This window comes from Mustela putorius, unplaced genomic scaffold (genome assembly GCF_011764305.1).
Source record: "Mustela putorius furo isolate JIRA1106 unplaced genomic scaffold, ASM1176430v1.1 tig00003923_pilon_pilon_pilon, whole genome shotgun sequence".
NCBI lineage: Eukaryota > Metazoa > Chordata > Mammalia > Carnivora > Mustelidae > Mustela > Mustela putorius.
In genome coordinates this window covers 11,823,361-11,967,539 of record NW_025422068.1, presented here as the reverse complement: position 1 = coordinate 11,967,539, position 144,179 = coordinate 11,823,361, and the positions used below count along the sequence as shown (strand labels likewise).

The window sequence follows — 144,179 nt, the reverse complement described above, 5'->3', positions numbered from 1 at the left end:
TTTTTATCACCATGGAGGGGCCCTGGCCCAGTGTTGAGTTCCCTATAAGAAAGACTACTTCACAGAATTGAAGTGGAAGAGACATTTTTTTTTCAGTCCCATAAATGTGCTGTAACATCTAGTTAGACCCTGAGACTAATTTAGAACATGTGTGAAGGTTGTCAATAAGCTCTTGAACCAGCACATACATTGTGAAATCTGACATTGTGTTCCATGCATTCAAAGTTAGGGTTACTGGGAGACTTTGGGAGTTTTGACAGGTATTAAGACCATACAACTCACCAGAGGTGTTAATGATCTTACATATAGAAAAATTGGGACTCAGGTGTTCCTCATCTATTGTTATCCAGGAATCAGGTAATTTCAGTTTTCCCTGTGGTGTCTCTCCTTTGTAACATATCGCAGAGCTAAAGCTGTCCTGTTTCTACAGGTGAAATGACACTTATGGGCTTAGCAGGGGGATAAGCTGAGGACATCCCTTCCCTATAACCACCTCTTGTAGTCCCATCTCCCATAAACAGAGTCACTCTAAAGCCACAGTTGGGTAAGTGACTGTTTCTCAAATTCACTGACAAAGAGGTCTCAACAGTCAGATGGGAGTTGGGATGAGGCAAGATGTTTTTGTTGAAGTATTAGAATTATTTTTTCATAGTTTCAGTCATGTAATATTGAATTATAACTGCATTCAGTTGATGTTTCCAGATCAAATATAGATTTAATTAATGTTATAAGGATATACATTCATAAATTCATGGAATGATATTTGTGTTTTTGTGATACTCTATTTCAATTTGAATTTTTTCACTTTTTATGAATGTTTTTATTAACAAATTAGCTGAACTAGAACTTACTTTATGCATTTCTCTGAATATGAACTAATTTAGAATGGTTTAGTCATACTTCTTTATTCTTTTAATTTTGACACATTTTGGCATATTTCTAGTTTTTGCTGCTTAAAATTAGGATGTCAGAAAGCATTACATCTGTGAAATATTTTATAATAATTAAATTTTAGTAGATGAAAAGACATATTTTATTCTTTATAGTAGAGTTATTTTCAAGCTACCACAAAACAACCTAGCTAAAATAAAACCTTTTGCTGTTTATTTTTTTTAAAGATTTTATTTATTTATTTGACAGAGAGAAATCACAAGTAGATGGAGAGGCAGGCAGAGAGAGAGAGGAGGAAGCAGGCTCCCCGCTGAGCAGAGAGCCCAATGCGGGACTCGATCCCAGGACTCTGAGATCATGACCTGAGCTGTAGGCAGCGGCTTAAGCCGCTGAGCCACCCAGGCGCCCCCTTTTGCTGTTTATTAAGTCTTTGTATAGTTAATGGCTAGTTTACATGAATGGGGTTGGAAATATTCAACATGCTTGAAACATTACATTCACTTCTCACATTTTATATTTTCTAAGTAAATGGAAACTTTAAATTGCTGTTCATTTTTGTTTAGATGAAGTTATTTTGTGATAATAGAGTAATAATTTGCAAAATTTGAAGGCACTATAATCTCTTACTGTAAAAAGAATCTTCTAAATTTAGTATCCTTGCTTTTTTGAAAGTTGCCATTGAAATCTGTTCTATGAAACATATATTCACAACAAGTGACAAGTATATTTCAATTTAGGTGTTGAAATTCAGAAATCAATGTTTTCTGCATTCAGTAAGAATGTCTAATTCCTTAAATGAAAGACATAGAGCATGGACTCAGTATAGGTAGAAAACAGAAAGTAACAAAATGATAGTAATTGATTTTCTATTTTTGTCCCATGAAGACATTAAGATCTTAGTCACGTTTGTCAGTAAATAATCATTATGTGTCTGAACATTAGAGTATTTTAAGCATGTCTTAAAATAATTCATGTTTAAAGTCCCTGACTTTCCTGCATTTAGGAATGAGAAGTTTTGTGATATGGGGTTGACTGACCCTAAACAGAATTCTTTATAGTATATTACTATATATAACTATATAGTAATATAGAGGGTATGCTATCTTCTTCTCAATTCATAAGTGACACACTTGGCATTATTCTCATGTTCTTACTACTGTGATGCATAAATATGTGACAAGACATGTCATAAACTCCCTGAAAAAAGAATGTTATACTTTGCAGATACCTTTGTGGTTGTGTTCATTGAAGAAAATACAAGACAGATTTTCAAGGGCTACTCAAAATTCCTAAGCCACAATTTGTGATCAAGCCCTTCCAGTGTTTTTCCATTTCCTACTTTTGCAGGGATAACTTTCCCCACATATGTCTTTGCCTTGGATTGCTGAGAATTAAATGCCTTAGAAGCATGCTATCTTTTGCAGCACGACTTGTGATCTCATCTGTACTGTAGAATTGCCAGTGGTATCTGATGCTTAACACACTTGTTCTTTTGGTGTTTGTACCTTTTTCAAAGGCATTTTCATGGAATTGATTTAGTTAGAAAGACTTTTTCCTTTTTGAAACTGCCAGCTGTGTTTCTCATGATGACACTATTGCCACTGAACCAACCAACTTACCTCCACCTTGTCACTTGCAATTAGTACAATGACTTTATGCTATTAACTAGTCATGTATTACAAAACTTTCTATAGAATATAGTAAGGTTAATGAGGAATATAATGTTATTGAGTAGTACACTAATAATACAGGAGGCAGGATGGGATTTTGCCATATAGATTATACCATTAAATATATACATCAGGCAGTGTGCAAAGAACTGATGAAAATTACATAATTTATTAAATAATACTCTAGGGACAGCTAGGTGGCTCAATTGGTTAAGTGACTGCCTTTGGCTCAGGTTATGTTCTTGGAGTCCCAGGACTGAGTCCCATGTCGAGCTCCCCTATCAGCAGGGAATTTGCATCTCCCCCTGACCCCCCCCCCATCTCATGCTCTCTCTTTCACATCTATTTCTCTCTCTCTCTCTCTAAATTGGGCTTACATGCTCCGAATGACCTCAAGTAAGGCATAATAATGAGAAAAAACTTTATCTGCATTATATGCCTTCTGAGACTGCTCAAGGGCTTCAACCTCAGCCCCAAGACAACCTGATTGTCTCTTCTCAGAGTAAGGGCTGAGATGGGCATTCTGATTTATGTTTTTAGGATTTCACCTAAGATCAAATTCTCCTTCACATTATTATTAGCCTATAATGACTTCTGTGGTGTTTTTTTTTTATATTCCATTTTTCAGATATGCACCATGTTTTAAAAAATCCTATGATTTGTCCATGGGAGGGTCACCAGATTCACAAAAATGTGAATACAGGATGGAGAGAAGTTTAAAATTTAGAAAACAACCTAACTTTTTAAAGTAACTTATTCAATATTTGCATACTTGCATGTAATATGTGTATGTGATAGTTGGGACATACATATGCTAAAATATTCATGATTTTCCTGAAATTCAAATTTAATTGAGTTTAATTCTTTCACTTTATTTGTCAACTTGAATCTATGGGAAATATGGTGCTTTCTTGTTCAGGCTCAGTACAAAGTCCTTAAGAGTATCATTGGAAAAAAGCATTATTTGTCAATCCAGCAGAAATGCTTCTTCAGTATGCAACTGTCATTTAGAGAGAGTGGGCATGAATTAGAGGTGGTCAACCATCTATCCCATAAGAAAGTAAAAGAAAATATTAAAGTTGTTATCTCTGTTGTTGTACTGAATATATCTTATTATCTTTCTTTGGGAGACTGCCTATGATACGTTTTATTTTTTAATGATTTACATATAAAATCTTTAAATATTACACATATACTACTGGCCAACACCCAAATGTTGTTTTACTGGTGATTCTTAAATTTTGAATAGCATTGTGCCTTTAAGTCAATATTATTTTAGTATTTCTCTAGGGTCCAGCATGATAGCAGGACCCAAATGTGCTTTTGTTACAGATATATGTTGGTGGCAACTATTAATTTTTTGGTTCTGGCATTGGAGAGAAATTTGACATATAAAATATTAAACACATGAAAAAATAGCTACAGTTCATTTGATCAAATATACCATGTCTCCTCTATAAAATCACATATATCAGGTAATTATAGAGTAAACTCAGCAATAATATTCTGAGTTTGAGCCAACAACATAACCTGTCAAAATTTCTTCACATAAAAAAAGTGAACACTCTTTCTGCTCAGGAGGATAAATAAGAAAAATAAATAAGAAAGAAAAATTTTCTAAGCCCTGTATCAAATTAACTGGATAAAAGGACTATGCCTGCATCCAGAACAAATAACATGGTAAAATAATTGTAAAACTATTCAATGACATTTTACAAAGTGTTCTGATCCTGGAAATATCCTGATCAGACCTGAAGAGAAATATATTTTCTATTGGAGATGTAAGTATTTTTTTTTATTATGGGGGAACCTGGGTGGGTCAGTGGGTTAAAGCCTCTGCTTTTGGCTCAGGTCATGATCCCAGGGTCCTGGGATTGAGCCCCACATTGGGCTCTCTGCTTGGTGGAGAACCTTCTTCCCCCTCTCTCTCTGCCTGCCTCTCTGCTTACTAGTGATCTCTCTCTGTGTCAAATAAATAAATAAAAATCTTTTTTAAAAAAAGAATTTTTTATTATGTTATGTTAGTTACCATACAGTAATAAGCATTTTTAATGACATTGGAAGGTATCCTTGTATTAAAGCCACATAAGAAAGACCACCATATGAATATTTTGATACAACTTTGTGGATATCATGAAATGAATTGTGCATTTGTTCTCTTGAAAATTGAGAGTTGCTATTTAGCAATTCCCTCCTGATATAGAGATTATGGAAGGGATATCTGTGATTGAAAATAAAGGGGAGTGAGCCAAGTTCATGTTGAATAAATTTTTACTATAGAATTTATGGCAAAAAATAATTATCCCTATACCCAGGATGTTGAGATCCAAATCTTCAGACCCTCAATATAAATGTAGTAGGCTATACAGCAATGGAAATGAAGGCTGTAGATAGAAGGAAGATTAGTAATGATTTCATTTTAAAGTACAAGATTATGTTGAGTTATCAGGATAAACCCAATGTAATCCCTAAATGCGGAAAAAGGAGGAAGAAGAACAAGTGTCAACAATATGTTTTGGAAGACTCACCTGGACATTATTTTTGCTTAATTGTCTATTTTGGTGATTAATTCCCCCGTAGCATAAAATTTACTTCAGTTCAACTGTACAAACACATTTAAGTCTTTGTATGGCCATTACTATCATTGGTGCTGAGACAGGGCAACACAGAACAGTAAAGGAAAAAGAAGAAGGAGGAGAAGAAGGAGAAGAAGGAAGAGGAGGAGGAGGAGGAGAAGGAGAAGGAGAAGAAGGAGAAGGAGGAGGAGGTAGAGGAGGAGGAGAAGGAGAAGAAGGAGAAGGAAGAGAGGGAAGGGAAGGGGAGGAAGAGGAGGAGGAGAAGTAGAAGATGAAGGAGAAGAAGAGAAAGGGAGAAGGAGAAAGAAGAAGGATTGGGGGAGAAGAAGAAAAAGGAGAAAGTGGGGCGCCTGGGTGGCTCAGTGGGCTCTAGCCTCTGTCTTCAGCTCAGGTCATGATCCCAGGGTCCTGGGATCAACCCCCCTGGGATCAAGCCCCACGTCGGGTTCTCTGCTTGGCAGGGAGCCTGCTTCCCCCCTCTCTCCGACTGCCTCTCTGCCTACTTGTGATCTCTCTCTGTGTGTCAAATAAATAAATAAAATCTTTTAATTAAAAAAAAAGGAGGAAGAGATAAAGGAGGAGAAATGCATGTACCGCAGAAGTATGGGAAATGGGTTCATTATTCTAGCATGATTGTGGATACATTGTGTGAGATCTCTCAATAGATAGATGGACTTTATTTCTAAGACTTTATACAATGTAGGTTTAAGGATTATTTAGGAGATATAAAAATTGTGATGATGACGATGATTTTGACTACAAAATAAATATCATGGATAATATGGGGTCTATATTTTTTCAGATGTACAAAATACACTTCTTTTCCACTATGATAATTGCATTTTCTATGCACGTTACTATTAAAATATGTCAATTTTTACAACTTGGCACTGGAATCTTAGCCAACACCTTCCTCCTTCTCTTCCAAATCTTCATGCTCCTTCTGGATCAGAGGCCTAAACCCACTGACCTGATCATCTGTCACTTGGCCCATGTCCACATAATGAAACTCTTCATTATACTATTTCTTTTTTTGTTTTTTTTTAAAGATTTTATTTATTTATTTGACAGAGAGAAATCACAAGTAGACGGAGAGGCAGGCAGAGAGAGAGGAAGGGAAGCAGGCTCCCTGCTGAGCAGAGAGCCGGATGCGGGACTCGATCCCAGGACCCTGAGATCATGACCTGAGCCGAAGGCAGCGGCCTAACCCACTGAGCCACCCAGGCGCCCCATTATACTATTTCTGTTGCCTACAGAGCTGTTTGAATCACCAAACTTTCTGAATGATTTCAAATGTAAGGTTTTATTCTACATGAGCAGAGTGATGAGGGGTCTCTCCATCTGTACCACCTGCCTCCTGAGCATAATCCAGGCCATCACCATCAGCCCCAGCACTTCCTGGTTGGGCAGATTTAAACATAAATGCACACATTACATCTTCCATTCCTTTGTCATCTTATGGTTTCTCAGTTTGTCTCTCAGTGTGAACTCCATCTTTTATACTGTTGCATCTTCTAATACAACCAACGACGACCTACTGAATGTCAGTAAATACTGCTCACTTTCCTCCATAGCCCCTACCATCAGGGCACTGCTTTTCACTTTGACATTATCCAGGGATGTCTACTTCATTGGAATCATGCTGTTCTCTGGTCTCAAGTGCATACACGGTGACTCATTTGACCAGACATCAGAGGCGTTGCCAGCACCTTCACAGCACCAGCTTCTCTTCAAGAGCCTCTCCAGAGAAAAGGGCCACCCGCACTGTCCTGTTGTTGGTGAGTTTCTTTGTGGTTGTCTACTGGGTGGACTTCATCATCTCATCACCTATAATCCTATTATGGGCATATGACCCTCTTATACTAGACTTCCAGAAGCTTTTGAGCAATGTTTATGCCACTGTCAGTTCTTTGGTATTAATTGTTCTGATAGAAGGATAAAAATATGTTGCAAAAATGTAGCAAACTCACAATCAATTTTAAACAAGTTAATCATGAAATAATTATCCAAAAACTCTTTTTCCTTTTATTCAAAAAACACTTAATTTATTTATATAATGTTTAAAATGTATAACATTATACTTTACCTAAATATTTTTGAAACCTATGATGCCAAGGACCTTCCGTGTGCTTACAAGTTCTTTCGTCTCATTCTCTTTCTCAAACTTTGTGAAGGAAAATTTTATTTCTATTCCAAAAAAATTATAAAGTAGCTTCCCTTTGTAACCCAATCAATTCGTTTTAATTAAATTTACTCTTTTTATTTCAAGATATTAAGCTAAGTATCCAACTTAAGCCTGAGCAACAATTTCTCTCAAGATGTGTGTTTATTTCTCTCTGCTCTGTCTTCTAGAAAGGCTGTAGAGATTTTGCTTTCACTTTTCTCTAGTTTATCTTTCACTACTTTTAACTTTTTCTCTCTTTTTCTCAGTGCTTTAAATTTTTCTTTTTCTTTTGTTTTATGCAATTTTTGTTTCTGGTGAGTATTTTTATTTTGCCCATTTTTGTTACAATGCATTTCTGATTTGTAAGTTCCTTGTCTAATTATAAAATTAGAAATTTGTTTATCATCATTTATTTAATTTCTTTTTTTTGGTATACACTAGTAAAACAATTAAATTTTATTTCTTCTTATTCTATTTCATATATCCTTAGTGACTACTTTTTTCCATAACCACCTCTCTTTATGTCCTCAAGTTAAAATATTTCTTTTTTTCTTGGTTGCAATATTTCTGCTCAATCTTCTAGTTTATATATCCTCTCATCAATTCAGACTAAATTTATTATTCACCAAAATATTGTGTGTTAAATTTAGTGTTATTTTTATAAAAAAATTCAATGATTTAATTCTATTAGGTTCTTTTCCAAATATTCTTTTTTTAAAATTTTTTATTTTTTATAAACATATATTTTTATCCCCAGGGGTACAGGTCTGTGAATCACCAGGTTTACACACTTCACAGCACTCACCAAAGCACATACCCTCCCCAATGTCCATAATCCCACCCCTTTCTACCAGCCCCCCTCCCCCAAGCAACCCTTAGTTTGTTTTGTGAGATTAAGAGTCACTTATGGTTTGTCTCCCTCCCAATCCCATCTTGTTTCATTTATTCTTCTCCTACCCACTTAAGCCCCCATGTTGCATCACCACTTCCTCATATCAGGGAGATCATATGATAGTTGTCTTTCTCCGCTTGACTTATTTCACTAAGCATGATACGCTCTAGTTCCATCCATGATGTCGCAAATGGCAAGATTTCATTTCTGTTGATGGCTGCATAGTATTCCATTGTGTATATATACCACATCTTCTTGATCCATTCATCTGTTGATGGACATCTAGGTTCTTTCCATAGTTTGGCTATTGTGGACATTGCTGCTATAAACATTCGGGTGCACGTGCCCCTTTGGATAACTACGTTTGTATCTTTAGGGTAAATACCCAATAGTGCAATTGCTGGGTCATAGGGCAGTTCTATTTTCAACATTTTGAGGAACCTCCATGCTGTTTTCCAGAGTGGCTGCACCAGCTTGCATTCCCACCAACAGTGTAGGAGGGTTCCCCTTTCTCCACATCCTCGCCAGCATCTGTCATTTCCTGACTTGTTGATTTTAGCCATTCTGACTGGTGTGAGGTGATCTCTCATTGTGGTTTTGATTTGTATTTCCCTGATGCCGAGTGATATGGAGCACTTTTTCATGTGTCTGTTGGCCATCTGGATGTCTTCTTTGCAGAAATGTCTGTTCATGTCCTCTGCCCATTTCTTGATTGGATTATTTGTTCTTTGGGTGTTGAGTTTGCTAAGTTTTTTATAGATTCTGGACACTAGTCCTTTATCTGATATGTCATTTGCAAATATCTTCTCCCATTCTGTCAGTTGTCTTTTGATTTTGTTAACTGTTTCCTTTGCTGTGCAAAAGCTTTTGATCTTGATGAAATCCCAGTAGTTCATTTTTTCCCTTGCTTCCCTTGCCTTTGGCGTTGTTTCTAGGAAGATGTTGCTGCGGCTGAGGTCGAAGAGGTTGCTGCCTGTGTTCTCCTCAAGGATATTGATAGATTCCTTTTGCACATTGAGGTCCTTCATCCATTTTGAGTCTATTTTTGTGTGTGGTGTAAGGAAATGGTCCAATTTCATTTTTCTGCATGTGGCTGTCCAATTTTCCCAACACCATTTATTGAAGAGGCTGTCTTTTTTCCATTGGACATTCTTTCCTGCTTTGTCGAAGATTACTTGACTGTAGAGTTGAGGGTCTATTTCTGGGCTCTCTATTCTGTTCCATTGATCTATGTGTCTGTTTTTGTGCCAGTACCAGGCTGTCTTGATGATGACAGCTTTGTAATAGAGCTTGAAGTCTGGAATTGTGATTCCACCAACGTTGGCTTTCTTTTTCAATATCCCTTTGGCTATTCAAGGTCTTTTCTGGTTCCATATAAATTTTAGAATTATTTGTTCCATTTCTTTGAAAAAGATGGATGGTACTTTGATAGGAATTGCATTAAATGTGTAGATTGCTTTAGGTAGCATAGACATTTTCACAATATTTATTCTTCCAATCCAGGAGCATGGAACATTTTTCCATTTCTTTGTGTCTTCCTCAATTTCTTTCATGAGTACTTTATAGTTTTCTGAGTATAGATTCTGTGCCTCTTTGGTTAGGTTTATTCCTAGGTATCTTATGGTTTTGGGTGCAATTGTAAATGGGATTGACTCCTTAATTTCTCTTTCTTCTGTCTTGCTGTTGGTGTAGAGAAATGCAACTGATTTCTGTGCATTCATTTTATATCCTGACACTTTACTGAATTCCTGTATAAGTTCTAGCAGTTTTAGAGTGGAGTCTTTTGGGTTTTCCACATATAGTATCATATCATCTGCGAAGAGTGATAATTTGACCTCTTCTTTGCCAATTTGGATGCCTTTAATTTCCTTTTGTTGTCTGATTGCTGAGGCTAGGACCTCTAGTACTATGTTGAATAGCAGTGGTGATAATGGACATCCCTGCCGTGTTCCTGACCTTAGCGGAAAAGCTTTCAGTTTTTCTCCATTGAGAATGATATTTGCGGTGGGTTTTTCATAGATGGCTTTGATGATATTGAGGTATGTGCCCTCTATCCCTACACTTTGAAGAGTTTTGATCAGGAAGGGATGTTGTACTTTGTCAAATGCTTTTTCAGCATCTATTGAGAGTATCCTATGGTTCTTGTTCTTTCTTTTATTGATGTGTTGTATCACATTGACTGATTTGCGGATGGTGAACCAACCTTGCATCCCTGGAATAAATCCCACTTGGTCGTGGTGAATAATCCTTTTAATGTACTGTTGAATCCTATTGGCTAGTATTTTGGTGAGAATTTTCGCATCTGTGTTCATCAAGGATATTGGTCTATAGCTCTCTTTTTTGATGGGATCCTTGTCTGGTTTTGGGATCAAGGTGATGCTGGCCTCATAAAATGAGTTTGGAAGTTTTCCTTCCATTTCTATTTTTTGGAACAGTTTCAGGAGAATAGGAAATAGTTCTTCTTTAAATGTTTGGTAGAATTCCCCCGGGAAGCCGTCTGGCCCTGGGCTTTTGTTTGTTTGGAGATTTTTAATGACTGTTTCAATCTCTTTATTGGTTATGGGTCTGTTCAGGCTTTCTATTTCTTCCTGGTTCAGTTGTGGTAGTTTATATGTTTCTAGGAATGCATCCATTTCTTCCAGATTGTCAAATTTATTGGCGTAGAGTTGCTCATAGTATGTTCTTATAATAGTTTGTATTTTTTGGTGTTAGTTGTGATCTCTCCTCTTTCATTCATGATTTTATTTATTTGGGTCCTTTCTCTTTTTGATAAGTCGGGCTAGGGGTTTATCAATTTTATTAATTCTTTCAAAGAACCAGCTCCTAGTTTCGTTGATTTGTTCTTTTTTTTTTTTTTTTTCGGTTCTATTTCATTGATTTCTGCTCTGATCTTTATGATTTCTCTTCTCCTGCTGGGATTAGGGTTTCTTTCTTGTTCTTTCTCCAGCTCCTTTAGGTGTAGGGTTAGGTTGTGTACCTGAGACCTTTCTTGTTTCTTGAGAAAGGCTTGTACCACTATATATTTTCCTCTCAGGACTGCCTTTTTTGTGTCCCACAGATTTTGAACTGTTGTATTTTCATTATCATTTGTTTCCATGATTTTTTTCCATTCTTCTTTAATTTCCTGGTTGACCCATTCATTCTTTAGAAGGATGCTGTTTAGTCTCCATGTATTTTGGTTCTTTTAAAACTTCCTTTTGTGGTTGAGTTCTAGCTTTAGAGTATTGTGGTCTGAAAATATGCAGGGAATGATCCCAATCTTTTGATACTGGTTGAGTCCTGATTTAGGACCGAGGATGTGATCTATTCTGGAGAATGTTCCATGTGCACTAGAGAAGAATGTGTATTCTGTTGCTTTGGGATGAAATGTTCTGAATATATCTGTGATGTCCATCTGGTCCAGTGTGTCGTTTAAGGCCTTTATTTCCTTGCTGATCTTTTGCTTGGATGATCTGTCCATTTCAGTGAGGGGAGTGTTAAAGTCCCCTACTATTATTGTATTATTGTTTATGTGTTTCTTTGATTTTATTATTAATTGGTTTATATAGTTGGCTACTCCCACGTTGGGGTCATAGATATTTAAAATTGTTAAATCTTCTTGTTGGACAGACCCTTTGAGTATGATATAGTGTCCTTCCTCATCTCTTATTATAATATTATAATATTCTTATTATAGTCCCTGGCTTAAAATCTAATTGATCTGATATAAGGATTGCCACTCCTGCTTTCTTCTGATGTCCATTAGCATGGTAAATTCTTTTCCACCCCCTCACTTTAAATTTGGAGGTGTCTTCGGGCTTAAAATGAGTTTCTTGGAGGCAATATATAAATGGGTTTTGTTTTTTTATCCATTCTGATAGCCTGTGTCTTTTGTCAGGGGCATTTAGCCCATTAACATTCAGGGTAACTATTGAGAGATATGAATTTAGTGCCATTGTATTGCCTGTAACGTGACTGTTACTGTATATGGTCTCTGATCCTTTCTGATCTATCACTTGTAGGCTCTCTCTTTGCTTAGAGAACCCCTTTCAGTATTTCCTGTAGAGCTGGTTTGGTGTTTGCAAATTGTTTCAGTTTTTGTTTGTCCTGGAAGCTTTTAATCTCTCCTTCTATTTTCAATGATAGCCTAGCTGGATATAGTATTCTTGGCTGCATGTTTTTCTCGTTTAGTGCTCTGAAAATATCATGCCAGCTCTTTCTGGCCTGCCAGGTCTCTGTGGATAAGTCAGCTGCCAATCTAATATTTTTACCATTGTATGTTACAGACTTCTTTTCCCGGGATGCTTTCAGGATTTTCTCTTTGTCACTGAGACTTGTAAATTTTACTATTAGGTGACGGGGTGTGGGCCTATTCTTATTGATTTTGAGGGGCGTTCTCTGAACCTCCTGAATTTTGATGCTCGTTCCCTCTGCCATATTGGGGAAAGTCTTCCCAATAATTCTCTCCAGTATACCTTCTGCTCCCCTCTCTCTTTCTTCTTCTTCTGGAATCCCAATTATTCTAATGTTGTTTCGTCTTATGGTGTCACTTATCTCTCGAATTCTCCCCTCGTGGTCCAGTAGCTGTTTGTCCCTCTTTTGCTCAGCTTCTTTATTCTCTGTCATTTGGTCTTCTATATCACTAATTCTTTCTTCTGCCTCATTTATCCTAGCAGTGAGAGCCTCCATTTTTGAATGCTCTTTTGATTTCAACTTGGTTAGATTTTAGTTCTTTTATTTCTCCAGAAAGGGCTTTTATATCTCTCGAGAGAGTTTCTCTAATATCTTCCATGCCTTTTTAGAGCCTGGCTAGAACCTTGAGAATTGTCATTCTGAACTCTAGATCTGACATATTACCCATGTCTGTATTGATTAGGTCCCTAGCCTTTGGTACTGCCTCTTGTTCTTTTTTTGCGTTGAATTTTTCCGTCTTGTCATTTTGTCTAGATAAGAGTATATAAAGGAGCAATTAAAATACTAAAAGGGTGGCAACAACCCCAGGAAAATATGCTTTAAGCAAATTAGAAGATATCCCAAATCGTGAGGGGGGAGAAAGGGGATAAAAAGAGGTTCAAAAAGGAAGAAAGAAAAAAAAAGAAAAAAGAAAAAAAAGGAAAAGAAAAGAATTTAAAAAAAGAAAACAAATAAGAAAAATATAAAAAAGAAAAAATATATATATTAGATAAACTAGTTAAAAAATGTTAAAAAAGAAAAGGGTAAAAGTTAAAAAAAAATTTTACCAGAATGCGAGAAAAAAAACAAAAAATGAAAAAGAAAAAAATTAAATTAACTGCAAGACTAAAAAAAATCACAGGGAAAAAGCCATGAGTTCCGTGCTTTGCTTTCTCCTCCTCTGGAATTTTGCTGCTCTCCTTGGTATTGAAACCGCACTCCTTTGTAGGTGAACTTGGTCTCGGCTGGATTTCTTGTTGATCTTCTGGGGGAGGGGCCTGGTGTAGTGATTCTCAAGTGTCTTTGCCCCAGGTGGAATTGCACCGCCCTTACCAGGGGCCGGGGTGAGTAATCCGCTCAGGTTTGCTTTCAGGAGCTTTTGTTCCCTGAGCGCTTTCCTTAGAGTTCCGGAGGACGGGAATACAAATGGCGGCCTCCTGGTCTCTGGCCCAGAGGAGCCAAGAGCCCAGGGCCCCACTCCTCAGTGCGCCTTCAGAGAACAGTGCCCAGTTACTCCCGTCTGCCTGACCTCCGGCCGCGCTCCGAGCTCACTGAGCCTGCGACCGGTTCAAGGTAACACCGAGCTGTGAGCTTACTGTCGGCTCTGTCTCTGTAGCCGGCTTTCCTGTTCCAATACCTGCAAGCTCTGGGACACTCAGACACCCCCGATCCTTCTGTGACCCTGCGGGACCTGAGGCCACACTGACCCCGCGTGGGCTTCGCCCCGGTTTAGCCTCTGGAGCGATGTCCCTCAGCAGAACAGACTTTTAAAAGTCCTGATTTTGTGCGCCGTTGCTCCGCCGCTTGCCAGGAGCCGGCCCCTCCCTCTGGGGTCTATCTTCCCGTCGCTTTGGATTCACTTCTCCGCTGGTCCTACCTTTCAGAAAGTGGTTGTTTTTCTGTTTCCAGAATTGCTATTCTTCTCTTTGATCTGCCGATGGATTTTCAGGTGTTTGCAATCTTTAGATAAGCTATCTAGCTGATCTCCGACTAGCTGAAGTAGTCTCAGCCTGCTACTTCTCCGCCATCTTGAGTCCTCCTCTTTTCCTAATGTTCTTGACAAGTGTTTCGAGTTTCTTACTCTTTACACAGTACTTTGATTTCTTTTGTTTTCCATTGGCTTTACTTAAACATAGTAAACATACTGCTGATATCTATATTATGTGACACATAAATTCTTCCGACCCTCCACTCATTAGCTTATTTATTTATGTGTTCTACCTTTCACAGTTTTTTTGTGAGATTTGAGATGTCTTTAGTCATTTTCTTTCTTTGTTTATTCCAATTGTCCTGGAGTACCCACACAGGCTTTGATGAGTCAATATGTGGACTGACTTTTTACTTTGATTACTTCTTTACATCCTTCTTTTGACTTACTTCAGGACCTGGAATGCTCTTACATGTTTTTTCTCTGGCTCTGTTGGACATTTTCAATATTCTTATAACTCTTGAGTATTTTTAGTTGTCTACAATAAAATAAGTTTTTGAATTCAATGTGCTTTTTACTAGAACCACAGATACCCACATTGTACAAATGAGGGGAATATTTCACATAGATATTTTGAGGCAGACAACTGCATCTTATGAGAAGTTTCCATTTAATGTATTTGGATCATTCCCTTTACCCACTATATTTCATTTAACAAAATTATTTGTAGGATGTGATTATTTTCCTCATACTTGAATTTATTTACATGTTTTACAGAAATTTCTGATGCTATAATCCTTCAGTATCAATGGTTAGTTTGTGCATAGCAATGCTTTACTGATGGTAGAATTAGAATGTTGGTAGAATTATTTTAATGATTTTAGTCCTTTTTGCTCTACTTGCTGTGCTCCCTTCGCAGTATATCCAGGACCTTGTAGATGTAATCTCAGTTTGAATTTTGTACCTGTAGCTTTGCAAAATTTCTTTTACAAATATGCATTTAACTAGATGTTGTATGTTGATTATACTTACATTTATAGTTTCTATTGTCATTTTTTCAGTGCTCAGAAAATATCATAAATAGAATTTATGCTTTAATGAATTTAATGGGGTTTTTTTAGGTCTAAATACTGCTAATTGAAATGATCTGCTCTGCCACTTGAAAAATCTGTGTCTTCTCTTTACTTGTCAAAATGCTGACAATTTGTCTGTTTCCTGAACTATTCAAACTTTCTAATAAACTTTCTAATACAATTAATTCTAATAAAGTTATTTATCACTCTATAAAGAATTCATTAGTTTGTTATCTCTTAATATAATTGTAATTATCTCAATGTCTTACATAAAATTTTGTTTTATACATTAAACTCTTTGATATTATATCTATATGTCTTTATCTATATCTATATATTTAGATATTGCCTAACTCATATATGTAATTATTAACTATTCTAGTTTTTAAAATTCTTGCATCACAATGCCATTCTTTATTTATATGTCACTTTATATAATTGTATTCAAATTCATTTTTGTGTCCTAAATATTGTTGCAAAAGAGAAGGGGAAGTTACTCCCCAGTCTTGATAAAATCCAAAATCAAATCATACATTTCCTTATTTGTTTTGATTCTGTACTTTCTTTGTTCCAAACAATAAATATAAGTAGTATTATAGCAGTGATAGATATATTATCCTGCAGTGGATCAACAGATTAACCTGTGACGGGGTACTCATAAATAGCCCCCAAATTTTCATTTTCCTACATTATTATTCCTTATTTTTCCATCTCAACTTGCATGGAAATTGAGAAACATAGAATACTAACAATTAGAATTAAATTCCTAGATAGGTATAAATAATCTAAGTAAACTCAAGAAGGGGTAGAATACATGAATAGCAAGTAAAGAGTTTAAAGAAGTATTTTTCTACAAAGGAAAACCCAGACCCCTATAGGTTCACTGAAAAAGTTATCAAACGTATAATAAAGAATAATTACTGGTCCTTCAGAAACACTTCCAAAAGTGGGGAAAAACTAGGAAATTTACCAATTCATTTACCAATTTATTTTATGAGGGTAGTTATTATCCAGATAACAGAACCAACAACACCATCAGAAGCAATTTATAGACTACATATTTCATGAATATAGACGCATATATTTTTTTAAAAATTGCAAACTGAGTCCACCAGTGTATAAAAAAAATTACACATTCTGAATATGTAGAATTATCTTTCAAATGCAAACTTGGCTTAACATCCAACAATCAATGTCATGAAACATATTAGGAAATTATAGGACTAGAAATAATTATTTCCATAAATATAAAAAGCATTTGGCAAAACAAAGACCCAATAATTTTATTTTTATTTTATTTCATGTTTTCCCCCAAGTTGTATTTAAATTCCAGTAAGTTAACATACAGTGAAATTTTAGTTTCAGATGTATAATTTGGTGATGCATCATTTACATACAACACCCAAAGACCTGATAATTTAAAACCCCTCAGATAACTAGATGTATAAAAGGAACTTTTTAGATCTACCAAAACACATCTAAGAAACACACAGCTATTGTAATATTTAATCATGAATAAACAAGTATTTTATTATTTTTTAAAAAGTTTTTTATTTGAATATAGTTTATAGACAATGTTACTTTAGTTTCTGGTGTATAATATAGTGATTTTACAACTATATGTTTTTACACTATGCTCACAAGATACCATCTGTCACCATACAACTACTATTAAAATACAATTGACTATACTCCTTATGTTGTAAATTTGATTCTCATGACATGAATTTGATAACTAGGAGTTTATTTCTCCCACTCCCCTTCAACCATTTTGCTCATCCCTCAGCCATGTCCTTACTGGCAACTATCAATTTTCTCTGTGTATTTACAGGTGTGATTCTACTTTTTGATGGTTGTTTGTTGCTTTATAGATTCCACATATAAGTGAAGTTATATGGTATTTGTCTTTGTCTGACTTATTACACTTAACATAATACCATCTTAATCCATCATGTTGTCACAAATGGAAAAATTTTATCCTTTTTTTATTATTGAGTGATTTGTATTTGATGTGATATGAAAACACATTTACATCTTCTTTATTCACTCTTCTATTGATGGATAGTTGGGCCGTTTCCATTAAAAAGATCCCTCACTGGGGGGCCTGGGTAGCTCAGTGGGTTAAAGCCTCTGCCTTCGGCTCAGGTCATGATCCCAAGGTCCTGGGATCGAGCCCCACATTGGGCTCCCTGCTCTGCAGGGAGACTTTGCTTCTGCCTCCCCCCCGCACTTGCTTCTCTGCCTACTTGTGATCTCTGTCTGTCAAATAAATAAATAAAATCTTTTGAAAAATGATGCCTCACCATGATCAAGTGGGATTTATTCCATAGATCCAAGGATGACATAACATTCTCAAGTCAGTGTAATAGAGCATATTAACAAAACAAAGCATAAAAGTTGTATGGTCATTTCAACAGATACAGGAAAAGTATTTGATGACAGTCCACATATATTTATGATATAAAAAAAAAACTCTCAACAAAGTAGGTTTGGATGGAACATTCCTCAAAATAATAAAGGACATATGGAAAAAAAAACCCACAGCAAATATGATCTTCAATGGGGAAAGACTGAGGCATTTCTCTCAAAGGTCAACAGTAAGACCATGAGGTCCATTCTCACCATTTTTCTTAAACATGGTACAGAAAGTTCTATCCACAGCAATAACACAAGTAAAAGAAATAAAAGACACTCATATTAGAAAGTGGTCAGACTGTCACTATTTGCAGATGCCATGATACTTATAAAATCATTGAAAGTAATGAATGCAAGCAAAGGAAATAGTCAACAAAGCTAAATGGCAACCTGTGGAATGGGAGACAACATTTGCAAATGATATATTAGAATAAAGGGCTAGTATCCAAGATCTACAAAGAGCTTATAAAACTCAACACCCAAAACCCAAATAATCCAGTCAAGAAATGGGCAGAAGACATGAACAAACATCTCTCCAAAGAAGATATGCAAATAGCCAACAGATACTTGAGAAAATGCTCCACATCACTTAGCATCAAGGAAATACAAATTGAGGGGCTCTGGGTGGCTCAGTTGGTTAAGCGTCTACCTTCAGCTCAGGTCATGATCCCAAAGACCTGGGATTGAGCCCCATAGAAGGCTATCTGCTAGCAGGGAGTCTGCTTCTCCCTCTCCCTCTGCCTGTTGCTCTGCCTACTTGTGCTCTCTATCTCTACGTCATATAAATAAAAAACCTTTAAAAACATTTTAGGAAATACAAATTGAAACCACGATGCAAGCAATTCAATGGCACTAAATTCATATCTTTCAATAGTTCCTTGAATATAAATGGACTGAATGCTCCAGTCAAAAGACACAGGCTATTAGACTGGATTAAAAAAAAAGCAGGACCAATCCATTGCTGTCTACAAGAGTCTCATTTTGAACACCTCCAGACTGAAAGTGAGGGAATGGAGACTCATTTACTATGATAATGGACCTCAGAAGAAAGGTGGGGTAGAAATTCTTATCAGAAAAATTGGATTTAAACCAAAGACCATAATAAGAGATGTAAAGGAACACTATAGCATACTTAAAGGATCTATCAAACAAGAAAATCTAACAACTCTAAATATCTATGCCTCCAACTTGGAAGCAGTAAATTATGTAAACCAAGTAATAACCAAAGTAAAACAGCATTAAAAATAGTAAATTAATTACAGGAGCCTTCAACAGTCCACTCACAACAATGCATACATCATCTATGCAAGTATCAAAAAAAGACGAGAGCTTTGAATGACACATTGGACCAGATGGACTTTGCAGATATATACAGAACATTCATCCTACAATGACAGAATATTCACTCTTCTCAAGTGGACATGGAACTTTCTCCAGAATAGACCACATGCTGGGTCGCAAATCAGGTCTCAACTGATACCAGAAGATTGAGATTTTTTCCTGCATCTTTTCAGACTACAGTGCATTGAAACTGGAACTCAACCACAAGGAAAAATTTGGAAGGAACTCAAACACTTGGAAGTTAAAGGGCATCCTGCTAAAGGGTGAATGGGCCAAACAGGAAATTAAAGAAAAACTTTAATGATTCACTGAAACTAACAAGAATGAAACACATTATTTCAAAATATACAGGATGCTGCAAAGGTGGTCCTAAGAGGGAAGTACATAACCATTCAAACCTCTCTCAAAATTTTAGAAAAATCCCAACTACACAAGCTAACCTTACACCTAAAGGAGCTGGAGAAAGAACAGCAAATAAAACCCAAATCAAGCAGAAGAAGAGAAATAATAAAGTTTAGAGCAGAAATCAATGAAATAGAAACCAGAAGAACAATAGACAAGACCAATAGAACCAAAATCTTGTTCTCTGGAAAAAAAAAATAAATAAATAAGATCGATAAACCTCTGGCCAGACTTATCAAGACAAGGGAAAAGAACTAAATTAATAAAATCATGAATGAAAGGGGAGAAATCATGACCAACACCAAGGAAATAGAAACGATTATTAGAACTTAATACCAGTAACTATATGCCAAGAAACCAGGCAATCTGGAAGAAATGGGTGCATCCCTGGAAATTTATAAACTACCAAGACTGAAAGAGGAAGAAATAGACAATATGAACAGACCAATAACCACCAAGGAAATTGAAGCGGTAGTCAAAAACCTCCCCAAAAACAAGACTCCAGAGCCAGATGGCTTCCTGAAGGAATTCTAACAAACATTTAAAGAAGAAATCATACCTATTCTACTTACACTGTTCCAGAAAATAGAAGCAGAAGGAAAACTTCAAAACTCATTCTATGAGGTCAGCATTATCCTGAACCCAAAATGAGACAAAGAAAAAGGAAAATTACAGACCAATATCCCTAATGAACGTGGATGGTAAAATACTCAACATGATCCTAGTCAATAGAATCCAACAGTACATTAGATGATTACTCACCACAACCAGGTGGGATTTATTCTTGGGATGCAAGGGTGGTTCAAAATTTGCAAATCAATCAATGTGATAGATTATGATTTTTCTTAATCAAGATAAAAACTTCTGCACAGGAAAGCAAACAGTCAACAAAACTAAGAGGCAGCCCCTGAAATGGGAGAATATATTTGCAAATGACATTACATAAAAGGGCTGGTATCCAAGATCTATAAAGAACTTCTCAAACTCAACACCCAAAACAGAAATAATTCAGTCAATAAATGGACAGAATATATGAACAGACACTTCTCCAAAGAAGACATACAAATGGCACAGGCACATGAGAAAATGCTCCACAGGACTTTGGCATCCAGGAAATACAAATAAAAAACACAATGAGATACCTCTGCACACCAGTGAGAATGGCTAAAATTAACAAGACAGGAAACAACAAATGTTGGCGAGGATGTGGAGGAAGTGGAACCTCTTACACTGTTGGTGGGAATGCAAGCTGCTACAGCCATTCTGGAAAACAATATAGAGGTTCCTCAAGACATTAAAAATAAAGCTGCCTTATGACCCAACAATTGCACTACTAGGTATTTACCTCCAAAGATACACAATGTAGTGATCCAAAGGGGCACCTACACCCTAATGTTTATAACAGCAATGTGGACAATAGCCAAACTGTAGAAGGAGCTGAGATGTCCTTCAACAGATGAATGATAAAGAAGATGTGGTTCATATATGCAATTGAATATTACTCAACCTACTGAAAGGATGAATACCTACCATTTACATCAACATGAATGGAACTGGAGGGGATTATGCTAAGTGAAATAAGTCAAGGAGAAAAAGACAATTGTCATACAGTCTCATTCATCTATGGATTGGATTATAAGGAATAGCACTGAGGATCACTGGGGATGAGAGGAAAAGCTGAACTGGAATAAATCATAGGGAGAGAAAAACCATGAGAGACTGTTTACTCCAGGAAAAAAAAGGTTGTGGAAAGGGAGGTCGGTGGGGAGATGGGGTAACTGGGTGATGGATGTTAAGAAGGTCATGTGATGTGATTAGCACTGGGAGGCAAGTAATGAATCATTGAACACTATACCAAAAACTAAGGTTATACTATATATTGCCTAACTGAATTTAAATAAAATACAACATAAAATTTAATTTCATTTAATTAAAAAAATATATATGCATGGTATGAATTTAAACCTTTTTTTCTTTGTTGAAGTCTATTTTGTGACTTAATCTGTGATCTATTATGGAAATTGTCCCTTGTATACTGAAAGGATGTGTATTCTGCTGTTTTCAGATGAATTTTCTGAATTTGTTACATCCATTAGGGCCAGTGTGTCACTCAAAGCTATCGTTTCCTTATATATTTTCTGTTTAGTGATGTGTTCATTGATGTAATTGGGGTGTTAAATCCCCCTACTATTATTATTTTGTAATCAGATAGTTCCTTTATTTTTGTTATTGTGTTATATATTTTGTTGTTCCTCTTTTGTGTGCACATTTACAATGGTTATATCTTCTTCCTGGTTTTTCCCTTTTGTTGTTTTATATTGGCCCTTTTCATCTTGTTACAATGTTTGTTTTAAAACACTGTTTTAGTTTCTCACTGAGGGTTGCTGGAGGAGAGGTATGGTGGAAGATGGGGTAACTGGGTGATGGGCATACAGGAGGGCACTTGATGTAATAAGCACTGGGTGTTATACGCAACTGATGAATCCTTAAACTATCTCTGAAACTAATAGCACACTATAAGTTAATTAATTGAATTTAAATAAAAAATAAATAAAAATAAAAAATAATAATGAAGTTGTTTGTCAGATATAAATATCACTAGTCTGGCTTCCTTGTGATGTTCCTTTGCTTGATAATTATTTTTGCATCTCCTCACTTTCAATATGCAAGTCTAAAATGAGTCTGTGGTAGGCAGCATATAGATGGGTCTTTTTTTTTTTTTTATCCACTCTGACACCCTATATTTTTAATTGGAGATGTAAGTCCATTTATATTTGAAGTAATTTTGATATATATATATTTATTGCCAATTTATTACCTATTTTGTCAATGTTTCTGTAGATTTTCTCTGATCATTTCTTGTTTGTCACTCTTGGTCTCTTTTGATCACTCAAGGTGTCCTCTTAACATTTCTCGCAGGCCTGATTGAGGGGTCATGAACTTCTTTAGTTTTTGTTTTCCTGGGAAACTCTTTATCTCTCCTTCTATTCTGAATGATAGCCTTGCTGGATAAAGTATTCTTGGCTGCAGATTTCTCCCATTCAGCACTTCGGATATATTATGACACTCCCTCTGTCTTGCCAAGTTTCTGTTGAGACATCTCCAGCTAGCCTGTGGGCCTTTCCTGGTAAATCAATTACTTCTTTTGTATTGCTGCTTTTGAGATGTTTTATATTTTGTAAATTTAATTACAACATATCTTGTTGTTTGTTTGCTTTTGTTGTTTCTGTTTGGGGCCCTCTTGTGTCCTGGATCTGAATATCTACTTCCTTCCCTAGATAAGGAAATTTTCTACTATTATTTCTTCAGGTAAATTTTCTGCCCCCATCTTTCTCTCCTCCTTCTGGCATTCCTATAATACACGTGTTATTATATTTGCTGGAGTCACTGAGTTCCCTAAGTCTATTGTCACTTTGCATAATTCTTTCTTTCTCTCTCTCTCTCTCTCTTTCGTTCTTCCTTTCTACCTTCCTTCCTTCCTTTTTTTCTTTCTTTCTTGTTGTTCAGCTTGATTACTTTCTATTAACCTGTCTTCTAGGTCACTCATTTGTTCCTCTGCTTCTTTCATCCTTCTTTTCATTCCATCAAGCATGTTTCTCATTTCATATATTGCGCCCTTTATCTCTATTATGCTATTCCTTACCTCTGTGTTAAGGGTCCCACTCATGTTTTCCATTCTTTTCTCAAGTCCTGCGAGTATCCTTGTGATTCTTGTTTTAAATTCTTTATCAGGCATGTTACTTATATCTGTTTCATTTAGATCTCTGGCTGTGGCCTTGTCCTGTTTTTTTGTTTTTTCATTTGGGGTAAATTTCTGTCTCCTCATTTCATCTGCCTCTCTGTGTCGGTTTCTCTGTGCTTAAAAAAAAAAAAGTCAACTGTGTCTTCTGCTCTTGAAAGTAGTGACTTTATGATGAAGGGGTCCTGTACTGTTTTGTTCCCTGTTTACCAGAATCTGACATTTCAAGAGAATATATTATGTTTGTTGCTTACACCCTAATATTATGCCTGATTCACTTTTCTTTTCAGTGTAGCTATCTGCCCTGACTCTGCCTGTTGAGGACTGTGCTTGCTTTCTGTGTTATTACCAGGACCCACACAGGCCAGCTTTATGGTGGCATTCCCATTGGGTAACTTGGGAGAGGGGCAGCAGTGTTATTAAAATTTGCCCTAGTCCTGTGCTGGGTTTCCTGAAATACTGTAGTGACTGGGGGCTGTGCACTTGGACAACCAAGGTGGTGAGGCTGAAGTGGGGCACTAAGTGGCCACGGGTCATGTGGCTGGGCATGATGAAGTGGCTAGATGAGGTGGGTGGCTGCAGCTGTGCACTTCGTGGATAGGTGTGGTGCAAGAAGGCAGCCAGGGGTCCATGCAGCTGAATTTGGTGAGTAAAGACAGCTGGGGCATGCAGCTGGGCCTGGCATGTGTTGGTGGCTGACGGTGCACAGCTGGGCTCAGCCAGGACTTTCTTTTTGTAATCCCAAACAATGGGCTATAAAATACTTGGTTATTCACCATTAACTGTGACACTGGCTGTACATCTTTCATAGATGATCTTTGGTGAGTCTAAAAATTTTTCTTCTACTCTTAGTTTGCTGAGAGTTATTCAATTGGGTCTTTGCTTTTTCAAGTGTTTTGCATATTTATTGTAATAATTATTTTTAATTCTATAATCTGTCAGTATGTTGCATTACATTGCTTGAGTTGGGAATAAAGAAAAAATTAAACAAAATTTATGTTTGAGATATAACCTTTCTGATTCATAGTGTATAATTATTTTATATGTTGGTAGATTCAGTTTGCACATTTTTAAATTATGTGTCTATATTCATGAGAGATAATAGTCTATAGTTTACTCATGATGGTTTTGTCTGGCTCTGTTTTCTGGGTAATAAATTGCTTCATAAAATGTATTGGTAAATGAATTGGTCAATTTTCTAGTTCTCTTCTTTTGAAAGTATTTGTAAAGGATTGTTATTTTCAAAATTTTTTTTAATATTTCATAGAGGCACCTGTGAAAGAGTCGATTAAGCATCTGACTCTTGATTTTGCCTTAAGCCATGATCTCAGGGTCCTGATATCCAGCCTCATGTCAGGCTCTGTGCTCAGCATGGGGTCTGCATGTCTGTCTCCCTCTGCTTCTCCCCCAACACTCTCTCTTTCTCAAATAAATAAATAAATAAGCAAAGGAAGAAACAACTAATGTTTCATTAATTTAAGAGGAAATCTACATAAGTCTGGACACTCTTCATGTCTGTGAAAACAATTCTTTACTCTCTTTACTTGTTATAGGTCTATTCATATATTCCTTCTTGAGTTTACTTAGATAATATATGCTTATTTGGAATTTAATCTAATTAGTAGCATTTCATGTTTTTATACTTCCACCAGCTAAAATGGAAAAATAAGGATTAATAATGTAGAAGAATGAGATTTTGAAGGCAACTATAAATACCACACTCACAGTTTCTTCTGTTTTAAGAAGGAGAGTATTACTACCACTGCTATACTTACTACTCATATATTTTATGTGGGACAAATACAATACAAAATCAAAACAAATAGGAAACTGCCTTTTGATTTTGGATCTTGTCAAGACCACAGACTAACACTTCCTTCACTTCTGCATCAATAATTACAGAGCAAAAATAAATTTGAGCTAAAACATATAAAATGACATAAAGAATGGCATTGATATGTGAATTTAATTAAATGGAGTGGCTAACAACTTGCAATGTCCAAACCATATCCACATACAGATATAATACCGAAGAATTTATGTACGAAACAAGTATTCATTGCAAGACAGACACTAAGCCACTTATATTTGTATTAGGTGGCAATAAAACTATCATACTAATAAAGAGTTTGTATATATAGAAAAACAAATTCTTTATAAGTACTAAGTAACTTTATTAAATAACTGTATTAGGTAGTTTGAGTAGTCCAGGAGACAGACAAATTGGGAGTGTTGTTGAGAAAAGAGATGATGAACATTTTATATTTGCCAGAGAAAATTATTCTAAATGGCACTACTCAAGGCCTAAAAAAACCCATAAAATGCATGAAAGCAGAAACCCTACATGACATATTCTCTGGGCTCTGTGAAATTATAATGCAAACTGTCAATTTAAATGGTGTCGCACTAAATGAGTATTTCAAGTAAGATCTTTTGCGTAACCAACTACTAGATAGAACATTCAAACAGAGATACTTCTTCAAAGACTTGGATGTACTAAAGAAACATGGCAAGTGGAACACAAGGACTGGAGTTTACAAAACTAGTTCTACCAAGAGTAACTTAATGTCACAAAATAAATAAATAAAGCAATTGTGATGTATGGACATACTCCATTAATAGTGGAAGATTATCCCATTAGAAATTTGTGCAAAACAAAGTATTTTCAAACACTATCAAAATAATCACATTCTACAAATAGTATTGTGATATGGTAACTTAGAAGATGGAAGAATTTGTCCAAATACATAAAATAGAAATCTTTATAAAATGCTGTTGTCTGCTGGGGTGCCTGATTGGTGCAGTTGTTAAAGTGTCCGACTCTTGGTTTCAAGCTCAGATAGTGACCTCAGGGTCAGGATATCGAGCCCCATGTCAGGCTCCATGCTCAGCATGGAGGGTGCTTAAGACTCTCTCTCCCACTCTTCCTCTCTCTGCCCCTCCCCACAACTCATTCTCTCTCTCTCTCAAATAAATATTTTTTAATGCTCTTGTCTGCCACAGAAATATCTATGCAAAGTATTTTCTCATGTGTGCACGTGGATATATGTGGTTTTAGTATAAAATATATAAACTCCAAACTCCCTTTACTACAGATACCTAAAGTTATTCAAAAGTTAAAAGAATCCTTAAAATGCCTAACAAAACTAACAAGAAAATAAAAGAACCAGGACCTGAAGTAAATAAAGAATCTAGGGAAGTAGTCAAACTAAGAAGCCATTTCTCCATCCAGACACTAGCTGACCACTAGGAGCTCAAACCTGTGTAGATTACCAAACTTGCCTCCAGGGTGATTGGAACAAAGGAAGAAAAGAAGTGCCTAGAAAACTCGAAAATGCGGTGTCCCAAATTTTACCATGAGAGACTGTGGACTCTGAGAAACAAACTGAGGGTTTTGAGGGGTTTGGTGAGTCTGGTGGTGGGTATTACAGAGGGCATGTATTGCATGGAGCTCTGGGTGTGGTGCATTAACAATGAATTCTGGAACACTGAAAAAAATAAAATTAAATTAAAAGAAAAAAGAACGGGTGAAAGATATAAATAAGTAAGCTAATGAATGAAGGGGCAGAAGAAATTACATGTTACATGCTAAAGATATCAGCAATATGTTTGTTTAAAATTTAATTTCTTTTTTTTTTCTTTTTTTTTTTTTAATTTTTTATTTTTTATAAACATATATTTTTATCCCCAGCAATTGCACTATTGGGTATTTACCCTAAAATTTAATTTCTTTAATAGACAATGAGAAAATACAAAATAAAAATGTGTCAAGAGCAATAAAATACACATTTGTCAAGAATATTTGGAAAGGAGCCGAATATAGGTAAGCCATTGAAAAATAAAATAACTCAGTTTGTACACAACTTTTTGTGAAATATTAAATTAGTCTGAATTGATGAGAGAAAAATCAACTTGAATATGGAGCATAAATATTGCAACCAAGGACATTAAAGAGAAGACATCTATGGAAAATTCTGTAGTCACTATACATAAATGAGGATTTGAATGAAAAGAAATAAAAATCATTTAATCGTTTCACTAGAGTATACCAGTGTAATAAAACAAAATTAAAGAAATGATGATGAGGGGTGCCTGGGTGTTTCAGTCAGTTAAGCATCTGTCTTCAGCTCAGGTAATGATCTTGGGGTCCTAGGATTGAGCCTTGTGTCAGGCTCTGTGTTCAGAGGGGTGTCTTCTTCTATCTCTGCCTCTGCCACTCCTGGTTGCTCATGATCCTGCACTCTCTTTCTCTCAAATAAATAAATAAATAAAATCTTAAAAAATCTTTAAAAAAACCTTAAAGTCTTAAAAAAAGAAATGAAAATTTTCTACTTTCAAAAGATATTTTTTAAGAAGGATATTATAAGTGAGAAATGCATTGTAACAAAAATGGATAAATAAAAATGCCAGAAATATTAATAAACCATGTAACACAAAATGAAAGGAAAAAAATAAAAGCACTGAAAAAAGGGGAAAATGTTGAAAGGCAATGAAAGATAAAATGGAGAGAAACCTACAAAAGTGAGAGCAAAATCTCTCCAGCCTTAACGGAAGCCAGAACACAGAGAAATAAAGAGGGCAGAGAGAGACTACTGTTCAACTAAAATTGGGTACGTAGTTAAATCTCTTGAAGTAAAAAGAATAAGTTTAATTTTCAAGAAAATATTACATTGCCAATAGATAATACCAATATTGAATGAAAGTACAATTAGTACTTTAATTAATCACTTTAATCACTATTATTTAATTACTTTTAGTTAAAGTTTATTTTTTATTCATTATAATTATTTATAATTTTATTATAAAATAATTTTATTTATTTAAAGCAATTAATAATTATGAAATCAATTAATTGATTATTAACCACTTTAATTTAATTACTAATTATAGTTCTTTGATTAGTACTTTAAAGTACAGTTAACCCCTCCTTAAGAGAGTTTTAGAAAGGAACTTGTAATCATATAGGAATATTGAATTGAATACTATCCTTGATAGTAAACTAAAGAAACTGGAGAAATGATGATATTACAGGTTTCAAAAATATTTAGATAAATTCAAATATCATTTAAAATTACATTTAAATTAAAATTAAATTTTAAATGTTATTTAAGTAAATACCATGTCATTTGAAGAAAGGCCAAATAATCATTTTGGGGGGTACCTATCTTATGAATAAGGAGTTAGAAATTGTTTATAATTTTTCCACACTCCTGAAACACATTTTCATCCTTTTATCAGAACTAATGAGTACCAAAGCACTAACAGTGGCATAGACATTGGACAGAAGCCTCTGGAAATCCAAGACGACTGGGTCATAAGTCCATAGCATTGTTGAGGAGAATGAGATGATGACGTCCACCCAGTACACGACCAAAGGACAGTATGGGTGGCCCTTTTCTCTGGAGAGGCTCTTGAGGAGAAGCTGGTGATGTGAAGGTGCTGGCAACGCCTCTGATGCCTGGACAGGAGAATCACCATGTATGCACTCAAGAGCAGCATGACTCCTACAAAGTAGACATCCCTGGATATCGTCAATGCTAAGATCAGCCCACTGATGACGGAGTCCATGGGGGAAAGTGAGCAGTGTTTACCGACATTCAATAGATTGGTCTGGGTCACGTTAAAAGATGCGACAGAAAACAATACGCAGTTACTGCTGAGAGACAAACTGAGAAACCATAAGATGATAAAAGAATGAAAGATGTACTTTGTGCATTTAGATTTAAACCTGGCCAACCAGGAGGTGCTGGGGCTGATGGTGATGACCTGGAGCACACTCAGGAAGCAGGTGGTGCAGATGAAGAGACCCCTTGTCACCCTGTTCAGGCAGAATAAAGCCTTACATTCAACATCATTCATAGAGCTCAGCGATTCCAACACTTCTGCAGACAATAAAGACAGCTCAGTAAAGAGTTTCATTAGGTGAACAAAGGACAAGTGATAGATGATCAAGTCAGTGGGCTTAGACCTGTGATCCAGAAGGAACACGAAGATGTTGAAGACAAGGAGGAGGATGTTGGCTGAGACTCCAAGACCAGCTTGTAAAAATTGGCATATTTTAACAGTAACATAAATGGCAGATGTGATCACCATAGTGGCAAAAAAACATATTTTGTATATCTGAAAAAAATAGACCTCACATCATCAATGTCATTATCTTTGTTGTCGAAATCACCACCATCACAATTTTTATTTCACCTAATTTTTATTTTGCCCAATTAATCAGTAAAACTATGTTGTATGAAGTCTGAGAAATGCAGTCTCAACATTATTTGTTCACCAATTTGGGTGTGTGAATATATATATATATATATACACACACATATACACACATGTATATATATATATATGCCATCTATCTACCTATTTGTCTATCTATCTTTCATCTATCTACAAAGAGAGAGAGAAAAGGAAAAAGAGGTTAAGAGAGAGGTGGGGAGAGAGAGGGAGACAGATCTCAAACAACATATCCATAATCATGCCAGGATAATGTACCCATTCTCCATACTCTTATGCATTTCTTTCATGGAAAGTTTTGCTTTCCCATTGTGCATTACCCTGTCTCATACTCAATACCAAGAATACTAAAAAGCCATATAAGGACTCATAGATGTTTGTATAATTGAAATGTTGTAACTTTTAGTAATGTAAAAAGAATCACGAAGCAATTAGGAAAAAATAACATCCAGGTCATTGTTACATCACACTGTGACATTTTCTCTTCTTCCTCCTTCTGCATTTAGGGACCCGCATGATTACATTTGTTTTATCCTGATATTTCAGCATAATCTCCCCACCTTAAAATCAGATAATTATTAATCTTCCTTGTATCTATAGCTTTAGTTGTCATTGTCATATAACCTAATGCATTCACACTAAGGACATGAAGATTTGGAAGTGGACTATTTATTTTTACTACAAATCTTATTAACAAAATTTATTCAACATGATCCTAGATCACTCCCCTTTATTTTCAATCACAGAGTTTCCTTCTATAATCTCTTTTTACATCAGAAGGGAACTGCTGAAGACCAACTCTCAATTTTCAGAAGAACAAACACACAATTCTACATTATGTCATCCACAAAGTTGTATCAAAATGTTTATATGAAGATTTTTCTCATGTGACTTAATTTAATAAAAGGATATCCTCCTGTGCCTTTAAGAATTCTCATGTCTTGTCAGAATACTTCCAATATCAGAACATTTTGTAAAATGTCACTGAATAATTTTGCAATTATTTTATCACGTTGTTTGCCTTCTAGGAAAACATAATTATTTTACCTAATTAATGTGATATAAGAATTTTTTAAAAATAGCTATATTACTTATTTTTTTATTTATCCTTCTATTGAAAGGAAAGAGCATTCATTTTTGTTTTCAGGGGAGAAATTTTGAGAGTTAATATTCTTGGCTGAAACTCAGAATGTTATTGCTGAGGTAAACATCACTCTATTATCACCTGATATATGTGATTTTACAAAGCAATAAGTATATATTTGATTAAATGTCTATAACCATTTTTCCAAATGTTAATCTGTGATGTGACAAATTTACCTCCAATGCCAGAGCCAAAAAACTAGTAGTTCCTACAAGCATATATCTGTACTCACAGAACACCTGGGTTCTGCTGAGTTGAGTCCTAGAGATTAGGGCGATATTTGCTTAAAGACACAAATGTTATTCAAATTTTAGGGATCACAGTCCAGTACCAGTAAAACAGCATTTGGGGGACACCTGGGCGGCTCAGTGGGTTAAGCTGCTGCCTTTGGCTCAGGTCATGATCTCAGGGTCTTGGGATTGAGTCCTGCATCGGGCTCTCTGCTCAGCAGGGAGTCTGCTTCTCTCTCTCTCTCTCTCTCTCTCTGCCTGCCTCTCCATCTACTTGTGATCTCTCTCTGTCAAATAAATAAATAAAATCTTTAAAAAAAAAAACAGCATTTGGGTGTTGACCACTAACAAAAGCATAATTATTTAATAACTGTACAAGTGAATCATTTTAAAGACATAGAGCATGTATCACAAGCCATATCCCAAAAAGAGATAATAAAATATATTAAATAAAATGACATAGATTAAAAAATTTAATAGTTAAAATTTTTTAAAAATTTTATTATTTTATCAGTTCATGAGATATATTGCTGGCCACCTCAAATTCATGCCTGCTTTCTGTAAATCGCCATCACTTACTGAAAAAGTGTATTCCTGCTGGATATATATAAAAAAATTTCCAATGACAGTCTTGAGGGTATTGAGCCTGTACAGGAAAGCACCATGTTTCTCATAGAATCAAGCTGAGCAATAAAATGTAATACACTTGGTTAAATTTGATTATCAGGCAAATAATGACAAATTATTTTAGTATATGTATGTCCTAAATATTGCATACACATATTACATGGAAGTAAGCAAATATTGCATAATGGTACAAAAAAGTCATTATTGTCTTTCTGAATTTCAAACTGCTCTGCATCATGTGTTTCTATTCAGTAAATCTGGCAACCTTACCATGGAGAAATAATAGGATTTGGAAAATATTCTCAGCACTCGCTCTGAGACAAGACAGTTAGTTTTTCCTGGGGTCGAGGGTAAAGCCCATGAGCAGTCCCAGAAGACAAATAATGCTGTTGAAGTTTCTTCTCATTATAGCCTCACCTGAAGTTATTCTCAATATTTTAAACCCAAATTATATATATAATCATAGATAAAGGTGGATAAATATCACCAATAAATAAACCTGGGATGAAACACTCATCACAAATTCTTTGGACTGGCCTGAAATGTCCAAAATAATGAGGTATAATGAAAGGAAGGTCATTCACAAGAACTCAAGTAATATTTCTCATTAAACTATACTTTATTGTATATTTTATTGGAGAAAATATAGTTTGATAAAATGTATTTCTTCGTCTTTAGAAAAAATCTTTCATTTAGAGTTGTATTTTAGTAAGTTATATAATATATACAGTTGTTTGCAGACTGCCACACACATATATATTATATTTATATTATAAAAATAAATAAAAAGCATAATCTATATGGCAAAATCACATCTTCGTTTCTGTTTTATTATTGTGTCACTTGTAATATTATATTCTTCATTAATTTTACCATATTCTATAAAAACACTGTAAAACCTATGATTAGTCATTGAAAGCACAAAGTCATTATGAGAATTACAAGTGACAAAGTGCAGGTAAGTTGGTTGGTTCAGTGGCAATAGGGATGTCATGAGAAACAGAGCTGGCAATTTCAAGAAGGAAAAAATAACTTTTTACATAGATCAGTTGCACAAAAATATTTCGTAAAATGTACAGATGCCTAAAGAATAAGTATGTTAACTATTAGATACCACTGAATGAACTGAAAAGCAGCAACTCGTCTTTCTCTGACTGCCTTAAAACACAATGCTTATTGACAAAGATACCATTCTTTAAAGGCACTATATTCTCAGTAATTCTGGGGGAAAGCACAGGCAAGGAATGTGAGGAAAAGTAAAAAGCATTCAAATTCAAATAGAACATCACAAATATTCCATAAATCTACAAATCTGTATCCTGAAAACATTAAATAAACTTACCTTTAATATGGAAAGGACTAATGGTAGTTATAATTAAGTAACATGGATGGAACTAGAGCGTATCATGCTTAGCGAAATAAGTCAAGCAGAGAAAGACAACTATCATATGATCTCCCTGATATGAGGAAGTGGTGATGCAACATGGGGGCTTAAGTGGGTAGGAGAAGAATAAATGAAACAAGATGGGATTGGGAGGGAGACAAACCATAAGTGACTCTTAATCTCACAAAACAAACTGAGGGTGCTGGGGGGAGTGGGTTTGGGAGAAGGGGGTGGGATGGTGGGATTATGGACATTGGGGAGGGTATGTGCTTTGGTGAGTGCTGTGAAGTGTGTAAACCTGGTGATTCACAGACCTGTACCCCTGGGGATAAAAATATATGTTTATAAAAAATAAAAAATTAAAAAAAATAAAATAAAATATCAAATAAAAAAAAAGATAGAAGACTGAAAATATGAGAAAGGAATTCTAACACTTCAACAAAAACTCCTATCTAACTCTTGAGCATTCTCTGTTATTAAAACTGAGAAATGGTCACTTACCCAAGTGAGACTTTAGAGTGAGTTTGCTTGTGTGAAATGAGACTATAAGTAGTTGTAGGGAAGCGATGTCCTCAACTCGTCTCCCCAATGCCCATTAGTGTCATGTTAGCTGTAGAAGCAGGACACCCCTAGCTTTGGGATTTGTAGGAAGGAGACAACCACAGGGAAAACTGAAATTACCTGATTGCTGGATAACAATAGATGAGGACACCTGGATGCCCAACTTTTCTATGTGAATGATCATTTTCTTATGTAACCTTCCTGTTACATGTTCATGAGTCAGTACATGTCAGCAAAAACTACCAATAACCCTACCTTCAAATGAATAGTACGCCATGTCAGATTGCCCAGTGTACCTCCAATGGTTCAAGAATTCATTGGCAGAGAGAGGCCAGATGACAGAGGAGTAGGGGATCCCATTTCAGCGGGTCCCCTGAATTTAGCAGGTTATCTCTCAAACCATTTGGAACACCCACAAAATCAGCCCGAGATATTTTATGTGTATGGATCTCTACAAGAAGAAAAGTGACTGCTTTTTGCAAAGTAGGACATGCAGAGGCATGAATCTGAGGAGAGATATTGGAAGATAAACAGAACGGGGAGAAAGCCTCTATAAGCTGGCTCCTGGAAAGTGATGTAGCACTGGAGCAAAAATTTGGAACCCTTAGAAATCTGCTCAACTGAGAGGCAGCCCTCTAAAGGGGCTCTGGAAATGAAAAGGCAGAATTCTAGGTGAGGCACTGTGGTCTGGCAATCCAAGGAGTCACAGAGTGAATGGGCATGCCAGAACCTGTAGAGTGCCTGAACAGTGGAGCAGGGAAGCAGGATATGGTCCGTGAGCCACGGGAAGACTCTCAGCTTGGGTTGCCATAAACCATGATCCAGGCCAGCTGGTAATCACTCCTTTCCTGAGCAGCCTGAGGACTGGAACTTGGGGGCATTTTACCATCCCCTGGGAGGGGGAAACAGCTGTTCCCATGACTGGGGAAAAGATTGCAGGCAATAGCATCCTGGAAAGGACGTTAGGGTGACACCCAAACACAATCCAGGAGCTGTGGTTGTGCATGGGAGCCCTCAGCCACTTACAGTTTTGGAATCACAAAGGGCAGTGGCACTCCTGGGTCCCTGGGACTACCTCTGAGAGAGCTGCTGTGGGTACACACCACGGGAGGCTGTTGTTTTCAGCAATGCATACAGAAGTGGAGACTATTTGTCCAGAAAGACTGCGATCTTGTTGCTCTGGACCAGAGGTTTGGGCAACGGCAATTTTTTTTTTAAGGTTTTATTTATTTATTTGACAGAGAGACAGAGATCACAAGTAGGCAGAGAGGCAGGAAGAGTGAGGCAGGGGAGGCAGGTTCCCTGCTTAGCAGAGAGCCGGATGAGGGCTCGATCCTAAGACCCTGAGATCATGACCTGAGCTGAAGGCAGAGGCTTAACCCACTGAGCCACCCAGGCCCGGCAGGCATGCCCATTTTTGCTCTGATCCTCTGAAGAGGTGCAGAAAGCCTCCAGGGAACAAAAGCCACACAGAGGACAGTTTGCATTAAGCCCATTCCCCTGACCAATTTGAAATGAGTCCATCCCCCTGGCGCAACTCCACCCTGGCAGGGATAGGTGAGAAACAGTGCAACAGGCCCCTCCCCCAGAAGATGGGCTGGAAGAACAGGTGGACTGCAAGCCTATAGATCCCACAAGACTGTAAAATTCCAATGCCAGGCTAGACTTTTCTGGGCCAGAGGTTTGGGCATAGACATTTTTGCTCTGATCCTCTAAAGAAGTGTGGAAACAAAAGTTACACTGAACCCATCTCCGTGACAGGAGGTGGGACAACTCTGCCCAGGCAGGGATACCTGAGAAATAGTGTGGTGGGGTCCTCCCCCAGAAAATATTCTGGAGAACAGATGATGACAAGTGTATGGATTCCACAAGACTGCAAAATTCCAGCATCAGGGTAGAATAGTATATTGAGCTCCAGGTGTTGCCACATGACTCACTTATTTTTCAGATAAAACTCTTATTTTTTCTTTCTTATGCTTTTTCTCTTTTCTCTTTTTTCCTTTTTCCTATTTAGACTAGATGCCTATTATACCAACTTATATTTCATAGTTTCTTTTTAACTTGTATTTTTTCACATCTACATTTTATAGATATATGTGTCATTTTACTCTTTTTTTACTTTATTCAATTTTACACATACACACATATATAAAGTTATATACATAATATGTATATAAAGTTTTATATATATAAAGCATATATATGTATGCTTTATATATTTATATGTATATATACACACATATATGTATATATGTATACACATATATGTATATATATATGCTTTATATGTGTATACATATATACATATACATAGGTATATGTATTATGTATAAGTGTATATATATATACATAAGTAAAACTTCATATATGTGTGTGGTATGTATACATATGTATACTGTATATGTACATACACATATATACATATGCATATACACATGTATATGTGTATACACACATAAATATATGTATGTGTAAATATATACATATGTGTGTATACACATATAAACATGTATATGTGCATATATATGTATACACACATATATATGTGTGTGTATACATATCACATACACATATATGAAGTTTTACTTTCCTTGCAATGTATTGTCTTCTAACACACAGACCAAAACTCACACAGGAATAAGTGGATCACCATATTTTCTCCACACTGTGAGATTATAGTCTCCCTTCCCCTCCCTTATTTTTTTTTTTCAATTTTATCCTTGTGTTTCCTTTTGGCTTTGTTTATTTTTCTGTGGTGGCTTCTGACCACTCCAGGTTTTTCTAGGGTTCATCTTGCTTGGGTCCTATTGATATTTTGGACTCTGTTCACTTGCCCACCCATCATTCTCTGGGCAGAATTATTAGAAGGAGGAATTCACACACAGAAAGAAAGAAAGAAGAAAAGAAAAGAGAAAAGAACCAGAGGCAGTGTTCTCTGCCACAGAGATCATCGATATGAATATAAGTAAGATGTCAGAAAGAGCATTCAGGATAGCAATCAAAGTTAACAGCTAGGCATGAAAAAAGCATAAATGACAATATAGAATCTCTAAGTACAGAAATAAGATCTAGTCAGGCCACTCTTAAAAATACTATGGATGAGATTCAGTCTAAACAGGATAGGCAAACAGCTAGAGTCAAAGAAGCAGAAGAGAGAATAACTGACCTACAGGATAAGCTGATGAAAAGGAAGTAACTTGAGGAAAACAACTAAAAGCCCATAAAAAGGGGCACCTGGGTGGCTCAATGGCTTAAGCCTCTGCCTTCAGCTCAGGTCATGGTCTTAGGGTCCTGGGATCGAGCCCCGCATCAGGCTCTCTGCTCAGTGGGGAGCCTGCTTCTCCCCACCCCCACCTGCCTCTCTGCCTACTTGTGATCTCTCTCTGTCAAATAAATAAATAAAACCTTAAAAAAAATTAAAAGCCCATAAAAAGTCTTGGAGAGATTAATGATGTCATGAAATGTTCCAGTGTCAGAATAATTGGGATCCCTGAGGTGGATGAAGAGAAAGAGAGGACTAGAAGGTATATTTGAGAAAATCATAGCTGAGAACTTCCCTAATCTGGGAAATGAAATAAGCACTAATGTCCAAGAGGCAGAGAGAAACCCTCCCCAAATCAACAAAAATAGATCAATACCCCAACATATAATAGTGAGGCTTGCAAATCTTACAGCCAAAGAAGCTATCCTGAGAGCAGCTAGGGAGAGGAGGTTCCTAATGTATGGAGGGAAGAACATAGAATAATATCAGACCTATCTCCAGAAACCTGGCAAACCAGAAAAGGGCTGCCAAGGCATATTCAGAGTAGTAAATGAGAAGAACATGCAGTCAAGAATACATTATCCAGCAAGGCCGTCATTTAGAATGAATGGAGAGATAAAGATCTTCCAGGACAGGCATAACTGGAAGAATATGGGACAAGACAACCCTGTAAGAAATATTAAGGGGGATTCTGTAAGTGAAGAGAAACCCCAAGAGAAATATAGACCAGAAGTACCAGAGACAATCTACAGAAACAGGGACTTTACAGGCAATACAATGGCACTGAATGCATATCTTTCAATAGTTACTCTAAATGTAAATGGGTTGAATGTTCCCATCAAAAGACATGGGGTATCAAATTGTATCAAAAAAGCAGGACCAATCCATATGCTGTCTACAAAAGACTCACTTTGAGCTGGTTCTTTGAAAGAATTAGTAACATCAATAAACCTCTGGCCAGATTTACCCAAAAGAAAAGAATAAGAACCAAATTAATAGAATCATGAATAAAAGGAGAGATCATGACCAACACCAAGGACACAGAGACAACTGTTAGAAATCATTGCCAGCAGCTATATGGCAATAAATTAAGCAATCTGGAAGACATGGATGCATTTCTGGAAACTTATCAACTACCAAAACTGAAACAAGAAGAAATAGGCAATCTGAACAAACCAATAGCAGCAAGGAAATTGAAACAGTCATCAAAAACCTCCCAAAAGGGGCACCTGGGTGGATCAGATGATTAAGCATCTGCCTTTGGCTCAGGCCATGATCCCAAGGTCCTGGAATTGAGCCCTGCATCGGTCTCCCTGTTCAGTGGGAAGTCTGCTTCTCCCTCTCCCACTTCCCCTACTTGTGTTCCTGCTCTCGCTCTGTCTCTCTGTGTCAAATAAACAAATAAGATCTTTTTAAAATTATGCCTCCATCAGAAAGGATGCATACCCAACTTTTGTAGCAACATGGACGGCACTGGAAGAGATTATGCTGAGTGAAATAAGTCAAGCAGAGAGAGTCAATTATCATATGGTTTCACTTATTTGTGGAGCATATCAAATAGTATGGAGGACATGGGGAGATAGAGAGGAGAAGGGAGTTGGGGGAAATTGGAAGGGGAGGTGAACCATGAGAGACTATGGACTCTGAAAAACAATCTGAGGGTTTTGAAGGGGTAGAGGGTGGGAGGTCGGGGTACCAGGTGGTGGGTATTATAGAGGGCACGGATTGCATGGAGCACTGGGTGTGGTGCAAAAATAATGAATACTGTTATGTTGAAAATAAAAAATAAATTAGAATAAATCCCCAAAAACAAGAGTCCAGGGACAGATGCCTTCCTGGGGGGATTATACCAAACATTTAAAGAAGAAATCATACCTATTCTATTGAAGCTGTTCCAAAAAATAGAAATGGAAGGAAAAGTTCCAAACTCATTCTATGAGGTCAGCATTATCCTGATCTCAAAATCAAAGACCCCATCCAAAAGGAGAATTACAGACCTATATCCTTGATGAATATGGATGCCAAAACCCTCATTGAGATCCTAGTCAATAGGATCTAACAGTACATTAAAAGGATTATTCACCATGACCAGTTGGGATTTAATCCTGAGAGGCAAGGGAAAGAAAAACAAAAATGAACTATTGAGGCTTCATCAAGATAAAAAAAGCTTCAGGGCACCTGTGTGGCTCAGGGGGTTAAAGCCTCTGCCTTCAGCTCGGGTCATGATCCCAGGGTCCTGGGATCGAGGTGGGGCTCTCTGCTCGGTGGGGAGCCTGCTTCCCTTCCTCCCTCTCCGCCTGCTTCTCTGCCTACTTGTGATCTCTGTCAAATAAATAAATAAAATCTTTAAAAAAAAATTTTTTTTAAAAAAAGCTTCTGCACAGTTAACAAGACTAAATGGCAGCTAACAAAATGGGAGAAGATATTTGCAAGTGGCATTTCCGATAAAGGGTTAGCAACCAAAATCTATGCAGAACTTATCAAATTCAACGCCAGGGGAAAGGACACAGGGTTTGAAACATGGCGGATGATATGTACCAGCAACAAAGGAATAACACTGCAGAACCATCCCTGGGTCTCATCAGGTTCAGCCTGGATGAATGAATTTACATGAAAATGAGAAATGACAGAAAGCTTCAAACCAGATTACATGCCTATGGTCAGCATTTAAATATGATTTGGAGGAACCGGTGACTGCTATAGAAACTGATGAGGAAACACATGAAAGAAATATATAAATCAACAAAATAGAATATTCTGATGCTTTCTGTCAGAGGAGATGGTAGCGTATGAGTTGTTCCTCCATTAAGAGTTGGTCGAAACAACGAATTTATTTTGTATGGAATACAGAAGACTTTGTATGGCTGCCTCTTCAAATGTAGAAGACATTCAAAATAGAAATCTGTGTAAATTTTTTTTGTTTTTTTGAAGATTTTATTTATTTATTTACCAGAGAGAGAGAGAGAGAGAGTGAGAGCACACAGGCAGGCAGAGTGGCAGCAGAGGCAGAGGGAGAAGCAGGCTCCCCACAGAGCAAGGAGCCCAATGTGGGACTCTATCCCAGGTTGCTGGGATCATGACCTGAGCTGAAGGCACCCGATTAACTAACTGAGCCACCCAGGTGTCCCAAAACCTGTGTAAATTTTGATATAAGGCATGATCAAGGATTCCTCCACTACTGAACTTAATTTGCTGATAACTCAAGAATTCTTAATCTAAAGGGGACTTTTATTTTTTTACCAACTGTTTGAATAAATGTGATCACCAACATGCAGCACTCTTTTTTTTAGGAATTTATTTGGTCTGTTGTCTTCTCAGACAATTTCTGGAGTTTTTGTTTTTGTTTTTGTTTTGTCCTTAAATTAAATTTGATGTTTCCTTTAAAAACAAACAAACAAACAAAAAACAAAAAAAAAAACAAGGAATCCAGTTAAGAAATGGGCAGAAGACATGAATAGATATTTTTCCAAAGAAGACATCCAGAAGGCTGACAGACACATGAAAAGATGCTCAACATCACTCATCATCAGGGGAATATAAATCAAAATTGTGATGAAATACCATCTCACACCAGTCAGAATGGCTAAAATTAACAACACAGGCAACAACAGGTGTTGGCGAGGATCCTGAGAAAGAGGAACCCTCTTGCATTGTTGGTGGGAATGTAAACTGGTGTAGCCACTCTGCAGAACAGTATGGAAGTTCCTTACCAAGTTAAAAGTAGAACTACACTATGACGCAGCAATTACACTACTAGGTAGTTAGCCAAAGGATACAAAAATACAGATTTGAAGGGGCACATATCCCCCTGATGTTTGCAGAAGCATTATCAATAATAGCCAAATTGTGGAAAGAGTCCAGATGTCCATTGATAGATGAATGGATAAAGATGTGGTACATACTCTTGTTCAACATAGTATTAGAAGTCCTAGCAACAGCAATCAGACTACAAAGAGAAATAAAAGGTATCCAAATTGGCAATGAAGAAGTCAAACTCTCTCTCTTCACAGATGACATGATTCTTTATATGGAAAACCCAAAAGACTCCACCCCCAAACTACTAGAACTCATACAGCAATTCAGCAATGTGGCAGGATACAAAGTCAATGTGCAGAAATCAGTGGCTTTCTTATACACTAATAATGAAAATACAGAAAGGGAAATTAGAGAATCGATTCCATTTACTATAGCATCAAGAACCATAAGATACCTGGGAATAAACCTAACCAAAGAGGTAAAGGATCTGTACTTGAACTACAGAACACTCATGAAAGAAATTGAAGAAGACACAAAAAGATGGAAGACCATTCCAAGCTCTTGTATCGGAAGAATAAACATTGTTAAAATGTCTATACTGCCTAGAGCAATCTATACTTTTAACGCCATTCCGATCAAAATTCCACCGGTATTCTTCAAAGAGCTGGACCAAATAATCCAAAAATTTGTATGGAATCAGAAGAGACCCCGAATCGCTAAAGGAAATGTTGAAAAACAAAACTAAAGCTGGGGGCATCACATTACCTGATTTCACGCTTTACTACAAAGCTGTGATCACCAAGACAGCATGGTACTGGCATAAAAACAGACACATAGACCAGTGGAACAGAGTAGAGAGCCCAGATATGGACCCTCAACTCTATGGTCAATTAATCTTCAACAAAACAGGAAAAAATATAGAGTGGAAAAAAGACAGTCTCTTCAATAAATGGTGCTGGCAAAACTGGCAGCTATATGTAGAAGAATGAAACTCGACCATTCTCTTACACCGTACACAAAGATAAACTCAAAATGGATAAAAGACCTCAACGTGAGACAGGAATCCATCAGAATCCTAGAGGAGAACATAGGCAGTAATCTCTTCTATATCAGCCACAGCAACTTCTTTCAAGATATGTCTCCAAAGGGAAAGGAAACAAAAGCGAAGATGAACTTTTGGAACTTCATCAAAATCAGAAGCTTCTGCACAGCAAAGGAAAGAGTCAAGAAAACAAAGAGGCAACCCACGGAATGGGAGAAGATATTTGCAAATGACAGTACAGACAAAGGGTTGATATCCAGGATCTATAATGAACTCCTCAAACTCAACACACACGAAACAGGCAAACATATCAAAAAATGTGTCAGACACATGAAAAAATGTTCATCATCACTAGCCCTCAGGGAGATTCAAATTAAAATCACATTGAGATATCACCTTACACCAGTTAGAATGGCCGAAATTAACAAAACAGGAAACAACATGTGTTGGAGAGGATGTGGAGAAAGGGGAATCCTCTTCCACTGTTGGTGGGAATGCAAGTTGGTGCAGCCTCTTTGGAGAACAGTGTGGAGATTCCTCAACAAATTAAAAATAGAACTTCCCTATGACCCTACAATTGCATTCCTGGGTATTTACCCCAAAGATACAGATGTAGTGAAAAGAAGGGCCATCTGTACCCCAATGTTTATAGCAGCAATGGCCACGGTCACCAAACTATGGAAAGAACCAAGATGCCCTTCAACGGACGAATGGATAAGGAAGATGTGGTCCATATACACTATGGAGTATTATGCCTCCATCAGAAAGGATGAATACCCAACTTTTGTAGCAACGTGGACCGGACTGTAAGAGATTATGCTGAGTGAAATAAGTCAAGCAGAGAGTCAATTATCATATGTTTTCACTTATTTGTGGAGCATAGCAAAAAGCATGGAGGACATGGGGAACTAGAGAGAAGGGAGTTGAGGTAAATTGGAAGGGGAGGTGAATCATGAGAGACTATGGACTCTGAAAAACAACTGAGGGGTTTGATGTGGCGGGGGGGTGGGAGGTTGGGGTACCAGGTGGTGGGTATTATAGAGGGCACAGATTGCATGGAGCACTGGGTGTGGTGAAAAAATAATGAATACTGTTTTTCTGAAAATAAATAAATTAAATTAATTTTAAAAAGGATGTGGTACATATATACAATGGCATATTACTCAGCCATCAGAAAGAATGAAATCTTTACATTTTCAATGACATGGATGAAACTAGAGGGTATTATGCTAAGCAAAGGAAGTCAGTCAGTCAGAAAAGGATAAATACCATATGATTTCATTCATATGTGGAATTTAAGAAAGAAAACAGATGAAAATATGGGAAAGGAGGAAAACAAATCATAAGTGACTCTCAACAATTGAGAGCAATCTTAGGGTTGATGGAGCAAGATGGCTAGATGGGCAAGGGGGGCACTTGGGATGAGCAGTGGGTGTTGCGTGTAAGTGACAAATCACTGAATTCTACTCTTGAAACCAACACTGCATCACTGTTACCTTCCTTGAAGGTAAATAAAAACTTGAACAGGAGGGGAAAAAATAACATTTGCTTATCAAAAAATGCCACTGAGAGAATAAAAAAGGAAGGCACAGACTGAGAAATTACATGACGTGCACTAGATATAAACAATAAGATGTTATACCCAGAATATGTTTTTTAAAGATTTACAAATCAAAAGACAAACACCCCACTTAAAAAAAAATGGGCAAATACTTGAGAATAATTTCTGAAAGAAGATATCCAAATGGCCATTTGTTGTATGAAACAGTTTGCTTGGTTTCATCCCCATCTGACTTCTTCTTCTTTTTTTTAAAGATTTTATTTATTTATTTGACAGACAGAGATCACAAGTAGGCAAGAGGCAGGCACAGAGAGAGGTGGAAGCAGGCTCAGAGCAGAGAGCCGGATGCCGGGCTCAATCCCAGGACCCTGGGATCATGACCTGAGCCAAAGGCAGAGGCTTTAACCCACTGAGCCACCCAGGCGCCCCATCCCTGTCTGACTTCTAAATGTTGCAACCACAGCCCACCTCTTCTGGTGTTGACCTTTAAATTTATTTTTCTGTCCTAAACCTCTCCTCTGAGATCCTGACCCACAGATTACACTACTCACTGGCTGTCACACAGACAAGTAAAAAAAATTATATATATATATATATATTCATTCAAAGGTGAATTCATTATCCTCACACTCACAATTCATTTCTCAATTTTTTCCTATAATTCTTTTTTTTTTTAGTTGGAATAAGTGAATACCTTGTGTATTATGTGTGCATTGAGTAAATATTTACTGCTGTAGACAATTCCTTTTTAATTGATCATCAGCTAGGCTCTCATGGATACCTCAATCAGAAAATCAAAGGCTGTTGCATACTTAGAAAGCAAGATATTTTATATACTACATTTGGTTTATTTTCTCCTGTCAGCATCATTTGAAAATTTTCTCTTTCTTTAAATTCTTAAAAAACTTTTTTTATTATATTCAGTTAGCCACTGTGTAGTACATAATTAGCCCTTGATGCAGTGTTCAGTAAATCATTAGTTAAGTATAGCACCCAGTGCTCATAAGAGCACATGTCCTCTTCAATACCCATCACCCTGTTACCCCTTCCCCTACCCTCCTCCCCTCTGAAACCCCCAGATTGTTTCTCAGGGTCCATAGTATCTCATGATTCAATGGTATCTCCTTCTCTTCAGTTACTCCTGCAAGAAATCCAAGAGTCACCTGCTGTTTCACCTTCTATCTCCATTCTCCTCTTCATCTTTAACAATAGACTCCCACATCATGTTTTATTTATGTGTGAATTAATTTACCCATTTATAATATAAACATTATATAGAAACACTCTGACACAAGAGCTATATATTTCCAATAATTCATATATCTCTATTGTAATCTGTCGCTGTTTTCTGCACCATCCTGTCCACACACCTCCCCACAGGTGGTAAGTGCTAGTCTGCATTTGTGTTTTTAATTCCTTTGCATCACAGATAAGCAGGGAGGAAGATACACAGAGATGTATGCCTAACCAACATTGTTTAGTTTTGCTCCCTTCTACAAATGGCATTGTACTGTTTATATTCTTCTAGGACTTGCTTTTTCCACTCACCATTGTTACAAAGACTCAGCAAAGTTGCCCCCATTAATTGGGGCACTTCCTTGTATTGGGATTACCATTCCATGGTGCGGCTATACCATAATTTATGTTACTTGCTCCCACAAATGGGCATCTCAGTGTTTTCAATTTTTTGCTACCATGAACAGTGTTGGTATGGACATCTTTGCACACATCTCCTGAGATTCGTGTGCAAGAATTTTCCAGGTTCTACTCATGGGTGTTAAAGTACGCAAATATTCAATGATCTGAATTCATCGCAAATTGTTTTCCACTTCTATGTTTGGTAATGTCAAATGTCTTAATTTTGATCAATGAAGTGTCTATAAAATTATCTTAATGCGCTTTTGGTTTTCATGTCCCTGATTAGTAGAAATTAGGGATCATTTCATATATTTAAAGGCTAAAAGATTTTCCTCTTTTCAGAATTGCATATCACATCTTTTGCCCTTTTTCTACTGAAAAAAACGTTTGAATATATCTTCTGGTCTGTAAAAGTTCTTTATCCATTGTTCCAATCCCTTGTCAATTTTACATATTATAATGATTACTTCACAGTTTATGACTTTTTTCCCTACTTTCTTTTTTTTTAATATTTTATTTATTTGAGAGAGAGAGCATGAAAGGGGCGAGGGGCAGAGGGAGAAGCCGGCTCCCTGATGAGCAGAGGGCCTGATGTGGGAGTCGATTCTGGGACTCCAGGATCATGACCTGAGCCAAAGGCAGTTGCTTAACCAACTGAGCCACCCAGGTGCCCTTTTCCCTACTTTCTTAAAGGCCTATTTGGATGACAACATTTAATTTTAATGAGGGACCTGAGATCTGTCTACATGGAGCTCATTTTTATTTCCACACATTTGGAATTCAAAGAACTCTGTGTGGCCTGGGTCAGGGCAGTTGTCCACCACCCACTGAAAATGGGTCAGGTATTTAAGAAGGCTCCCCACCTGCTAGTGGAAGGAAGGTGAGAGCAGGTCCACGTTAGCTTAAGTGGAGAGCACTGTGAGACACATCTGTTCTAGACATCACATCAGGTTCTCTGAATGGCTGAAATAGCAAAAGGTTTGGGACAGTTTTACATTCCAAAGCACTATGATTTGGAGCCCCTTGGGAAGGAGCTGCCTGACGTACAAAAAAATGAGGCAATGGGGGAACTATTGACTGAAAAGTCTGAGAGTAATGTAGTCCTATTCCTTTGTTGGACTTCAGCCCATTCTAGATTGATTCTTCCAGTTTTTGAGATCTTCAAATGCTTCCCTCCCTCCTTCATTCCACTCACCACACTCATATCAAAAACCCAAATTATCCCTTGAGTTCTCCTGGTAGAAAGATTATGGCAGTAAACCTTGAAATTTTTAAATTACTCTATTCATTTACCTTAAATCACTTCAGTTCCTAACATGGGATGAAGGTAGACAACAAGGTTATTAAAGGTGAGCTCAGTGTGATGGATGTTTGGAACAATGTTTATAGCAGCAGTGTCCACAACAGCCAAACTACGGAAAGAGCCCAGAATGCCCATGGACAGATGAATGGATAAAGGAGATGATATATATATATATATATATATATATATATATATATATATATAATGGAATATTCATCAAAAAATGAAATCTTACCATTTGCAATGATGCGGATGGAACTACAGGGTATTTTGCTAAGTGAAATAAGTCAGTCAAAGAAAGGCAAATACCATATGATTTCACTTATATGTGGAATTCAAGAGACAAAAGAGGGAACATAGGGGAAGGGAAGGAAAAATAAAGTATGATAAAAACAGAGAAGGAGGTAAATTACAAGAGACTTTTAAGACTTGGAAATAAATTAAGGGTTGCTGTCGTTACTTAACAAATTACCCCAACCACTTAAGTTTGCTCACTGTTTGTGGGTCATAAATGCAGGAAGGGCTTGTCTTGCCTGGGCAGTGGTCACTTGGGATGTCCTGTGCAGGTGCATTTGGAGGTCAGCAGGCTGGTGCAAAATGGCTCGCTCACATGGCCGTGGCCCCCAGCAAGACAGTCTCAGGGTCATGAGACTTCTTACATGGGAGCTTTGCCCAGCCCAAGGCTCCTAGCTTGAGCAGCCCAGCAAACCAGGCAGAAGCTGGGTCCCTTTTCATGTTCTGACCTCAGTCCTGCTGCATGGCTTCATGGTTGGTCCCACGGTGGGTTGCTCCTGTTATCTTCATCCAGGAGGGCATTAAGGGCTCTGGTGAGGCCTGACCACCACTCACCTACCCCATTTGGAGCTGAGGAGCGCTCCCTTTTCCTAAATAGAAACTTAAAAAATAGTAATAATAATAATAAGCAAACGCTATCTTCAAGGAGAGGTTTTTGACAGGTTTGGCCACATGGCTCATACCCAGAGAAGACTGACTGACCATCATATCTTACAGGGTGAGAGAAGTTTTAGCTGAACACATGGCTGCCACTCCATTTACTTAGTCTCCCCTGAAAGCTGGGGAGCAAGAACAAGTTCTTGTGAGTGGGAGGTGAGGGAAGGTCTTCTGTACAAAGTCTGGGTATCATTCTAAAACAAAAAAGTTCATCCTCTCCTCCGTCCTGACCGGAGCCGGGACATCATCTTTAACTGGGAGCTGGGATGCACGTGTTGAAGATATTAGGATGACAAATGAAAGACTGGGTCCCTAGTAGGTGTGGATGTGTTGGAGCTGTCCAGAAACACACCCACTTGGGTCCTTGAGCAAGTGAGAAACAGGCTATCTTATTTAGGCCAGGATCATGTTGGGTCTCTGTTCCAGCTGCCAGACTGACACCCCTTCAGATAAAAGTCCTTTGCTTTTTAACACAGATGGACTGTGCATCTCCTGGAAAAAAGCAAACAGATCCCTGGGTACATGGCTTAGGCAATGGTCACAAGAATGTAAGTAAGTCCTTTCTCCTCCCCTTAGAAAGAAAGAGCAGTAGGAATAAGAAAATAAATAAAATAAAATGGAATTATAACATCAAGTGGGGATCAATCGGAAGGTGCCAGGCTCTCTGACTTTTCCTGGAGGGTCTCCCACAACAGTGCACCAGCAGCCAGAGGGTCTGGGAAGGATGTGAGGTCTATACTGTCAAAAATAGTGGGTGTCTGGGTGGCTCAGTCGGTCAGGCACCTGACTCTTGGCTTCAGCTCAGGTCAAGATCTCAGAGTCCTGGGATCAAGCCCCGTGTCAGGCTTTGTGCTGGGTGGGGGGATATGCTTTTGGATTCTCTCTCTCCCTCTGCCCTTCCTCCCCTATTTGTGTGCGCTCTCTCTCTCTCAAATAAATAAACCTTTTTAAAAACACTTAAGGAAAAACAATCTGCTCCCTTCTCAGTAAGCATTTCTGGGTCTAAGTGACCTAGAATTTCAGTTGTCATGTGTGACCCTGGGAAAGCCTCGCTCCCGGAAGCACCCTGGCCTTGCTTCTCACACAGTCCACTAGGATTAGGGCCATAGGTGGCTTAAACTCTGCCCCCCTCCAGGTCAAGGTTCCTAATGCACTCCCCAGGATCTCTCCACCACCCTGCCCTCTCAAATGTTCTCTGTCACTGTCCTAAATCAGGCCCCTGGGCCCAGTGTGTGCCAGAGGTCCCAAAATTTCCTACACGATCACTGGCCCCTCCCTTAGTAAGAGGAATCTGACTAAACAGTTACTTTTTCCAGCAGGCTGGTGGTATGTTTGTGTGAGCCGGTTCCGGCCAGGGAGCTATAATCGGGCTGTTTGCTGGCTTCCAAGAAAGGAGTGCTGGCCACAGGAATTCACCTTTTGCCCTTCTTCCTTCCTCTTTCGTCCTGCCTAAAATGTGAGCATGCCGACCAGAGCTCCCACAGCCGAAGAGTAACATCTAGGATGGCAGTCCCCTGCGAAGCAGTGAGACACAGAGACAGAAGACAGCTGGGCCCTAGACCCACCTAGAGCCCTAGACCACCTGGCTCTCGCTTCCCTAAGACGTCGTGACGAGTTTTCTGCTGTATGCATCTGGATCTGATCCAGCGTCCTGTCCGAGCGTTTTAGTATCAAGAGCCAGATTTCAAGGAACCCGAAGGGGCAGCAGGAGAGAGAGTAACAGCCTCAGGACCACCCAGGCTCCTTTCTCTCAACAGCTAAGCCTGTACTCACTCGCCTTCCTCCCACCATCAGGTGGGGTCAAAAAGGAAACCTGGGGAAAGAGAGCACCCAGGACAGAGATTTCTCAAAGACATGGACGGTTGCTTTCACGCATACTAATCCTCACAAGCACCCTAAAGGGAGGCCGGCACTGTTGTCCCTGCCCCTCAGGAAGAGGCTCTGGCAGGACAAAATGGCTGAGGCAGAGCTGGGCCGAGCATAGGTCTTCCCGTGACAGGACTTCACCACCACGCACGGTCTCTGGGCCTCAGAACAGAGGTGGTGCTCCTCCCCTCCCCTCTGCTCCAATTATAAGCTCTCTGTGACATGCCCAGGTTAGACAGAGGGTGGTTGGGACAACGGATGGAGGTTCAAGGGCCCCACCTGAGGCAAACCACTGATCTCTACAGAAATCCTGTTGGGAAGCCTGAAATCCAGCATTTGTGGAAGATTATCAAGAAAAAGGATAAGTGAGGAAAATTTTGACACAGGTAAATATTTGACATGGTTATGAAACAGTGTACAGGGCATATATAAGTGTTCCACTCATATAAAGCTAAATAAATATTTCTGTACCTTCATGAATTTTATTGAAGAATAAGTGTTTTATTTATTTATGCAAGAAAGAAATTTGGCAGGTATAAATAGAGACGAGGGGGAATGTGGAAGTGTGAATATTTTTATTATCATCTGCTTCCTGATTTTCTAAGATGCAAACGTATTGCTTTTGTAATAAGAAAGGCTAAGTGGCCTTTAAGAATTTCAGTTGTCAAGTGTTGGATCGGATGTGGAGAAAGGGGAATCCTCTTACACTGCTGGTGGGAATGCAAGTTGGTGCAGCCACTGTGGAAAACAGTGTGGAGATTCCTTAAGAAATTAAAAACAGAGCTTCCCTATGACCCTGCAATTGTACTACTGGGTATTTACCTCAAAGATACAGATGTAGTGAAAAGAAGGGCCATCTGTACCCCAGTGTTCATAGCAGCAATGGCCACAAGGGACGAATGGATAAGGAAGATGTGGTCCATATACACTATGGAGTATTATGCCTCCATCAGAAAGGATGAAAACCCAACTTTTTTTTTAAGATTTATTTATTTGACACGCAGAGAGAGAAATCACAAGTAGGCAGAGAGGCAGGCAAAGAGAGGGGGGAAGCAGGCTTTCTGCTGAGCGGAGAGCCCAATGCGGCACTCGATCCCAGGATGCTGAGATCATGACCTGAGCTGAAGGCAGAGGCATAACCCACTGAGCCACCCAGGTGCCCAATACCCAACTTTTTTATCTACATGGAGGGGACTGGAAGAGTTTATGCTGAGTGAAAAAAGTCAAGCTGAGAGAGTCAATTATCATACGGTTTCACTTATTTGTGGAGCATAAGGAATAACATGGAGGACATGGGGAGATGGAGAGGAGAAGGGAGTTGAGGGAAATTGGAGGGGGAGATGAACCATGACAGACTGTGGACTCTGAGAAACATACTGATGGTTTTGGAGGGGAGGGAGGTGAAAAGTTGGGTGAGCCTGGTAGTGGGTATTATGGAGGGCACGTATTGCATGGAGCACTGGGTGTGCTGCATAAATAATGAATTCTGGAACACTGAAAAGAAATTTAAAAAATAAAAATTAAAAAAAAAAAGAATTTCAGTTGTCATGTGTGAACCTGGTAAAGGGTCACACATAATTTTTTATTATTCTTTAAAAGATTTTATTTATTTGACACAGAGAGATAAAGAGAGAGCACGAGCAGGGGGAACGGCAAGCAGGGGAGAAGCAGACTCCCCAGGACCCTGGGATCATGACCTGAGCAGAAGGCAGCTGCTTAACTAAGCCATCCAGGCGACCCTACCTTTCATTTTTAGAAGGCATTGAAATCTAACATCAAACGCAGACCCCTCCAGGCCAGACAGGTCCCCAGCCTCAGCACCCGCTCCCACCTTTGGTCCCCTACTGTTCCCTGGTCCCCATGTTTCACTCCTTGCCCTTGCCCCTCAGTCCTGGCAGGATTCTGAACACACCCAGGGAGATCAGCTCAGGGAAAACATGGTCAGGGTCATCACCCATTTGTCCACACTGATGCATCTGTTACCTCACAAATTAAAATCCACCAGGAAGAAGAGAGAAAATCCACCAGAAAAGAGCGAAAACTGTTAAAAAGAAACAATAGATCCAAAATGGAGTCACTTGTGGTAAACCCGTGTTGCTAAACAGGGCTTCATACCCAACCTGAATGCAGTTTCAATCTTCCTAAAGAATGCAGTCTTAACCAGTTTGGAATTTCCTGGTCAGCCCTGATGATGTAATCCACCAAAGACCCTTCTGTTTCGCAAAAGGAGGTGAACTTGCCCAAAATAAGTTTTTTGTTGTTGTTGTTTAAGTCTGTTTAGGACTTTCTTGTCCTGCCTTTAAAAACCTTCCCTTTCTGGAGCCCTTTACAACTCTTTTCTAGTTGCCAAACGGGATGCGACAATCATGAATCGTTCAGCAAGGCCAATTAGATCTTTAAAATTTAATATTTGTTATTCAACAACAGCAAAGGCCAAGAGACTAGGGGAGGGAAGGCAGAAACAGTGGTTCTCAGGAACCCGGAGCGGGAAGAGGATGGCTGGAAGTCGAGGAAGGCCTAGGGGACACAGGCAGAGGTCTGGCCTGAGCAGCTACTGGACCCACAGGCACACTGCATCCCTGCAAGGCCTTCTGTAGGCAGCTGAGACCCTCTACCCCTGGGAACTTGCCATCAGCACCAGCCATGCCAGTCAGTCACCAGGTGTTTTGGGGCAGACCCACCCAGCAGGGGAGCTGCAGGGAGCTGGGTGAACTCTTCAGAATTACCTTTGAATCTCTGACCTCAAGGTTCATCCTGACATTTTTATCATGTACTTTTGCGTTTGGTTTTGTACATGTACGTGTACATTTGTGCATACAGGAGGATCACAGTCCTGCAGGGACAGCAGCCATGCACCCATAAACCACACCTGAAGATGACGTGACAGAGCAAATGCGGCCTGAGGACCTACATCAAAAGGGAGAGAAACAGGACCCGGAGACCTCTGGAAGTTCTCCTTGCTTCAGGAGAAACCTGAGAAATCAGCTGGTATCTTCCAAGAGTGTCCTCTCCTCGGAGATCCCTCCCAGAGGGCTGTCCCCCACCAGCCCACCATGTCAGGCTGACTGTGTGCTGCTTGGCCAGGAAGTCTGGCCCCATTCACCACTCTGGGGCTTGACAGAGGGGAGACAGAGTACAAAGGAGACCGGGGAGGCATCCCTGGAGGAAGGCAGTAAAGGACAGAAGGGAACAGTCCAGTAGTAGGTGGTGGTTAATAGCATGGGCCCCGTTCAAATCTGCCACTCCATCCCAACCAGGTGGTGGGTCAAAGGAACCTCGGTGTGCCCATTTCCTCACCTGTAAAACAGGAGTTTTACCCCTACAATTACCTGGAGGATTACATGAGTTCATGTTAACCACGGAGCACTCAGAACAATGTGCTTCGTGAGCAACTGTTTTAATACTTTGAGTGCTAAGAGCATGGAGTTTGGCAGCCCAAGTACTCCCGGCCAGGGCATCACTGCACCCTTCCCCGTCTGGAAATCATGGATAATGACCACCTCCCTACCCCAATTTATTTACCCCACAGGATTAAATGATCCATCTGGGAGCACACGGGAAGACAAAACTAGCTCTACAGAAATCTGAAAGATTAAAATGAATATCTGACTCCGGTTCCCGTAGCACACTCAGCATTCCTAAGCCCAGAAGGGAGGCCGGAGCTACTCCCTTTGGTACCAGGTGACCCCACTCCCCCTACAGCTAGTATGTGTGAAGCTCCAGAATGGTATAAGTGAACAAAGTCACCTCCCCAGGGTTGTCAAACGCACTAGTGAATCATCAAAAAAAGAAGGAAGAGAACAGAAACTCGCGGCATGTGCTTCCCATGATTCAAAGTCTCGGGACATGCTTGCCAGCTGTGTGTGTGTGTTGTAGATGGCAGGACAAAAGCATTCTCACTGGGATCACCACTGTCAGGACTCTGAGTGCCTCTCCCTGACAGAGCTTGCCCTGGTATCAGGACTGCATGTTGGAGCTTGGGGGCAGGCCCAGGAAATGGGGCACCCAGCACATAGCACCCACTTTGTGAGGGACTGCCTGGGTCCTCTCAGACCAGGTCTTCAGCCTTACAGCAAGCTCAAGTCCACCAACGGCTCACAGCACAACTTCAGAGATGAGCAACACAGTACTGTAACCTTGGACTAACCCGCTCCACCCCTGCACCTCCTCTCCCACCCCTACCCCCACGTATGGCCTTTCTTTCACACCCAGCCCCTCCCAGCTCCCATCTTCTGGTCATCTGCTTTCCTTGTTTTAGCTGATCCACTTCCTCTTGCCTTCCAGGCCCTTCCCTCAGCTGTTGTCCTTCCTTCTTTTTCCTTCTTCCTCTACCCTTCAGCTCCTTCCTGTTCAAGGACACAAACACATGCACACAGTTTTTCAGACAATTCAGCCTTTATTTTTGAAAATAATTCTGTAGCTTCAATTTTCTTCCATGAACTGAGGTCAGGCCAGAAGCAAACACACATACATCGCTCTCCAACCTGCCATCCTCACCGCAATCGGAGCAGACAGGGGAATGCCCGGTGGACAGGGGAGGGAGGCAAGAGCTATCTTTCCACCTCACCCTGAGAGGGCCACCTGAGGCCTCAACCTTCAGAGAGGGGCCTGTGTCCCAAACCCCATGGGAAAAAGGACACAAGGAGCTAATCTGTCTTCCAGAAAGCCAGCATGAAACCTCCTACTAAAACAGGAAAGGGGTCAATTTTTAGAAAGGCCAGGAATCCAGGAACAGAGTCTGTTTCTTTGAGGCAGGATGAGGGAGGCATGTCCCAGCACACCAAGGCTTTCTCCCTACCACATTCTCCGCTCCTCCCACCCCAACTTCTGTGGATAAGCTGAGGAGAAGTCTGGCTTTCCCTTTCCACTTCTCATCTTAGAATCACACACTGCTAAGCTGCAAGGAAAGAAGAGCAGAGAGGAGGTCAGGATTAGGAGAGGGGCAGAAGAGAAACAGGGGTGGGCAGCAGTAAACCCTGAAAGCCCAAGAGCTCCACCCAGACTCTGATGATGACACCCCTTTGGTTAGTCTCACTCTGGCCACAGGTAAGTCCCCTTTGCAAAGAACCCAACAACCCCTTCAACTGGGGGAAGGTGGGAATGGGGAGCAGATACAGGAGGTGAGCCCACACCCTGGCTAGAAGAGGCAGGACAAGAGAAAGAGAGCTGGTCAAGACAGCTAAAGCTGCCCACCTCAGCAGATGCTCTGAGAAAAACTGGAACGTGGGAGTCTGTGGCCCCAACATGCCCAAGTCTCTCCCTGCCACACAGCGGCTTCCTGCTAATACCACCCAACATACCCCCACCAAGGTTCCCCTGATTTGACCCCCTTGAGAACAGGAGAATAACCCTCATCTCATCCTCTGTGCTCTCGAATGCCATTCAAAAAAAGAAAAAGAAAAAGAAAGAAAAGGAATGTACCCAAAAGAGACACAGAGAAGACGATGCAGCCCAGGGGCTCCGTCTGTCTCAGCCCACCAAGCAGCGAGGAAGGAGCCCAGCAGGAGAAGGGCGGACAGGCGCAGCAGCTAATTCCAGCTCGGATCGTAGCCCTCCCAGGTCTGCGGGGGGGCCAGGTGAACACGGCGGCCCCGGAACAGGAAGCTGACGATGCCCCGGTAGCCGGCCCTGGGGACGCCAGACTTGAGGTCGTCCATGACACCCAAGGCTTTCGCAAAGGCCTTGAAGCTGTCCCTGCCGGTGTACTGCACACGCACCTCCCCCAGCTCGCTGCGCTCACTGGTCCTCACCTTCTCCACCTGCAGCAGGGGCGCCGCGTAGACGCGGGCCAGGAAAACTCTGTCGTAGGTCTCCTGTCGCAGGTAGGATAGGTCCAGCTGGGTGAAGGGCACGAAGTGCTGGTTCAGCTTGATGAACTTGAGATGCTGGTCGAAGAACTGCCCGTGGCTGACGCCCTTGCGGCCAAAGGTCATCGTTCTGGAGATCTCGGGGCGCACGCAGGCCCGGCCCTGCCGCTGCTCCGGCCGGCGCATCCAATCATCCCAGAAGGCCCGTGGCCACTTGGGCTCCAGCTCGGCCCAGAGCTCGGCCAGCAGCAGCCAGCCGAGGCCCGGGAAGAAGTCGGTGCGGTAGAGCAGCTCGGGCTTGCCGGCGTCCACCATCTGCTCCTTGCCGTTGTCGTTCCAGGCCGACACGCACCAGAGGGACGGGTCGGCGCGCAGCAGCGGGTAGGTGGCCTGGAAGTACTCGAAGAAGTCCGGGGCCACCTCCAGGTCGTCCTCCACCACCACGGCGGCCGCGAACTGGAAGCTGCGGAACACCTGGCCCAGTGCCCAGCGGTAGTGGCGCGCGATCTTGTAGTAGCCCTGGAACTTGCGGTGGTCGGGGGGCACGGCGATGCTGCTCAGGTCCGGCTGCCGAATGTGTGTGACGGCGCTGCCGTACGAGGCGATGACTCGTGCAGTCTCTTCGTGCCCGCAGTCCTGGCTGACGATGATGGGGAAGAGCTCCGCCGACGGCCGGTAGTGCAGCAGCTTGTCCAGGCAGCGCCGCACTGTGCTGCGGTCACACGCGATGACCAGGATGGGGATCACGGCAGGCGCGGTGGACGCGGGCGGGCGCGGCGGCCCGGGCGGGGCGACCGAGGGCGCCCGCCACCGCCGGCTCCAGCGAGCATGGTGCTCACGGATCTGCTGCAGCAGCCCCCGCTGCCGCTCCAGCTCGGCCTCAGCGTCCTCGGCCAGGCGGATCACCTCACGTGTGAGGCCAGCTGGGTCCTCCTCGAGAGCGCTGTCCGAGGGCAGCCTGCCAGGCGCCGGGCGCGTCCAGAAGAAGAGCAGCAGCAGGGCGTTCCAGGCCACGAAGAGGACGGCACCCCACAGCACCAGCCCTGCGGACTGCTTCTTCAGCATCCTGGCCCCCGCAGGGGAGGCCCGCCGGGGTGGGGCCCGGGGCTGCCCGGGGCTCGCCTACTGCGGGGCTAGGAAGCAGCCATGCACCTGCGGAGAGGACACAGAAAACCAGCCTTCATCACAGAGGCACGAGGCGCGCTGGGTGAAGGGAGGCCGGGAGGCTGACCCAGAGCTCCCTCAGAAAAGCACTGCCTATGGGACAGGATACCATACTCCCACCACTCCGCAGTGAGTCCATGAGTCCTCAGAAAGCAATGTGGTGTGAAGGGGAAGTAGAGAGTGATGTTGCAGAGGAGGAAGCAAGAGAATCCTCCTTTTTTCCCTGCCATACCTGACACCCTTCTGTCTTATCTTCCATTCAGAGTTCAGGGGCAGGGCTGGACATGAGACCACCTGTCCCCCACTGCTCAAAGATTACTGCTTTTTTTTTTTTTAAAGATTTTATTTATTTATTTGTCAGAGAGAGAGAGCGAGTGAGAGCGAGCACAGGCAGACAGAGTGGAAGGCAGAGTCAGAGGGAGAAGCAGGCTCCCTGCGGAGCAAGGAGCCCGATGTGGGACTCGATCCCAGGACGCTGGGATCATGACCTGAGCCGAAGGCAGCTGCTTAACCAACTGAGCCACCCAGGCGTCCCTGCTTTTTTTTTTTTTTAAGGTTTTATTTATTCATTTGACAGAGATCACAAGTAGGCGGAGAGGCTGGCAGAGAGAGAGGAAGGGAAGCAGGCTCTCTGCTAAGCAGAGAGCCTGATGCAAGGCTCGATCCCAGAACCCTGGGATCATGACCTGAGCCAAAGGCAGAGGCTTTAACCCACTGAGCCACCCAGGCGCCCCAGATTACTGCTTTTAAAACTCTAATGTCAGTGGCACCTGGGTGGCTTAGTCAGTTGAGCGATGACCCTTGCTCTCAGCTCTGGTCAAGATCTCAGGGTCCTGAGACAGTGCACACAGGGGCTCTGGGCTCAGCCGGGAGTCTGCTACAGTTTCTCTCCCTCTGCCAGCTCACAAGACCATGTTTTTTTCCTCTCTCTCAAATAAATAAATAAATAAAACTTTTAAAAAATAAAAATAAAAACTCTAATATTGCACCTTTAAGATAAAGCCAGACCTTACCCAGTAAGGAAGCACTGGGGGCATTCTCACAAGGGTCAGGGGCAAAGCCAAGCTGCCCACCATCCATATGACTATTTAACCTTCAGTTGCAGGGATCAGCCAATGTGAATGGACTACAGAAGACAAAGGCAGAAGTTGCAAAGGAAGCAAGACTATCTTTATTTGTTGATACTATAAGAATATGCGTGGGAAACTCTAAGAGAATTAATGATAAAACAAATCCAGACAACTGAGGAATTGAGCAAAGTAGCAGGATATAAAAAGTAACCTGCACAAATCAATAGCCTTCATATCCACAAATAATAAACTCATTACAAGTCACAATGGCTGAGAAGACCCTATTTACAGCAGCCATAAAAATGATAAGCTATGTAAGAACAAACTTAACAAGAAATATTCAAAACCTCTATGAAAAAGACTATGGTTCTTGAAAGACACAAAAGAGGACTTACATATCCTTGTTCTTAGGACATTTCTGCATCCTCAGAAATCTCAATAAAAATACGGTTTTTGGGAGCCAAAGTGACACTAATGGGCACTGGGTGTTACATGCAATTAATGAATCCTGAACATTATATCAAGAATCAATGATGTAGCCATATGTTGGCTACCTGAAATTAAATTTTTTAAAAAATGAAAAAAATAAACATACAAGATCATCTAGGAAAATAATTAAGATGTGAAAGAGGGACTAGCCCTACCATCCACTAAAGTACTACATATTACAAATCTTCTATAAATAAAACTATGTGATATTAGTACACAAATAAACCAATCATCCAAAGGAATATAATTTCAACTACAGAAAATAGACACAAATTCACGTAGAAATCTGATAATATGATACAGGTGATATTTAAAATTACTAGGACAAAAAAATGGTTTTACTAGTTGTTATAACAACTATATAGCTATTTGGAAAGACAAAATTAGAGCTGTACAGAAGAATAACTTCCAAGTGGATTAGAGAACTAAATAGAATAAATATAACTATGTAACTGCTAGAAGAAAATATGGGTCAATTCCTCTATAACCTGGGTACAGAGAAAGGCTTTCTAAGTTTGATTCAAAATTGAGAGGGAGTAATAAGTAAAAACACTTTTGCATGATATAAACACCATTAGCCAAGTTAAAAGACAAACTGGAGAGAATATTTGTAATAAACATACAAATATAAAGCCAATACAATGAACTTTTAAACTGAGGGGATAAAAAGCCAAAACACAAAAAGACACTGAAATGGTCCTTAGACATATTAAAAGATAATCAATTTCACTTAAAATAAGAAAAATGCAAACTGAACTATACTAAGATAAAATTTTCTCACTCATCAGATGCAAAAGTTCAAACAGTTGTCCTCTTAAGAGTGTCAAATGAAAAGCAGAAGTTCTTAATTTTAATGATATTCAATTATCAAGGGTTTCATCTTTTATGGATCATGCTTTTCACACTGTATCTAAGGAATCTTTGCCAAAATCACACATATCTTTCCCCTTTCAGGTTTTACATTTAGGTTTATAGTTCATTTTCAGTTAATTTTTGTATATGGTGTAAGGTATGAAACTAATGTCCTTTTACAGCAGTTTGGTAGTTTGTCAAATGCTAAACAGAGAGTTACCAAGTCCACTCTTAGACATATACTGAAGAGGAATAAAAACATACGTCCATGCAAAACTATCTGGAATGTTTATCACAGCTTTATTCAAAAATCACCACAAACTGGGAAAAACCCAATGCCCATCCACAGAGGAATATGGATAAACAAATTGGGCTTACCTATAAAGCGGAGTAATACTCAACGGCATAAACTACTGATATAACACATGGGTGAATCTCAAAATAATCTAGTGATATGTGAAAGATGGAAAGAAGAGCACATACACTGATTCCACATACATAAATCTCCAGAAAATACAATGTAACCTAGAGTGACAGAATGCAGAGTGGTTGCCTAGGCATGGAGGCGGTAAGGACAGTGAGGGGAGGTATTACAAAGGGACAGTTGGAAAGTTTGCTATTATCTTGACTGGGGTAACAGCTTCATGGGTGTATATATACTTACAGACTTATAATACTGTACATTTTAAATATGTGCCCTTTATGTCAATTGTACCTCAATAAAACTTTTTATTTAAAAAATGACATTATTTGGTCAAATTACAAAACTGAAATGTAGATAGTCAATTAAGTACCAATGCGGACTGACAAATAACCATACTGTGCTTATGGAAAATAAAATCCCAATTCTTAGCTAATTCAGACTGAAGTAATTAGGAGTAAAGAGCCATGAAAGATGCAACTTCTCAAAAGGCTCAGAAAAAAAAGTATCATGTATACAGAGAGAGAGAAAATGTGGCAAAATGCTAATAGGTGAATCTGAGTAATGGAATGAGTTTCCTTACACCATTCTAATTCTTGATCTTTTTTGCAAATTGAAATTTCCAAGTAAAGTTTCTTAAAATCAACATGGGAATGTCGTCCACAGTTTTGACTAACTTTGTCCAATATAGCCCCAGTTAGGCACATCAGTGGGGGTAACTGAAGCAATCCATTTGTCCTGAACTCCTTAAACACCCATGGCACATACCTGCTGTCCGCCAAGCTCTGGGAAGGGACTAGGACACACATCTTACAAGAAAAAGGCATGGTCCTACCAGCCCTCTTACCCAACTAGAACCCACTACTTGAAAGATCTACCATACCATCCAGTTTCCAGACAGCTGACATTATTGACAATTCAACTCTCTCCCTGGCCCTTCTACTCCTGGTCCCACTTTTCACACCCTAAAGCTTCAGGTATGTGCCCTCTTGTGCCCACTGCTCTGCCAGTTACCCTCTGCCTCACCGCCACCAAAATCTCAGGTTCCAGATCTCATATCTGCACTTCCGGACTCTTGGGCAGGCAGATCCAGGGTCAAAAGATCAAAGTGTTGATCCAGAAGGATCTCTAGAGGAACCTGGATTCGGTCTCCCTCCTGGGGAGACTCCTCCAGCCTCTGCTAGCAGCACCACCACCTATCTTCCTTTGAGAAACCATCCACCCCGACAACTCCACAGCACCAGTCTTCCTCAGAAAACTCAAGTCCATTTCCACTTTACTGTGTCATTAAATTCCCGTGTTATCAATGCTCATACACAAATCAGAGTTTCCTAGGAGAGAGAGAGAATAGATTTGCAGTTTCTTTCTCACTCTGCCTCAGGATATGGTCGTTGATAACCATTCCCTCTAATCTCCTCGTCAGGATTTCTTATCTCCCAAATTCCTGCCTCCTAACTGACTGGGCAGGAAAAGTCTTGAGATAAAGGGATGGCAGAAGGACAAAAGAGACTGACCCCCATATCCTAAGCTACTTCAAGGCTGGAGAAGCAGACCTGTCTCTGACTTACTGATGAACCATCTCAGACCAGGAAGCTCTTCAGACTGGTGGCAAAACCCAGGGGACCACATCCTCTCTGCCCTGCAGATGACATGTAAAAGCCTTCACTCTCCTCCAGATATTAGAACTAGGTGGCCCACATCTACTTCCAGAAGCCCTGAAGCAGGCCCCCCACTCCCCCATGCACCCATCCTTCTAAGCCATGCAGTTCAGAGCACTCTTGTCAGTCTCTCAGGACTGGACTCCAAGCAGGTCTGTAACCATCAGGCATGGCCGGATGGCCCAAAGGAAACAGCTGTCCCAGTCCAGCCCAGGCCTCTACCTTAACGCTCAGGCCCTCATTCTCCAGACCATGACCACTTTTTGCTAAACTGTGTCACTGAACTTGCTCTTCTTTCTGCAGAGAACACAACATGTCTATTCCCAAGCCCCACTGCTTCTCTACACAGACTCATCCAGAGTCCCAGTGCCATTTCCCACTGCTTCCTCACACACTCTCTGGGACAGGATCCTCCTTTCTAAATGGAAGTTAATGAACACAAGCACCTGTGCTCTCCAGCGGATGGCTGTGTCTGAGGGATGATGAAGCCCCAAAGGCCAGTCAAGCCTTTGGCCGGCAAGCCAACCAGTTCATTGAGGACGTGCGGCTCTCGTTCCTACCGTCAGGATTAACAAGGGCAAGCCAAACAAATGCTTGGCACCATCCCACATTTTTTCACATCTCTGAAAACTCAATCTTCTCACCTCTAAGACAGAAATCATAATAGAATACATCACTGGACTGCTAAAAAGCCTGGGTGAGATATCTACATCAGGTGTTTAGAATAGTGCCCATCTGTGACATAGATGCTAGCCAGTCCTTCCTCTGTCCCCTCTCTAGCTGGCTCTCTATGCTCCACTCTACTAGATCCTTCTGGGCTACAAACACCTGAGCCTGCCTCAAGGCCTTCGCATGAGCCTGTATGCCGGGTGTCTTCTTCCCTCCCTCCTTCACTTGGTGTGCCCTCATGTCTCTGCCAGGGAAGAAGTCAGACAATGTGAAGTCTACCTCCCCTTCACCATCACTGACATCAGTGCAACTTCTTGCTCAAGATCTTTTAAATCCCCAGGGCTACAAGCTATTCAAGGACGGGGACCAGCTCCCCCAGTGCATCCAAGCTGTTGTGCTAGGATCCTTGACTTGAGATTTGCTAATGACCTAAAAAGTGACTTCTGTATGGATGCCACTCACCCACAATCCCTTACCTACAATCCCCAAGCCCAGAAAGCACTGACAAAGAGAAGTTTCCTTCACTCATATGGCAGTAAAACCTTTGGTGAAATCTGATGTGATCTAATATAAGGCTATTTATAGTATTTATTATCCATTTAGTGTGACTATATATTTGCCACAGAAGTCAAGATGCTGGATTATTGTGTGGTTCCACACTTTACACTACATCATAAATGCACCAGATTATCTTTTTAAAATCCAAAATAATTTTAAATTCTGAAACATATCCAGCTCCAAGCATTTCACAATTCTGAAAATCGAAGAGACAGTTACTCATTCATGCCAGTCCCTTGAACTCTCTTTGCTTATGCCATACTGCTTTAAGCCTGAACTTCTGATGTATGTAGCTCATCTACCTATCGCTATCCCTCTAAGCAACCTTCCCAACAACAACAGAGCACCCTTCTTTCTTAAAATGCACAGCTGGTCACACCACCAGTCTGCCGTAAAAAACCATCAGGGGCTAGCTACCACTGCCTACAGGATAAAACTCAACTTCATCATGACACACAAGGCCTTCAGAAGAAATTAATTCAAATATCCTTTTTCAAGCTCACCTCCAACCACTAGCCTCTGAACCCCATTCTCTGGTGTCAGCAAGCTACTTATTTCCCCTAATGAGTACACTTACTTACATGCTGCAGTCTTTGCTCTGGCTGTTCCTTCATCCCAAAACATCACCTGTGGACCCACACTGTGGGCACCTGCAAATCCTTTACAGCCCAGGTCAGCAAATCCTTCCACAGCACCACTGCCAGAGCTAGGCCTTCCCGCAACTACCCTCAAGCCACTCTCTCCCCTCCTCCTGTTTCTCCCCTCCACAGTGTAACAGAATCTGTGGCTGTGCTTATGTGGTTCTCACCTTATTCCTTAGGGGGAAAGCTCTATGACCCTTAACCCTATTACAGTGCTTGACGCACATTACGGAGTCCAAGTGGCTAGCTGGCAGACTGCTTGCATTATTAGCTAAATCGGGGAGAAAGAAGACCAAACCAGCAGCATGACAGTGCTTTTCCAAAGAAGATCATCACACATCCCATCCCACATGCTCTTCTTACAAGAACGTAATGCCATTTCTCCCACTAGAGGTGGGGGATGTGAGGTCTGTGTTCCCTCTTTGATCTGTGGCTACGGAGGAAGTGACCATGCATGAATTGCAAAACCTGTCCACAAAAGGCAATGCAATTTCCACCTGTTGCTCCTGAGATGCATGCTCTTTGACTGCAGCCACAGAGGCTGGAAGCCCAAGCCACATGAACAGGACACCTGCAGGTGTTCCAGCTCACGACCCTTAGCTCACAAGCTAAAGTTCTAGCCAACAGCAAGCACCAACCACTAGACATGGGAGGAGGGCTTTTGGATGATCCCAGCCCTGGCCACACTGGACTGCAACCGCAGGAATGACCATGAGGAAGAACCACAAGCTAAGATAGGAATAAAATGCTTCTGCTGTTTCAGACCGTTAGGTTTTGAGGTGATGTGTGATAGAGCAGTAAGTACCTGAAATAACGAGTAGGACAGAATCTAAGCACAGCACGTGCTCCTCCTGTCCTCCGGCTCAGAGCCCCAAGTCCAAAATCTGAGGGTTTGCCTCTACTGCTATTCCCTTCCTCATCAACAGCTATTATTGAACAATAAAAACATTTAATGTTCAACAGCAATCATTTACTCTCTCTCACAGTTTCAACAGGACAGGAATTTGGACTGTGGGGCAGAGGGGAATGACCTGCTTCTGCTCCATGATGTCTGGGACCTCAGCTGAAGGCTGGAACGCTGGGGATGGGTGGAGGGGAACTCTCCCTCAAAGGCATATTCAGGCACATGTCTGCAGGTTGATGTTAGCACGGTTAGATGAAGTTCTGGCTGCAACGCCCTGCACGTAGCCTCTTCACATGGCCTGGGTTTCCTTTGAACTTGACGGCTGGATTCCGAAGATGAGTGTCCCGAGAAAAAGAGTAAGCCAGGTATCCTTTTTATAATCCAGCCTGGGATCACTTCCGTATTTTACTCATAAGTCAGAGGAATCATAAGTGTCTGCCCACACTCAAAGGGAGAAAAACCACAGATCCCACCACTCCTGGGGGGAGAACAATGTGCAATTGTAACAAAAAGTGGAATGGGATATTTATGGAGTGACCATTTGGGGAAAATATAATCTGCCACACCTTCCTTTACTAAAATAGAACGATAGTCCTTAACCCTGACATAAGCTCCTGATGTTCTGCAATTAATGACATTTGCCTGCAAGTCGCAGATTCAAACCTAGTTGTGATTTGCTAGTCTTTACACTCCTTTAGGGAAGTGACACAGCTGATCCACACCACCAAGTACAAAGACATCAGCACTGTGGTGGAAGATGAAGAGTGAGCATTTTTAGTGTGAACCCTCAGCAAAACCCAGGAAGCTCTGAGGAGGTCCCACCAACTCCTGTGGGTCTCAGTTTCTTCCCCTGAAGGACTACCTAGAAGCTGTGATCCCTTTCCACCACCCTGATTCCATGGTATTCTGCAGCCAGCTCCCCCCTCTCCGGCAAAACTACTTTTTACACAGTAAGAGAACACCAAATAGTTGACTTCCCTTCATGAGCAATAATGGAGAAGTCATACTTAGCTTCAAAAAGTATGGGAGTTAAAGTAATATTGACAGGCTTTCCCTTCTACCTTTGTCTTACCAGGTTAAAATGCACTGCCTAAAAAACCTAAAGCACAGAATACACCTCAGATAATGGAGACCTAACGGAATTACTTTCTCGTTCATTATTGGACCTCTGCTAGACTCCTGAATCAAGTATCAGTCTCCATACTTTCACAAGGACGGAAGAAATGAAAAGGAGTCAGGGAAAATACACTAAATAATTCAAGAGCTTACAGAGTAAGACCTAGGAGGAAGGCACGCAGGTTATTCATCCTGAAAAAGAAGAGACTAAGAGGAAGCATGATGTTAGTGCAGCAAAAAGCCTGAAGGCCTGGGAAACCAGGTAACCTTGGGCAAGTCCCCTGACCCACTTGTGCCTTGGTTCACTTATTTGAACAAAAAAATAATCGATTTGGATCTTCCGCAGGTTCCCTGGTTTCTGATGATGAAAAGGACAGCGACTACTTCCCCAATGTCCCAAACAGGAAGTGAGCTCAAGGTGTCACATATGGCACCGAGGTTAACCATGACTACAGTGCAGTCTGACTCTGACAACAGGACACAGGCAGGAATCCAGAAGAGCTCAACAGTCTCCCGCAATGGGGTCAGATGGGGGTGATTCACCATGGGAGGCAGACTGGGGGGATGTGAGCGTCTAGGAGAAAAGGCTCCGAGGTCTGAAAACTGTGACAAACGACAGAAAACAAAGCTGGTCCCTCAGCCAGCGATGACCTAAAGCAAAGAGTCATTAAACAGGCCTCAGGGGCAAGGGTTGACCGAGGTGGAGCCTCTCACCCTGGGTTCAACGGGTCAGTCCGAAAGCGGATCAGCGGGCCACACAGCCCCCCCACCCCGCTCCGGCTTCTGAGATGGGGCCCCGCACGGGTCCGGGACCCCGACCCCATACACGCTGGCTAACAGGTGGTGAAAGTTTTCTTTCCCGTCTACATATTTTTCACATGGAGTCACTCCTCCTCGCGGCTGAGGAGGAGGAACCCCAGTAGCCCGTGGAAGGACGCTGGGATGGGTCTGGGGAAAGGCCACCTCCCCTCCCCGCTCCCCGCCTCCCCGGCCCCGCACCCACGGACGCCCCGCCAACGCGTTTCACAACCGCCTCCCGCCCGCGGAGCCCGGCCGCGCTCTCCAGCAGCTGGAGGCCCGGGGTTCAGAAAACCGAGCGCGGAGTTCCCCTTCCCGGCTCGCGAGCGCCGCGCGGCCAAACCCGCGCCAGGCCGAGCCCTTCCCGCCAGGGCCGCCCGGGGCCGCGAAGCGCTCAGACAGCCGCCGCCTCCCGCGCCGGGACCCGAGCCTCGGAGCGCCCTCTCCGCTCCGCGGGGCCTCCTTCAGCCCGACCCCCGTCCCCTCCCCAGGGCCGGCCACCCAGCCGACGGACGCCGGCGCTCTGGGCCCTACTCACCAGGTCCTCCCGACCTCCCGGCCCCGAAAGCGGCCGCCCCGGGGCGCGTTGCCCGCGCTCGCGCGGATGCCGGCGCCCCGCTCCCAGCCGGCCCTTCCTACTCGCGCCGGGCCGGCCCGCCAGCCGAGCAACGTGGCCCTTCCCCAGCGGGGGCGGGGCGGGGAGGGCCGAGGGGCGGGGCCGGCCAACCTCGCCAGGGCCCCTGCGTCCCGGGCCCGCCCCTCGGCCCGACTGGGCCAACCCCGCCGGCCGGGCGTCCCAAGTTTCCGGGGTTCGGAACTTCGGGACGCGCGGTGCTGAAGCGCCTAAACAGTGCCCTTCCTGGCTCACGATCCCGACCCCACTCGCACACTCAACCCGTCCCGAGGAGTCTTTGGGAGCCTCGTCGCCCCCAGCCCCAGCGCCTGGAGCCCACAGAGGGGATGGGGTCAGTCCGGCCTCAGGTAGGCCTGGCAGCCGGACGGTGCGTCCACCAAAGTCCACCAAATCCAAGGCCGACGTCGTGCGGACAGCGCTCATCAACCCGCTAAAGTCTAGCTTCCGGGGGGGGGCGGGGCAACAGAGGGACCCCGGGGTGCGGGGATGTGAGAACAAGAACCAAGGTGCCAAAAAAGAAGCCAGAGAGGAAACACCTGCTGCCAGAAGGGGTGGGGGGGGGGGCAACTGTTTTCTTCTTTCTTTCTTTTTTTTTTAATACTTTGTTTTTTTTTCTTTCGAGGTGGGGAATGAGAGCTGTTCACTCTGAGTACAGGAGCAGAGGACAGACCTGTCCCAGGGATAAGAACCATGAGACCTAAGGAATACAGGACTTCATCTCAGAATTTTGTGGAAGCCCTGTGAAAGGGGGTGAGGGAGCCCTAGAAAAGCCCCGATGTCTGTACCTGGGACTGAGGGTGGGGCACTGAGAGCTCCTGGCTACTCACGCACACCCAGTCTAGGGCCAGCCCCACCAAGTGATGGGGCTCCAGGCCCTTCCCCAATCCACTTCCCTCCTGTGTTCCACACCGCACACCGCTGGCAGGAACTTAGCAGTGTGGGGTTACTGACTGCTTTCGCTCACTAACGTGTTTCTACATGAAACCAGGAATTATGAAGGGTTCCAGACCCCCCCCCAAAAAAAAGGGGCAGAGTATGCCCTAAAGCCCCCACCCCCACCAGGGGCTAAGGAAATAAACCAGTTGCACAGAGGCCTCCACATGTAGAACTTTCCCAACAGCTCTGCAGAGTGTGCATTATCATCGCATTCTACAGAAGGGGGGCAAACTCTGTCCAAGGCAGTGTGAATTTCAGGTTAAGTGCCAACTGGTTGAAGGTCACAAGCCCTAGTGAGGGGCATGGCCAGGTTTTAGACCCAGGCATTCCTGCACTCATTCCTTCCTCTTACACACCCTTGAGTGAAAATACACCGAGATGGCTGTGTGTCCAGCATGACAGGTGCACACTGGGGCAGCAAGGAAATTATGGAAGAAGCACCTGGAGCCTAGCTCTGAAGGGGCAGAGTGAAAAGAGCTGACACCTCACTGAGACTGTACTATGTGTGTCTTCAAGGTTTCCAGCTGAGCTGACTTTATGAACCATGGTCTCATGGACTCATATGCTAGCCAATAGCCACTGTGGCTGCACATCTGCCCTCTCTTTATGCTTTCCTTATGAAGGGAGTTGGGGGATGCAGGAAGCCTACACACTCACACTCCACATCAAAGTAAGAAGGAAAACCGTGATTTCTAAAAGTGTAAAGAGTTGGGAAATACTAGTTTGTAGATCCAAGATATGAGAAGCTAAAATCACTCTCCAGGAAAAGGACATAGTAGGATGCTGAAAAATGGGGCAGACCAGCCCACGAGATGTCACATTCCCACTCTAATAATCCTCCTCTATCCAAGGCAGTTCAGTGAGGACAAGAATGGGGAACTGCTTGTGCATGAGAACTAACACCCAATGACTACTTTGTTGAAATTCCAAGGCTTACAGGAATATCTAAAGGTAGAAATTCCCCAGCTACAAAAGGACTGTCCCAAGCAGAAAGAGCCTGGTTAGAGAACAGGTTTGGGCTGAATTCTTGGACGGAAACAAAAGAAAACACTTGGTCTAGGAGGCAAGAAGCCAGGGTGACATGTGCCACATTGACCTGGGAAAAGAGGCCCAGGGCTTTTGATGGAGATTTCATGAGCTGAGGGGGAAGGGGAAGAAGGGCAGAAACAAGGAGCTAGGTGCCTGAATTCTGGGAATGAAACCGAAACTGGAGTATGCAAAAACAGAAAAAATAGGAAGATCTGATCATAAGATAAGAGAGAATTTAGAAGTGAAAATACTGTATCCTGTCCACCCCCACTACCTCCAAAAGAGGACTGGAGACATACGGAGAAGGACATGAAAATTGTTCCAATTGCCTTCCCATAAACCATACCCAAGATACCCTGAAATTTCTTACAACTTAAAAAGAATTCATGATCTGAACTTAAGGCAGATCTCGGCTAGAAACTATCAGAAGAAGTAAAATCAAAGTTTTAAATCAGCGCTGTGTCTAATTTTCCCTCTCCCATTCTCCCAACATCGACACTCCCCTTGGAGACCCAGAAACACAGATCATCAAAATCAAAGAAAAGAGAAAAGATTAATAAAAGGACCAGTGAGCAAAGTTTATGAAATGAGACTTTTGGTTAACTACATACAATTCCTTTTGTGTGACACAATGGTATAAATAAATTCAGTTAAAACACATTCACAACTTTTGATTAAGTCTACCACTGCTCCTGGCTAAGTGGTCTGAGATCCTGTACCTCTGTGAGAAGGCCGTGAGATCCTGTACCCCTGTGAGATAGTCTTGAGAAGACTATCTTGAGACAGGGTCAGGCAGAGCACAGGACTAGCACTTTCAGTGAAAAATGACAGGGGAGAGGAATTCTGGTTCAATCTAGGGAGGAAATGTCTTACCAGAGAGGCTGCTGACAAGGCACTAAATTTCCCTCCCTGAAGGTTTGCAGCAGGATCCAGATGGTCCTTATTTGGTCAGATGCTGTAGAAGCAGCCCAGCACTGGGCAGGCAATTACAGTATCTGCTTCTCGACACTGAGGCAAGTCCTTTGTGCTCAGAGTTTCTGTAGCTTCCCCTTACCTACTGAATTAGGGAAATAATCCCTGCTCTCTCTTTCTTACAACAGCGTGATGACAGAAAAGTGACCCAACTGGACATTTCATGTAACAAAAGCGCCATATATATACAGCACAACTCTGTACACTCGCAGGCCTTCCAGGTAAGATGAGGGCTGCAAAAGGATCCTGGGACCAGAAAGCCCTTGCAAGGACTGGCACTAGGAATGTGGTGGGCCAAGCTGGGGCAGGTGACTTGCCACCCTGAAATCTAGACCTTCTGAAGTAGAGCCCCGGCCTGAAAGGTACTGCTCCAAGCCAGCCTCAGACCTGAGAAGAAACAGCTCACCACTGGGGAAAGGCAGGCAAGAAAGGAAGGAGGGGGAAAAAGCAAAGTCATAAATAATGTGATTTTCAGCTTGCAAATGATCTTAGTTATTACACCAACCCCAATGAATATGAGCTCCAGGTGTTACACAGCTACTGAGAGGCAGAGATGCTAGAAGCCAAGCCTTCTGCCCCATGCCCCCAGGCCACCATACCCTACCACCTATCAAAATTGCCAACATATCTCCTTTCTGTTTGTTGTAACTGAGAAAAGCAGGTATTTCGGCATAAGTAAACTGGGGTTCAAGGAAGGAGTAGGAAGGAGGTGAGATGGTTAACTATAAACAGGTTTGTGGGAACAGCCTGCAAAAACAGAAAGGACTAAGAGATGGAAGTCCAAAACACTGTCATCTTCAAGAGCAGGAGAGAATACCAGGATATGGCACAGGAAGAAAGGCCCAGAATTTACTCCAAGAAATGGAGCTCCACCTCCTAACCACACACTTGGCCCTCTTTAATCTGCTACCCCAAAAGGCATACTTATCACAAGTGTAGAGAGCCCTAAGGACCAGAATCCCCAACCTAAGCTCTCCTAGGACCTGTGCACTTTTTCCACCACTTGATGATCCCAGGTATTGTTTAACAGCAACAAGATGAGACACATTCAGGGCAGGCTTCTAATTGAGGACATCCAAGGCTTTTGCCAATACACTAATTCAATAAAAGAACAGAACTCCTCATTCAGAGTTTTTTTTGTATGTACCAATTACACAAGCATTATCAAGCAATGTCAACAGTACTGTTTTCCACACACATGGCCCTGGACACTTTTCAAGATCTATCCCCCATTTGCTCCCTGTGAATTGTCAGGAAGCTCTAAAGCTAGGTACCCCTGTCTTACAGGTGAACAGAACATGACAGATCTTAACCGATATTCCTAGGGTTACACACTAAGAAAGTCAGAGCTAGAACAAAAATTCAACTGATCTTAACTGTGTTCTGTTTTTCTGTGGTCTGCATAAGGTTTCATGGCCTAAATCTGAAGAGAGACAATTTAGGAAGTTATCCAGACCATCGTCTAACCTCCCCCAAGGCAGTTCCACTCAGTTAGCTCCCCCAAAACACGGAAGCCTGCCTCGGCCTAAGTAACCCACCCTAGAGTCTTATTTAGCCCAACATGTGTTGACTCCGTGTTGGTCCTTATATATAGTCTAACCCAGCCTCTCCTCAGAAGCTGAAATTCTCTTCATGTTCTCCTTAGGCCTAACCTCTCAAATGCCACCGCACAAAACATCTTACAACGTACACCTCCTACCTGGGTAGAGAGGCCGGGAACAAGTCTAAGAGAGTGAAACAGAGATAAAGCTTCCTGTGTATCCATTGCAGTAAGGGTTCTCATCCGGCACTTCCTAAATGGCAGCATCCCCAGACTGGCCCCACTCAACATTTTCTGCCTAAGAGCAGCAAGACACCCAGTGGGAAGTGAGACAGGAACCTTACCTTTCTTCTCTTCTCTCAGCTGCTCCCCTGGAGATCATCAAACCCCCTTCTGGCACTCCATTTCCAAAACTCAGAATCCCAAATCAGATACACCAAAGCGCAGCTTCTTTCCCCTTATCCAGGTCTAAAGTCCATGGCTGAGTGGACTCTGAGGGGGAGGAGTCTGGGGGGGGAAGGGGTAAGTCCAGGCCCCTCCCCCCCCCCCACGGCAGGGTTCAGTGTCCCTCCCAGGGGTCTGTTACATTCCTTCATTCAGCTGGCTTATTCTGCCCAGAGGCTGGTGTGGGGCAGATCCCGGGTTCTATCCCATATCTTGCTCAGGGAAGGGAAGTCATCCACTGTGAGGACCCGCCGGTTTGTCTTCTGCTGGGGTTCATGAGGAGAAACAGGCCATAGAACCGGCATGGCCAGAAGGCTGGTGTCAGTGTTAACCTGTGGAATATTTAAACATTACGACACTTTCTATCCTATGCTGTACCCCAACGGATGCTTAAGGCCCCTTACCTAGATTGGATTCCTCTACCATCAATGGAGGCTGTCTTCTAAGACACATGGAAAAGAACATCCCTCTTCCTTCTCCCTCTTGTCCTGTTACTGCCACACACTAATCTCCTCCAGCTCCCAAGCTTAGGGGGTTGGTTCAGTGTTTTAATCGCCCGGTCAGCGCTCCTAGAATGAACTCAATCCACTCCAGACCCCAACACGGGCCCCTTCCGCATACATTCTCTGCTCCTTTCCCTTCGGCCTCGCCTCGCCCTCGGCTCCCAAAACTGTGGCAGGGCTGGGATTCCTGATCTCGAACTCCCTCCCGGGGCCGCGGAGAGCGCTCTGAGAGAAGAGAGGCCCGAGTCCGGCTAGCAGCAGCCGCCCCGAGCTCCAGTTTCTCAGCTGGGAAGCCCACCCCGGTCGCCCCCTCTCTTCTAAGTTTATTCTCACACACACAAACCCCGTCGCCCCCTCCCTTCTAAATTTATTCCTAAACACACAGACACACACACACGCGCGCACACATCCGTCCTTCCTGTAGGGGCGTGGCGTTCACATGACCCCCCCCCCTTCAAGAGTTTAACTCCTCCCAACCGTCTCCTCCGCACCCCATTCTCCGCGCTCACCCGGGAAGGGAGTGACACGGTGACCCTCCCTAGACTCTGACCCCCACCCCTCACCCCGCACCCCCTACAGCCCGGACGACCCTCGCCCAGGCGGCTCTGGGTCGTTACCTGGATCCCGCCCGCCTGGTCTCAGCAGGAAGCCGTGGCCCTCCCAGGTCGGAGTCCAGGCCCCAAGCTGGGTCCGGACAGGCGGCCCAGGCCCCACCCCCTCGACCCCCGGCGGCCGGGCCCTCCCCTCGCGCTCCTTCCCCCCTCCCACCATCCCCCGCAACCACTTCCGCCCGTGCTCCGGAAGTGAGTCCGCGGCAACGTCCACCTCCCTTCGTCCCGCCTCATTCTTCCTCCGCATTCCGTTCCCTCCCCCCCGCCCGTCACCACCGCCACCACGGGAGCGCGGGACGTGGGTCTGCACTGTTCCCAAGACCGGAGACGAGGTGTGGGCCGGACCGGGTCTGGAAGAGAACTGAGCGTGGAGCGAGAGTACAAGAAGTGGCGGGGCAGAGAGTACGGCGGCGAGCGGGAGCGCGCGTCACCGGGCGACGCGCGGCGGGAAGCGCGCATGCGCCGCGGCGCCCCGCCGTGTCGCGGGTGTGGACGCTCCGCGGGCGGGGCGGGTGGGACCTGGGCAAGGATGGGGGAGGGTCGCCTTGGCCCCTGGCCCTGCTCGGGTCGCCTAGCAACCGCCCGCAGCCCGGGTGGTGCGGTAGGCCGGGGCGGCTCTGCTGTCCGGCTTCGGGTCCCGCCTGCCGGGCGCGGTTCGGGAAGCTGCGAGGCCCGAGTTAACCGTGCCTGCGCCGGCAGCTCCGGAGCGGCACCCGCGGGAAGTGTCGCTCTGCGCGTCGCTTTTTCCTCGCTGCTTCTGTCGCCCCGGCAGGACGTTTCCTTGGGTCAGAAAAGAGACAGAAAATGGTAAGAGTGCTCTAAAATGAATGCCACCCCCCGGCCCCGCGCCCTCAGTGCGCGTTGTACACGCTCTGCGAAGCACTTTGCAAGTATTAATAACTGCGGTATTAATTGTATTACTTGGTCACCACCATCACCCGCGAACAGTGGGGAGTCAGCCTGCGGTTACGGGACTGGAGAGCGGTAGAGGCGGTCTCCGACCTCCCAGCCTGTAACACGACCCCGCGCTGCGGCTGCCGCCTTCCGCCTGACACCTCTCTCGGAAGAAACCTGTCGCTTCTGCAGGGGGCTTGCAAGTCCCAAAATGGCCCTGGTTGCTTTTTTCTTCTTTCTTTTTTGTCCTAAATGTATTGTTCTGACTCGCTCAACTTGAATCAGTAATAGTAGAGGAGCTACTACTAATTTTTGGAGTTCATGTGTCATCCCCTAAGGACATGTCCTAGAGTCTTGCCGAGACAGAATGGATTGGCAGCCTCTGTTTTTACCTCCTCTCTGAAAACTCTAGCCTTGGCTTCGGTCTTCTGGCCTGCCTTGTGAGATGTTATGATTTATAAGGATTGTGTAGGTTTGTTCTTCATTTCATTCCTGGATCAAAGTTCCTAAAACCCTTGAAACTTCCTAAGAGGTAAGAGCACTAGGTGCATCTTCTGTTCTAATGTTTGGTTACTGAGGGCGGTTCCATTGGTTCCAAGCTCTTGGTAGCTCTTCATCTGGCTGTTCATCCGTATCCTTTTTAAATATCCTTTAATAAATTGTTGAGTGTAAGTAAGTGTTTTCCTGAGTTCTGTGAGCTGCTGTGGCAAATAAGTCCAAGAGAAGGAGGTCCTGGGAACTGCCAATGTGTAGCCACGTCAGGCAGAAGTTGTGGGTAACTTGGGGACCTGCTACATGTCATTGGTGTCTGAAGTGTGGTCAGTCTCAAATGGACTGTGGGGTCCAATTTAACTAGTTAAATTGTAGGACAACCAGCTGGTGTCACAGAAAATTGCTAGGTGGGGGGGGAGTAAACCCCACATATTTGGTGTCAGAAATTATCAGAAGTGAAGAGTTCTATAAAAAAGGAAAGAAGACATGGAAGGAAAGTCTGGGTTTTTCTAGTACGTACATTGGTCTGACTTGCTAGACTCCAAGCTGAATCTAAGAGGAGCTGTAACTAATTTTTGGAGTTCACTTGTTCTAGAATATGGCCAGGGCTGTGGATGGATTTGCAGCCCTCGTTTTTTTCCGTTTTTGAAAACTGGAACCTGGGTTCCAGTCTTCTGGCATATCTTCTGTTCCTGTGATTTCTCCAGATTGCTAGCAGTGACTAACACATATTTTCAGTACTGGAAGTGTAATAATTGCTGAGTCAGGAGTCTTGAAATGATTTATTTGGAAAGATGTCATATTAGAAACATTCTTTAAATAGAACTTACATTGCTGTTACACTCAAACATAACAGGTTCACAAATAAGTTCTTTCTCCAACTCAAACCTACTGCATCCAGCTGTCCTTCTCATGTGAATTAACAGCAACTCCACTTCATTTATTTAGGCCCAAATCTTAAGACCCATCCTCATACACTCCTCTCACATCCTCTACCCAATTGGGAAATTTTGTTGACTATGCATTCAAACTATATCTAGTATACAACACCTCAGCATCCCCACAGCATCCTGCATCTGTCACCCAATCAGGTCTCTGCTGTACAACCCCTCCTCCAAAAGCCTAATCTCCATACAACAGCCAGAGGGATCCTGGCATTGATTTCCCAGTTCACTTGGAGTGAAAAGCCAAACTCCTTACAGAGCCCAACACCTAGTAGCTGCCCTGCTTCTCTATGACCTGCTCTCCCTCTGCTTAGTCTGACTCGGCCACACTGCCTTCATTGGTTTTCCTTGAGCCCACTTCAGGAACTTGGCACTGGTGGCTGCCTCCCCTTAGAAAGCTCTTCCAGATATTTGCCTGACTCACCCCTCACCTCTTTTCAGACATTTTATCAAATGTCAGCTCAGTTAGGCCTTCCCTGATCAACCCCTGTAACCCTCCTCACTCAGCAGTGCCAGTCTGTCTTCATCAGCTCCGGTTTCACCGTAGCACTCACTTATCAACCGACATATTTATTATGCTTACTGCTTATTGTCCGTCTGCCCCTGCTGCCATATAAATTCCATGAGGGGGGCCGTATTTGGCTATTTGATTCCTTGCTGTCTCCCAAGTGCCTAGCCCTTAGTTGGTGCTCAACAAATATTTGTGGAATAAAGGAACTAATAAATGAACTGGAAGAACTACTTTCATGATAGAGTATTCCCACCCTGGCCTTTCCCACCAGTAGGTACATGATATAGTATATTTTGCATTATGATTTTTTTTCTCACCGTACCATAGATACTCTTCACATTTCTAAATATTCATAATAATGCTTGTTAAAGATACTTAGATTTTTTGCATGCTTGTTCTAATTAGTCAAATGATACAGAGTAGCATCAAGAAAAAATTATCTTCTTCTAATCCCACCCTGCTGAACAGGACCACTTTTAAATTTAGTGGATACATTTCCAAATATTTGCTAGACACACATATAAACACATAACAAGTACAGATTTCATAGTTCAGAGACAGGTAATGCCAGAATTGTAACTTTATTTTCTGTAACTCAAGTCACTTTTAATTCTAGGCCTTATTACCTCTGATGGCAGAAAAACTAAATCTAGTTAATTCAGGGCAAATGCTGGCACTTTATGATTTATTTGTTAATGATCAGCTACAGTTTAATTCCAGTGAATTCAGAATTCATTAATACCTTTTCTTCTATCTTTTTATTTTCACATAATTACCCAGTTTTTAAAATTATTATAAAAGAAATGGACATTCATTGCAGAAAGACAGTAAACCATAAATAAGCAAAATGAAAAGATTAAAACATCCAGAAATAATCAAATTTTAAAAAAACACCCAGTGATAGTCAATCTTAAAATCTTATATCTTAATCTAATCAAATCTTAAAAAAAAACCAACAGATTTTATTTAGTTATCTCTCAGAAAGAGAGGGAGAGAGAGCATAAGCAGGGGAAGCTGCAGGTACAAAGAGAAGCAGGCTCCCCTGCCAAGCAAGGAGCCCAATGTGGGGCTCCATCCCAGGACCTGGGACTCATGATCTGAGCCAAAGGCAGAGGCTTAACTGACTGAGCCATCCAGGTGTCCCAAGTGGAACCTGTTTTTATGTCACTTCTGTGAATTGCCTACTTTTATCTTTTACAGTCATGTTACTCATTTGCTAGGACTCTTTATAGACTATAAAATAAAATACTGTTATTTAGGTTGTAAATATTTTCCCAGATTGTTATTTGCCTTTTAAGTCTGTCTCTGGCTCATTTGACATTGCAGGTTTCAGCAGCTCTTAGGCCAGAAGTCTGGTCTTGCTGCCCATGCTCTGCCTTCAGAATAAATTAATGCTTAGGAGTAGACTAGAGACTTTTGTGTCTGTTTTTGCCCATGTGATATAAGGAGTAAATAAGAAGACATGACCATAATCTCCAAAGAAAAGGCCACAGAGTCCCCAGATGAAGAAGGAGGCATTTGGGGGACAATTTATGTTTTCTGGAGAGCACTGATACCCAAGTGCCATCCTAGATTTTTGGAAATCTCAATTTTAAATGATCTGTTATTCCTATTAGTTATCCCTATCCATACACACATAATTATCACACAATTATTCTTCTGTGTCAGGTGATGATAGTTCTGACCATGGGCATGTTCTGACTTTGTCTTCTCTTTGGCCTGGTCAGTATTCTTTCCTAAAACACCGTCGTCCTAAATGTCTTTCCTCCTAAATATCTGATGCATTAGTCACCACATCGTTCTCTGAACTCTGCTCCCTTCAGCAAATCCAGCGGGTGAGGGCGGACTTTTCGGAAACACTGAAGATAGATCTCCACCAATCCCTTTTTCATGTTCCTTGTGGCAAAAAAAAAAAAAAAAAAAAAAAAAAGCAAGAGGGTGGGGAGGGCCGGAGTTTCACTGCCAGTACAGGACTGAAGAGGATGTGACAAGCTCAAACATCACCCTAGTTAAGTGTAAAGCTGGACTTCTTACTTACAGACACTAGGATTCCTTATCCTAGTAAAACCCAGGATATTAAGCAGAGACTTGAGATGAAGGTTAGGTAGCAGTTGGGAGGACGCTGGAGATTGCAGTTCAGTCACGGGATGAAAGCTACTTAAGTACACTTGGAATCCTAGTGCTTTCTTCATTTCATTTCACAGTGAAGGGTGCACTGATCATATCTGCACTGTACCTGGTCTTTCCTTACTAAATTGTATTGTTATTTTAATTATTTTAATTTTGAGCATCTCTCCCCAAACAGACAATGAATTTCTTCACTTGATCTTAGCCAAAAGGCTGAGAAGCGATGACAATGAATTTCTTTGGGGCAGAGACCTGTTTACCTTAAAACACTCATATATTTCTGTATTTGTTTAATTCGGTGAACATTTACCTGCCAGCTCAGATCCTGGCTCCTCTGATTTCTGTGGTGGAAGATCTCGTTTCCTTTAGCGAGGTGCAGATAAGGAAATGTATCCTTCACCCCTGGCAAGGTATTCATGAGGATCAAATGAAACCAAAGCTGTGGGAACACTTTTAAAACTACACACAGCAATGTAAATATCTGTGAGATTTAGAAGTTTACAGATAGCAATTGGAAAGTGCCAGGGTGGTGGTCACATTGAATTTTCATGGGAGAACACTTCATGCCCTGACCATCTGAGACCAGAGAAAGCCTGAGGGCCAACCTTCCCCCTGGTCCCCTTAGGAAACCACTCCTGTTTCTCACCTGGTCTGTTCCTTTTTCAGGGCTCTCAAAGTATGATTAGGCCATAGTGAAAGCTGGTCTACTTTCAAACACCTTTCTTAACAATTACAAGTTCTGACTACCCTAGGTGGCTTTGTTTTTAAATCTGTGAATTTGCATTTAAACCCAGAACTGCTTGGGTCAGCATTTCCATAGACCAGCACCATTAGTGAGGGTCATCCAGTTATGTAGTGAATAAAAAACCTTGGCTCCCGATGCCAGGAGGCTGAGGTTTCCCTGTACTGAGCCTCCACAGGTGGTGGGGGTGGCTGGGAGAGAGGAGGAGATAGAGAAGGGAGAAGTCAAAGGAGCACAGTCCAAAATAGAAGTGCCTTTTGCCTTCAAGACGTATCAGTCACATGGAAGAGGAGACTTATTCTCAAGAAAGAATAGGGAAATTTACAAATAAAAAACTGAAGACATTTCAGAAGTACTGAAGAAGTGTTTGGAGAGCCAAAAAAAAATAATCTGAGTAATTCCTGGTTTGGGGTCATGAATGCTTTGCTTCAAGCAGAACCAAGCTCAAATGGGAATATTCCTACTCCTTATAACCTAAGCTGGTTTTGGTGTAAGGGTGCTTGGATTCTAAAGGTCCTGGCTGCAGTGACCAGTTCTCACATACCCCAGCCAAATCCTTCAAAGCTTCTCCTCATACTGGAGCAGTTCAAAGTACTTGGGAGAAAACGATTACAGTCTTATCCCCGAATTATCTATAACCTTATCATAATTCCCTTATCTTTTTGAAATGGGTTTTAAACCAGAATAACCATTTCTAATTATTGGAAACATTTTAAATAACTTTTAGTAACAATCTTTGAGTCATAAAAAGGAAAGGACATACCTAAATCTTTCAAAGGAACATCTTTGATCTTTTCCTAGGTGGGTGATTCACTGTTTTCCATCCTATTCTGGGATAAAGGTGTCCACATGTGTCTCCACATTCTCCCCCACCCCACCCCCACAATAGGCTACTTGGGAATAATGGAAGAATTTAAGTTAAAGGCAACCCAACACCCCAGCTAACACTCATTAAGAATCATCTGGAAACTGTTTAAGGAAAGAAAAAAAAAAGCCACGGGATTCTGGGAGTTAAATTCTTCTCTGTGCCTCCCAAATGTCTCACTGCAGTGTGGTAATCACCTCTGTGTTGTGTCATACACTGATTCATTCCTAGTGCCTGTTAAAGGGCTGGCCTGTTCAGGTGACTGACCCTGCTAAGGAATCAGACCCATTTGAAGTCGTGTCTGGAAATATCAGGCTTGCATTCTTGCATTTTCTTTTAAGATTCATTTATTTATTTGAGAGAGAACATGCATGAAGAGGAGGGCAGAGGGAGTGGGAGAGAGAATCTCAAGCAGCCTCCACACTGATCATAGAGCCTTATGCAGGCATTGACACGGGGCTGGATCTCATGACCCTGAGATCATGATCTGAGCTGAAACCAGGAGTCGGACACTTAACCCACTGAGCCATCCAGGCACCGCACATGCCTGCATTTAATTAACGTGCTTGCTTAAGTGAGCAAATAACAGTTGGAATTTCAGCAGAGAATTAGTTGTGTGTGTGTGTGTGAGAGAGAGAGAGAGAGAGAGAAATGGATCAGATATACTCAGCTACAACCTAGAGTGAGGAGAATATTCCAAGAAAAAAAAAATTGCTTTTTCTGGACTTCGACCATCCCTAGAATAGCACAGGCACTTCATTCCAGGGAAGAGACCAGGGATCTTTGGTCTGAGGAAGACAGGGACTCCGAATTCATCTCCCTTCCCCCAGCCTGAGTTCTACTTTGTCCTTCTCTTTCCCCAGAAAAATCTTCACAAGTCTTTTATTACCAACTCAAATGCCACTCCCTCCCTGAGGGGAGAGACAGAATGTTGAGGATTGAATTAGATCAGTTTTGAGAAAATGAGGAAAGAAACATGACCTAGTGAATGAGTCAGGACTTTGGGCTAAAATCTGAGTGAAATTTACAGATTCCAGTAAACCAAATCCCTAAAAGGAGATATAGCCAGAGTCCCATAGATACATAGTTTCTAAAATGTAGAAACTGGGTTGCAAATTGTACAAGTCTGAACCCAGAGGACAAAGTTTGTAAGGCAATGGAAAATAGCATAGGCATTCCAAGAACAATATATTGCTTCTGTGTTTAAAACGTAAGGAAGTGAAACCTGAAAAGTATGGGAAAGCCTGGGCGAAGGCCTGCAGAGACACAGGACAGCACTCTAGGGCCTGTGCACTTGAGAGCCTGTTGCCTCGGGTTTGTACGTATGCCAGCTCTACCATAGAGTGCTGTGCCATGGGCAAATTCTTACCCTCGGTACCTAAATTTCCCCACCTGCCAAGTGAGAAATGAGTAATTGCCACCTCATGGTATTCTTAGGAAGAGTGGAAGGGTTGCCAGCAACAGTGCCTTGCACAGCATGAATACAGTATCTTGTTATTTTATTTTATAAAACTTGAACGATCTTAATATTTTTTGGAATAAGTAAGCAAACTTTGGGGAAAATTGATCAAATCCTCTGATTCCACAAATGATGAAACACTGTCATTGTATGACCTTTACAAATCAGGTCAAATGCATTTTATTATCTACTTTTAGGGTCATCCTGAAATGGCTTTTTAATGTATACAAATCTTGACCTGCGCTATGATTCTTGAATGCAGGAACTTGTGTCTTCACCTTGTGTGACCCTAACAGTGTTAGGCACAAATAGCAGAACTTAATAATCTATGAGGGGTTTTGTTTTGTCTTGTTTTGTTTTTTTTAAATAAAGAATTTCAAACTTATCCTAGTGGCAGCCATTTAGACAGTTAACAAGGGGAGGGAAGGCCCTGGAAGAAACTTTGGCCTAGGCAACAAGTCCTGATGGATCTCAGTCAGGGGGGAGGCGTGTTTCCTGAAAAAGTCTGAAGGAAGGGACAGCAAGGATCATGGCTCATACCTTTCAACTGCTCCTCTCCATCCACCTGCAGCAGACTCTGCTACACGTACTAATTCCACAGATGTGGAGCCCCTGTCCTTGTGCCGTCACTGCCTCCTGAAGAAACACAGTAACTACCTTACAACCCAATCCAAGCCCTGAAGGGAGGCCCTAAAAGGCCCCCAAGCATAGAACTCAGACTCAAAGCCTGCACCAGGAGGTGAGATTTATTCTTGCCATTAACCAAACGGGAAGGGAACGGCCAGAACAACCCAAAGAGCACACAGGGAGGGAAGATCCCAGCACTTCGGACAATGACTGATTGTCTTGGGGTGGCATGGGATGGACAATGAGAGGAAAAACCAAGTCCAAAGATCCTAATTCTGAGGGGATGAAGAGGCTTGGCCTGTATGGACAGATAGTGTGTTTTGATGGCAAGGCAAGGCTTTTCTTTGAGATACATAGACTTGGAAACAGAAGGAGGCTGGGGATACCTGCCAGGAGGCGTGGAGCAGGACGCAATTCCCTGTCCACCCTGCAGGCTCTCCCTCATGGATCACTTATAGAGACTGCTGCAAGGAGAGACTGTGATTCTGTGAAACAGCTAGATAGGGCTGGTGACTCACCTTTGGCATCCCTGAGGTTTGTATGCCAAGGTTCCAAGAGGATCTGAAGGCCAAGTGGACACAGCAGGAGCAGGGTTTATACCATCTTGCCTATCCAATGCCAAGTCTAAGAGGGCAACCACCAGATGGGAGAACCCTGAAGGGGGCTGTGGGCCATGTAGCCAGCAGTTAAAACAGAGGAAAGCAGAAGGAGGCTAAGCCAAAATGTCCCCCCTCCCAAGAGCAGTGCTCACATCCTGTCCAGCCTAGATCTATCCTTAAGACTTAAGATGTTCAAAGTAAAAGGAAACAGGGTGTGTGGCCAACTGGGTTGTCAGATACAATACAAAACACCCAGTTAAATTTGAACTTCAGATAAACAAGGAATTATTGTTAATGCATGAGACATACACTAAAAAATTGTTTATCTGCAATTTAGACATAACTGGGCATCTTGGTTTTGTTGGCTTGCTTCACTTTGCCAAATCTGGCAATCCAAGCGATGCGCCAACATGGTAAGCGAATCTGAACATTTTTGAAGATGGAATTAAACAAGTAGTGGCAGCTTCTACACTGAGTCTTCCAGGCTCCAGAGTTTAGTTATTGATCCGAGATGACCATACCTTCTCCATGCACTGAGCCTCTCTTCCTTCTGGGAGCTGTGGGACAAAAAGAGAAAATAAACATTTGACACAGGCTGGTTTGATTGGCCAGCCAAAGCAATAAGCAGTGACAGCTTAGGGATTTCACACAGCTGGTCTTATAGGATGTGAATACAGGGATGCCGGCATTTGGGGAAAAGGAGGGGATAGAGTAGGTCGAGGGGAGGAGATCAGACTGTTTTGCCTGTACTATGTCTCATGAAACTTAGCATCTTTGAGTGGCTGTGTGTATACACTGCTAACAATATTCTTACTGTAGTTGGGGTCGAAAATATTTGGAAACCACTGACAAGAGGTTGGTGCTTGCAGGACATTATGAAAACTGTTGGATCAACAGGCAGAATGAGTTTGCTTCACACTCATAGGGGAGGGTGAGCTTTGCCTTGATTTAGAACAATCACTTTCTGGAACCACCTTCCCTTTTCACGGAATCTGCAGTCCCTTGCCTATATGGATGGCCAATGCTTCATTTAAAGTGGAGTTCCTAGTTTTGTCATTTTGTTCATTTTGCTGCAGTCGCTTACTAGAAACATACACTGGGATCCAGAATCGTTGCACCCAATTTTAGCAATAAATAGACTAATTAAACATACCATATAAATATAACAAATAATGTGGAACTAAATGCACCGTCCAAATGGCCTTTAAAAGTTTTTTTATTTCCTCCTCTAAAAGGAAAGTTTTTCAACTTTAAAATCGTTGGAGCTCACGAGGCTTAATTCCTCAGAACTATCCCAAATGGTTTTGTAAGAGTCACTATTTCTCTCACGCAGTGAACATATGATGCTTTTACTGAGGAAGAGGCAGAAAAAAAAAAATGTTTACCATCTCACTTTGTACTTTAAGAGATGTCTATAACATTAGCTCTTGATTCAGAAATTATAAATAAAGCTGTTTCTTCCAATGTTACTGAAACACAGTGTCCTGTGATGTTTTCATCTTTATTGTTCCAGAGATTTCATTTTTATTTTGCACTTATTTTTTGTAAGAAATATCTTATTAATCCTAAGCCTAAATATTTACTCTCCCACACCAATTTCTCTGATCTCCAGCATTTCTGCAGATTTTGCTTTTATGCATGGATGAAATGGGTTTGCTGTGTTGTTTTTTTTTAAGTGAACAATACCAGATACACCTGGATCTGAAATTAATCCCAACACACAGGAACACCATAATTTTGAAAGGTATATGGAGGCTTGATGCCTCAATGTCCTTTGCTGTAAAATGGGCATAGTAAAAGTACCTACTTTGTAGAGCTGTGGGATTTCTATGAGAGAATGAATATGACGTCTGGTGTGGCAGAGACAATGCTCTATGACTCACCAAATTCCGTTTCTGTTTCCTCTTCATGAAGAATGAGACACATTTTCAACCTCTCTTGTATTGGTTTGGGGCCATGTGACTGGGCTCTGGCATGACTACTCAGCCTGGCTACCACGGGGGACATCTGTTCCAAGTCACGTGGCTATAAGACATGGGAGGGTGTCCTACCACACACAGGACTTTATGTGAGCAAGAAACCAAACTTTATTTGTGAAGATTTGAGGGTTTGTTACTACAACATTGCCTGGCCTATCCTGACTAATACACTTGACATATATATGTAGTAAACAGTTAATGAATTTTAGTATTTAACTTAAATCTATGAACAATATGAAACAATTTCTTGCATATATGTTACAGAAAGAAAAAAGTCTAGACAAAGAACAGTGTGTAGTGTTCTGCATTTTGTGTAATAAGAAGGGGAAATTACACTGTATATTTGACCCTTGAACAACAGAGTTTGAACTGTGTGGGTCCACTTATACAGTACAGTACTGTACAGTACAGTACTGTACTGTAAATGTATTTTCTTAATTACCTTTCCTCCAGCTTACTTTATTATAAGAACACAGTATATAATACTTACTATAGTAAGGTACTAGTAATTAAGTGTTAAGGGAGTCAAAAGTTGCACATGGATTTTCGACTGCATGGGAAGTTGGTACCCCTAACCCTCATGTTCTTCAAGAGTCAACTCTAGCTCCATATTTGCTGATTTTTGCAAAAAGAAATATAGTAAAGGAGAAACCAGGAACCAATGAAAATGAAACAGTGGAGAGGATGCTCAATGGGAGAGGGTTTCTTTGATTAAATATGTTGATACAATGTCCATTTTTGAACCATGTATTTTATATACTCAAAAAAAAAAGTTAATCATAAAAGGCATTAAACCTGGACCTTAAACAAATGACCTCACTCTATATAAAATTAGTTACTAAACCAACAATGAAAGACAATGTTATTCTGGTAACTACATTAATAGTATTGGGAACCAAGAATTTCCAATATCAAGGGAAAAATAAAATATAAAAAGTATTTTAAGAAAAATACTGTTTAATAAAACCAGAAACAATATGAACTTCTGCTAGTTCATATATATATGTATATATTTAAGTATATATGTGTATGTATATTTTATTCCCAGTTGTGTTCCTGAAGAACCTAGAAGAAATGACACCCTAGATCTAGTAACAGTGGGTACCACTAGCCCCCATACCTTGCAACTCCTGATGTAACAAGTGATTCAGGCACGAATAAACAATGAGTACTAAAACCAGTGCAAAATTGGGCAATAGGCTAGTCCTACGGGGGCAAACTAACATTCCTCAGCATTACTAGTGTTCCTTTTGGTATTGAATCCAGTATTTGCCCATTCCCCATGGATGTGTCTGGTCCTGTCTGTCGGCCTGCCTCTCAGGACCCACTTGCCCTGATGAGGTCCCAGTGATGGTTGTAAAGCTCCAGGCTCCATCTTGTCACCTCTCCTCCTACAATAACAGGTATCTCTGCCTCTGGTAAGGCTGTCATTACACTGGAAAGCTCTATAGAAGCTCCCATACCCAAGTCAAACACAGTGGGACCCACAGAATCCTGCCTTTCCCGGGGGCTGCCCAGAGGCCCTGGTAACACAATCTGGAAGTACAGGCACATTTACACACTGTGGGCTTTTTGCCAGAGAACAGCTCCACCCACATGAAACGGTGCCCGGAGCACCTCCAGAGATGCCCCACATGACCAAGTGGGGCTGTGTACGAAACCACGGTCAGCTTGGCAACAAACTGTGTTGCATTCATTTTCCCTTTTTTGCTGCTTTAATTCTTTTCTCCCACCTTTTTTTGCAGTCATAGGATTGCACCTGTCATCAAACATTAGCATGTGAACTTTCCCTCAGTCTCCATGGGAGTTTCGCAGTCACTTTGTCAACTAAGGCATTATCCTCTGCATCACTACTAGTGGAAAAACCCGACACGTGAACATTCTTCTGAGATGCCTCTGCAGTATTCCTGGGGGGGAAAAAAAGTTTAAACCTAATTGAGAGTCTCCAGATCTAACTTCCATTTTAAGGACAATACAGGCTTGAAAACAAGTGTTAAAGAGCACCATCCAGATACAATCAGACAGATGAAGAATGTGTAACTTTCTGTGAGTTATTTGGTCTGGATTCTTGAAAAATCAGCCTCATAGGTCAAAACCGAACAGAAGTTAAGGTGGAGAAAATTTTCCAGATTAACCTCCAGATGGAATCCTTAAACTTTGACTAGATCATAGCGGAATTGCATAGAAATCTCTAGGAGACAATGGGGGAAATTTAAGCATGGCTTGGATATGAGTTATGATTGTAGAATGATTGTTAATTTGCTTAGACGTGATAATGGCAGTGGGGTTATTTAGGAGGTTGCCCTTGTTTTGAGGAGATTCGTGCTGAAGTATTTAGAGATGATAAGGTCAGATTAATAACTTGTTTTCAAAACTGGTGTATATGGGTATGTTGGGAGGGGGGAGAGAAGGAAAAAAAAGAAGTATGGTAAAACATTAACAACCACTGAATCTAGATGGAAGGCGTTAGTGGTTCTAGTCTTTTAACATTTTTAAGTGTTTTTAAATTGTCACACCAAAATGTAGGAAGTTATTAAATACCAAAAAACAAAAACAACAAACAAACCCTAGATAAAATCCAGGATATGTTTGTAACTGAAGAAATGCTTTAAGCTATGTTTTATTTTCCTCAGTTTCAAATAAGCAGCTAATACTAATACAGGGATGAATTCATCTACCTCTGAAGGGATGTTCACCACTAAACTGCTGTGCTTTCAAAAGCTTTTCACCTCGGTGGCTCAGTGGGTTGAGCCTCTGCCTTCGGCTTGAGTCGTGATCCCAGGGTCCTGGGATCGAGCCCCGTGTCGGGCTCTCTGCTGGGCAGGAAGCCTGTTTCCCCCTCTCTCTCTGCCTGCTTCTCTGCCTACTTGTGATCTCTGTCAAAGAAAGAAAGGAAGGAAGGAAGCAAGCAAGCAAGCTTTTCACCTCCTGCATATTTCTAGCAGTGTGTCCCGGGTAGAAAAATATTCAATGCCAATCCTGTACACAAGTTCTTGGCAGAATAGTCAGCAAGTAATACGGAGAGCTGCCTCCTTCAAAAGGCTGCATTTATCAGGCAAATTGTGAGTGCTGAGGAGCCAGGGCACCGTGGAGAAATGCTCCTTTAGAGGTATAGTTTGATCCCGCAGAAGCAGCAATCTCCCCACATATTGCTAAACCTGTATGGGATGCAGACCAGAGTGGCCACTTTCTCCCCAGCCATACTGGCAACAGATGGACACTGATTAACCATTTAATATGCTGAAGCACATTTATTTCAGGCTGCCACTGTTAGCACCACCTCTCAACTCACAGAGAAAACTCTTCCCAAACTTTTTTTAGTTAGTGGGACCATCTTATTTGTTAAGGCAAACAGTTTTCCATTATCACCACTCTCCCACACAGAACCTGCCCTTCATTTCCAAGATGCCTCTGGACAGAGGGGTTCCTGGTCTGCTCTCACCATTCCGCTTGGCCCAGGTCAGCCCATCTCCAGGGCTTCAATCCACAATACAGTCTCAGGAAAGGGCTCCCCTCGTGTTATATTCATGCACATTACACTGGCTCGGCCATCCTCTGATGCCTAAAGGAGCCCTCCACAAGTTGGATGGTCCCGCTCTGTCCAGGAAGGACCCCTGTCATACCCACGGAATTCTCATGCTACACCAGTGTTAAGATTTTATTTACTTATTTGAGAGAGACAGAGAGAACCCAGAGGGCGAGGGAGAAGCAGACTCCCCACTAAGCAGGGAGCCTGATTCAGGACTTGAACCCAGGACCCTGGTATCATGACCTGAGCTGAAGGCAGATGCTTAACTGACTGAACCACCCAGGTGCCTGCATTCTTTCCATCTTTAACAGTAGAACTCCTCAGTGAATGCTGAACTTGGGGGCACTGCATGAAGTTTCTGTTGTGTAGCAAGCAACCCCAAATCTCAGTGACTTCCCCCCAAAAAGCCGTTTATTTTTCTTGCAGTTAAATAGAAGCAGCTGTGCTTCAGGCCATGAACAGATTTAGGGGGGCTCTGCTTGTCTTGAGCTCTGGACCCCTAGCTCTCTGGAGCAGGCTCTTCTCATGGAGGGTGGCAGCTGTGCCAGTGGGGTGGGGAGGAACACGAGAGGCCCCTTAAGGCCTCAGCTCAGAACTGACACATTGTCATTTCTGTCCACATTCCCCTGGCCGGAGCAGAACATCAGTGGGGTAGGGAAGAACTCCCCGCCTTGGGGAACCTCGCCAAGGGCAGAGAGGGGAGAAACAAGGGAAGGTGCATGACACCTTCAGTCTCAGCCTCTCTTGTAGCTTGATGTGTGCCTGAAACTAAGTTCTAGCCCAAGGGGAGCAATGTGTGCAATGTCTATGCCTTGCACTTGGAGGCACTGGGCATGCCAGGACTTTCCCCTGCCCATCGGCCAAGGACATGGTGGGCTGCAGCCATCCCCAGGCACAGAGGCAGATGGCACAACTGTCCCCACCAGTCCTACCTCTGGACTGTGGACTGTTTACATTGGTGGATTTTTGCATCCCCTTTCTCGCTTCTGAGAACCCTAGCTAGCTAGCACAGCGCTCATTCATTCACTCGACGAGGATTTACTGAGTGTCTTCTTTGCGGCAGCCATTGCTCTAGGTCTCGGAGGAAGGTTGGTCTGTCTGCATCTTGGCCATGGAGGTGGTCACACAAACCCACACACGTGATAAAACTGCACAGAACTAAATCACACACACACACACACACACACACACACACACGAATACAAGTAAAACTGAGGACCTCCGTACAAGATCTTGGTGTTGTACCAATATCGACATCCTAGTAGTGATACTACATTCGAGTTTTGCAAGAAGTCATTGCTCCGGAGACACTAGGTAAAAGGATCTCTGTGTTCTTGCAACTGCTTGTGACTCTAAGGATCGCAAGATAAGAAGTTAGAAGCAAAAACATTTGGACTCTGGTCTCTTTGCGCTTACAGTCTCAAATGGTGTCAAGAGAAAATCCGGAGAGACTTACTTGATATGAATATTTTATTGAGCCAGAAAACAAGCTACTGGTGAACAGGAAGACTTCAACCGAAAGTGGTTATAGCTGGCTCCCAGCAACTGATAGAGCATGAGGAAATTGCGATTGATTACTAGGAACTGATAGTCCTTCTAGGGTAGAAAAGCAACAGAAGTTTAAGTGTATGTACACTATAGATTATGCTGACATGAAGAAAGCTTAATTTTTTTTGACTTTCTTCTTTTTTAAGATTTTTAAAAAATATTTTATTTATTTATTTGAAAGACAGAGATCACAAGTAGGCAGAGAGGCAGACAAAGAAAGAGGAGGAAGCAGGCTTCCCGCTGAGCAGAAAGCCCATTGCAGGGCTCGATCCCAGGACCCTGAGATCATGACCTGAGCCAAAGACAGAGGCTTTAACCCACTTTAACCCACTGAGCCACCCAGGCGCCCCGAAAGCTTAATTTTGATTATGGTCAGAATCAGCATTATCAAAAAATCCCGACAGTTTTAGGTTTCAGTTACATGACTAAGAGTGCTTGGGCTAGGGGTATATTCAAACTGTGGCCTCTACCTTGGTCTTTCCTTAACCATGGGAATCGGAAGATTCAAAAAATCAAAAAGTTGGGGTGCCTGGGTGGCCCCTTTGGTTCAGCATCCGACTCTTAATTTCAGCTTAAGTCATGATCCCAGGGTGATGAGATCAAGCCCCACAGTAGGCTCCACACTAGGCGTGAAGTTTGCTGGAGATTCTCTCTCTCCCCCTCACCACTCCCCACCCAAGCACACTCACTGTTACTCTCTAAAAACAAAAAACAAAAAAAAAAAAAAAAGAAAGGAAGAAAAGAAAAATAAGTGGAAAAAGTCCCAGATGACAACTTCTGCCTGGCAACAGCCCAGCTCCAACCATCCAGATGACAGCAGCGTCCTGAATTCTGCAGAGCCATTACATAAAAGGAACTCAGGACAGAGCAGGAATGCTCACTTTGGACTGGGAAGCGAGAGAGATTTAAAGTTCTTTGTTCCTTAAATAGGGTGTCCATATAACATCCCCTACATGGAGACACCTGTGAAAATAATCACAGGGAGCAGGCTGTGTAAACAGATCTGTCGGTTTTACAAACATTGTGTCATTGACTCTTCATGTTCCCACAGCCTAACTTCCTCTAACCAACAGAGACTGCTGCCTTTGTCAGCCCAGACTAGCCTAAGAAGAAGGAACCAGTAAACCCCAAATCTCAGTTGAGTTAATGTGCTTAAAGGGTTATTTCTTGCTCATACAAAGTCTAATATAGTGTCGGTGGCCCTGTTCCTTCTTCTTGTCAACTCATTTTGAGCATGAAGTTACCAGGTCATGGGAATGGGGGAAAAGAGAGCTGGAGGATTACAGAAATTTTGGGGGGCCACACCAGGAAGTAGTTTACATCATACCACCCACCCTTCCTTGACCAGAACCCAGTCACATCACCCCTACTTGCAAAGGAGACTGGGAAAAGCCATCCTCCTACGAGCCCAGGAAGAGGCACTCCTTCACGCATGTGCGATCACAGACTGGGAGAGGACACTCAGCCTCCTTACACAGCTCACGACCCCCTGTGCCGTTCACAGAGAAACCGCTGAAGATGGCAGACAGCCGTTCAGTACAGCCTAGAGCCTCGAACCCACTTCACTTTCTCTCTGGGGCTTTCAGTTTGTGATGTACTGGCATTCATCTCCAAGAACACTGTTTCCTCCAAAATCTGCAGGCAGGAGACCCAAGGACTAGCTCTGATGCTGTGGTTGAAGTCTGTAGCCCAAAGCTGAAAGAATTCCTCTTGGCTCAGAGGACGTCCGTCTGTATGGTGTACGCATGCCTTCAATTAATTGGAGGAGGACCACCCCCATTATGGAGGGCAATCTGCTTTAGTCCACCAATTTAAATGTTAATCTCTCATCCAGAAACACCCTCACAGAAACATCCAGAAGGATGTTTGACTGCATACCTGGGCACCATGGGTAGCGAAAGTGACACACGAATTTCTGCACATCCTCTAAGGCCAGCTCTTAATACTTTATGTTTCTTGTCTAAAGTGGAGGAAAGGGGACAAAGGGTCATGGCTGGGTCCAAATCCCTAATCTTACTCTGAACTCCAGTCTCATTTTTTAAAATATTTATTTTTAAATCAGAGAGAGAGAGAGAGAAAATGCAGGACTCCATCCCAAGACCCTGGGATCATGACCTGAGCCAAAAGCAGAGGCTTAACTGGCTGAGCCACCCAGGTGTCCGCTCCAGTATCATTTGTAAAATGTGAATAAGAATGTTTACCTTGAGTAATTCTGTAACAATAAGATGTTGTGTCTGTGAGACACCTAGACCTATGACTGACGCCTAAAGGATGGCAATCATTAAGATTTCAACTTGAAAAGAAAGTCCACTAAACATTTTAGGATTCTTTTCACAGCTGCTTCTTACTTGTAGGTGACTCTTGACCTTTTTCCATTTTCCCTCTGAGGTTTAGCCGAGTCTCAGCAGGAAGCTCCCTGCTCTCCTGCGGTGTCACTATCCCCTGGTATTCAAGTGACCATAACTCAGCTGTGTCCTACTTTTCCATGAGCCATCACTAAAGACCCATATAATGTCACATGTTTGAACAACTTATGTAGGCATTCCAGAGAAAATCCAAAGGGGAAAGAGAAGTGAGGAAGAATTGTCTTATAAATAAATTCAAAAGGCGAGAGCTGGTAGGAAATGATGCAAGAAGAAAAGGAAATAGAAATCAGCTTTTCAGGGTGCCTGGGTGACTCAGTGGGTTAAAGCTTCTGCCTTCAGCTGGGGTCATGATCCCAGGGTCTTGGGATTGAGCCCCATGTCTGTCGGGCTTTCTGCTCAGCAGGGAGTCTGCTTCCCTCTGCCTGCCTCTTCCTACTTGTGATCTCTGTCTGTCAAATAAATAAATAAAATCTTAAAAAAAAAAAAGAAAGAAATCAGCTTTTCTACTAATTTCCTTTGCGTTCTTACACCAGTTCGGAAATTAGCATCTATGGGATGACTGACTGGATGAACTGACTCTGATCTTCTCATTCAACAAACCTGCAGACTTCTTTATTGGGGTGGAGTTGAGGAAGGTTTAAACCTGGGCCAAAGCCACGTGGGGAACCTAATAAGCGAAATGGTCTTCCATACATGAAGCATGTAGAACTTTACCCAACTCCTCTTTTGAGGAGCCTTGATCCTCTGGTTACGCAACTGGCTGAGTGAGCCACTTTCCCAAAAGACCCAGACACATGGGCTTTGAAATGGGCCTCTGTTTCTCTTTCAGGTGATAGTATAGTGGGGTCGGGGGGTCAGAGCAATGGTTGCTCTGCTCTACGAGGTCACTGGGCAATGAGGGTGACATCTTGGGCTTCACATTGTCAATACGTGATATCTACCTGTGGTTTCAAGATGCCACTCCAGCTGTCCCCTTCCCTAGCCAGGTGGAAGAAGGCAGAGGAAGCAGAGTGCTAAGAGCTTTCTTTTCAGGGAATCACTGAGAGCGGCTCTTTTACTTCTGCTCACATCCCATTGCCCAGAAGCCTGAGGGAAGATAAACGGGTGCCCTGCCAACACTCTGCTGGGTGGGGTCTGATTGCTCAGTGGAAGAAGGTGAGACTGGGTGCCTTGGAGGAACCAGTAGTTCCTGCCACAACTGGTTCTTTGGAGGTGATTCAGTTCCCCCTGGAGAGTCTGTTAGACCCCACGGGCAACCCCTCAATTCCCCACTCTACAAAAGAGGATCTACTTTTATCTGTTTGGGAACATTATCTAAATTTGTATCAGGAAAAAAAATGGCGTTTCTACACATAAACACGTTTGAAGACCATTTTAGGGATTAGTGTGCCGAGGAGGAAAAAGAGGATCAAGTCAATGAGAGGCTGAATTACCTCTCAGAGCCGGTCTGATGAGCAGAACCCGAGGTAAGGGGGTGAGAATCCACCCAGAGCCAGCCATACGTCCTCACACATGAAGCTCATTTGTTTTGCCACCCGATCCCTCTCCCACACTCATACCAAATGGTTCCCAGTAAAGGAGAAGCTAAGAATCCCAACATTGAAAAATCCCAACTTTCTCGTAATGTAGTCACCAGGGGTGGCGAGCAGAATTGGGGAAATGGAAAGATACCCATGCAGGCTTGGGCTATCTGGATTTGCTAACTGGTGCTTATGGAAGCTAGGCTCCTACCCTCCTACAGAGACTGGGAGACTGGGACCTTGTCCTCGCATGTTGGCTGGAGTACACTAAATTCTTCTGGCAGCTCAAAGCTTTCCCATGCAGGAACTTCTGGGGGCCAGAGTAGACATCCCAGGGACATGGCCTTGACCTGTTAGAAACTATGCAAGTGTTTGTTCCAGTCTTTACATGCAGGGTTTGGACAAAGTGATGATGTGCCAAGAGTTCTTCTGCTGGGCTCACAGCCTAGCCCACTTCCACATCTGGGATCTTTGTGGGCTGACCCCAGAAGAGCACAGCCCTTAGCATAGGGAGACTGAGTCAGAACCAGGGCGTCTCTGCTCACAGCCCCACACATCCCTGACGGCTCCTAAGCACCTCCAGACACAAGCTGGGAGAAGAGGCACCTCGGGGCCATCACCCATCTTCTTGGTCATCCTCCCATTTTTACAAATTAGAATGGGCCTTTAGTCAAAACCTGGGTGCCCAAGCGGGGCACAGGACCCCAGGTCACACTTCTGGAGGTGCCTGACAGCTTTGGCTGGATTGTGGGTTTGAGCTCTGTCTGCAGAGTGTGCTGGGCGGTGGGGTGGGGGCTGGCAGGCCCCAGAGCTTTGTAGAGGCGACAATCCAAGCTGTCTTTGGAGCTCAAGCCCCCTGCCATGTATACCTCACTCCCCAGCTCTTCTTCATACCCCACCTCGAACCCTAGCCCTGTCCCCAGAGGACTTTCCTTCTCTCTTTTACATGCGTCCTTGACCCACTCCAGTTGCCATGTGTACTTGCGGGTGCAGCCTCTTTTTAGCAGCATGTCTGCCTGTAACTTTTTTTTCATTTGCTTGGCTAATGCCTCCTCAGCCATCACCCATCAGCAAGAACGCTGCCTCTTCATTATGTCTTTCTCTGAGCCCCCAGACCAGGTCAATCTCTGCTCCCTCCCATCTCTGGACTTCTACCAAAGTGAGGCCCCAGCTCCTGAAGTCTAAGAGTGGAAAGAGGCAGAGGAATAGAGAAGTAGTTTGTTGGCACAGCAGAGTGAAGGCAAGGCTGACTCAGCACTGGGGTCAAGGCCAGCAGGTTGGAAAGCAGAAGTTAAAGTACCAGTGGAGAGGAGAAAGCAGAAGAAGGTGGTGAGGGCAGCAGAGTTGGAGAAAGAGAAAGGAAAGTAGGCCCAGTGAGACAAAAGAAGCAGGCATCACAGGCATTCCTAGTGCACCTGCCCTGTGCCTGTTCAATAAATGTTTGAAGGGAGGAGGTGAAAAACTGTGTTTGCCTATTTCAGAGGACCTCAGTCTTCTTAGGGAAGTAGAAGGTTTGGGTCTTACGAAATATGGGCATTAGGAGTCAAGGGCCTATGAAGAAACATTCCATTTGTTGATGGAATAGTTAGGATTGACTCACTATTGAAGGATTGACTACTACAACAAGCAGACCCAAAATGCAAGGCTCTACAGTGTCATCTCCGTACTATAGAATTTTAAATTTTTTACTCACTTAATAGTCTAGGATGGGTGTTCAGGTCAGCGATAACCTAGGCTCCCCATCGTCTAAGGTCCTGCCCGAGAAAGGAGAAAGAACAGGAGGAACATGCAAAAAAGGTTCTCGCAGGCCTGGAAAGCACACACACTTCCGCTCACATTCCTTTTGAGAGACCTTACCCATTTGCAAGGAAGACCGGAAAACGTAGTCTAGCTCTGTGCCCCTAAGAGGGAAGAACAGAGTTTAGTAGACAGCCAGCGGTCTTCACTATGGTAGGCAGAGTAATGCACCCCAAAGGTGTGCTAATCCCCAGAATCGGTGAGTGTATTGCCTCATGTGGCAAAAGAGACCTTGAGGGTGTTTAGGATCTTGAAATGAGGGTGTTACTCTGGATTATCCCAGGGGCCCAGTGTAGTCATGAGGGTTCTTCTAAGTGAAAGAGGGAGTCAGAACTGATGCAGCATGAGAAAGATTTGTCTGGCCATTGTTGTCTTTGAAGCTGGAAGGGGCCTTTTGAAGATGGAAGGGTATGAGCAGGAGGCAGAGAGCCTACAGAAGCTGGAAAAGATGAGGAATGGATTCTCCTCTACAGCTTCAAGGAAGAATGCAACTTCCGCTGACATCTTGATCTTGGGCCAAAGACACCTATTTTGGACTTCTGGTCTCCAGAACGCTAATATAATAAATTTATATTGTTTTAAGCCACCGAATTGTGGCACTGGGAAACTAATACAACCCCATTTACAAAAACCCCTGTTTTTCTCCTTTTTCCAAACACTACCTATTGCTAGTATGAAGCATTATTTTAAATGCTAAGAAGATAAGACTATGTCTTGATCGTCTACCTTGTGCAATAGCCTACTGACTGTCTCAGGAGCAATCTGGGACCAGTCAGGCTGGTGGACTTTAGTGTGGAGAGGTCCCTGGACCAACAGAATCTGTGTCACCTGAGAATTTTCTGCAAATTCTTAGCCATACCCTAAATCAGGAGCTCTGGGACCCAGTAATTTTACCAAGTCCACCACATGATTCTGACACTTGTGCAAGCTTGAAAGCACTGTTCTAGGGTGGGAGCACTATTCCACATTGAAGGAGACCAAAAAGATGCAGAAACTCAGCACTGCATTATTCTGAACTGAATATATTTTTTTTTTCCAAAAGATATTACTGGGACAATTAAAGAAACTTGGACAGGGTCAGGATACTGGATGGTCATACTTAGTCAATGTTAATTTTCTGATTTTGATGATTTTGTGGTGGTGCTGTAGAAAATCCTTGCTTGTACGAAATATACACTAAAAGTCTTCAAAGGTGATGGGGTGCCTTGTCAGCCACTTAGTTTTCAAATAGTTCAGGAAGAGAAGAAGTCTTACATTGTACTTTCCATTTTTCTTTGAGACAGTTTTCAAGATACGAAAAAAAACAAACAGTAGATATAATTTTTAAAATATCAGCCTGTCAAAGATGAAAAATGTCAAAAGTACCTAGTGTGGGTGAAGGTGTTCTACCAAGTACTGTTGGAAGTATAAGTTTTGCAATATTTTTGGACAGCAAGAGGATGTTATCAAAAATTTAAGGCAAATTTTGACTCAAAACTCTGTCTCTAGAAATGTAACCTTCAAACATAGCCAATGATATTGTAAGTGTTTTGTGGTGATACTTGCGGTAAGCATATCATAAGGTATAAACTTGTCAAATCATTATGTTGTAATCCTCAAACTAATGTAACATTGTGTGTCAACTATATTCAGATCTTTTTTTAAAAAATTTAAACTAAAAAAAGAGATTAATTTTTATGATTCTAAAAAAAGAAAAAATGTATCCTTCAGATAAATTTCTGTAAGGGTGAGAAAATATATTTTATTGCAAAACTGCTTATACTAGCAAAAAAAAAAAAAAAAAAAAAAAAAACAAACAAGCAAACAAAAAAACTGGAAACAACCCAAATATTTAGCACTAGGGACTGGGTAAGTTATGGTGTAACTATACAGTAAGTAACTAGGAAGCCTTTAGAGACAATGCAAAAGATGTCTATGTCCTTTTGCAGAAAGGAGAACCACCACATTAATGCATGTATGGGAAGTTTCCTTTCTGTGAAAAATTGGAAGTGAATGTTTGGAAGCAACAGTGCAAGTGCTATTTCAAGTTCACTTCCTTTCATGTGCTCCCTGGTCCTGCTGGGTCCAGTTCCACCAGCGAGAGCCTCTTGTCTGTACAGATTCTTGAAAGTATAAATGCACAGCTTTTTGGTTTGGATTCCAAAGACAGATTGAGTTTAAAATGGTTGTGTCCAGACAAGAAAAAAAAATGCTCCAGATCTGGTCAGATCTTTGGTCAGAACCTAGCTGCTCAGGGACCCTGGGCACTGAGGTCAACATCCCTGTGAGGTCCTGAATCCTGCCCAGATGCCCTCTTGCTTCTGATAAGATTTTGAAGCTGGTTAACTAAACAAGGAGCTTATTCTAACCCCACAATGGGTGTATGTTTGTGGTACCTTTACACCAGTATACAGCCCACTCGAAATACTGCACTTTGGGACTGGCTAAAGAGGTGAGTGGGGATCCCCAGATGGGGGCCTCATTTAGTCCTCAAGACTGTGTTCTGTGCAGAAGTTCTAGGACGGTGTTTTTCTGCTATCCATCTAGGATGGTGTTTATCTGTGTCCCTTCCCCCTGACTGATCAGGCACTGAGGCACTGTTAGTCTTCAGATTGGTCTCTGTCAAGGGTTGGTGTGCCCAATGGCAGATCTCCCCACAGGCCATGAGAGGGTCAGTCAACCTCAGAGAGGGCTAAAGGGCTGGGGAGGAAGGCCCTGAGTTTTCTCCTCAAGGCCCCACTAGTCAGCATATGCTCAGACAAAATAAACTAGGTAACCACCAAGATTCTAGATTGGGGAGGGGAGAAGTGAGAGCAGAACTGGGAAATGATGTAACTCTTCCCATTAAAGTGGCTAAAAGTGGAGGAGGGAAATAAGATCACAGGAAGAAATGCTAGTCAGAGTACTGCTTTTATAGTATTTCTGTTGTAACATATTTTTATCTTTATTTTTTGAGAGGGAAAAAAATAAACCACCTGATAAAGAAGCTGGGACCTGGGAGCTCTGAGGTTTGTGTTTACTGAAGTGTTTTGTTTTGTTTTAAATGTATCTTCAGAGGACAGGCTCTAAGAAAAAAAAAAATTTTTGGAAGAAGTGACTTCTGTCTAAAAAATTTTAAATACGTAATTGAGACAGCTTCAGGATGACTTAACTATTAGTGAATAACTAACATATGTATCCCAGATATTGTTTTGTGGAACAGGGGGATGACAGGCCAACTGAAACAAAATTGGGGGGATGGCAGTGTCTCCCCCAAAAATGTTCCTCCAAAATTATTTACTAAGAGTAGGAGTCTTTGGGAAGGGATTCTTTTTTCCCATTTGTGTTCAGTTTAGACCCCTGGCTTTAGACCACAAATTCTGTAGCTTCTTAATTTAAGTTTCCTTTTGCTAAAAGTTAACAAAACATAAAGAGGAGCTGAAGGTAGTGAAAAAAAATTGTAGAAAGTTGTAAGGCCCATGGTTGAGAGTTTGGCAGATAGCAGTGTATCAGTCAGATTCCAAGCAGGAAAACAGAAACCACTCTAAGTATTTGGGCAGAGGGAATCTAATGCAGGGAACATGTGACACACAAAGAGACCAGCAGTAGGGGAAGCCCCTGCCAGATGTCATCAGATACAGCGTTTAAAATAATGTTTGAGGAAAAAAAAAAAAAAAAGACATGTTTGGAATACTATAAAAAAGGAAACAAATGGAAAGTCTCCAGCTGAAAAACAGAATATCGACTTAATGGCAGATTACACAGCCAATGAGAGACTTAGTGAACTGAAATATAAGTTACATCCAGAATGAAGCCTGGGCAGGGAGGGGGGACAAAGGGATGAAAATGAAAGGGTAAGGTTACTACTTAACCATAGGAGTTATGGTGATAAGGTCTAATATGCCTTTGCTGGAGTCACAGAAGGAAAGAGAAAGAGAATGAGGGCACCCAAACAGCTGAGAATTTACCAAAACTGAACATACAAATCCACAAATTTAAAGGCCCAAAGGATCTAAGCAGCATTACTATATAAATTTAAAAAAAAAATCCACACCCAAATGTATCTTGGTAAAAATGGAATAAACCAAAGACACAGAGAAAAAAAAAAAAACTTAAAAGAAGGCATTAAACAGGAAGATGAACTGCTCACCAACCAGTATGGAAGTCAGGAATCGGTGGCTTGATGCTTCCACTGGGACAAAAGACACTCAACCTAGAATTCTATTCCTGGGTAAAAATATCTTTTAAGAATGAGGTGGAATAAAGCTATTTTTAGGCAAACAAAAATTGGAAGGTGTTACCTCTAACAGGACAGACTGTCCCTATAGGATGTTTTTCAGACAAAAGGAAGGAAAATGGCCCCGTGTGGAAAATTGAGGAGACAGAGAAGTAAGTAGTAAAGAGGAAAATAAATCTCAATAAATATTTGGTATAGACAACAATAATACTGTATTTCCATGCATACCCGTATAGCTTTATATGCACATAATTAAAGTTCACAAAAACGATGGCATGTAAGATAACAGGCAAGTGAAGCTGAAGTGTTCTAAGATCCTTCAATGGTCTAGTACAAAGATAAAACTGCCAGTTTACATCAGGCTTTGATAAATCAAGAATGGATCTTTTAAGTCCTTGGCCAGTAAAGGAGGAGAGAAAGCAATATAACTTCCAAACCAGCAGAGAGAAAAGTAGAATAATAGAATCCTAACGGAAGAATTCTAACCCAATTTGAAAGGAGCCAAGAAAAGAAACAACAGGGATGCCTGGGTGGCTTAGTCAGTTAAGCGTCTGCCTTCAGCTCAGGTCATGATCCCAGGGTCCTGGGATGGAGCCCTGTGTCGGGCTCCCTGCTTGGCAAGAAGCCTGCTTCTCCCTCTTTCTGCCCTTCTCTCTCTGCTCTGTCTCTGTTTCTCTCTCTCTCAAATAAATGAATAAAATCTTGAAAAAAAAAAAAAAGAGAGAGCCCAAACATAACTTATACCAGGAAAGCAGTGAAAAATATATAAGCCCAAACATAGTGGAAATTATACATGGAAAGCCTAATGTTCCTGTTAAAAGAAGTTACCACATGCTATTTCCAAAAGACACATCTCCAAGAGACACATCTAAGCACATCTTTGGGCTTTTATTTTACTTACTTATTTACTTTTTAAAATTTATTTGACAGAGAGAAACACAGCTAGAGAGGTAATACAATGGGGGGAGTGAGAGAGGGAGAAGCAGGCTTCCTGCTGAGCAGGGACCCCGGGATCATGACTGAAGCCAAAGGCAGACGCTTTTGTCTGAGTCACCCAGGTGCCCTATTCTTTGGGCTTTTAAATCTAGTGAGAGAATGAAAAGAATATGCCATGTAACAGTAATTAAAAAGAAGCTGATGTTATTAATATCAGAAAGAAATAGACTTTAAGCAAAAGGCATCACAACAGAGAAGAGGCTTTCTTCTTACAATTTCAATTCACCAGGAGGATATAATAATTCTATATTTACATGCATCTAAAAACACAGCCACCAATATACAAAGCAAACTGCACAGATCATTTAAGTGGAAATGGGGAACTCCACAATTACCTCGTTCATTGACAGAAAAAGCAGCTAAACCATTGAGAGCAGAGAGGATCTGAACAATGCATTACAAAGGTGATCTAATGTGTCATCTAGAAGAGTGTACCCAGCATCAGCAGAACACACATTCTTCCCCAGAGCCCATGGAAACTTCACGAGATCGAACAGGGGCTGGACCATAAGCAGATCCCAACAGATATCAAAGGGTAGCAATCACAGGGGGTGTATTTTCTGACCACAATGCGATAATAAAATATAACTAGGAAGTCCTTGTACATTTTAAAAGCGTACTTCTAAATAATCTATGGAATCTGTTGTGATTATTTGTGATTTTTTGTTCTTTCTTTATTACACCAGAGGTTTGCCAATTTTAATCTCTTTCCAAAATACCAACCTTGATTTTTGATCCTTTCTGTTGTGTCATTTTGTTTCATTAATCTTTGCCGTTACTTTTATCTCCTTCTTTTAACTTTAAAAAACAAGACCGTTCACTAGTCAATTTAACAATGATGTTCATATAGAGATTTTCAAAATACAAAATGCTTTTTCACAAATCTTTAAAGCAACCTTGTGAGTTGGGTCATTTCCCTTTTTATAGGTGGGGAAATTATAAACAGGAAAAGAAATTCAGAGTTGTTGCATTCCCTGGAATGCTGACCCTAAGGTTTACATCCAAGACCAGAGGAACTTCTGCTCCTCTCCAGGGCTTTGCACTGCCAACCCCTGGATCTTCTCATATTTTGAGATCTTAAGGGACTCTCTCCCCTCAAACAGCCATGTTTAAGATGGTGGAGGCTTGGCTCCCGCCAACCCTTTCTGTATTAATTTCTAGCCTATCTATTGTAGGAAAACGGGGAAAGGGAGAGAAGCAAAATGCATATAGTATGAGTGGGCAGGCTGCCTAAGCTGGAGAAGCAAGTGTGAAGCAGCGTTGGTCCCAGGCAACACTTTACTGGAGTAGAGCTGGAAGCTTCTTCTGCTGACCCTTTTTCCAGCCTGAAAAAGCAATGCATTTTCGCTTAGGAACAATGGATTTCTTGCTTAGAAGCAAGATACTGCTGAGTAACCAGATTAAGACAGTCGTTTTTCTCGAATCTCATCTTCAGTTGTATCTATGTGAAGGGTGATCATTCAGCTATTTTCTTGGCTTTCAGATGGGACTGTCTTCTACTACCTGACTGTCAGGTCGCTAGAGTCCTGGGACATGGACCACCACATGGTGAGACTCACTTCACACACTTTTATGCTAAAGCTTCTCATTCCAGGCACACTTCTAAGGGCTCTAATAACCCAACTTCTCCAACTCACTTCTATTGTTATTCCAGTAAGAGACTGCTGAGGACATACAGCATAAAACAAAAGATTTAATTACTTGCCTGAAGTCATCTGGCTTATTACAGCTCTTATTTGCATCTGGGCTTTGTTGTGGAAAGGCCATGTTTTGGCCACTATACTTTGTAGTCTCTCTCCGTGGGATTCACACAAACTGAGCATAACGGACACATTCCACACCCTGAGAAGAACTGCCAGGTCTAAATAGAAACACCCTGTAGAAAGAATTGAGTTAAAATTTGTGTCTTCTTTCTCTGGGTCTCCAAGCTGAGGCTGGAGAAACCTCCCAGCCCAAGTAATCCCTTGGAAGCGGTTATACCCAATTTTTTAAGGTCCTGATGCAGACGGACTGCAGGTCCCCACTGTCTGTCCTCAGCTAACTGGTCCTCAGTGGAGCCTCTCTTGATTTTGAAACCCAGGAGGGAAAAGTTCCCTTGCTTTGCATGACTGGCACTCAGTACCTCTTCACTCCTAGAGTGTCCATACATAAACACAGATGAAATTATTTTTCAGAGGGTGCCTGGGTGGCTCAGTGGGTTGGGCCTCTGCCTTCAACTCAGGTCATGATTTCAGGATCCTGGGATCTAGTCCCGATTCCGGTTCTCTGCTCAGCAGGGAGCCTGCTTTGCCCCCCCCCCCGCCCCTGCCTGACTCTCTGCCTACTTGGGATCTCTGTCAAATGAATAAATAAAATCTTAAAAAAAAAAAAGAAATTATTTTTCAGGTTTTCACTTTCAAATTCATTGATAGAGAGTGCTATGGAAGACTTTTCCATACTCACTGTTGATTAAGGTTTTGCCTTTCTACTTTTTACCCCTTCCTCCTCTCTCCTCTGTCCTCTGGCTTCTCCATCAAGTTCCCTAAGGACTGTAACTCCCTCCATTGTCTTTCCTATACACTCCACATCTTTAAGATGGGAGACCCTTAGTAAGTTTTGGTAAGTTACACTTTTCTAGGATTTTTAAAATTTCAAACAACATTTCTAACTTATTTTAATAAAGTTGTAATATCTTACTGTTTTAATACCTGTAGCATTTGTAACATCAAACTTTAGAAATCTGAGACTTCAACTCCAAGGAACTGGGTGTTTTGTTCAAATGGTTGCAACAAGGGACGTTCTCAAAGGAACTGTCTCTCCAAACATGAGGAATGAGATGGGATTTGTAGGGGAAATAAACTAAAGCCACAGTGTTCACTGACATTTTGGTGGGCTTTGGTCATGTAGGTGTTGTAATCTTGCAGAAATGGATTGTGTTTCTTTGTGACTTGGCTCACTTATTTTACAGCCTGTTCTCAGAATTGCTGCTCAAGGAATTTGGAGGGAGTGGGTAGTTCTCTCAGTAGCAGGGAGTGGGGAGGTCAGTGCATGTCCACAGAATAGAAAATTTCACAGCTCTCCTTATTCTGACTTTGGTGTTCTTTTTGTTTTGATCAATCTCACCAGAGGCTTGTCAGTTTAACTAGTCTTTTCCAAAATACACACACGCATTTGGTTTTGTTGATTCTTTATATTGTGTTTGTTTTCCTATTTCATAAAAGTCCCACCTTTTATTACTTTATTTTAACTTCTTTGGGATTTATTTTGATTGTTCTAACTTTTTGAGATGGTACTTAGATGATTAATTACCAGGTTTTCTAAAATATCTTTTTAGGCTATAAATGTCTCTAAGCACTGCTTAAGCAATATCCCACTGGTCTTGATTACAGTATTCAGTTCAAAATATTTTCTTCCTTGAACCATGATTAAGAAAAGTACTTGTAAATTTCTGAATATAATGGGGATGGCCTAAGTACCTTTTTATTATTCATTTCTAACTTAATTGCATAGTTAAGATAACATACTCTGTATGATTTTAATTCTTTAAAATTTGTTAAGGTTTACTTTATGATCTGGCGTATGGCCAATTTCTTCCCCAGCTTCATTGAGATATAATTGACATCTCACATTGTATAGGTCAATTTTTGAAAATGTTTCATGTGTGCTTGGAAAAAAAAAAAAAGTATCCTTAATACAATGGTGCAGGGTTCCATGTATTAGATTCCTTACTAAATTACAGTGTTCAAATCTGTAACTTTACTAATATCTAATATTCTTGTCCCACTAATTACTGAAAGGTATCAAAAGTCTCCCACCATGATTTTGGATTTTATATTTCTCCTTTGAGTTCTGCACATATTTGCCAACTCTTGAGCTATGTTAATAAGTAGATACTAACTTAAAACTTTTGTATCTTTCCAGTATATTCTCTTCCTTGGACCTTTTGTCTTAATGTAATAAAGTTTTAGTTGTTTTATCCCTTTACCTGTAGGAAGTTTATGACTTATTTATTTCATCTAATATTAGCAGAGCTACACCAACTTCTAAATGGTTACTATTTGCTTCAAATAACTTTTTTCCCATTCTTTTACTTTCAAAATTTTGAATGTCCTCATATTTAAGGTGATTCTCTTGTACACAGTATACAGTGGAGTTTTATATTTTTGTCCTGTTACACTGTGAATGTTCATATTCCCCCCAAATTCACATGTTGGAATCTTAATGCCCAGTGTGATAGTGTTAGGAATTAGGAAGTTGGGATTTGGGAAGTGATTGAGTCATGAAGAATGGAGCCCTGATGAATGGGATCAGTGCTATTATCTGAGACCCCAAAGAACTTCCCAGCCCTTTCCACCACATGAGGGTACAATTAGAAATCTGCAACCTGGAAGAGAGCCCTCACCCAACCATACTGATCTCTAACCACTGTGACCTTCAACTTCCAGGCTCCAGAACTGTGGGAAATACAGTTCTGTTGTTGATAAGCCACCCAGTCCATGGTATTTTGTTATAGTGGCCTGAATTGACTAAGACATTGTTTGACAATCTTTGTCATTTAAAAAGAAATACTCGGGGGCGCCTGGGTGGCTCAGTGGTTAAATCCTCTGCCTTCGGCTCAGGTCATGATCTCAGGGTCCTGGGATGGAGTCCCACATCGGACTCTCTGCTCAGTGAGGAACCTGCTTCCTCCCCTCTCTGCCTGCATCTCTGCCTACTTGTGATCTCTGCCTGTCAAATACATAAATAAAATCTTAAAAAAAAAATACTCTTATTTTTGGCTTAAGATCTGCCACTGTTTTTCCTTCTCCTTCTCCTGTTTTTTCTTTTGTTTTTAATTGATCTCTTAAATATTCATTTTTCCAGGGTGCCTGGGTGGCTCAGTGGGTAAAAGCCTCTGCCTTCAGCTCAGGTCGTGATTCCAGCGTCCTGGGATCGAGCCCCACATCAGGCTCTCTGTTCAGCGAGGAGCCTGCTTCCCCCTCTCTCTCCCTGCCTACCTCTCCGCCTTCTTGTGATCTCTGTCAAATAAATAAATAAAATCTTTTAAAAAATTCATTTTTCCTCTACTAGTATTAAAAATATATATATTCTATTTCATGATTCCCCTGGATTTTACAATGTGTATGATATTAACCAAAGCCTTACCTCATATTATACTTGAATCCTTTTTTACTCTCTCTTGACAGATATTATTGTTGTCTGGTATTTTGAGTCTATCTTAACAACTTTAAATCTTTATTGTTTTGTACAAAAAACGTTCATTTACATTTGCCTACATAGCTCTTACTCTTTGCTCTTCATTTTTGCATCTCAGAACATCATCTGGGAACACTCTCTCTCTGTATTAAAATGCCTTCTTTAGAATTGCTCTTAGTGAAGGTCGGCAGGGGAAAATGAAACAAGTTTTGTTCTAAAATGTATTTATTTTGTCCTCATTCTCGAGAGGTATTCTCACTGGGTGTGAATGTTTGGGTGGACGGTCATTGTCTACCTTTACACTCATGTTTTCATTCCAATCTTTCTTCTGTTGTTGCTGAGAAGTCTCCTGCCCTTTGAAGGTAATTTCTCTTTAGCTGTTAATATTTTTCTTCTTTTTCCACAGTTACACTATGATGTGTGATGTGATTTTTTTTTTTTTTTAAGATTTATTTGACAGAGACAAGTAGGCAGAGAGGCAGGCGGGGGGGTGGGGGAGCAGGCCCCCCGCTGAGCAGAGAGCCCAATGTGGGACTCGATCCTAGAACCCTGGGATCATGACACCAGCCACGCAGAGGCAGAGGCTTTAACCCACTGAGCCACCCCGGCACCCCTAGATGTGATTTTTGTAAATGCATTCTTTGGGCTTTTCAAACTGCAGACTTTTTTCATCAGCTCTGGAAAATTCTCAGTCCCAGTCCCTTTGGCCCTCTTTTTTCTGTCCTTGCCTTCCGAGACTGTAACTTTACATATATTTGCATGTAAAACTTCCCACTGAAACCTTCCCTTCTCTATTTTCCCATATTTTTCTAACTCTGCACTGCATTCTGGATAATTTCTTCACCTTTACCTTTGAGTTCACCAATTATTTTTAATTTTGTCACAATCTGTAGCCAAATACATCTTTAAATATTTTAAGCAGTTTTTTTTAAAGAGCCCCCCCCCCCCGCAAAAAAGCCAAAATAAAACAAAACAATTTTAAAAAGTAACTGATAGTATGTGAAGTCTATATGAATCTGTTCTTTTCTGGTTCTGTCATGATGCCTTTTCCCCTTGTGCCTTGGTTATCTTTGCATACTTATTAACTGCTCCTGAAAAATGAACTTTAAAATATTCCCTGAGGTCTAGTTGAAGAAGTCCTCTTCCAAAGATGCCTTGTGTTGCTTTGGCTGGGGCTCAGGTTGTGTTTACCTGGGTCATAAGGGTTGGTCGGCGACCACAAGGTGTTGGGAGATTTTCTTTTCCCTTTCTTTTCTACTACTCTGCTCAGGTACACAGCCACTTTCTCTATAGCCCCCTGGGATGGAGGGATGGTTTCTCTTGAGGATGTGGACCTTTGGGAACCCAGCTTAACTTCAGAAAGTTCTCATATAAAATACTCTCCATTGTGGGTGGGCCTGGCCCTGACCTTTGTCTCTCTCACTCCTTGTGGCTGGTTAACAGGGTATAGCCCCAGGGTTATCCTGAGGCTGGTTAAGTGCGACCCAGCTCTGCAGCATCAGCTGACAGTTTAGGACAGAAGTTGCTTTGGTGTTCCTCTCTGGTGACAGGATCTCATTTTTAAACTGCTCTGTTTAAACTACAGTCTTTTTATCCTCAATGCTCTCGAGAGGAAGGGTGGCATGCCATCTACATTTTTTAAAATGCAGAGTTTTGTGGTTGTTGGTATGAAACTGACCCAACTAACCTAGCCCACCTTTTCCAGAAGGTACTGCCCTGCCTTTTCAGTGTTGTTTTATTCTCTTTCCAGACTTTAAGGTTCTCCAGCCCAGATCTTTAGATCCTTCGTACACTTGATCCTTTTGGTTTGCCCATGACATTTTACCACACATAGTTAATGTAACAAAATGCAGAGCTAAGAGCATCTTGACCTCCCCAGAAATACCACAAGCACTTTGGGGCACTTTCATGTGGATCTCCAGCTTCCAATTTAACCTAGTAGGGTCCAACATTTCAATTCTTTTTTTTTTTTTTTTAAAGATCTTATTTATTTGTCAGAGAGAGAGTGAGCAAGCATAAGCAGAGGGTGTGGCAGGCAGAGCCAGCAGAGGGAGAAGCAAGGTCCCCACCAATCAAGGAGCCCCATGCGGGACTCGATCCCATGACAGCAGCTTAACTGAGCCACCCTGGCATCCCCAACATTTCAGTTCTATCTTTAGTCCTTTGCATTAGACTCTGCCTTTTTAAGAGTTTTGATTTACCTTCATGTTGGCAAGTTTTTCTTCTTGCACATCAGGTATTTTCTCTGGAAAGAGGTGGCGGATGGTGCTCCTGAAACATGCTCCAGTCTGAACAGCTCGTTGAATCTGTGCCACAAAGTCCACCTGGCACAAGTGAAAATCTTGTGAGATCAGCTTGAGCAGCGTGTTACCGGCCCTAGGGGGACTGGAGGCCCTGAGGCCCATTTCCTGTGGGTCAAGTCAGTGGAGTCAGTGGAGGCCTCAGCAGGAACGTGTCCTACTGCTTGGCAGGCTGGATCACTCAGAATTCCCATTTGAGTGGTAGCCATCCTCTCCCTTATTTCATGTTTCCCCACTGTAGGAGGCACACTGGGTCCAGGTAGAGCTCAAGTACATGGGTGTGTGTGTGCATGGAGGAGGGATGTTCAGGCCGCTGGTGGCCTCAGATAAATGAAAGGTGGAAACCTGGTGACTCCTGGGAATTGGTATTTTATGGCCTTCCTTTCTGCCCATTACACACCAACCCTGAATGACCAGCCCCTTTTGAAGATGTGTGAGCTTTTCTGATGAGGCCTTTAATCAAACCATCCTATTTCCCGCTTCTTCCTCTTTAAAAACCCAACTGTCCCACCCAGATATCCCCGCTGCCTCCCTCTTCCCCTTTGGTGGCTGTCACTCTCTACTCAACACTGCAGAGTTCAGTTCAGTATCCACTAGTGTGGTTTTCTTGAGGACTTTCTCCCTTACCTACCCTTTACTTACTCCCGCTGCCTAGCTCCTAGTAGAGGGGATTGTGCCTAGCAGATCCTCAGTGAGTAATTGCTGAATCCATTAATCCAAGTCTGTGGAGAGGGTCAGTGTTCCAAGACAGACATAACAAGTGTGGCAGTGACGTAAGTGGAGCTGAGTGGCAGAAATGCTCTTTCCCTCTTCCCTTCCTAGCTCTATCCCTCTCCTTCTATCAAAACTTACTGGTGGAGGCTGGAGACAAAGTGAAAGAATTATACACCTAGAGAGGGTCAGGGAAACCATGAGAGACTAGAATGCGGCTAGAGACAAATCCTAGAAAGCCAGGAAACTATCAGCTAGAGGAGACTGCTCTCTGGTAGGGAGACTGGATTTTGGAGCCCCAGATAAGACCAGGATTCAACCTCTACAGACAGGCGCTATCCAAAGTATTCTTTGACAGCTTACTTAATGCTCAGACTACTTTTACCCTTTGAGTCACCTTGTTAACAGCTTTAACACATAAACCACATTTTGTTAAGTTCTGTTCGCAAAGGAAGTATTTGTGCAAGTTGACAGATCAGCTCCATAGCCTGCCCACTCCCAGGAGCTATGACCCAGGCCCAGTATGAGGATCAGTCCATTCTGCACGTCTCCTGGTAGAGACGCCACGTAATTTCTTGTGAAACCTGAGCTACTAGCCCTATGGGATAAGTCCCCTGCTGCCCTCCCTGCCTCACATCTGGTCTCATTTACCTCACAAAGATGTGACACACAAACTGTTTTCTCTGTGTACTGTTCCATCTAAAGTCACTCAGAGCCTGTTTACTTTTGAGGAGTTTCTTTATTGGACTTCCACCTTACCTCACCATATCTATCTGGCTTTTCATGGCCAAGACAGAGTGAGCCCTGAACAAAGTATTCATAACATTTTACAACAGACAATACACACATGTAGTGCATGAAATCTTTACAATAACACATTCCAAAACAACCAAATATTTAACAGGAATATTAAGAATCATGAATTTCCTCCAATCCCTCAATTATTAATAGGTACTTAGCTTTCTAGCTTTTCTAATAAAATCTCTTTCTCAGCATTCCTATTCACAGGAATCCCTGAATCAAATATTTTTTTGTAGGTGCAAATTCATGTTGAAGACGTGTTCCATTAGTTATTTAATTGCTGAATTTCTGGTTATGGTAGAACCTTGTATGTGTAGCATAATGTGTGATGTTTTCATTCACCACACTTCATCATTCATTGAGGGGGTTCATTTGAAAATTTTTAAAAAGTTTTGCTCAGAGTATTTCACTACAACCATATAGTCCAATCAACTTACATTTTTAAAATTACTATTTCCTGCTAGATTCATGTCTATACTTTTTATTCTTCCTACAACAAATCCAATTTTGTTTCAAAATTTATCATCACCCCTCACAAATTACTCAATTATATCAAATTTATACTTTGCAATCACCACTATTAAATAAGTTTTTATTCCCTGAAGCCTATCTCTCTCCTGAATTTGCCTGTTGGAGGCCCTCCTTGTATTTTTCCCACCGACCAATGTATAATTAGGATTCAAAGCTATACCTGAATTTCCCCCATTTCTATTCACAAAATTTACCCAAATATGAGCTTTCTGATGGTAATTATATGACCTCTAAGTTCTTTCCTCATCCATGTGTTTTATGTCCCAGAAATGTCTGCTTGTTTGGAAGGTTTTTAAATCATTGTTACTTGGATCGGTTTTATCCCAGGACAAACTGTGTCCCATTCAGGCTCAACTATCTTGACACTGGAGTCTTCTTTGCTGGCTGTGATGCAGATCGCCCTGAAGAGCACTGGTAGTCTCATGTACATTGTGTAAATTACAAATGAACAAAGAGCTCAGATGTTCATACATTCATAAGGTTTTTCTTCCATTTGACCTGAGACTTGGTAAGCTCGGCCACCTACAGATAAGCTCATGTTGGTCATATCCAGAGTACTCCCTCCCTCATAAATTATCTTCTGTGATGTATCACTGTGACTCCCCACAGAGGTCACACTGAAAGACGCCTCTCCAGTATGGATTCTTTTGTGCTTGGTGAGATTCGATCGGATATTAAAAGCCTTCCCACAGTCATTACATCGGTATGGCTTCTTTCCAGAGTGGATCCTTTTGTGTTGGTCAAGAACTGATCTGTAATTGAAGGACTTCCCACACTCACAATTATAGGGCTGCTGCCCACGATGGACACTTTTATGGTTAATGAGACTTGAGTGTGAGATGTATGCCTTCCCACACTCATCACATTCATAGGGTTTCTCGCCTGTGTGAATCCTTTTATGCACTGTGAGGCCTGAGCTGTTCCTGAACGCCTTCCCACACCTATCACATATATAAGGTTTTTCCCCTGTGTGGATCCTCTTGTGTTGAGAAAGGAGTGAACTGTAATTAAAAGATTTCCCACACTCGATACATTTGAAGGGCTTCTCCCCAAGATGGACTCTTTTATGGCTTAGAAGAGTTCTGCTTGAGAAAAAAGCTTTTCCACATTCATCGCATGTGAAAGGTGTCTTGCCAGGGTGGGTACTTTTATGGTTAATAAGGCTTGAGTGTGAGATGTAGGCTTTTCCACATACATCACACTCATAGGGCTTCTCCCCAGTATGGATTCTTTTATGCACTTTAAGGCTTGAGTTGTTTCTGAAGACCTTCTCACACCTGTCGCATTCATAAGGTTTTTCTCTAGTGTGGACCCTTTTGTGTTGAGAAAGGAGTGAAGTGTAATTAAAAGATTTCTCACATACATCACATTTGTAGGGCTTCTCCCCAAGATGGATTTTTTTGTGGTTTATAAGGGTTCGGTATGTGATGAAGGCTTTTTCACACTCGTCACACTTATAGGGCTTTTCCCCAGGGTGTACACTTTTATGATTTATAAGGCTTGAGAGTGAGATGTAGGCTTTCCCACATTCTTCACATTTGTAAGGTCTCTCCCCAGTGTGGATCCGTTTATGTACTTTAAGGCCTGAATTATTTCTGAAGGCTTTTCCACACTCATCACACCCAAAAGGTTTCTCCCTTGTATGAATCCTTTTATGTTGTTCAAGGGCAGAGCTGTAATTGAAAGATTTCTCACAATAGGTACATTTATAGGGCTTTTCCCCAAGATGGATTCCTTTGTGGTTTTTAAGGCTAGAGCGTGAGATATAGGCTTTCCCACACACGTCACACTTATATGGTTTTTCCCCAGTATGGAGCCTCCTGTGGACCTTTAGGCCTGAATTGTTCCTGAAAGTTTTCCCACACAAATCACATACATAAGGTCTCTCTCCAGTATGAATGGTCTTATGCTGAAGCAGAAGTGAGTTATAGCTGAAGGATTTTCCGCACTCCTTACATTCATGAGCTTTCTTCCCAGGGTGAATGCTTTTATGAACAGCAAGGCCTGAGCTATAGCTGAACGCTTTGCCACAGACATCACACTTGTAGGGTTTCTCTCCTGTGTGGATCCTTTTGTGCACTATAAGGCCTGAGCTGTTCCTGAAGGCCTTCCCACATTCATCACATTCATAAGGTTTCTCTCCAGTGTGGATCACTTTATGCTGAATGAGGAGAGAGCTGTAATTAAACGATTTCTCACATTCATCACATTTATAAGGTTTATCTCCAAAGTGGATGCTTTTATGGTTTAGAAGTGTTCTGCAAGTAATGAAGGCCTTCCCACACTCATCGCATTCATAAGGTTTCTCACCTGTATGGATCCTCTTATGGACCCTAAGGCCGGAGCTATTACTGAAAGTTTTCCCACAGATATCACATTCATAGGGCTTCTCCCCTGTGTGAATCCTTTTGTGGACTCTGAGACCAGAGCTGTTCCTGAAAGCCTTCCCACACTCACCACATTCATAGGGCTTTTCTCCTGTGTGGATCCTCTTATGCTGGTCTAAAACCGAGCTATAATTGAAGGATTTCCCACACTCATCACATTTACAGTTCTTTTCCCCAGAATGGGTGCTTTTGTGGTTTATAAGGCTGGAGTAGGACATGTAGGCTTTCCCACACTCCTCACACTTATAGGGCTTCTCCCCAGTATGGATCCTTTTATGGACTCGAAGACTGGAGCTGCTCCGGAAAGTCCCTCCACAGTCATCACACTCGTAGCGTTTTTCCCCAGTGTGCATAATTTTATGTTGAACGAGGCGGGAATTATATTTGAATGATTTCCCACACTCATCACATTTGTGTGACTTCTTAACAGCACTGGTTTTCTGCTGCAGACCAGGGTGAGAGGTTCCATTAAAGTTCTCCACACATCTGTCTTGTTCACTGCTTATCTGTTCTACAGAGAGAGTCTGGTGTATAACATGTTTTGAACTTGGATGTAAGCTTTTCTCAGATGCCTCGTCTTCCTGTTCTGTCTTTATATTTGCTGCATTCTTGGCTTTGTCGATCTTTTCCCTGATGCCACTTTTGTCTTCCTTCATTCTTTTTCCCTCAGGATTTTGCAGCTGATTTTCTACCTTGCTATTGCAATCACAAGTTTCACCAACCTTATATTCCTGTATACAATCCTTGTGAAGACCTTCCACTTTTGGCCACAAAGATTCTGCATTTCCAACATTTTCATACTTTTCAGTTGATTTCTCATCCTCAGTGCCCCTCGTCTTCAAATGTGACACTAAAGCAAGACAATGAAAATGATACCTGTTCACTTTGTTTAGAGGAAACTGGAAGAATTACAACCAAATTTACTCATTCACTTGACAAATGTTTATTGACTGCATGCTGTGTGATTAAGTACCATTTTTAGCTGCAGGGGATACAAGATGGGACATGCCAAAATTTTTGCCCCTTTGGAGTTAATGTTAAAATGTTAGAGCCCTGGATTTTCAATGGGACAAAGAGCTTTTCTATTCTTGCGTAACAGTTTAGCATAAGGGCATTGAAATGATGCACAGAACCAAGGACAGTATTGATCAGTTTGGGGGAATGTTCACCTAGTCATGAAAAAACAAAAAGCAGAAGAAATCTCTGAATAAGAAGCCAAAAAATAATAAGACAAAAGAGACATAATCAGCAGAACTAAAGAGGCAAAGCTAAAAGAAATCAGTACCTAAGTGATGGTATTAGGGCGATGAGAATGAAACCATGAAGAGAGTCACAACAGACATGAGAAAGAAAGCAAACTGCACCTTCCTGGAGTTGGTCTGGCCTCCTGGACTTCCCCTGCACGGAAAACTGACCCTGGAGACTGGGCAGTCGGGGGAATCTGCATGGAACAGTGTGCTCCAGTGTGCCAGGCAGAGGCTTCCATGCCCACTTTATGAAAGAGCTAACGGCAATCGGAGCACATTGAAGATCAGAAGCTAAAATACAAACCGCCAAAGCAAAGGAACACTACTGCCTGGGTTCAAATACCCAGCCGCGTGACCTTGAGAAAGTTATTTAAAGTGTTGTGAACAATGCCTACTACTTGGTGAGTGCTAGATGCCTAGTTATTACTATTTATTATTTGAGGTTAGGTTATCTGATCCAGGCTGAAAGCTGGGTATAAAGCACAGGACTCAGGAAAGGTAAACTCCTTCCTAAAACAGATTTTAGGGCTCAGGCAGGAATTCTTTGTTCCCCCTGAAAGTACTCCACTTGTCCATGTTGCTTAAATGTGAGGCCTACTAGGCAGGCAGTGGAATTCCATAACCATACACAGCAACGTGCCTTTTATCTGTGCTCTGAATCCTGCTCCCACACATCAGGGCCCATGCTCCATTAATTCCCTTTGGCCTTGGCCCCCTCCACCTCTATTCATCCTTGGCCCTCAGAAGAGAAAGATGTTCAAGTTCCTACACCCATAAAACCAAATCCTCTAAAATAAATATACAAGGGATGCCTGGCTGGCTTAGTCAGTAGAGCTTAGGACTCACAGTCTCAGGATCTTCGAGTTCAAGGTCCATGTGGGCCTGAAGCCTACTTAAAATTAAAAAAATAAAACACAAAGAAATTACTAGAAAGAAACTAGCCCCATTAGGTATTAAAATATACCACAAAGCCTCTACAACAAAAGCAGCATGGTACCAGTGTACAGACCAAAGGAAAAGAACAGAAAGTCCAGAAGTAATCCTAATCACACACAGAAATCAAGCAATGATAAAGATGATATATCAAATTCTTGGAGCAAAGATGATCTTTAGTGTTGGAACAACTCTAAAGCTACCCGGAAAAAGATAAAATTAGATCATTCTTCACACCACACTCAAGAATGTTACTCCAAATGGAGCAGAGCTCTAAATACAAAAACGTGCTGCCATACAAATACTGGAAGAAAACATGAGAAAATGCCTCTATAACCTGCGTACAGAAAAAGTTTTCAAACTATGACTCACATGCAATAAGAAGGAATGGATAAATCTGACTGTATAAATATAAATAACATGGCAAATATAAATTACATGCTATAAGCAAAATTGAGAAATGACAAATGAAAAAATATTTGCAACATGCATCATATATAGGCACTAATATCTCTTATATAAAAACTTTTCAGAAGTTGAAAAAATATACTAAAATTCCTATAGAAAAATGTGCAAGACAAAAACAGACAATTCACAGAAAGAAATATTAAAATGTCCCTTAAACATGTTTTTAATACCACTCATAAGAGAAATGCAGGGGCGCCTGGGTGGCTCAGTGGGTTGAGCCTCTGCCCAGGTCATGATTTCAGGGTCCTAGGATCGAGCCCCACATCAGGCTCTCTGCTTGGAGGGAGCCTGCTTCCTCCTTTCTCTCTGCATGCCTCTCTGCCTACTTGTAATCTCTCTCTCTGTCAAATAAATAAATAAAATCTTAAAAAAAAAAAAAAGAAATGCAAATAAGAACTACACTAAGATACCACTTCTCATATGTCATATTAAAAAGCATGACAACACACATTGGTGGGGAGGTTGTGTTGGAAAAAGGCACTCATATATATTAATGGCACTGTAAAGCAGCATAACACCCACTGAGGGGCATCTGCTAATAGCTAAGTGAACTGTATGTATTTACACTTCAATTCAGAAATCCCATCTAGAAATTTATACTGAAGATCTACTTCCAACAATACAAAAAAGTACATGCGCACAAAGCTATTCATGGTAGTACTGTTTGTAACTAGAGAATCCAGATAACTACCTGAGTGTGTAGCATAGAAGACCAGTTAAATAAACTATGGCACATGTATACAATGGAGTAATAAGCAAGAAAGAGGAACATCTCTATCAACTGATTGAGAGGGAGCAAATTCCAGGATACCATGTAAAGAGAAAAAGAACATATATGCTCTGCTTTTTCACAGAAAGAAAAATATGAAAACAAAGATATAACTGCTTATCTTTATAATAATGAGAGAAACCAGAAATGAAGAAAGCCCCATTCTCTGTGAAGTGGGGAGAACAGAGCAGAGGGACAGAGAAGAGAGACATTCTAAGTACAGCTTTCTTTTTTTTTTTTTTAATAATTTTTTATTTTTTATAAACATATATTTTTATCCCCAGGGTAAGTACAGCTTTCTGCATAGTTTTTACTATGGAAGCAAGATAATGTTCTGCATATTCAAAGAATAAAATTAAATCAATGAGAATTGGAAAAAGGAAAAGCAGCTAAACCACAAAGCAAACGGCAACATATGAACTCAATTGTTTCATATGGATACTGTAACCATAGGAAGGAAACAAAAGGAAACAAAGAACTAACCCATAATTTAGACATATAATATCACAGAACACCTAACCATATACCTATTCTCTATTCTCTCAGTCTTGGGAAGGACGGAGAGGGTGGTGGTGAATGCCTGAAAACACATGAATTTTTAAGCAGCTTTGTCTTCTGCAGAGGTATGAACAAAGTAATTTGAAGCAATTTTAGATGTGTTGGGGGACTGAGTAAATGTGTTGATTTAGTTGCAAGCCAGGGCTCTCCTGGAGGAAGAATCAAATTCCAAATATGGAATGGGGAGGGCAAGAAAGAACCCTGTGGGGATGAATCAGATAATCGGTGTGAATTCACGATTTCTAAAATTACCTCTGCGTGCACACACATCTATACATTCACATGTGTGTATATTTGTATGTGTATATATGTACACATATTCCCTAGCTCTCTGGTGAAAAGCTAAGAAGCAAAAAACACCTTAGTGGTAGTAAGCACATCCAGCACCCTGTTTCTGATCTCTAGTCCTATTGCCTACTAAAAAGAACCAGAGCTCTTCAGAGAAATGGCAGATTCTAGGCTGGGGCAGAATACACACAAGAGGGACGCCTGGGTGGCTCAGTTGGTTAAGCAGCTACCTTTGGCTCAGGTCATGATCCCAGAGTCCTGGGATCGAGTCCCACATCAGGCTCATTGCTCGGCAGGGAGCCTGCTTCTCCCTCTGCCTCTGCCTGCCATTCTGTCTGCCTGTGCTTGCTCTCTCCCCTTCTCTCTCTCTCATAAAAAAAAAAAAAGAATACACACAAGATGAACAGCATCTTGTTACTCCAACAAATAAGGAGATAGTTAAAAATGACAGGCACATGTCACAAGACCACAAGTCAGCTTGACCACCCAATTTAGGCTCCATAATAATTACGTACAGTAAGAATTATACACCACTGAAAATAGGATTTTGTGAATCCATACATATACAAACAGGGGAGAAAGAGAGGCCACTTATTTACAGCAGAATGCCAGGGCTAGCTGGTAAATGTGGGGAGAGCTGAGTTGAAAAAAGAAAAAAACAAAATCAGCATTCTGTAACTATCTGAGCAGAACAGATCAGGGTAGAGCAATCACTAGATTCTAAGTGTGGGGGGAAATTTTGAGAAGGGCCAGTATATACACGTGAGCTTGAAATATTCCCCCCAGAATGAAAGGGAAAAAACAGTAATTACACATTGGAAAAAATCAGACAATACCTTGGCCAAGTGTTCTAAATTAAGATCAGCAATGGTGGCAGAGGCACATCACATGCTCCAGAAATGACATCCTGAGGACGTATCACCTATGAGAATGCATAGCTTCAGAATCACAAGCAAATATCAAGTAATCCAAAATATGGACTATTCTACTCCAAGTAGTATTTGTAGTATTCTTCAAAAGTATCACTTTCATAAAAGACAAGAGAGGCTAAGAAACGTTCCAGATTAAAAAAGGCTAAAGAGACTAGACCACTACACTTAATACCTGACCTACAGTTACTCTGTACTGGAAAGAAAATTATAAAAGAATAATTGTGCCAACTGACAGAACTGGAATACCGACTGCAAAGTATCAACTTTAAATGTGCTGAAGTTCACAGTTGTATTGTACTCAGGCAAGAGAATATGCCTATCCTTAGTAAATGTATACTGAAGTATTTAGGGGCAGGAGGCCATGACCTATGCATTATCTTCAACTGGTTTAGAAAAAAAATCACATGTATGAAAGAGCAAAAGAGAGAAGACTAAATGAAATGAATATGAGTAAAGGCTATCTTTTTACCATTCTTATTCTTGACATATTTCTATATATATTTAAGACAATTTTCAAATAAAAAGTTAAAAAAACGGTCAAAAAGTAAATTTAAAGTTCCTTTAACTGTACCTTCCCCTCCAGGTACCGCTTTTACCATCTGCTACCTGCTTAGTTATCTCTTGAAAAAGTGGTCTTCATGTCCATCTCCCCTTATGCCTCATCTACTCAGTCTGACTTCTCACACTCAGACCACACTGCATTAGCTTCTTTGGGGCCAAGCACTCACTCCCCCACCTACTGTCTCTTAGATATTCCTGCTTCCCTGTTCCACTTTAAACCTTTCCCCTCTGACTCTACATATTCTCCCTAAGCATTTGGATCTATATGGGTGGTTCCTACCATTCCTACAAGCCACTGCTCAGATCACCTCTGGTCCAGACTGCTCTCTGCAATTATAGACTCTCTTGTCCACCTCGTCTTCCCCTTTGTCTAAATTAGAAATGGGCTTTTCTCTTCGCCTCACCCTTCCACATCCAAAAGAGCCCACAACACCAGCTGATTCTATTACCTCAACAGTTCTCAAGTCCCTACCCCTAATTCTATTCCCACTGCTAAAGGCCTTAGTTTAAGCCTTCCTAAATTATCCTTCTGAACTTTTGCCGTAGTCTCCCTATCTTAAGTATTGAAAATTGCACACCTGGTCACTCCCTGTATCAAGTCTTCCCAGGCTACGTAGTTGGCACTTGAAGCTTTCTGCATCTGGCCACCTCAAGTGACTTGCTGACACCAAATGGGCCATGCTAACCCACCCCTACTACTGCATTCACTGATCCTTGGCCCGGCTGGACCCTTCCCCTGACCTTCTCTGATAAACAGGCTAATTCTTCATCTACTTCACACTCCCTGGGATTCCTTGCGTGGTTGCTGACTGGTCTGGTTTGGTCTGCACCACACGTATTTTACTGCTTATCGTTCTGACCTAAGCAGACACCAGGAGTCTCTCTGTTTCAGGCAAGCTTAAATTAACCCCGTTTGGATGGAGGCACAGTGTATATTACCCGATACAGTTCACCCAACCTCTTAATGACTGAAGTCAAAGCAAAATTAATATAAATGTGCCTCTTCACTGAAAACTGATTGTTTGCAATGAGATTCATATTAACCAATGCTGAGTCTAAGAAAAGGTCGATCAAAACACAGGCAGAGATGTGCCAAGACATGAAAAGCCAGAAACAGGATAAATGCTACTGCTTTGGTCCTAATGTTTGTGTCTCCTCCTCCCAAATTCATGTTACAATTGTAACCCTCAAAGATTATGGTTTAGGGGCAAGGGCTATGAGAGGTGCTTGGGTCATGAGAATAGAATCTTCACAAATGAGATTAGTGTTCTCATAAAAAAGTCATCCCAGAGATGACTTGGTACCTTGTCTTGAACTTCCCAGGCTCCAGAACTCTAAGAAATAAATTTCTGCTGTTTATATACCATCCAGCGTGTACTCTGTTATAATAGCCCAGATGGATTAAGATATCTGCTAAAATATAAAGACAATCAAGAGTTTCTAATAAAATATTAAGTTATCTTTACAAACAATAAAATGTATTCTAGTATCTGTTATCTTTGAGGCTTATTGTTGCCCAAGAATTTAGATTATGACCCATATCCTGCTTTTTTCCCCAGGCACTGGTCTGGTCCTAGGGATGTAGAGATAGGCAAGATCTTGTCTTCAAGGAGCTGGCAGACTAGCAGGTTTGTAGGAAATAAAAAAACGGCAAAAATAACAGCAATAAACACATGATAAAAATGGCAAAGGACACACATGACAGAGGAGAGGGAAAGGGCTGACTCTGCCTTGAAGGACTAGGAAAACTTCAGAAACAGAGTAGTTCCAGCAGAGGGAAGAACAGGTACAAAGGAACTAGTGGTCACTGCTCTGAAGCAGAGGGTGGTGGACACAGCTGAACAGGTGGGCAAAAGTAAGGGCAGCACCAGGCTCTTCACACTAAGGAGTCCAGTCTCGATCCTGAGGAGTTTTAGGCAAAGGAATAGCAAACTCAGATATGCATTTTGGAAGATCACATATTCTTTTGAATCAGGGGTTGGTAACCTTTTCTGCAAAGAAAAGGAAAATATTTTAGGCTTTATAGGCCACATATGACTCTGTCACTAACTTTTGTTTGCTTTTAAATATCCTTTTATTTTTTAATTTTTTCAGAGACAGCAAGCGTGAGGGGCTGGGTGACAGGCAGAGGGAGAAGGAGAAAGGGAATCTTGAGCAGGCTCCACAACCAGCATGAGCCCAATACGGGGCTCAATCTCATGACCCTGCGATCATTACCTAAGCAAGAATCAAGAGTCGGTCGCTCAACCAACTGAGCCACGCAGGCAACCCTAAACATCCTTTTAAAAATGTAAAAACAATTCTTAGCTTGCAGGTCATACAAAAACAGCTATAGGCCCAGTAGTTTGCCAACCTTTGAATCTGAATTCTGAATCAAGTAATCAGAATTAATTTAGGATGATGTGACAATGGCACTGTGGCTATGCTAGAAGTTTCTATTTTTTTTCCTTCTTTTTTGGTAGACTGAAGTACGCCAGGATGAAAAGGCATTATGTCTGAAATTTCCTTTAAAATTCTTTAATAAAGGTGTGCCCAGTCAGTTAAGCATTTGCCTTCGGCTCGGGTCATGATCATATGGTTCCTGGATCAAGCCCCTCATCAGGCTCCCTGCTCAGCAGGCAGTCTGCTTCTCCCACTCCCTCTGCCTCTTCCCCTGACTCACATACACTTATGCACGCGCTCGCTCTCTCTGTGTCAAATAAATAAGTAAATGAGATAAATATATAAATAAAATCTTTTTAAAAAATTTTACAAAATAAAATAAATAAAATCTTTAAAAAAATTTTAAATACTTTAATAAAGAAAAAATAAAAAGGGAAAGGTGAGACAAATGCAGCAGAATCATAATAAATATTGAATCTGAGCTATGGGTGTATGGGGTTCATTGTATTATTTTACTTTCCTGTGTGTTTAAATTTTTTCCTAATAAAAATTAAAAGAAATAAAGATCACTCATACTAGCTGCAGTGAAATGAACTGAAGAGAAAACTAAGTCCTGGAGTCTGAAGAGGTTATTATAAGCCAATCAAGACTGGCATGCCCTATCAAAATACCAGCAGCATTTTTCAGAGCTACAACAAATAATCCTAAAATTTGTATGGAACCAGAAAAGACCCTGAATAAACAAAGCAACCTTGAAAAAGAAAAGCAAAGCTGGAGGCATCACAATTCTGGACTTCAAGGTATACTAAAAACCTCCAGTGAATAAAACAGTAGGGCACTGGCACAAAAACAGACACATAGACCAATGGACCAGAATATAAAACTCAGAAATGAACCCAAAATTATACGGTCAATTAATCTTTGACAAAGCAGGAAAGAATATCCAATGGGAAAAGACAGTCTCTTCAACAAATGGTACTGGGAAAACTAGCCAGCAACATGCAAAGAATGAAACTGGACCACTTTCTTACAACACACACAAAAATAAATTCAAAATGGATGAGGCGTCTGGATGGCTCAGGTGGTTAAGCATCTTGATTCTTGATTTTGGCTCAGGTCATAATCTCAGGGTCATGAGACGGAGCCCATGTCAGGCTCCCTGCTCAGCTCCCTACTCAGGGAGTCTGCCTGAGATTCTTTCTTCCTCTGCCCCTCCCTGCTCTTATGTGTGTGCTCTCTCTCTCTCTCTCTAAAATAAATAAATCTTTTTTTAAAAAATGGATAAAAGACCTAAATATGAGACCTGAAATCTTACAAACCTAGATGAGAACACACATAGTAACTTCTTTGACATCGGCCAGAGCAACTTCTTTCTCAGTATGTCTCCTAAGGCAAGGGACACAAAAGCAGAAAAAAACAATTGGGACCTCATCAAAATAAAAACCTTCTGCACAGGGATGGAAATAATCAATAAAACTAAAAGGCAACCTACAGAATGAAAGAAGACATTTGCAAATGACATATCTGATAAAGGGTTAGTATCCAAGAGGGGAGGAGTCAAGATGGCGGAGAAGTAGCAAGCTGAGACTGCTTCAGCTAGCCGGAGATCAGCTAGATAGCTTATCTAAAGATTGCAAACACCTGAAAATCCATCGGCAGATCGAAGAGAAGAAGAACAGCAATTCTGGAAACAGAAAAACAACCACTTTCTGAAAGGTAGGACCGGCGGAGAAGTGAATCCAAAGCGACGGGAAGATAGACCCCGGGGGGGAGGGGCCGGCTCCCGGCAAGCGGCGGAGCAACCGCGCACAAAATCAGGACTTTTAAAAGTCTGTTCCGCTGAGGGACATCGCTCCAGAGGCTAAACCGGGGCGAAACCCACGCGGGGTCAGCGTGGCCTCAGGTCCCGCAGGGTCACAGAAGGATCGGGGGTGTCTGAGTGTCGCAGAGCTTGCGGATATTGGAACGGGAAAGCCGGCTACAGAGACAGAGCTGACAATAAGCTCGCAGCTCCGTGTTACCTTGAACCGGTCGCAGGCTCGGTGAGCTCGGAGCGCAGCCGGAGGTCAGGCAGACGGGAGTAACTGGGCGCTGTTCTCTGAGGGCGCACTGAGGAGTGGGGCCCTGGGCTCTCGGCTCCTCCGGGCCGGAGACCAGGAGGCCGCCATTTGTATTCCCGTCCTCTGGAACTCTACGGAAAGCGCTCAGGGAACAAAAGCTCCTGAAAGCAAACCCGAGCGGATTACTCACCCCGACCCCGGGTAAGGGCGGTGTAATTCCGCCTGGGGCAAAGACACTTGAGAATCACTACAACAGGCCCCTCCCCCAGAAGATCAACAAGAAATCCAGCCGAGACCAAGTTCACCTACCAAGGAGTGCGGTTTCAATACCAAGGAGAGCAGCAGAATTCCAGAGGAGGAGAAAGCCAAGCACGGAACTCATGGCTTTTTTCCTGTGATTTTTTTTAGTCTTGCAGTTAATTTAATTTTTTCTTTTTCATTTTTTTTTTTTTTTCTCGCCTTCGGGTAAATTTTTTTTTTTTAACTGTTACCTTTTTCTTTTTTAACGATTTTTTACTAGTTTATCTAATATATATATATATTTTTTTTTACATTTTTCTTAGGTGTTTTCTTTTTTAAAAATTCTTTTCTTTTCTTTTCCTTTTTTTTCTTTTTCTTTTCTTTTTGTTTTTTTTTTTTTTTTCTTCCTTTTTGAACCTCTTTTTATCTCCTTTCTCCACACTCACGATTTTGGATCTCTTCTAATTTGGTTAAAACATATTTTCCTGGGGTTGTTGCCACCCTTTTAGTATTTTACTTGCCCCTTCATTTGCTCTTATCTGGACAAAATGACAAGACGTAAAAATTCAACACAAAAAAAAGAACAAGAGGCAGTACCGAAGGCTAGGGACCTAATCAATACAGACATCGGTAATATGTCAGATCTAGAGTTCAGAATGACAATTCTCAAGGTTCTAGCCGGGCTCGAAAAAGGCATGGAAGATATTAGAGAAAACCTCTCGAGAGATATAAAAGCCCTTTCTGGAGAAATAAAAGAACTAAAATCTAACCAAGGTGAAATCAAAAAAGCTATTAATGAGGTGCAATCAAAAATGGAGGCTCTAACTGCTAGGATAAATGAGGCAGAAGAAAGAATTAGTGATATAGAAGACCAAATGACAGAGAATAAAGAAGCTGAGCAAAAGAGGGACAAACAGCTACTGGACCACGAGGGGAGAATTCGAGAGATAAGTGACACCATAAGACGAAACAACATTAGAATAATTGGTATTCCAGAAGAAGAAGAAAGCGAGAGGGGAGCAGAAGGTATACTGGAGAGAATTATTGGGGAGAATTTCCCCAATATGGCAAAGGGAACGAGCATCAAAATTCAGGAGGTTCAGAGAATGCCCCTCAAAATCAATAAGAATAGGCCCACACCCCGTCACCTAATAGTAAAATTTACAAGTCTCAATGACAAAGAGAAAATCCTGAAAGCAGCCCGGGAAAAGAAGTCTGTAACATACAATGGTAAAAATATTAGATTGGCAGCTGACTTATCCACAGAGACCTGGCAGGCCAGAAAGAGCTGGCATGATATTTTCAGAGCACTAAACGAGAAAAACATGCATCCAAGAATACTATATCCAGCTAGGCTATCATTGAAAATAGAAGGAGAGATTAAAAGCTTCCAGGACAAACAAAAACTGAAAGAATTTGCAAATACCAAACCAGCTCTACAGGAAATATTGAAAGGGGTCCTCTAAGCAAAGAGAGAGCCTACAAGTGGTAGATCAGAAAGGAACAGAGACCATATACAGTAACAGTCACCTTACAGGCAATACAATGGCACTAAATTCATATCTCTCAATAGTTACCCTGAATGTGAATGGGCTAAATGCCCCTGACAAAAGACACAGGCTATCAGAATGGATAAAAAAACAAAACCCATCTATATGTTGCCTCCAAGAAACACATTTTAAGCCCGAAGACACCTCCAGATTTAAAGTGAGGGGGTGGAAAAGAATTTACCATGCTAATGGACATCAGAAGAAAGCAGGAGTGGCAATCCTTATATCAGATCAATTAGATTTTAAGCCAAAGACTATAATAAGAGATGAGGAAGGACACTATATCATACTCAAAGGGTCTGTCCAACAAGAAGATTTAACAATTTTAAATATCTATTCCCCAATGTGGGAGCAGCCAACTATATAAACCAATTAATAACAAAATCAAAGAAACACATCAACAATAATACAATGATAGTAGGGGACTTTAACACTCCCCTCACTGAAATGGACAGGTCATCCAAGCAAAAGATCAGCAAGGAAATAAAGGCCTTAAATGACACACTGGACCAGATGGACATCACAGATATATTCAGAATATTTCATCCCAAAGCAACAGAATACACATTCTTCTCTAGTGCACATGGAACATTCTCCAGAATAGATCACATCCTCGGTCCTAAATCAGGACTCAACCGGTATCAAAAGATTGGGATCATTCCCTGCATATTTTCAGACCACAATGCTCTGAAGCTAGAACTCAACCACAAAAGGAAGTTTGGAAAGAACCCAAATACATGGAAACTAAACAGCATCCTTCTAAAGAATGAATGGGTCAACCGGGAAATTAAAGAAGAATTGAAAAAAATCATGGAAACAAATGATAATGAAAATACAACGGTTCAAAATCTGTGGGACACAACAAAGGCAGTCTGAGAGGAAAATATATAGCGGTACAAGCCTTTCTCAAGAAACAAGAAAGGTCTCAGGTACACAACCTAACCCTACACCTAAAGGAGCTGGAGAAAGAACAAGAAAGAAACCCTAAGCCCAGCAGGAGAAGAGAAATCATAAAGATCAGAGCAGAAATCAAGGAAATAGAAACCAAAAAAACAATAGAACAAATCAACGAAACTAGGAGCTGGTTCTTTGAAAGAATTAATAAAATTGATAAACCCCTGGCCCGACTTATCAAAAAGAAAAGAGAAAGGACCCAAATAAATAAAATCATGAATGAAAGAGGAGAGATCACAACTAACACCAAAGAAATACAAACTATTATAAGAACATGCTATGAGCAACTCTACGGCAATAAATTTGACAATCTGTAAGAAATGGATGCATTCCTAGAAACATATAAACTACCGCAACTGAACCAGGAAGAAATAGAAAGCCTGAACAGACCCATAACCAGTAAGGGGATAGAAACAGTCATTAAAAATCTCCAAACAAACAAAAGCCCAGGGCCAGACGGCTTCCCGGGGGAATTCAACCAAACATTTAAAGAAGAACTAATTCCTATTCTCCTGAAACTGTTCCAAAAAATAGAAATGGAAGGAAAACTTCCAAACTCATTTTATGAGGCCAGCATCACCTTGATCCCAAAACCAGAAAAGGATCCCACCAAAAAAGAGAGCTATAGACCGATATCCTTGATGAACACAGATGCGAAAATACTCAACAAAATACTAGCCAATAGGATTCAACAGTACATTAAAAAGATTATTCACCACGACCAAGTGGGATTTATTCCAGGGCTGCAAGGTTGGTTCAACATCCGCAAATCAGTCAATGTGATACAACACATCAATAAAAGAAAGAACAAGAACCATATGATACTCTCAATAGATGCTGAAAAAGCATTTGACAAAGTAGAACATCCCTTCCTGATCAAAACTCTTCAAAGTGTAGGGATAGAGGGCACATACCTCAATATCATCAAAGCCATCTATGAAAAACCCACCACAAATATCATTCTCAATGGAGAAAAACTGAAAGCTTTTCCGCTAAGGTCAGGAACACGGCAGGGATGTCCATTATCACCACTGCTATTCAACATAGTACTAGAGGTCCTAGCCTCAGCAATCAGACAACAAAAGGAAATTAAAGGCATCCAAATCGGCAAAGAAGAAGTCAAATTATCACTCTTCGCAGATGATATGATACTATATGTGGAAAATCCAAAAGACTCCACTCCAAAACTGCTAGAACTTATACAGGAATTCAGTAAAGTGTCAGGATATAAAATCAATGCACAGAAATCAGTTGCATTTCTCTACACCAACAGCAAGACAGAAGAAAGAGATATTAAGGAGTCAATCCCATTTACAATTGCATCCAAAACCATAAGATACCTAGGAATAAACCTAACCAAAGAGACACAGAATCTATACTCAGAAAACTATAAAGTACTCATGAAAGAAATTGAGGAAGACACAAAGAAATGGAAAAATGTTCCATGCTCCTGGATTGGAAGAATAAATATTGTGAAAATGTCTATGCTACCTAAAGCAATCTACACATTTAATGCAATTCCTATCAAAGTACCATCCATCTTTTTCAAAGAAATGGAACAAATAATTCTAAAATTTATATGGAACCAGAAAAGACCTCGAATAGCCAAAGGGATATTGAAAAAGAAAGCCAACGTTGGTGGCATCACAATTCCGGACTTCAAGCTCTATTACAAAGCTGTCATCATCAAGACAGCATGGTACTGGCACAAAAACAGACACATAGATCAATGGAACAGAATAGAGAGCCCAGAAATAGACCCTCAACTCTATGGTCAACTAATCTTCGACAAAGCAGGAAAGAATGTCCAATGGAAAAAAGACAGCCTTTTCAATAAATGGTGCTGGGAAAATTGGACAGCCACATGCAGAAAAATGAAATTGGACCATTTCCTTACACCACACACAAAAATAGACTCAAAATGGATGAAAGACCTCAATGTACGAAAGGAATCCATCAAAATCCTTGAGGAGAACACAGGCAGCAACCTCTTCGACCTCAGCCGCAGCAACATCTTCCTAGGAACAACGCAAAAGGCAAGGGAAGCAAGGGCAAAAATGAACTATTGGGATTTCATCAAGATCAAAAGCTTTTGCACAGCAAAGGAAACAGTTAACAAAATCAAAAGACAACTGACAGAATGGGAGAAGATATTTGCAAACGACATATCAGATAAAGGACTAGTGTCCAGAATCTATAAAGAACTTAGCAAACTCAACACCCAAAGAACAAATAATCCAATCAAGAAATGGGCAGAAGACATGAACAGACATTTCTGCAAAGAAGACATCCAGATGGCGAACAGACACATGAAAAAGTGCTCCATATCACTCGGCATCAGGGAAATACAAATCAAAACCACAATGAGATATCACCTCACACCAGTCAGAATGGCTAAAATCAACAAGTCAGGAAATGACAGATGCTGGCGAGGATGCGGAGAAAGGGGAACCCTTCTACACTGTTGGTGGGAATGCAAGCTGGTGCAGCCACTCTGGAAAACAGCATGGAGGTTCCTCAAAATGTTGAAAATAGAACTGCCCTATGACCCAGCAATTGCACTATTGGGTATTTACTCTAAAGATACAAATGTAGTGATCCAAAGGGACACATGCACCCGAATGTTTATAGCAGCAATGTCCACAATAGCCAAACTATGGAAAGAACCTAGATGTCCATCAACAGATGAATGGATCAAGAAGATGTGGTATATATACACAATGGAATACTATGCAGCCATCAAAAGAAATGAAATCTTGCCATTTGCAACAACATGGATGGAACTAGAGCGTATCATGCTTAGCGAAATAAGTCAAGCAGAGAAAGACAACTATCATATGATCTCCCTGATATGAGGAAGTGGTGATGCAACATGGATGCTTAAGTGGGTAGAAGAAGAATAAATGAAACAAGATGGGATTGGGAGGGAGACAAACCATAAGTGACTCTTAATCTCACAAAACAAACTGAGGGTTGCCGGGGGGAGGGGGTTTGGGAGAAGGGGGTGGGATTATGGACATTGGGGAGGGTATGTGATTTGGTGAGTGCTGTGAAGTGTGTAAACCTGGTGATTCACAGACCTGTACCCCTGGGGATAAAAATATATGTTTATAAAAAATAAAAAATTAAAAAAAAAAAAAAGGGTTAGTATCCAAAATATATTAAGAACTTATAAAATTCAACACCCCCAAAACGAATAATCCAATTAGAAAATGGGCAGAAGAGATGAAGAGACATTTCTCCAAAGGAGACACAGATGGCCAACAGACACACAAAAAAATGCTCAACATCACTCATCAACAGGGAAAGACAAATCAACAGTACAATGAGATACCACCCTACACCTGTCAGAATGGCTAAAATTAACAATACAAGAAACAATAGGTGCTGGTTAGGATACAGAAAAAGGGGAACCCTCCTCTAGCACTGTTGGTGGGAATGTAAGCTAGTACAGCCAGTGTGGAAAACAGGATGGAGGTCCCTCAAAAAGGTAAAAGTAGAGCTACCTTATGACCCAGCAATTGCAATGCTAGGTATTTACCCCCAAAGATACAAAAATAGTAATCGGAAGGGGCACATACATCCCAATGTTTACAGTAGTATCATTTACCACAGTTGAGATACAGAAACAGTTCAAGTGTCTGTCAAATGATGAACAAAGAAGTGGAATATTACTCAGCCATAAAAAAATGAAATCTTGTCATTTGCAAGGACATAGATGGGCCTAGAGTATTATGCTAAGTGAAGTAAGTCAGAGAAAGACAAATACTGTATGAATTCACTCATATGTAGAATTTAAGAAATAGAACAAATGAGTAAAAGGAAAAAAAAAAGAGAGAGAGAGAGAAGCAAACCAAAAAACAGACTCTTAACTCCAGAGAACAAACTGATGTTTCCAGAGGGAAAGTAGCTATGGGATGAAGGGGGAGATAGGTGATGGGGATTAAGGAAAGCGCTGGTTGTGATGAGCACCAGGCTTTGTAAGGTGCTGAATCACTATACTGTGCACCTGAAACTAGTATTATACTGTATGTCAACTCACTGGAATTTTTTTTTTATTATGTTATGTTAGTCACCATACAGTACAGCATTAGTTTTTGATGTAGTGGTCCATGATCCATTGTTTGCATATAACTAACAGGAATTTTAAAAAAACAACTTAAACAAAAAGGGGAGGATGCCTGGGTGGCTCAGTTAGTTAAGCGTCCGCCTGCCATTCGGTTCATGATCCCAGGGTCGTGGGTTCAAGCCCCATATCAGACTCCCTGCTCTGCAGGAAGCCTGCTTCTCCCTCTCAGGCTGCACTTGCTTGTGTTCCCTCTCTCACTATCTTTCTTGTCAAACAAATAAAATCTTAAAAAAAAAAAAAAAAAAGACTGATCTGTTAGCTAAGTCACACATCCTGGACGACACAAGAAAACAATCACTCTGAAAGCACAGACTGGAAAGGTTTAAATTTTTAGAAGTTCTACAAGCTGGATGGGAAACTGCTCTTAACTCCTCTCTAGCTGTCAGTAGGAAGCATGACCCAACAGCCAGCTTTGGAATACCATCCACTCCTTCCAAATTACACATGTCCCACCACCTCTAGACACCTCTCTGCCTGTTGTTCATGTTCTACTATCAATGCCCCAAAAACCTGTGTACAGAGTAAGAACCTGCCCCTCGTTCTTGCTGTTGGGGGGTTTGGGCTTGGGACGATGAGAGGGGGCAAACCTTCTCTCTCTGCACAGGCATCCGCATATGTATTTTAAACATCTGGGTGATGTGACTACTGAAGAGGTTAGCCCACAGGAGTCATGAGTCAATTCTCCCCAGCCTGGACAACCCCTAGGAGAGCTGTGGCTCATTCTGGCTGAAAAACCCTGCCATTCACAGGCTGCAACAAGCAACACATTGGCAGCTACTCTGTTCCAGACTACCAAACACACTCCACAAGTCAACCTGCCGTCAAGGGTGACCCCTGGGTTCTGTACCTTAAGTTCTTGGATGTCCCATTTGAACTGGAAGCGACCAGAGAAAGAAAACGAAAAAACACGGCGTGTGCGCACACAACGCTTACTAATTCAGAAGGAAAGATACCGAGGACGTTGGAGGATGAGACGGATGAAAGACGGAACCAAGAAGTGAGAGATGTACAGATGAAAAGGGCGAGAATACGGTGTGGGCTGTAGGTGTTACTGCATCTAGCTCACAAATGCACTACAAATGGTTAACAGGAGTGGGTTCTATTGCTTAAAAGCAGAAATAAGGACTATAGGCGATTTTTCCTTAAAGTGAAAAATGGAAACAGAACATTCCCATACCTGGTAGCGGTGCAGAGATTTCTAGTCATCCTGGGGGAAAAGGTAAGCAAAGGACACTCTGAAAGGGAGGCTGGAAGATTTTCGGAAGCTAAAGGGGCAGAGAAGGGCAGGAAGGCGGTCAGTCACAGAGTCCGTTGGCGAGGCTCGCACACCCGCACGGCATTATAAACGCAAGAGCCGGGACGGAAAACCAACCCATCGGCTCTGCTGGTTCTCGGAACCCTCGGGGAGCTGTCGCGGTCACGACCGGGCTACTGAACAGCGCATCAGTCACAGGCTGAGCTGGGGCAGGACACACACGGCCCTGGTCGAACCCTTCCCTCTGCGAAAACCCTTGCTGACGCATCCCCTAGGAGCCGCCGAGCGGGCCACCGAAGTAACAGCAAACAGGAAACGGCCCGGAAGGCTCCGAACAGAGCTGAAAACTCACGGAACATTCAGAACATGCAAACAATAGCCAGGCCGCTACCCCAGCGCCAGTTTGGGGTCTGTCTGCTCGATTTCGAAAGCTGCGTGTCTTCGGAAGCACAGCGAGAGGAAGGCAGGCAGGCGACGGGTCTGGCGCGCACCCGCCGCCCGCGCGGAGGGCCGGGCGCTCGCGCACTGCCGCTGGCGGGGGTCGGCGCCTGTGGGCCGGCTGCGCGCGGACACAGGGGACCGCCCGGGGATCGGGCTTGGGACGACGAGCGGGGCCAACCTCGCTCTGCACAGGCATACGCTCTTGTGGTTTGAGTACCTGGGCCGCGTGGCTACGCACAGGCGCGCCCGCAGACTTGGAGATCCCCTAACGCAGCACAACCCTCGCGCCCTCCGAAGGAGCCGGGGGCCGCGGGTCCCAGCGCCGGGGAGCGCAGCGCACGCAGCCCCGCACCTCCCCGCCGGCCGCGCGTCGGCGGGCCTCTTGCCCGCTCCCCACCGAGGCCGCTCGGCCGGCGGATCCTCCGCTGCTCCCCCAGGCCAAGGGCCTGACAGCGGCTCCCCGGGCCCCGAGCCTGGGCACACCATGCCCACAAACGTCGGGGAGAAGGGAGGCAGGCGGGGTGGGGGCTCACATCAGATCCCCCCCGGGGTCCCTGTAACGCCCACCACGGTCCAGCCCTGGCGCCGAACTTCGCGGCAGGGCGCCCGAGGGGGAATCCGAAGCGCCCCCGTCAGGCGCTCGCCCCCGACCCGGGAAGCCGCGAAGAGCGGAGACGGGACAAGCGCCAAGCCCCAGCCCGTCTCCGGACACCGGGCAGCCACAGCCGGCCCCGGCCGCTCCCGGACAGCCCGAGGGGGGCCCACAGCGAGCCCGGTCCGCATCCGGGCCCGCCCCACCCGGCCCGAAGTCCTCCCACCGCTCTGCTCCCCCGGGACGTGCCTCCTGCGTGCGCAGGACGACGGGGGACACTCCCGCCCGGATCCCGCCCGAGACCCGAGGGGCAGCCGGGACCCTGCCACCAAGAGAAGGGCGTGGCAGGCCAGGGCCGGGGGCGGGAGCGCGGGCGGCCGCGGACTCACGTACTGCTGTGGCGGCGCCGCGGGAGCCCTGCCGCCGGAGGGACAAAAGCGCGGACGGTCCGGCCGGAAGGGCCCGCGCTGGCTGCAAGACACTTCCGAGTCCTCTCTGGGAGGGCGGAGGACAGACTCGATGATCGTTTGGGTCTGGGCACGTGACCCAGGGCGCGCGGGGAGGGCGTGGGCGCGGAGGAACTTAGGTCGGTGTGTAGCGTCCGGCCCCTACCTGGTGTCTGGCTTCGGGCAGCTGCCGGGGAGGTGCGGGCGGAGGGGTCTGGGTTGCCGGGACTTTATAGCCCGCCAGAAGTCATTGTTTATGTACCACACCCAGTGCTCCATGCAATACGTTCCCTCCATGATACCCACCACCAGACTCACCCAACCCCCCAAGCCCTTCCCCTCCCAAATCCTCAATTTGTTTCTCAGAGTCCACAGTTTCTCATGGTTCGTCTCCCCCTCCGATTTCTCCCAACTCACTTCTCTCCATCTTCCCGTGTCTTCCCTGATATTCCTTATGCTCCGCAAATGAGTGAAACCATATGATAGTTGACTCTCTCTGCTTGACTTATTTCACTCAGCATAATCTCTTCCAGTCCTCTCCATGTTGCTACAAAAGTTGGGTGTTCACCCTTTCTGATGGAAGCATAATACTCCATAGTGTATATGGACCACATCTGCCTTATCCATTTGTTTGTTGAAGGGCATCTTGGTTCTTTCCACAGTTTGGCCACGGTGGCCATTGCTGTTATGAACAATGGGGTACAGATGGCCCTTCTTTTCACTACATCTGTATCTTTAGAGTAAATACCCAGTAGTGCAATTGCAGGGTCATAGGGAAGCTCTTTTTAATTTCTTAAGGAATCTCCACACTGTTTTCCAAAGTGGCTGCACCAACTTGCATTCCCAGGAACAGTGAAAGAGGGTTCTCTTCTCTCCACATCCTCTACAACACCTGTTGTTTACTGTCTTGTTAATTTTGGCTTTTCTAACTGGTGGAAGGTGTATCTCAATGTGGTTTTGATGGCTAATGCTAATGTTTTTTCATGTGTCTGTTAGCCATTTTTATGTCTTCTTTGGAGAAGTGTCTGTTCATGTCTTCTCATTTTTGGACATGATTATCTTTTTTGTTTATTTGTTTAAGATTTGAGAACACAAGCAGGCAGAGAGAGAGAGGAGGAAACAGGTTTCCTGATGATCAGAGAGCCTGATGTGGTGTTCAATCCCAGGATCCTGGGATCATGACCTGAGTTGAAGGCAGAGGCTTTAACCCACTGAGCCACCCAGGCACCCCATGTATTTTTGAGTCTTGAGTTTGAGGAGTTCTTTATAAATCTTGGATATCAGCTCTTTGTCTGTAGTGTCATTTCTGAGTATCTTCTCCCATTCCGTAGGTTGCCTCTTGGTATGGTGACTGTTTTCTTTGCTGTGCAGAAGCTTTTAACCTTGATGAAGTCATCAAAAGTTCATTTTTGCTTTTGTTTCCTTTGTCTTTGGAAACATGTCTTGAAAGAGGTTGCTGTGGCCGATGTTGAAGAGGTTACCTCTTTCAAGACATGTCTCCAAATGCTGACATTTAAACAAAACTGCTTATTTCAAATATACACAACGGACTCTAAATCCACAATTTAATACTATCTTTTGCTTTTTTTTTAGACTCTATTTATTTATTTGACAGACAGAGATCACAAGTAAGCAGAGAGGCAGGCAGAGGGAGAGGGGGAAGTAGGCTCCCTGCTGAGCAGAGAGCCCAATGCAGGGCTCGATCCCAGGACCCTGAGATCATGACCTGAGCTTAAGGCAGAGGCTCAACCTGCTGAGCCACCCAGGTATCCTTATAATTCGCTATATATATATATATATATATATATATATATATATAAATTCGCTTTTTAAAAAATTTTTTATTTTATTTTTATCCCCAGGGGTACAGGTCTGTGAATCGCCAGGTTTACATACTTCACAGCTCTCACCATAGAACATACCCTCCCCAATGTCCATAACCCCACCCCCCTTCTCCCAACGCCCCCCCCCCATATAATTCACTTTTGACAGAGATTTTACACCATTTGGATTTGAAATGCTGTAAATTTGAATCTTTTTCTTTTATGTCCCTCAAATATTTTCATTCTCACTGAATGTTAACCTAATGTAAAATAGTTTAATGCCTTAAGTTTTATTGTTTAGGATATGTCTCTGTAATGAAATTAGAAGTTTACATTTTTTTCCTCACTCAAATGTTCTTTTCTGGATTTTTAGCAAAATTATATATAATTGCTAAATTTTAATATCAGTCCTTAGACAAAGATAAAATGTTTGGAAGCAAACTTTTACTAAGATGGATTTTTAAAAACAGTTCAAGTCATGCAAAATATTTGGGTGGATTTCACTTCTCACTGGAGTGAGCCCATGTTCAGCATCAGTTTTGTGTCTAATTTTCACTTTTTATACATGTAGGTGCAGGGTAAATAGAGGGAATAGAAGGCATTTCCTTGGAGCTATGGGTTCTTGATCACATTTGGCTCTATGCCAAAACCAGAACTTGGTTTTGCTTGGGATCATGATCTCAGGATTGTGAGATCAAGCCCTGCATGGGGCTCCCTGCTCATCCTGGAGTCTGCTTCTCCTCTCCCTTTCCCTCCCCCCATTCCGTGCATTCTCTCTTTCTCTGTCTCTCTAAAATAAATCTTAAATAAATAAATAAATAGGCACATGTAGGTAATGCCCTCCATATAGGGCTTCTAGCACAGCTCTAGAAGTTGCTTCAGGCAGTCCTGATGACATGCTGCCAGAAGAATTCACATGATGAATGGTTGTGGTGTTACTTGCCACTTATGGCAGAGAAGACTGGGTTTTTCTTTTTACACAGCAAGGTGCCTAATGCTTACGTCCAGATTGGGAGGTTTTCCTCACTGAAAGGTTCTATGTGTGTAGGAGGGATCATTGGGAAGCCACATAAATCATCTTAATTACAGTGATTTTTACTTTAGGTGGTAGTTTTTCCTCCATGAGTATTGTCATACTTCAGGCATCTTTGTTTGGCCTTGTCTCTACACACACAGGCTAGCCTTCTCCAATACCTGTCTCTTCTAGATATCTACAAATCAAAGCAAAGTGTCTGGCCCTGCACTGATCAGTATGCAAGCCATTTTTTACATGTGGGTATTAAGCACATGAAACGAGAAAAAAAAGCACATAAAATTTGCCTAGTCTAGGGACGCCTCGGTGGCTCAGTGGATTAAAGCCTCTGCCTTCAGCTCAGGTCATGATCCCAGGGTCCTGGGATCGAGCCCCACATTGGGGCGCTCTGCTCAGCAGGGAGCCTGCTTCCCCCTCCCCCTCTCTCTCTGCCTGCCTCTCTGCCTACTTGTGATCTCTATCTGTCAAATAAATTAAAAAAACCTTTAAAAAAAATTTGCCTAGTCTAAATTGAGATGTGCTGTAAATATAAAATCCACATCTGATATCTAAGACTTAGTAGAAAAAGAGATTGTAAAATAGTACTTTAATATGTTGATTACATGCTGAAATAATATTTGGGGTTTATAGGGTTAAATAAAATATATCATTAAAATGAATTTTACACATTTCTTTTTATTTTAGGTGTGTTTACCAAAAAATTAGAAATTGTTTATAAGATGGTACAGCTCTAAGAGCCCAACAGGTACAGCAATGGTTTTGTCCTGAGTTTGCTCTTCATTTAGAGCTCATCTACCTCCTTTGAAGTAGTTCAAGTACAGATTAATGTTAAGCGCCAAAGGAGCTTAATACCAACTCCACTTTTAGTCATCGAATTTGGTCAGTATTATTAAAAATCCCCCTCCACTCTAACATATGTATCAAACTCATTATGTAAAAATTGGAAAAGAAAGAAAAATTAGAAACACTAACCACTTTTACTCCTGTTACCTAGTGACAACTACTGTCAATGTCTTAATCAACTTCCTTGTCTACCAAAATGTCTACCAATTTTCAGATGTTTTTCAGATGGTTGTAATAGCACTACATCTGCAATTCTTATCGACTCTTTTTTACAAATATTTTACAGTATCATTTTCATTTAACAACTCTTTGTGATATTCCATTGAACTATGATCTCCTTAACTCTTCTGTGGTTGATCTTTGAGGTTCTTTCCAATGCTGTAATAAATAGTATTCAAGAGCTTTCCTTGGAACAGTTGGCAAGAAGAATGGAGAATCAGACAAGGGTGTAACCCATCACTACCATTATTTCCTACTGCAGCTGGATAAGGGGGGAAAAAAGCAGAATATAAATAATGGAAAGCAGGAGTATAATTATCCTATTTGTAGATAAAAGGGTTTTATTTATGGAAAACCAATGAGACTCATTCAAAGAAAATCCCTAGAATAAACAATAAAAGAATTCTGTAAGGGGTGTGGTTTCAAAATCATCATGAGGAATCAATATTTTCCTTATATACAAGCTACAATTAAAGTAATGGAAGGAGAGATTACATTTACAACAGAAGTGAACAAGCAAAAAACCAAATACCCAGGAATCAAGAAGACACATCCAAGACCTATGTGAAGAAAAGTTGCAGTGCTCTAGGAATCACAAAAGATGAACTAAGCTTATGGAAACATTCTTGGATGCACAATCTGCATGAATGGAAAGAGTTGTTATTAGAATGATGTCATCTCTTTCTAAGTTAATCTATAACTATAATAATAGCAACAAAATCTTCAGCAACATGCAAATGATTCTAAAGTTCATGGGGGAAAATGAAGATCATTTGTTTCTAGCTAGAAAGTGCCTTGAAAAAAAAAATACAAGTGATGGGGTTGGGGCACTATTATAGCATATTAACAAGCTGGTGTAATTCTGAGACACAAAGTCTAAAAATAAACCTGTCAGGTATTTAGTATTTGAGAAAGGTAGCATTTCAAATCAGTGGGGGGAACAGAGGATGTAAGGACAACTATGAAGAATTAAGGAAATATAAGTTTGGATTCAAACCTCAGTCTTTATATCAGGATAAACTCCAGATGTATTGAAGACATAAACTCTGTCCACATTGTGGGGCACCTGGGTGGCTCAGGTTATGAGACAGGGTCCTGGGAACACGCCCCACATTGGGCTCCCTTCTCAGCGGGGAACCTGCTTCTCCCTCTCTTTTTCTTCTCCTCCCCTGCTGCTCACATGCTCATGTGATCTCTCATGAGTAAATAAGCAACTAAAAAAAATGTGCCCACATTAATGATCCATAAGAGTAAAAACATACTGCTGCTTCTACCACCTCCATAAAAGAATTACGGGAAAAAAGAACCAGAGACACACATACACAGGAGAATTCTTTGATCATTTTGGAGTGGGGAAGGTTTTGTTTTCTTTTCTTCCCTGCGATAAGCACAAAATCCAGAAACCATAAAAGTAAAAACTAATTAATTCATATGCATAAAAATAAAATGTTTTTGTATGGCAAAACCACCATACGTTAAAAAAAAAAAAGAATAACTGGGAAAAAAATATTTGGGTCTTATATTGAAAAGGGTAAATTAAAGAGCTTGGGAAGATGTCAGACTAGGAGGACCCTGAGCTCACCCCTGCCCACATTTAGAACTAGAGATCATCCAAATCCAAGTCAATCAACCAGAAAGCAATCTGAACACTAGCAGAATAAACTCCACAACTAAGTATCAAGAAGACACTGCAGCTGAAAGATTAGGAAGGTCAGTGCTGTAGAGGGAGACTGCCTGCAGGAGGAAGGGAGCTGCGTGCATGGAGAGGGCAGAGAAATGGGCCCCAGCACCGGGCAGCTCACATGGGTTAGATTACTCCCTATAATGTTTGGCTGTAAAAACCAGAGGGGTTGAATTCCTTGAGTTTGTAAAAACATTGGGACTTGGAACAGGGAACTGTAAAAGTCAGCTCACTCAGCACTGGGCAGGCGGGGAGGGTGAGTGACAGCTGGGTCACTACTCTTTAAGAGACAGCAGACTGTGTGGAGAGACCTTTGCAAGAAGCCAGGGGCAAACAGGAGACAGATCAGAGAGTCCAGAGACTTCTACAAAAAATGGGGGAACTGGTAGGTTCCCACTCTCCTCTCATTCCCCAGAACAAACCTCTGAGGGAGGCAGGGCTGCACAGACACGTGCTTCCTAACTTCTAGCGGTGCACCAAGCCCACCTATCCTTCTAAAGACTCACCAGTCAGCCCCGGGCTCTGAGAAAAATTATTTTTTTTAACTGTGCCAGCATCCAGACCTGTCACCTGGTGCACAGCTGCTATACCCAGCATGCCCTGTCCAGCCTCCATGCCTCACCCAGCCAGGCCTCCCTAGCCCCCACCCTGTACCATACCCAGCCATGCATGTGCCCCACATGCAGTCCTAGCACACAGCCTCCACCCACTGTAGTGATTTGGGGGATCTAGTACAGGAGTAGGACCCAAATTTTGCTAACACTGTGGCCCCTCTCCCCAATTCCCCAGCAACCATGCCCCCTTAGAGCTGGCCCGCCTGGGTCCTCCTAATGCCACAGAAAGCAAGCACAGCCCCCAACAGGAAGATAGTACAGGCAAGGGCATTGAAAAGAAAAGTGACTCAGGCATATCAGCAGGGTGTAAGCAACACACATAGGATATTCTCCTGAGATGCCAGGTTCTGGGGGACAGGGCACACTGCACACCAGAGCACTCTAGGACCTCTTCTTCATAAAGTCATCACTTTCAAGAGTGGAAACTTAGCTGACTTTTTTTCCTTTTAAGATTTTATTTATTTGTCAGAAGGAGAGAGAGAAAGCGAGCACAAGCAGGTGGAACAGCAAGCAGAGGGAGAAGCAGGCTCCCTGCTGAGCAAGGAGTCCTATTCAGGACTTGATTCCAAGACCCTGGGATCATGATCTGAGCCGAAAGCAGACGCTTAACTGACTGAGGCACCCAGGCATCCCATATAGCTGACTTTCTTGACCTACATAAACAGAGAGGCAGACAAAATGAGGAGACAAATTTATCCCAAATGAAAGAACAGGACGAGGAGACAGACAGAAATCTAAATGAAACAAATGTAAGTAACATGCCTGATAGAGAATTTAAAGCAATATAATAAGGCACTCCCTGGATGTGAGAAAAGACTGGAAGACATGAATGAGACACAGAGATAAGGAAAAACATAGCAGAGGTAAAGGGCACAATAAATGAAAGGAAAACACACTTGATGGAATGAACAGCACACTGGAAGAAGCAGAGGAAGGAATTAATGATCTAGAAGACAGAGGAATGGAAAGAAACAAAGCTGAACAAAAGATAAGGGAAAAAGAATTATGCAAAATGAGAATAGACCTAGGGAACTCGGTGACTGCATCAAATGTAATAACATTTGCATTATAAGAGTCCCAAAGAAGAATAAAGAGGGGCACTTGGGTGGCTAAGTTGGTTAAGCATCCAACTCTTGATTTCAACTCAGGTCATGGTCTCAGAGTCATTAGACAGAGCGCCATGTTGGGTTCCCTGCTCAGCAAGGAGTCTGCTTAAGGATTTTCTCTCTCTCTCTCTCTCTGCCCTCCCACTCATGCTTCTCTCTTTCAAGTAAATAAATCTTTTTTTTTCAAATGGGCAGAAAACATGAAAAGGCATTTTTCCACAGAAGACATACAGATGGCCAACAGACACATGAAAAGGTGCATGACACCACTCTTCTTCAGAAAAATGCAAATCAAAACTACAATGTCACCTAACACTTGTCAGAATGACTAAAATTAACAACGTAAGAAATAAGAGGTGTTGGTGAGGATGTGGAGAAAGAGGAACTTCTTACTGTTGGGGAGAATGCAAACTGGTGCTGCCACTGTGGAAAACAGCATGGTTGTTCCTCAAAAAGTTAAAAACAGAACCACCTTGGGGCACCTGGGTGACTCAGTTGGTTGGGTGTCTGACCCTTGTTTTCAGCTCAGGTCATGGTCTCAGGGTCATGAGATCAAGCCCTGCACTGGGCTCCTTGCTGATCATGGAAACTGCTTGGGATTCTCTCTCTCCCTCTCCCTTTGCCTCTCTCTCTCTCTCTCTCTCTCAAGAAACAAACAAACAAAAAAACTATGTTACAGTCCAACAATTGCACTACTGACTACTTACTCAAGAGTATGAGAACACTAATTTGAAGGGATACATGCACCCCTGAGTTTATAGCAGCATTATTTACAAGAGCCAAGATATGGAAGCAGCCCAATTGTCCATCAATTAATGAATAGATTAAAAATATATGATGTGTATAAATATGCATATATATGATGCAATTTTATTCAGCCATAAAAAGGAATGAAATCTTGACATTTGCAATGACATGGATGAAGCTAGAGAGTATTGTGTTAAGTGAAATAAGTCAGAAAAAGACAAATACCATATAATTTCACTCATACATGGAATTTAAAAAACAAAGCAAACAAGCAAAGAGAAGGGGGGTAAGAGAGTAAGAGAGAGAAATTAAAAAAAAAAAAAACTCTTAAAGAAAACAAACTGATGGTTACCGGAGAGGAGAGGGATGGGGAAGGGAGGATGGAGGGATGATGGAGATTAAAGAGCACACTTGTCATGATGAGCACCAGGTATATGTGGAATTGTTGAATCACTAAATTATACACCTGGAGCTAATAGAACACTGCTTGTTAACTAACTGGAATTAAAATAAAAATTTAAAAAAAGAAGGGCAAATGTCTCTGAAGCACAAAGAGCTCCTACAAAACTGGTAAGCAAGACCAACAACCCAACAGAAAAATACGTTCACAGGAAAATATTCAAATGACTCATAATAAAAAATGCAAACCCAAAAAAGCACAGAGATACCATTTTTTCCTCTTATCAGAATGGTCAGTATCGAAAAGTTTGATAACAAGCTGTGGTCATCAGAACAGGGGGAAAGCACTGTCTTGGCCGGCTGGTGGGAGTGCTGACTTTATGAACCTCTAAGGAGGTACATGCCAGAAAGGATCACCACACACACACACTCTTTGCTGCATCCATTCTACTCTAGAAATTCACCATGTTGGTGTAGTTACACACTCATAAAATGGCATGTAGAAATATTTTTCACTGAAGCACTGTTAAAAGTAAAGATTGAAAAAAACCCAACACCTCTGAACGATCAAGGTAAGGAAGTGATCAAAGAAATTATGATACTTCCAAGTGTATTAGTTTGCTTGTGATGCCAAAACAAAGCACCACAGACTGCACGGTTTAAACAACAGAAATGTTGTGACTCAAAGTTTCGGAGGCTAGAAGACCACGAGCAAGGGGTCAAGAGGGCTGGTTGCTCCTGAGAGCTGTGAGGGAGTGTTTGTTCCATGCTTCTCATCTAGCTTCTGGTGATTTGGTGGTGGTCTTTGGCGTTCCTTGGCTTGGGTATGTGACAATCCAAATTTGCCTTCACCTCCGTAGAGCATTTTCTCCCTGTATGCATATCTGTGTTCAAATTTCCCCCCTTTATAAGGAAACCAATCATGCAAGATTAGGATCAACTTACTCTCAAATGACCTCATCCTAAATAATGATGCCTGCATTGACCCTATTTCCCCATAAGGTCATATTCTCAGGTATTCAGACTTAGAACTTCAAAATAGGAAATTTCAAGGGGACATGCAATGGTGTTATGCCATAAAAAGAAAGTTGAGGCTCTTTATGAAATGGTATGGGAAAATCTCCAAGATGCAAAGAAATCAATATTCTAAATTACATTATGCTATACTTTGTGTAAGAAGAGATGTACATATTTCTGTATGTTCATAGAACAATCAATGAAAGTTTGCACCAGGAATCACCAACATGGGTGTCTGCGGAGAGGTACCTGAGCTGATGGAAGAGAAGAGTGGAAAGGAGAATTTTCAGTGCATATCTTTTTAATACTCCTTGCATTTCAAACCGTAAGAATGTACTATTTATTAAAACATATATTTAAGCATAATAAATCGAATCAAATTGCTAAACTCTCAAGAAGAATTATACCAATTTATGAAGCCCCCAACCATGAGTGCAGAGTGTCTTATATGCTTGCCTCCCCAGGATTGGGTTTTAGTAGATTTTTTCCTCTAAATTTGCAGGCCAAAAAAAAAAAAAAAAAAAAACACCAAACCAAAACCCCCAAAATCAAACCACATCATATATGATTGTTTAATTTGCTTACCCTTACAATGATATCCTCCAAGGGCCACCTTCCCTCCTTAGGTCAAGCCTTACCCTCTTTTGTGAAATTTTTGTCATAGGAACACATTCTGTAGCAAAGAGCTTCACCTTTTGAATTTGCCATAAATGCTGCTGTTTTTAATGTCAGTGAGTTCCCTTCACATATGAAAGATTTAAAGAGATATGTAAAAACTGTCCAGCTGCCAGAGAGATAAGAATGAGCTTGGAGTTCCCTGAATTATCAGTGGTTCTTAGGGTTTGCTCACAATCCCTGGAGAAAGATCTAGAAGGAATAGCAGCCCAGCCACCATTCTCATTTGTGGGCCCTGTGCTAAAGGGGATGTGTCTTTTTTCCAGAAGTCTTGACTGAAACTGTATCTACGAAGCTAATTAATAGTAGTGAACACTTTTTGGTGCCTATTTTGTGCCAGGTTCTGTTCTAAGTGGACTATGTAATGAATACACGACTTCTTTTTTTTTTTTTTTAAATATAATTATTTATTTGTCAGAGAGAGTGAGCACAGGCAGAGGCAGAGGGAGAAGCAGGCTCCCCGCTGATCGATGTGGGACTCGATCCCAGGACACTGGGATCATGACCTGAGTTGAAGGCAGCCGCTTAACCAACTGAGCCATCCAGGTGTCCCAGGATAACCTGTCTATAGGTGAGGAAACAGAGAAGGTAAGCAAATGCCCAAGGACACACAGTTGGGCAGTTTTGAAGCCGAACTCTTTCATATCCTTCAGGGGCACCTGGGTGGCTCAGTTGGTTAAGCACTGGACTCAGTTTCGGTTCAGGTCATGATCTCAGGGTTGTTGAGATCCAGCCCCACATTGGGCTCCCTGCTCAGCGCAATGTCTGCTTGAGATTCTCTTTCTCCGTGTGTCCCTGGGGGCCACTCATGGCCAATCAGCCAGTCATTAACATCTTCCAAACACTCTGTCTTGAGAACATCTTTGGCACCTGCTGGTCCAAGCCTGGCTGTCTGGTCTCCTCTTGGAGGTGCCATTCTTCTCCAGTTGTCACTCACAGACCACAGGGTACCAAGACCAAGAGGCCATGGAGAGGCCAACTTGGCAGGAGGAAGAAAATGTTTTCTAAAAAGAGGCAGAACTGAACTTCCTGTGGTATATGTGGGTCAACTCAGTTATGGGCAGCTTTGGAGAAGTTGAAAATCAGAGGAATTGTACTTCATTTCCCTAATCTGGAAGGTGAGCTCTTGGAAAATGGCATCCTGCTCTAAGGTATTTCTCTTGAATCAGTGTTGGACTCTGGGTTTCTTTTTAAAAAAATTCTTTATTTAAATTCAATTTAGTTAACATATACTGTATTATTAGTTTCAGAGGTAAAATTTAGTGATTTATCAGTTACATATAACACCCAGAGCTCAGTCCATCAAGTGCCCTCCTCAATGCCAATCACCCAGTTACCCCATTCTACCACCCACCTCCCCTCCAGCAACCCTCAGCCTGTTTCCTAGAGTTCAACATCTCTTATGGTTTGCCTTCTTCTCTATTTTCATCTTATTTCATTTTTCCTTCCCTTCTCCTATGATCCTTTGTTTTGTTTCCTAAATTTCACAAGTGAAATCATATAGTATTTCTCTTTCTCTGACTTATTTCACTTAGCATAATACCCTCTAGTTTCATCCATGTTGTGGCAAATGGCATGATTCCATTCTTTCCAATGAGTGATATTCCATTGTACCTATGTACCACATCTTCCTTATCCATTCATCTGTCAATGGACTACTTCTCAAAACTCAGTGGGTTAAAGCCACTCACATTCATTATCTCAGTTTCCTTGGGTCGGGAGTTGAGAGCATCTTAACTGAATGGTTCTGACTTGAGTTCTCTCATGGCACAGTCGCAGTTGGCAAGTTGTTGGCTGGGGCTGCGTCCCCTCGGGGGTGCCCCTGGGGGTGGAGAATCTGCTTCCAGGATGGCTCCTCACGTAGCTGTTCTCAGGAAGCCTCAGCCCCTCACCACTGGCCTCTCAGTGGCCTGCTAGAGTGCCCCTCTGACATGACAGCCCACGGTCAGAGAGAGCGAGCGAGCGAGGCAGAAGTCATGGTGCTTTTCATGCTCTGGTCTCTGCAGCTGCACTAAGCTCTTCATTAGAAGCAAATCACTAAGTCCACCCCACCCTCAAGGACAGGGGACTTAAGCTCCATTGCTTGAAAGGAAGTCTATAAAAGAACTTGAGAACATATTTCAAAACCACAGCAGTCTTCCTAGAATTCATTTAAAATACGAATTTCTTTCCCTTTCCAAGAGCTGATTGCCGTGTTGTTTGTATCCCCTATTGATTTGAAATACCTCATTTTATCACATAAATTATTCTTTAGAGGGGCACCTGAGTAACTCAGTCGGTTGAGCATTGGACTCTTGATTTTGGCTCAGGTCGTGATCTTAGGGTCATGAGATCAAACCACACGTCAGGCTCCACAGTCAGTGGTGAGAGTCTGCTGGAGATTCCCTCTCCCTCTGCCCCTCCCCTGCTGTATCTTTCTCTCTCTCAAATAAATAAATAAATCTTTAAAATTTAAAAATAAATCTTTAAAAATTATTATTTAGAGGGCACCTGGGTGGCTCAGTGGGTTAAAGCCTCTGCCTTCAGCTCAGGTCATGATCCCAGGGTCCTCGGATCGAGCCCTGCATCAGGCTCTCTGCTCAGCAGGGAGCCTGCTTCTCCCTTTCTCTCTGCCTGCCTCTCTGCCTACTTGTGATCTCTGTCTGTCAAATAAATAAATAAAATCTTTAAAAATTATTTAGAAAAGGGTCTGTTATGGGCGTGGACCAGCCATTCTCTTGTTCAAGTAGCATTAATTATTGCAGCTGTCCTAAAACTAACCCAGACCACAACTCCTAGTATTCTAGCTTGAGATGTGTATGTGATTGCAACATACAGTACTAAGTGCAAGAGTAAAGTGGTAGCATGGGGAATTGGGAGGGGTGGATAGTAAAGCGTCCCCAGGAGAGAAAGTTAGCACCAACTATCCTTGAGGGATTGGTAACTGGAGCAGGCCAGGCAGTGATCACACCCAGGGTGAGGTAAATCATGTGGGTGCACGTGTGTGTGTTTTGAAGGAAGAGCTCCACAGACAGGACTTGGTGATAGATCAGACTGTGGGGGAGGTGGCAGGAAGAATTGCAGTTCGACTCCATCTTTTGGTAGAAATCTTAAATTTTAGGTCCTGGGACTTCATTCTTCGGATGTGGGCACCATAAACGATCTGAATCATGAAAGCAGCAACATCTCATCTACATCGTGCAGAAATGGCCCCTGGTCCAGTCTAAGACAAGGCACTGAGTGGGGCACTGGGTCAGAAAATGGGATGAGAGGGGAGGAGGATAGCACAGGCATTACCTGTGAGCATATTCAGGCCATTTGCCAGAACCAGCATGAAGGTAAGGTGGGAGTCTTTTGATTGCAACGGAGAGGGACCTGCTCTGGAAATGAGTGGTTTGCCCTGGGATCTGGGCAGATCAACAGAGCCACAGAGACCAATAGTCAGTGCCAGGACCCCCATCTTCCCCTCTGAGAAGTTTCAATTCAACCATACAAAGGGTCCATGGCAGGACACCCTCCCCCA

At 42.0% G+C, this 144,179-nt stretch overlaps 4 protein-coding genes and 1 pseudogene across 9 annotated transcripts; 2 read left to right on the top strand and 3 right to left on the bottom strand.

Annotated features, from left to right (window-relative positions):
• The first annotated feature begins 5,966 nt into the window (after positions 1 to 5,966).
• LOC101675331 (putative vomeronasal receptor-like protein 4) lies at positions 5,967 to 17,182 on the top strand. The gene is given in 5 exon segments (XM_013049800.1): positions 5,967 to 6,156; positions 6,379 to 6,779; positions 6,781 to 7,067; positions 7,069 to 7,123; positions 17,177 to 17,182. Coding segments are annotated over 5 exon segments (939 nt in total).
• Positions 17,183 to 28,402: 11,220 nt separating this feature from the next.
• On the bottom strand, positions 28,403 to 29,494 carry LOC101669923 (putative vomeronasal receptor-like protein 4). Its single transcript, XM_013049797.2, is given in 3 exon segments — positions 28,403 to 28,469; positions 28,472 to 28,615; positions 28,618 to 29,494. Coding segments are annotated over 3 exon segments (909 nt in total). The 5' UTR covers positions 29,336 to 29,494; the 3' UTR covers positions 28,403 to 28,422.
• Positions 29,495 to 39,207: 9,713 nt separating this feature from the next.
• On the top strand, positions 39,208 to 39,585 carry LOC101675021 (annotated as a pseudogene).
• Positions 39,586 to 53,180: 13,595 nt separating this feature from the next.
• MGAT1 (alpha-1,3-mannosyl-glycoprotein 2-beta-N-acetylglucosaminyltransferase) lies at positions 53,181 to 70,669 on the bottom strand. 3 transcript variants are annotated; one of them, XM_045069281.1, is made up of 3 exons: positions 70,407 to 70,669; positions 63,165 to 63,359; positions 53,181 to 55,763 (listed from the first exon to the last, which is right to left on the bottom strand). In XM_045069281.1, exon 3 carries the CDS (start codon positions 55,674 to 55,676, stop codon positions 54,333 to 54,335), a length of 1,344 nt encoding a protein of 447 aa, XP_044925216.1. In that variant the 5' UTR covers positions 55,677 to 55,763; positions 63,165 to 63,359; positions 70,407 to 70,669; the 3' UTR covers positions 53,181 to 54,332. The 3 variants fall into 3 exon arrangements, with proteins under 3 accessions (XP_044925216.1, XP_004780273.1, XP_004780278.1); XM_004780216.3 differs by lacking the exon at positions 63,165 to 63,359; XM_004780221.2 differs by lacking the exons at positions 63,165 to 63,359; positions 70,407 to 70,669 and adding an exon at positions 65,490 to 65,643.
• Positions 70,670 to 72,321: 1,652 nt separating this feature from the next.
• Positions 72,322 to 130,724, bottom strand: ZFP62 (ZFP62 zinc finger protein). Of its 4 annotated transcripts, none has more exons than XR_006603406.1 (7): positions 128,964 to 130,455; positions 115,815 to 115,900; positions 111,438 to 111,565; positions 106,187 to 106,309; positions 76,899 to 81,437; positions 72,542 to 76,357; positions 72,322 to 72,400 (listed from the first exon to the last, which is right to left on the bottom strand). XR_006603406.1 is itself a non-coding variant. In XM_004780215.3 (2 exons), coding segments are annotated over exons 1-2 (2,781 nt in total). In that variant the 5' UTR covers positions 130,469 to 130,724; the 3' UTR covers positions 107,716 to 108,785. The 4 variants fall into 4 exon arrangements, 1 of the variants encoding a protein (XP_004780272.1); XR_006603407.1 differs by lacking the exon at positions 72,322 to 72,400 and adding an exon at positions 84,593 to 84,766 and having other exon boundaries at positions 73,777 to 76,357; XR_006603405.1 differs by lacking the exons at positions 72,322 to 72,400; positions 72,542 to 76,357 and having other exon boundaries at positions 76,892 to 81,437.
• Between the last annotated feature and the right edge of the window lie 13,455 nt (positions 130,725 to 144,179).

Bases quoted from the DNA above. Each gene is read 5' to 3' on its own strand.
- MGAT1 (XM_045069281.1), bottom strand. From the start codon at position 55,676: ATGCTGAAGAAGCAGTCCGCAGGGCTGGTGCTGTGGGGTGCCGTCCTC.